The sequence below is a fragment of the Pipistrellus kuhlii genome, unplaced genomic scaffold, assembly GCF_014108245.1.
Source record: "Pipistrellus kuhlii isolate mPipKuh1 unplaced genomic scaffold, mPipKuh1.p scaffold_m20_p_2, whole genome shotgun sequence".
In the NCBI taxonomy this organism is placed as follows: domain Eukaryota; kingdom Metazoa; phylum Chordata; class Mammalia; order Chiroptera; family Vespertilionidae; genus Pipistrellus; species Pipistrellus kuhlii.
The window spans coordinates 62,755,817-62,899,995 of NW_023425515.1; the positions used below are offsets into that span (position 1 = coordinate 62,755,817).

The 144,179-nt window shown below is 40.9% G+C and overlaps 2 protein-coding genes, 3 non-coding genes and 3 pseudogenes across 7 annotated transcripts; 6 read left to right on the plus strand and 2 right to left on the minus strand.

Annotated features, from left to right (window-relative positions):
- Window positions 1–3,103: 3,103 nt before the first annotated feature.
- On the plus strand, window positions 3,104–3,210 carry LOC118724994. Its single transcript, XR_004989762.1, has one exon. It is a non-coding gene; the product is annotated as a U6 spliceosomal RNA (small nuclear RNA).
- Window positions 3,211–13,573: 10,363 nt separating this feature from the next.
- LOC118725049 lies at window positions 13,574–13,677 on the minus strand. The gene has a single exon (XR_004989806.1). It is a non-coding gene; the product is annotated as a U6 spliceosomal RNA (small nuclear RNA).
- A 2,927-nt stretch (window positions 13,678–16,604) lies between these two features.
- Window positions 16,605–27,560, plus strand: DPPA4 (developmental pluripotency associated 4). Its single transcript, XM_045585198.1, has 7 exons — window positions 16,605–16,708; window positions 19,993–20,143; window positions 21,903–22,063; window positions 22,145–22,195; window positions 22,821–23,112; window positions 24,816–25,011; window positions 26,800–27,560. The coding sequence occupies exons 1-7, from the start codon at window positions 16,685–16,687 to the stop codon at window positions 26,861–26,863; spliced, it is 939 nt and encodes a 312-aa protein (XP_045441154.1). The 5' UTR covers window positions 16,605–16,684; the 3' UTR covers window positions 26,864–27,560.
- LOC118725048 lies at window positions 18,034–18,136 on the plus strand. The gene has a single exon (XR_004989805.1). It is a non-coding gene; the product is annotated as a U6 spliceosomal RNA (small nuclear RNA).
- Window positions 27,561–37,903: 10,343 nt separating the features above from the next.
- Window positions 37,904–50,698, plus strand: DPPA2 (developmental pluripotency associated 2). Of its 3 annotated transcripts, none has more exons than XM_045585199.1 (7): window positions 37,904–38,037; window positions 40,187–40,310; window positions 43,341–43,486; window positions 43,574–43,657; window positions 44,251–44,611; window positions 47,496–47,691; window positions 50,311–50,698. In XM_045585199.1, the coding sequence occupies exons 1-7, from the start codon at window positions 38,014–38,016 to the stop codon at window positions 50,354–50,356; spliced, it is 981 nt and encodes a 326-aa protein (XP_045441155.1). In that variant the 5' UTR covers window positions 37,904–38,013; the 3' UTR covers window positions 50,357–50,698. The 3 variants fall into 3 exon arrangements, with proteins under 3 accessions (XP_045441155.1, XP_045441156.1, XP_045441157.1); XM_045585200.1 differs by having other exon boundaries at window positions 40,199–40,310; XM_045585201.1 differs by lacking the exon at window positions 43,574–43,657.
- Window positions 50,699–81,853: 31,155 nt separating this feature from the next.
- LOC118722945 lies at window positions 81,854–82,333 on the plus strand (annotated as a pseudogene).
- A 44,631-nt stretch (window positions 82,334–126,964) lies between these two features.
- Window positions 126,965–131,752, minus strand: LOC118722946 (annotated as a pseudogene).
- Window positions 131,753–132,554: 802 nt separating this feature from the next.
- LOC118722947 lies at window positions 132,555–133,340 on the plus strand (annotated as a pseudogene).
- The last annotated feature ends 10,839 nt before the right edge of the window (window positions 133,341–144,179 follow it).

Sequence of the window (144,179 nt, forward strand, 5' to 3'; positions counted from 1 at the left end):
TTTTTATATATTACAAGTTACATTTTCTTCCTGGTATCACCTGCCTGGTTTTGCTGCATTTCTATGCTTAGAGCTTAAATTCAACTGAGGCCTAGATGTTATCTCTATGGAGGAAACGTAAGGGGGTATAAACTGCTTGACCAGCAATGTGAAAGATCAGGTGGTCTAGACCTCATGACCAGCCGTATGACAGGGGGGGAAAGGCTACTCTGGGAGCAAGGTCTTGTGCCAGTTTTGGTTTTTTTCTAGAAATCCAGGACTTTCTGCCCCAGTAACTTTCTGTAACCAGCTGTAAATTGCTCAGCTACTTTGTTTAGCTATCTGTCTCAGTTTCCCCATTTCACTTGCAAGGAATTTTCCTAGCTTCTTACTACCCTGCCTCAATCTCAGGAGTCAAAATCTCCATGATAGGTGTTATATGAAAATTAAGAGCCACCAATAAAATATAAGATCATAGGGAGCTGAGTGAAGAAGGTGAATAAATTAAGCAGTACAAATTAAGTAGTTGCAAAAGAAGAAAGAGAGAGAGAGAGAGAGAGAGAGAGAGAGAGAGAGAGAGAGAGGAAGGAAGGAAGGAAGGAAGGAAGGAAGGAAGGAAGGAAGGAAGGAAGGAAGGAAGGAAGGAAGGAAGGAAGGAAGGAAGAAAGAGAAAGAGAAAGAAAGGAGGGAGAGAGGGAGGGAGGGAGGGAGGGAGGGAGGGAGGGAGGGAGGGAGGGAGACAGACAAATTAAGAAGTTACAGAATAGCCACAGAGTCGAATAGCAGCATGGGGAATATAGTCAATAATGATGAGATAACTGGGTATAGGGCCAGGTGGGTGCTTGGGGCAGTGGGATGGGAACCATGCTGTAGAGTATGAGGTTTTATGACACTGCTGTACATATGAAACTGGTGTGAAATTGTATTAAATATAAACCATGGTAAAAAAAAAAAAATATTGTTTTTAAAGAGCATTGAGTCTGGCCAATGTGGTTCAGTGGTTGAATGTGGACCTATGAACCAGGAATTCATAGCACAATTCCCAGTCAGCACATCCGCAGGTTGTAGGTTTGGTCCCCAATAGGGGTGTACAGGAGACAACTGACCAATAAATTTCTTTTATCATTCATGCATCTGTCTCTCTGCCTTCCTCTCTAAAATCAATAAAAATATATATTTTTTAAAAAGAACATTGGAAAAAAGAGGAAGTGCATGTGTAAAAAAGAATCAGTAGTAATTCATTTCTGGGAAATTTTATCTCTACCATCAATATACAGAACTTTTACAGTAGTATATTTCAGAGTATATTGTAAGTGGAATAATTCCTCCTCATTTAAAGCCCTGAGCACATCCTATGAATCAGTGGACAGGACAATTCTTGGACACATTTTTAAAAATATATTTTTACTGAAATCAGAGAGGAAGGGAGAGGGAGAAAGAGATAGAAACATCAATGATGAGAGAGAATCATTGATGGGCTGTCTCCTGCATGCTCCCCACTGGGGATTGAGCCTGCAACGTAGGCATCTGCCCTGAGCAGGAGTCGAACCATGACCTCCTGGTTTATAAGTCAAATCTCAACCACTGAGCCATGCCAGGTGGGCTCAGACACATTCTTGAAGTATTTGTTAGCATCATGGTTGAATTTATTCTGGGGGAGCAGAAAATATTCTATTTCCATCTTCATCTCTTGATTCTTCTATTACAACTTTAAAACAGCTCAGAAAGATGTCCATTCATCCCTTATTATTACTATGTTGTTCTCCAACGAGAGCAAATGTTTCAAAGGTGGTGGTCCATCAATGCCTTTGCAATTCGAGGTTGATGTTAGAGGGGTAGGAGAAAAAAAAAAGAAAGAGAAAACTGTGTTTAAAATCAATACACATTTGGCAGTCTCCCTCTCCGGGAGCAGGCCCCTACCTCTCCACTCCCTCTCTCCTCCCTCAGTGGCTTTGCCTTTGCCTTTCCCTCTCCTGAGTCCCAAGGCCCTTATTTTGCTTCTGTGACTTGCTTCTTGAGCCAACACAGCCCAACTGACTCACTTCTACTACCTCTTTTACTTTCTAAAATAAACTTTATCTTATAATTTGAAAAAAAAAAAAATCAATACAAATTGAATTCTAGGGCTGCTTTAACTCAGTATCATATTTGAAAAAGGAAACACTCAAGGATAATGAAATTGCACAGCTGTAATTTTCTACTACAACACAGCATCAAGTACATTTTGCCTTCCTTTGAGATACTCAGATGAAAGGCAGGCGTGTATGAATGCGAAGTGTCATTTACCTATCTTCTCTTTGAGGCTGCGGTTATTTAGCAATCATTCTCATTTAAGTTATTCTTACTGCTCTATGCATGGCTATGCTTCTAGCTCAGGAGGAAAGCATTCTTATCATAAAAGCCACCCTATTTCAGAGTCCAGTAAAATTTAAAGGCACAAGAAAATGAATTATATTGAACAAGAGTTAAGGCTTCCGAGCAAAAATGCATACGGTAGGTACTGCAGAATTAATTAAGCCAGCTTTTATCAATGCTCACTGGGAAGTTCTTTGAGATGGTTATCTGGGGCAGGGGGGGAGAAGGGGGAGGGGAGCTCTCACGTATTTATGTTTTCTATTCCCTGAATCATTGGGATGCTACAGCTGAAAGGAAAACAGGGGCCACCATCCATGTCATATCCAGGTCCCCTGGAGGAGGACAACACAGCCTTACAGAGCACACCTCGTGTGGACAATACTTGGAAAGTGACTAAATGCAGATTTAAACCTCAACTTTATTATAAATTGCCAGCTTGGCTCAGTGGCTAGAGCATCTACCTATGGACCAAAGGGTCCCGGTTCAGTACTGGTCAAGGGCACCTACTTTGTTGCAGGCTCCTCCCTGGCTCCCTGGCAGTGGCTCATATAGGAGGCAACAAATTTATTTGTTTCTCTCACATAGATGTTTTCTCTCTCTTTCCCTCTCTCTTCCCCTCTCTCTTCCACTCTTAAAAATCAATGGAAAACATCCTCAGGTGAGGGAGAAAAAAACCTCAATAAGGTGAGAAGACACAAAATCCTGAATGCAGACATTAGCTGTAAGGATGAAGATGAGGAATCAGTGCTGTTGAACATTTAGGAGGTGGATGCTCGCTTCGGCAGCACATATACTAAAATTGGAACGATACAGAGAAGATTAGCATGGCTACTGCACAAGGATGACACACAAGTTCATGAAGCGTTCCATATTAAAAAACAAAACAAAACCATTTAGGAGGTGAACTCAGGACTTGGTGGGTCACCAGGAGTTGGTACAGATTCTGCTCTCACTGGAAACTGCAGAATGTTCTCAATCACTGTGTCTCGTCTAAATCTTTGTATTCTCCATCCTTTACTTCAAGATAGATCACTATCTCTAGGTGAGTTCTTGTTTTCACAGAGACTAGTACAGAGCCATGTATTTCTACATTTTCAAATAGAGTTGGTTCTTTAAGGTTTGCAGACTCACCAATGCCGTTCTTCCCTAGGAATGTGCCAGCAAACAGCCTGGGAAATCAGCACCAATTAATCTACTGGCAAGGCTCTACCCCTTGGCTAGGTGAAGAGCAAACTTTGGGAAACATCAATATCCTTTGACACAGTGATGAATCTCATGGAGTACTGATAGACATAATTGGTCTTGGCTCAAAAAGCATTTGCATATGTTCTCAGTAACATATTTGAAATAAGCTAGGGACCCAGAGCTGCCATGGTAACTGTACAGGTTGTGGTCTTCATGTGGTTGCTCCAAAAAAAGATGAATGGAGATGGAAATAAAGCTCATGAATTACTTGCCATGTGGCTTGGTTCAAAGCTAAATCAGCCAGGAGGCATTGGCAACATTTTTTTCTAATTGATTCAATTAGAAAAGTCAATGTGCACGCAACAAAGGTTTGACATATGTGTACCCATTCTATAATTTTCGTAACTCTGAGTACCCCTTGTACTCATGAGAACGTAGAATTAGGCGCAGCTAACCACGGTGCAGTGCATCTCCCCACCAAACTCTTCCCGTACCCCTGGGGGTACGCGTACCACACTTTGGAAACACTGTACTAAGGGAATGCTTTTTTGCAATTTGTCAGCCCCAAAGTGCCATCTTTTCCCAATGTATACTAAATTCTATATCTTGAAGGGGACTAAAAGTTTTGCTTTTGGGATACTGATTTCAAGGTGATAATTAAGAAACAAGACTCAGAAAGAACCTTAGATTCCCCAGCCCCTTCCCCTAACCAAGAGATTCAGATAGAAAAACCTGCTTCAGGAAGGAAGTCTTAGGATGTTGGCCTTAGTCTCATTTGAATTAAGCATGATAATGGGGCCCAAGTCTGGTAGCTCTGGATGATTAGAGCATCATCCAAATATGCCAAGGCTTTGCTTTCAATCCCGGTCAGCACACATAATGGAATCAACCAATGAATGCATAAATAAATGGAAAAACAAACTGATGTTTCTCTCCCTAAAAATCAATATTTTAGTCCTGGCTGGTAAGCTCAGTGGTTAGACTCTTGCACAGAAAGGTCTGAAGGGTCGATTCCCCATCAAGGGCACTTGGCTGGGTTTTGGATTTGCTCCCCGCCCCCTGGTCCTGCACATGCAGGAGGTAATTAGTCCTGTGTCTCTCTCACCTGTCTCTCTCTTTCCCTCTCTTTCCTTCTCCCTCCCTTCCACTCTGAAAAGCAATAGGGAAAAAATATCCTCTGGTCTCCTAACCAATTTGGCTCAGTGGATAGAGCAGCGTTTTTCAACCGCTGTTCCGCGGCACAGAGATGTTGCCTGGTGTGCCGTAGGTGCAGACAAGACAAGAATTCTATAATTTTTCACTATTTTGTTTACTTAATATTTCATAATAAAGTAATTATAAAATACTTTCTTTGTGTTTATTTGATTTCTATTCAAGAGAATTACTTTATATATAGTCAATATAGGCACAGAGTTAAATTTTTTTAACATTTTCTAATGGTGGTGTGCCTCGTGATTTTTTTCATGAAACAAGTGTGCCTTTGCCCAAAAAAGGGTGAAAAACACTGGGATAGAGCATCGGTCTGCAGACTCAGGTTCCAGGCATAGGGCTTGTACCTTAGTTGTGGGCACATCCCCAGTGGGAGGTGTTCAGGAGGCAGCTGGTCAATGTTTCTCTCTCATCGATGTTTATAACTCTCTGTCCCCCTCCCATTCTCTCTGTAAAAAATCAGTAAAATATATTTTTTTAAAATATCCTCTAGTGAGGAGTAACCAAAAATAAATAAAAATATTTTAAAGTATGGTAAACCAGAGGGCTCCAGTTAGGGGTGTGTTAACTAGACACATCCTGCCTCCCATTGTTTCTGAGTTGCCTAGCAACAATTTGCAAGCCACGTGCTCCAGTCTTCCTCAACTATCTGTAAATCATTCATTGTCACTTTTTTTTATATATATTTTATTGATTTTTTACAGAGAGGAAGAGAGAGGGATAGAGAGTTAGAAACATTGATGAGAGAGAATCATCGATCAGCTGCCTCCTGCACATCCCCCACCAGGGATGTGCCCGCAACCAAGGTACATGCCCTTGACCAGAATCGAACCTGGGACCTTTCAGTCTGCAGGCCGACGCTCTATCCACTGAGCCAAACCGGTTTCGGCTATCACTTTTTTTAAAAAAAATATGTTTTTATTGATTTCAGAGAGGAAGGGAGAGGGAGAGAATAATGGAAACATCAATGAAGATAGAATCATTGCCGAAACCGGTTTGGCTCAGTGGATAGAGCGTCGTCCTGTGAACTGAAAGGTCCCAGGTTCGATTCCGGTCAAGGGCATGTACCTTGGTTGCGGGTACATCCCCAGTAGGGGGTGTGCAGGAGGCAGCTGATTGATGATTCTCTCTCATCGATGTTTCTAACTTTCTCTCTCTCCTTCCTCTCTGTAAAAAAACTGGGGATCCAGTGGGCAGGGCCTTATCCACACTCAATCACTGAGCCAGGCAGCTGGCCATTCTCACTTTTAAAGTCTAAGCCCCCAACCCTACCCCCTTTCTCCTTTATCTAAAATTACATATAGCCAGAACCGGTTTGGCTCAGTGGATAGAGCATTGGTCTGTGGACTGACTGGTCCCGGGTTCGATTCCGGTCAAGGGCATGTGCCTAGGTTGCGGGCATATCCCCAGTGAGGGGTGTGCAGAAGGCGGCTGGTCCATGATTCTCTCTCATCAATGTTTCTAGCTCTCTATTTCTTTCCCTTCCTCTCTGTGAAAAATCAATAAAATATATTTTTAAAAAAATAAAATAAAAAATGACATATATACTCGATGTTGTCTCACTCACTGCCTCTGGCATTTTCATGCTTATGTGAGTTGCCCATAGGCATGTATTAAACTTTTTTTTTTTTCCAAAGAATAAAATAAAAAAGGAAACTCGCTAACCCTCATCCGGACGCGCCGGCGCAGGCAGTCCCCCCGCGGGGATGGTGATGGTGATGGGCAGCCAGTGCGGCGCTGCTGGGGCCCTTACCAGCGGGTAGCGGGGGGCTGGGGCGGACCAACCCCAGAAGTTCGTGCCGCCGGCTTCGCGGGCCGCGTGGCGAGGAGGATCCCAGGGGCGCCCCAGCGGGCGGAGAGCCGCCCAGGCGGGTGCTCTTCTCCAGCGCAGACCAGTCCGCCAGCGAGGCGCTGCGGGGCTGCGCACCGGGACCGGGGAGGAGGCTGGAGCCACGCAGACGGTTTGGATTCCTGCTGGGAAAAGCATGGGCGCCAGAAGGATGTGAGCCCAGACCTTGGCCAATCCTGGCGCCCCGAAGGCTCGCCGCACCCGCTCCGGGTGGTCCGGTCTACACACTCCACCCCCTGTCTATCCTTTCTCCAGCGCTCCTGACGCCCGGGGCGCCACGCCCAACCTAGCTGCTTTGTGTACATTACCTCCTTGCCATTTGCATTTAAGGCTGAGAGAGGGTGAGGATAAGCGATTGCCCAAGGTCATCAGCTGAGATGACTGAGTCTAGAATGCGGGCAGACTTCAATGTTCTCCCCTCCCCCCTCCTTCTACTTCCTCCAATCCTATAATTTGTACATTTCAGTCCCTGGAGTTTAACACGAGCAGACATCCCTTGCACACCCATGTTTTTATTCGTTCGTCTCCATCTCCTCCCTGTATACAGCCTAGTTTTCTGGGGATGAAATGAGGACATAGTCTCCAAAACCAACTGTTTTCAAATGAATAAATTTATAAAAACTCTTGGGTATACATTTAGGATTTCTAAAATTTAACAAATCTTGGGGGTGAGGGGTTATCAATTTGAAAATTTGTTTATTTTTTCCTGTTAATCTGCCCCTGGTAATTAGCCCAGCCAGAAGAATTTAGAAGATGAGATTAAAAAACAAAAAAAGCTTTATTCATTTTTTAGACCCCGAGTGTGTTAGTGATGGACCTAGTGGTGTAGGCGGCAGAGCAGCACCAGGTGTATCACCAATGGGATCAGACCAAACCTGGGTTCAGCAACCTCAATACTTGGGTTCTGGCTAGAAAAAAAGTTCAAAGTCCAGACCCAAAATGTAAGAGAACATTTATTTGGTAAATTACAGAGGTAGAAAAGTAATTCCTAAAAGAAACGGACTTAGCAAACAAGTTACAGAAGTAAAAGGAAAGGGCCCTTTGGAGCTTGGGAGTGAGGAAGCCAAAGGTAAAGTGCCCCAGGCAGGAAGGCGGAGGGGAAGGAAAAGGAAAAGGAACTGGTGTGTTCCCGAGATTTTAGGGGAGGTCCCAGGGGAAGATTTCAATAGAATATTCATGGTTTTCCAGATGTGTCCATTCAGGGTTGTGATCTCCACTGATTGATTGGCAGGTACCAGGGTAGGGGGTCATTCAATGCTTAGGCAACCATGGCTGGTTTTGTTGCTTATCTGGACCTGGAGCTGAAATACAACTGAGGCATAGATGGTATCTCTAGGGAAGAAAGGTCAAGGGGTCTAAACCAGCCCGACCAGCGATAAGCTTGGGGAGAAAAAGTCATCCTGGGGCCGAGGTCCCACCCTGCAATTGATTGTCCCTTGCTCAGCACCTGGGCTTTCCACCCTGGTGGCCTTCTGCACCTAGTCCATCAGCCCTGCTCCGCTCATGTTTGTCTAACTACCAACAACATTAGGATACAACAACATTTGGCACTTAGCACATACAGGAAGACCAGTAGATGGAAACCTAATAACCAAGTAATGCTTCTCTTGGTGCACAGTGAATTGAGAAGAGGCTGGGGAGTGGGGAGCAGTAAAGAGGAGAGCATATTAGGTGAGATTTTCAAGGAATGTTTTTGTTTTATACAACCATTTCAGTGCTTATGTATCATCACTTGGGCAAATCTGTAGGGCCTGAAATTAATACAACTTTGAAAGTCTCTCTAAGGAAAAGGAATATAGCCCTAGCAGTTTGACTCAGTGGATGGAGCATCAGCCTGGGGACTGAAGGGTCCCAGGTTGGGTTTAAGTCAAGTGCATATAACTCGGTTGCAGGATCCATCCCCAGCCCTGGTCAAGATTGCAGTGGGAGGCAACCAATCGATGTTTCTCTCTCACATTGATGTTTCTCTGTCTCTCCCCAGGCCTTCCACTTTCTCTCAAAATCAATGGGAATATATACACAGGTGAGGATTAACTACAACAACAACAACAACAAAAAATATATATATATATATATAGAGAGAGAGAGAGAGCCCTGGCCAGTGTGGCTCAATTGGTTTAGCGTCATTGGATATACCCAGAGGTCTGGGGTTCCACTCTTCTACCTTCCTACCCCATCAGGGATGGGGTGCAGGCTCCATCCCTAGTAGAAGAGGGAGGGGGAGATGTGTAGGAGGCAGCCAATCAATGTTTTTCTCCATTCTGCTCCCTCTTTAAAATCAATAGAAAAATATAAAATTATGATTGCGAAACTTCTAGAGACCTCACAAAAATGGTCCTGAACAAGTATAGTACCCGAAACCTTAAACTTCAGTAGCTTCATGGTAAATCTGCCTGAGTAGCAAGTCCTGTTCTTTACAGTAAATGCCTAAGGAAACTACAAGTGTAATTCAATGACAGTGTTTGATCACATTTTGGAATCCCTCCTACTATGAGATAATTAAGGACTAGAACCATCTTTTTTTTCCTTCTTCTTCTTTTTCTTTTTTTCTCCAGAACCACCTTTTTATCATTCTTGTCTAACACCCGATGGAAGGGAGGAAGAAAGTTGGGAGATGCTTTATAAAAACACAGGTTTGTTCCTGGTCAGGTAACTAAATTGGATAAAGCGTTGTCCAGATATGCCAAGATTTAGGTTCGATTTCTGGGCAGCACACATACAAGAATAAACCGAGCCCTAGCTGGTTTGACTCAGTGGATAGAGCATCAGCCTGTTGACTGAAGGGTCCTGGGTTTGATTCCTATCAAGGGCACATGCCCGGGTTGCAGGCTCAATCTGCAGTGTAGGGCGCGCAGGAGGCAGACAATCAATGATTTTCTCATCATCTGTGTTTCTAAATCTCTTTCTCCCTTCTTCTCTGAAATCAATGAAAATATATTTTTAAACAGAATCAACCAATGAATGCATAAATAAATGGAAAAACAAATCAATGTTTCCCTCTCCCTTCCTCTCTCTCTAAAATCAATCAACAAAAAAAATTAAAAGAAAGAAACAGGTGTTTTTGTTTGTTTGTTCATTGATCTTAGAGAGGGAGAGGAAGAGAAAAAAAACAAAAAAAACATGGATTAGGGATAGAACCCGAAATCCTGCCCTAACTGGGAATCAAACCCACCACCTTCAGGTGTGTAGGGTATCACTCCAACCTCTGAGCCACACTGGACAAGGTGATTTATTGTTTGTTTATATTTTTTTCTTTCATGATATCGTGTCTACCATCAATCTCAAGTTTTTCCCTTTTTCATCAAAGTTATAAACTCCCCTCAGGGCCCACCTCATTTCTAGGCTTACTCTAACCAATTTCTTAAAATAACCCCATAAAGAGTAATTATTTCCCACTATAAGAGATACCTAATAGGTAGATTATAAAGTAGGTGTGTCGAATTCCAGTGTACATGTTTAAATACCAATGAAGCTGAAACCGGTTTGGCTCAGTGGATGGAGCGTCGGTCTGTGGACTGAGGGGTCCCGGGTTCTATTCTGGTCAAAGGCATGTACATTAGTTGCGGGCACATCCCCATTGGAAGGTGTGCAAGAGGCAGCTAGTCGATGTTTCTCTTTAATCAATGTTTCTAGCTCTCTATCCCTCTCCCTTCCTCTCTGTAAAAAAATCAATTAAAAAAAATATTTTTTTTTTAGGTCAGGGGGCAAACATGGTGGCAGAATAGATAGACTTGTCCCGAATCTAGTCCTGGAGAAGATAGAAGAAGCGCTTGAGAGTTGCTCTGGGGGGTGTTTGTTGGCAAGCTAAGGGATAGAAGAACTCTAAGAGAAGGTGGGCTATGTGCAGTTTTGTTGTAGTTAAGCCTTGATTGTTCTTGGTAACACTAGGAGGAATTGACTTTTAGGCCAATTGATTGTGAGGATCAGTTGTGTCTACGATGGGAGAATTTCTGTTCTGGAGACACCCTTATGGGGTAGGACTTGCTTCAGTGGGGCTTTGGTGCTCACTGAGTCTGCCCCCTGAGTGTGTCCCTCATGGATCTGTGGAGTTGTAATCTGGATGGTCCTACTTGACCACTGGGTACACTGGCTCTTGTATCTCTAAAGAGGTACAAATTTATCTCTGCCTGAAGTCACCCTGCAAATTTCTTTTTTTTGTTTGGGTTTGGAGGTACCCAGATGAGGTCCAGCTGTGAAATAATGCAAGCTGCTGTGGATCTTGGGTCTTCCTTTGGGAGTTCTGGAGCTCTCTGACCCAGCTGCAGTTTGTTAGGTAATTTTAGATTGCAAAGGGCCAGGCCATTCATATGGAAAAGACTCTGCACACAACTGGGGTGGGGTTGAAAATTGGGTGGGGCAGGGTCTCAGAGACTCAACAGGGCAGAGCAAACTGCAATGGTTGAACTTTAGCCCTGCCCTAAGAGGCCCCCGGGTCTCAGTGTCCTGCAAGCACCTCTGAGAAAAAGCCTCTCATGTGTTCCAGCTCAATGCCAGACAGTCCTATTCCCAACCCCCTTCTCTCCCCTTATGAGTCTGTGTCCCCAGAGTCTCGCCTGGAACTGGAGTTCAAAGTAATCTGGAGCTTGGGTCTCCCTCCCAATTGAACAAGACAACTGTGTCTTCAGTTGCCAGCCCTTTCCCCTCGAGCCTCCATACCTCTGCACTTCACTTATGCACCTCCTCTTAGTCTCAGGGTGCTTTTCTCTTCCCTTCTATTGTAGAATTTCCACTCAGCCAGCCTTTCTGTGGTTCTGGATGATATTCATTTTGTCTCTTAGTTTTAGTTTTGAAGTGATTGTGCAAGGCAGCAATATCAGGTGTTTACCTATGTCACCATCTTGGTTTCTCCTATATAATTTTCTTTAAAAAAATATGCCGGGGCAGAATCCAAGATGGCTGCTCGGGTAGGCACCTAGCCGCAGCCGCACGCAACAATTTCAATAAGATGCAACTAAAATATAAAATGGACATTACCCAGAACTACAGGAAAGTCGACTGACTGGAAATTCTACAACGAGAAGCAAGGAGAAAACCAGAAGGAGGTGCGGAGGAGCTGTAAAAGCCCAAGGTACGGAGACACGGTGCGCAGAGAGGACGGAGCCAGAGAGGAGGGAGAGGCCGAGTGCCTGGTGGGCGTTCCCTAGCGGAAAGGAGATAAAACTCCGACTGTGCTGGGCCCCCGACTGCTCTGAACCCCAGTTCTCCAGACCCCAGGGACCCAGGCTCAGCCATAGGGAGCCGGGCTGTAAGGCGGAACCCGGGGAGCGGCGAAAGGAGGTCCCAGAGGCACACACACTGCGCGCAGAGAAGGGACGGTCAGCTGTGCCGCAGGATTGCCCTGACGGGAAGGAGACTGGGGCTCCAGACTGCTCTGAATGCCACCTCCAACTCCACTTCCAACTGAACTGAACCCCAGTTTCGGGCCCATTGCGGGAGAGCCTACACTGTTTGGTAGCAGGCGAAAATCGAGGGCACCTTTCTCTCAGAGGTGCTTGCAACAAGTACTGAAGGACCCTGAGTCTCAGGAGTCGCATAGGGCGGGGCTGACGGAAGCCAAAGCTGTAGGCTCCACCCTGAAACCCCGCCCCATCAGGAAAGCTGCCTGCGAAAATGCCTAAACCAAATAGATCACAAATGAAAGAAATGGAGGATAAAAAGCGACTGGATATAGAGTTCAAAACCACACTTATAAGGTTTTTCAAGAGTTTCCTAGAAAAGGCCGATAAAATAAATGAGACCTATGAGGACATGAAAAGGGATCAACAAGAAATAAAGAATACATTGTCTGAAATAAAAAATATTATACAGAGTCCTAAAAACAGAACGGAATATCACAAGAATCAAGTCAAAAATTTGGAACATAAAGAGCCAGAAGACACTCCTCTGCAGAAGCTAGAAGGCAAGAGAATCCAGAAAATTGAAGATAATGTAAGAAACCTCTGGGACAACTTCAAACGATCCAACATCAGAATCATGGGGGTCCCAGAAGATGAGAGAGAGCAAGATATCGAAAACATACTGAAAGAAATAGTGACAGAAAACTTCCCCCATCTGGGGAAAGAACTGGACTTACAAGTCCAGGAAGCACACAGAAACCCAAATAAGAGGAATCCAAAGAGGACCACACCAAGACAAATCATAATTAAGATTCCAAGAGCAAAGGACAAAGAGAATATTAAAAGCAGCAAGAGCTAAGCAGGTGGTTACCTATAAAGGAGCACCTATACGACTGTCAGCTGATTTCTCAACAGAAACCATGCAGGCCAGACGGGAATGGCAAGAAATATTCAAGGTGATGAATGGCAAGAACCTACAGCCAAAAATACTCTACCCAGCAAAGCTATCACTCAGAATCGAAGGTCAGATAAAGAGCTTCACTAATAAAAAAAAGCTAAAGGAGTTCATCACCACCAAACCAGAATTATATGAATTGCTGAAGGGGGTTCTCTTAGAAGAGAAAGTAAATAAAGATAAAAATTATGAACAACAAATACATAACTATCAACAAGTGAATCTAAAAACCAAGGGAATTAAAAAAAAATCTGATGAACAATATTAACTGTTGAATATAATAGAATCAGAGGTATGGAAGGGGAGTGAACTAATGATTCTTGGGGAAAAGGAGAGAGGGGAATGTGGGAAGAGACTGAACATAAACTGTGCACCTATGGATGAGGACAATGGGGAGTGGGGAAAGGGCAGAGGGTGGGGTGGGAAGTGGGGGGAAAGGAACACTTGTAATAATATGAACAATAAAAATTTATTTAAAAAAAAAATATGCCGGGACCGGTTTGGCTCAATGGATAGAGCTTTGGCTTGGGGACTGAAAGGTCCCGGGTTCGATTCCGGTCAAGGGCATGTACCTTGGTTGCAGGCATACCCCCAGTAGGGGGTGTGCAAGAGGCAGCTGATCAATGACTCTCTCTCATCGATGTTTCTAACTATCTCTCTCCCTTCCTCTCTGTACAAAAAAACGAATAAAATATATATATTTTTAAAATATATGAACACTTCACAAATTTAGGTGTCATCCTTGTTCAGGGACCTGCTAATCTTCACTGTATCCATATAACTTCCTTTTAACATTTCTCTTTACAAACTTTTTATAACTTTCACAAACCTTTTTACAACTTTATTTTAATTTTTTTTTTTATTATTATTGATTTCAGAGAGGAAGGAAGAGGGAGAAAAATATAGAAACATCAATGGTGAGAGGAATCATTGATCAGCTGCCTCCTGCATGCCACTTACTGGGGATTTAGCACACAGCCTGGACATGTGTCCTTGACTGGAATTGAAACTGGGACCCTTCAGTCTACAGGCCCATGCTCTACACAAAGTATGTAAAACTCAAAGGCTAACATGGGCCAAACAAACAGGTTTTAAGTTAATATAGGCCCCAAAATCAAAAGCTTCAATTTTCACAGAATTGTAGGTTTATTTCAATAGAGACATGCTGAATGCAAAGGGCTGAAATAAATGAGTAATCATTAACATTAAATAATAGAACATTTTAATATAAATTAATATTTTTTCTTGAACATTAACTTACCAGACACTGAATAACTGCACAAATTAATGAGCATAGCACAACTAAACCTATTTTTCTTGTTCTCCGAAAGCAAATTATTTCCTGGTATGCACATCAAACAAGGCAGTCCAAAGACTAATGACGTGGTAATAGGTTGCTAACATATTCGATGCTAGTTATTAGTGGGAAAAAATTGTGTGCCTGTACGTAAGGGAAATGAATGCAACATGATTATAGTAACCAGTCTTTAGCAAATGTTGTATTTTGTTATTAATAATTATGTATAATAGATTATTGTAAAAATTAGGTCACAATTTTTTTAATATGTTTTATTGATTTTTTACAGAGAGGGAGAGGAATAGAGAACTAGAAACATTGACCAGCTGCCTCTTGCATACCCCCTACTGAGGATGTGCCCGCAACCAATATTCATGCCCTTGACCGGAATCGAACCTGGGACCTTTCAGTCCCCAGACCGATGCTCTAACCACTGAGCCAAACCGGTTTCGGCAGGTCACAAAATTTTTATTAAAACGTTTTTTACATACTAATACCATTATATTGTCTGGGCTGCAAATATATTTGTTGTGGGGTACATGTGGCCCATTGGCCACGAGTTTGACATGCTTGATCTAGACCCTTGCTTTCCTCTTTGGTATTTTGGGGCTTTCTCAGTGCACACATACACTTCCTGCTCTAATCCTAACTCCCATTTATTTACTTCATATGGCCACCTATTTCTATACTATGAGTAGATTATCACTTCCACCTGAATAAAAAATAATCTCTTTTTCATCATTTTAGAGCAAGCAATGAGATACAGGAAAACAAAACAAAATAAAGGAACAAAAACAAACTTTGTAATCTGACAAGGGAAGATTTGAAACCCAACAGTCACTTGTTCTGAACATAGGAAATGTCTTCATTTATCCTTTTTTATTTTTATTTTTAAAAAATATACTTTATTGATTTTTACAGAGAGGAAGGGAGAGGGATAGAGAGCTAGAAACATTGATGAGAGAGCAACATCGATCAGCTGCCTCCTGCACACCTCCCACCAGGATGTGCCTGCAACAAATGTACATGCCCTTGACCGGAATCGAACCCAGGACCTTTCAGTCAGCAGGCCGACGCTCTATCCTCTGAGCCAAACAGGTTTCAGCACCTATCCTTTTTTTAAATATATTTTTATTGATTTCAGAGAGGAAAAAGAATTAAAAAGTGATAGAAGCATCAATGATGAGAGAGATGATTCCTTGATTAGCTGTCTTCTGCATGTCCCACAGTAGGGGTCAAACCAGAAACTCAGGAATGTGCCCTGACCAAGAACTGAACCAGGACCTGCTCATTCAAATGTTGACACTAAACCTCTGAGCCATACCAGCCCAGGCTTCAGGTATCCTTAATCTCTGACAGTTTAACAGTAGGAGTGGTCTGAGGAGGCCATTTTCAGACTTTTTGTAAGAAAAGAATCCTTGTTTGGTAGTCAATAGGTTAGGATCTCAAGCAGTAGAATCAGGCTGACCTAGATTTAATGAATTTTAAATACTTATTGAACTTTTAAAACTATTAGTTGCTGATAGATGGGAAGGTGCACATTTTCATTACTACAGATGGGAAGCTGGAGGGTTTTTGTTTTGTTTTGTTTTGTTTTTGTGTGTGTGTGTGTCTGTTTTTTAAATTCTCACCTGAATATATGTATTTTAGGGAGAGGAAGGGGGGGTGGGAGTGGGATCCATTGATGCAAGAAACATCAATCCATTGCTTCCTGTACGTGCCCCAACCAGGGATCCAACTCAAAACCTGTGTATGTGCTCTGACCAGGAATGGAACTTGCCATCTTTCCATGGGACGACTGAAAAGCTGGAGTTTTAATTGTTTGAGCAACTTTCTTAAGAAAGTAGATCTTGCCTTAGCCTTTTTGGCTCAGTGGACAGAGCATGGGCCTGCAGACTGAAGGATCCTGGGTTCGATTCTGGTTAAGGGCACATGCCTGGGTTGCAGGATTGATCCCCAGTAGGGGGCGTGCAGGAGGCAGCCCATTAATGATTTTCTCTCATCATTGATGTTTCTATCTCTCAATTCCTTTCTGAAATCAATAAGAATATATGTGTGTTTTTTCTTTAAAGAAAGATGTTATGTAGTACATGAAAACCTTTTTTGCTTTCTTCAAGCCACCAATCTAGCCCTGAAATTCAACTGTTTCCTAAAGTTCTGGCTTTAAATCCCTTCACTCCTATGGTTCAGAAGTTTTCTTTTGTTTTTCTCTTGGAATTTTTCTGAAGTTTTAACTTCCTAAGATCTTCTGAGCCACACCTTAGATAATGATGTTAAAAAGCTCACAAACAAACAAACAAAAAGGCCAGGAATGGTATTAATCCATTCATACCACGGTTCCTTCTTAAATAAAAACACAGGTAGCTTTCACAAATTGTGGGGGAGGGACAAAAAAGGGAGGGGGAGGAGTTCCTTTGGTTGGCAGGAAGTAGGAGGAGACTTTTTAAAGCAATCTTGGGTCAGGGGCCATTTCAGAAGTAAGAACTTTTTCTTGGTCAGCCTTCGATTCTTTTCTCCTTATGGAAAATACAAAAGGCAAGAAGGTAAGGACATTTTAGGGGCTTTGTTTTCTGTCTTTGTGTGTTACACTTGCATCATCAGCACATTCATTCATTCTTTTTTTTTTTTTTTTTTTTTTTTTTTTTTTTTTTTTTTTTTTTTTTTTTTTTTTGTAAGAGCGAGCTATTGGGTAAATTACAGAGGTAAAAAAAAAAAAAAAAGTAATTCCTAAAGAAATGGGCTTAGCAAACAAGTTCTAGAGGTAAAGGAGAGTGAGGAAGCTAATGGTAAGGTGCCTGGGGCAGGGAGAGGGAGGGGGAAGGGAAAGTAAGCTCTAGATATGATGAAAGCTTGCTGTTTGGAGTGAGGAAATAAATAAGGAATGAGTCAGCTGTTTTTGGTTTTAAAGAGATGCTTTATCCTGTCGAAATAATCAGGTATCTGGGCTAGAAGGAAACGGAAATGGGAGAAAAAGAGAGGTGAGGAAAAGACTTTAGAAAGAGGTAGTTGACTAAGACTGGGAGGAAAATGAGATCTTAAACCAAAGGTGCTGTGTCTGAGCTGGTCTTTTCCTGGGGTTGTTTGAGCCAAAAAGTAATTAGAAGCCGTACATACTGATGAGCACTGAGGACAGAAACTAAAGGTGGAGAGGCTTTGAGGTTACTACTGTGGGGGCTAAACCACTATATTATATTATGCTTATCCTCCCACGTTCTAAGTTTTTCTGGCTGGGCTAATCAAATTAGCGGAGACAGATTAATAGGAGAAAATAATGTTTTAATACATGTGCATGGGGAATTCACATGGACAGAAAAATTCCTGAAGATAGGCAACATTGCCATTTTGGGCAAAATAGAAAAGGGTGTGTGTGTGCGCGCGGGGCAGGGCTGGGGGGGATGGGGGAGGGGGAAGAGAGTAGTAGGAGAATAGTGAGATCTTAGATTCGTAAGAAAGAATGGGCAATTTAGCCGAAACTGGTTTGGCTCAGTGAATGGAGCGTCGGCCTGCGGACTGAAGGGTCTCAGGTTCGATTCCTGGTCAAGGGCATGTACCTTGGTTTCGGGCACATCCCCAGTAGGGAGTGTGCTGGAGGCAGCTGATCAATGTTTCTAACTCTACCCCTCTCCCTTCGTCTCTGTAAAAAACCAATAAAACATTTTTTTTTGAAAAAAAATTAAAAAAAAAAAGAGAGAATGGGTAATTTATATAAAGAGCAGAGCTTACATGGCAGAAAAATCCTAGCCAAAGACCCCCACTTGAAGCCCTCTTATTGTCATAATTCAAATTAGGCCAAGGTGAACATCCTAAGATCTTTGTGAAGCAGTTTCTCTGAAGCTCTTGGGGCTGAGCGGGTGAAAGGTTCTTTCCAGTGCTTGCTTTGGAAGGACACATACTAACTTGGAATGATACAGAAATTAGCTTGGTCCCTGTGCGAGGATGACAGGCAAATTTGTGAAATGTTCCATATACATACGTTCTTTCTGAGAGGTGTTTCTTAATAAACAGCTTAAAATCAGTATCCAAAAAAGGCAGCCTAAGGATGGCCTAAGTTTGGTTTCTTTCAGTACAGAAGAATTGAACAACTCTGCAAAAAAAACCTGATCACTCTTGGGATCTCTTCCTAGAACCGTCATTTTTGCCCTCTCAATTTTAAGACTTTTGTGAGTATTTTGTGAAAGAGCTTTGCAAATATAAAATTTGAATATGAGTGTTAAACTGCTATAGAGTTGTAAAAATGCCATACAAATGTTAATTTGTCCAGTAGTCCCACTTGGATGGATGATAGAAAGGCTTTAGATTTGGGAGCAAATTCACCTTAGATTAATTTTATCTAAAATACTGTGTGCTCTTAATTTTGTAACCTTAGTTATCAATACCTGATAGAAGATAGAGGCTCAACACAGGTCAGTTTCTCTGTCTCTCCACATCACCCAACATTATCATCCCCACTGTTCTCTTGTTTCTTTTGATTCAATTAACCAGTAAGTGCCTACAATGTAAAGAAATTCTACCCTGGTGGGGCTTACAATCAAATGGAGTAATAGGCACTGTTCAAATCACAAGCAAATGTAAAATTGCAACTGACAAATGGTGGAATGAGGAAATGATGTATTATAGATTTGCCAAGGTCTGTAAAGGCTAAAAAGGATTACCAGATGAACTAATACTGGAAGTGAGAGTCAAAAAGTTAAGTTTTAAAATGTAAATAGGAATTGGGGGTAGGGTGGAGGGGGAGGGTGGGGGAGCTGAGGAAAATCTTTTTACTTTTTTTTTTTTTTATCAGGTTTTTGTTTTGTTTTTTTAATCCTCACCCAAGGATCTTTACCCATTGATTTTTAGAGGGGGGAAAAACCGAGAAATATCTGATGTGAAGGAAACACATCAATTGGTTGCCTCCTGCACGCACCCCAACCAGAGCCCGAGCCAGAGAGGAGCCTGCAACCAAGGTACTTGCCCTTGACTGGAATCTAACCTGGGACTCTTGGATTTGCAGGCTGACATTCTATCCACTGAGCCAAACGGGCTAAGGTAGGGAAATCTCTTTAGGTCAAAGTAACTGTGTTGGGAAGGGAAGGAATGCTGATACTGAAACTTGGGGCAATGGAGAGTAATAGAAAAACTGAAATGGAAAATATGAGGCTGGTATGTTGTATTAAGGGCATTTGATTATCCGGATATTTTCCCTGCTAAGAACAATAATGAGCCGAAACCGGTTTGGCTCAGTGATAGAGCATCGGTCTGCGGACTGAAATGTCCCGGGTTCGATTCCCCTCAAGGGCATGTATGTTGGTTGCGGGCACATCCCCGGTGGGGGGTGTGCAGGAGGCTGCTGGTCGATGTTTCTCATCGACGTTTCTGGCTCTCTATCTCTCTCCCTTCCTCTCTGTAAAAAATCAATAAAATATATGAGGGGGAAAAAAGAACAATAATGGGTGTATAGCATCTTTATGGGAAACATTTTTTGGAAGGGGTCAAGAATAAAGACGTGGGGGGAGGTAAGGGTTGTAAATCTTCTTGGTGGGAGATAAGGATAATGTGGCTGATATAAGGGCTTCCTCCGAAGCAGAGCATAGTTTACTGTATTTTATTTGTATCTATATTTTGTGTCTTCTCTCATACATTCAAATTGGCCTTCTCCCATTTCTCCATCATTGTTTCACTATCTTATACATAAACCTGAGCATTAAGATGATACCCATGGAATACACACTTCCAGTGACCTCCAGTGACCTTGGTGTCTTGGGTGTGGATAACCTTAAGGCAGATAATGTGATGTGGTGGGTCAAACACCAGAGGAATTACTGATTGGCTCTTCTAAACCCACCAGAAGTCCCCAAAGAAGTCAGGGGAGCAGCAAACAGCTTCAAAATCCCCTCCCGAACCAACTAAAGAAAAACACAGGGCTGCTGGTGAACCAAGCCAACAAAGAACCTCAGAGATGGAGACCAAACGGAAGAGGTCTAAGAAAGATGACCAAGGTAAGAGGTAACAGCCCCTCAAGTCCCATTTCCTTGGTTTAAGCCTGAGGAACTTTTCTGGAGAAGGAAATAAATGTTTGTCCTCTACTCTGCAAGCCATATGCGTCCTTTGAAGCCTGGCTTAAATCTCACCTCCCTGAAGCCTCCTTTCAGTCACCTCTTAAAACTTATTTCCTGTCTCCAAACAATCATTTTGCTTCCACTCTGACTAGGGGAAAATTCTGAGATGTCCTAAATTACAGCTGCCCGAGTGGGAGCAAAAGGCAGAACTGCTGGTCTGTTGATGTCCAAAGGCCAGCTAAGAAAGGACTCCTCATATTCTTCCTGTTGTTTGGAACTTGGGTTAAATTCCCGGTTATATTTCTTCAGAATATTTTAGCCAAGCACCATCACACTCCATGAGCCACCGCTGTGTCTTTACGTGTGGGCTTTCTGACTCTATGCGTATCCCAGTCCTGGCTCCACTTCAACCTCTCCCACCCCTTTGCCGACAGCTAATGTAAATTCTTTCAAGTGGCTGGCTGTACACCTTTCTTCACCCTCTCTGCTTCTTAATGTATAAAAACACTTGTAAACTGCCAAGTCCATGTACATACTTATCTCTTCCACCTAGCCAAGCTGTTGTTGGTTCGGACTTCATGTCTTTAGACCCATCTCCTTCTTAGCTAGCATTTCTGGCTCAATGAAACATTTCTTTAAAAAAAAAATTAAAAAAAAAGGCTTTCAACGGTGGAAATTAAAATTTTTGTTTTAGCTAGCTGCTTTGGAGTTAAAAACCTCGATGTGCAATGACTTGGGGCAGACCGATGCAGGTTTGCAATTACATTCTTGAAACTCACTCTGGCTAGTTTGGCTCAGTGGTTAGAGCATCAGCCTGCAGACTGAAGGGTCCCTGGTTCAATTCCCGTCAAGGGTACGTTCTTTGGTTGCAGACTGCCAGCCCTGGTTGCGGTACATGCAGGAGGCAAACCAATCGATGTGTCTGTCTCTTTCACATTGATGTTTCTCTGTCTCTCCCCTCTCATCCTCTTTCACTCTGTCTAAAAATCAGTGGGCATATATATCTCCAGGTGAGAATTAAAAAAAATAATAACATTCTTAAAACTCCACTTCCTATATTTAAAATGGAGGATAATATCTACTAGGCTGAGTCAGGGGTGAAAGTTCAGTTGTAATTTATATGGAGTGATTAGGTAAAACTTCTAAACTATACACAGCTAGTAATGTGGACTCAATAAATGCTGGGAATTATTAGTGTAGCATAATTGTGTCTGTTCTGGAGCTGTGTTCTGAAGTCTTTTCTTAAATGGTGTGTTGGAGTGCAGCAGGAGGCCTGTGTGCTAGGACAGGAGCGCTGCCCTGGTGGGGTGGGCTGGCAGATTTGTGGGTAACAGTGGTTGTGCTGCACATCACAGGTCTAAAACTTCTCTCATTTCCCTGGATTGGAAGTGCGATCTCTAAGCAACTTCCTTGGAATCTCTGGGCTAATCTCTGAGGACAGGGATGTTGTGCCTATTTAGGAGTGGGGAGTGTGTGTGTGAGGAGTAGGGAGTTTTAGGAATTAAAAACTGGGGAACTCAGAAGTTTTAAGTCTTAGGTGCGAGGACCATGCCTTTGATTGAGGTTTTGTGGTCATGGGTAAATCATTTAACTCTATATTGGGGACTGTACTATGATAACTAAAAGTGATTGTACTTTTGACATTTTAAAAGGCCATATAAGAGTTAATTATTACTAATTTTATCCCGTTCTCCTTCAGATTATTGTCCAGAAAAGATGGAACCAGAAAAAAAAAGAGTAAAAACTCACAGGAAGATACCCATTCCTCCGCTGCCCGATCACTTGCCACCAGTTAACCTGGTACATCGAGACGTCGTGAGGGCTTGGTGCCAGCAATTAAAGCTGAGCACCAGTGGCCAGGTGAGGGCCGGGCTGTGAGTGTGGCTAGAAGGCAGCATGGGAACCTTGATCTAATTATTAACTCATTTTCTCTTCTCTTAGAAATGGGAAACATATGACAGGCTGCGTGAATATGCTTACCCTCATCAAAAGGTGAGTAATTTGTAAGAAATTTGGTAGAATGGAAGCTTCCATTATCATCCTAATTACCTTTTTTAGCATGAAAAAGTTGTAAAATAATTGACCTAGCCCTTCTTTCACCCTCCATTCCTAAAAAGGCACAACATCCCTGTCCTCAGTTTTCACCAACTCTGCAAAGAGTAATAAAAATGATGCTGCACTTCTCTTTAAAAAAAAGAAAATGTTTTTATTGATTTTGAGGGAGAGAGAGAGAGAGAAGTATCAACCTGTTGCCTCCTGCACGTGCCCCAACCAGGGATCAAACTCAAAACCTGGGTACATGCCTTGACCAGGAATCAAACCATCAACCTTTTAAGAAACACTAGCCTGGGTGAGGCTTCATTTATTTTATTTTATTTCAGACAGGAAGAGAGAGGGAAATAGAAACATCAGTGATGATAGAGAATCATTGATTGGTTGCCTCCTGCATCCCCGGCCCCAGCCATTGGGGATCAAACCCACAACCTGGGCATGTGCCTAGACCAGTAATTAAACCATGACCTTCTGGTTCATAGATCAAAGCTCAGCCACTGAGCCACACCAACTGGGCAAGGCTGCATTTCTGATAACACTTTAATCTCTCCAATCCTATTTGTAGAAGACTCCAGTCAAACCCGAGGAGGCAAAGATATTGTCTTTAGCACAAAGGAAGTTGAAGGTGCAGCAGGGGGAAATGACTCTGGACAGTTTTGCTCTTCCTGAACTGACTGCTTCCCCGAAAGGGGGGGCTGCTTCTGACGGGGATGCAGCTGCTCTCCTGGAGGGAATGGACAATCTTTTCGTGTCAACTTCCACCCCAGATGATGTGTTTGCCTCCTGGAGCAGAATTGCAGCCACTACTGGGAAGACTGGGAGTATGAAGACTAAGAGTTTGCCACAGGAGGCCACTGGTAAGCCCCATATAGAAAAGAAGCAAAACTACAAACAGAGAAACATCGATGTGAGAGACAGAGAGAGACATCAATTGGTTGCCTCCTGTACAGGCCTGGACCAGAGCTGGGGATCAAGCCTGCAACCAAGATACAGGCCTTTGACTTGAATTTAACCAGAGACCCTTCAGTCTGCAGGCTTATGCTCTTCCTACTCAAATTAGGGTATATCTAAATGACCTAACGAGCTAGTGATTTCTGCCATCACCTCTAGTTTCTGATTCAAGGCTTGAGAATGTGCATTTCTGGCAATTTTCTTGGCACTGCTAGTCGGGGGACCACTCACACTGAAAACCACTGCTCTAAATTACTGGTATCATCACAAAGGAATGACAATCTGTTTGAATTAATTTATTTCCCCTTTAAGGAATTAGAGTGTAACCATTTTGGCTCAGTGGGTAGAGTGTCAGCCTGCGGACCAAAGGATCCCAGGTTTGATTCTGGTCAAGGGCACGTACCTCGGTTTCAGGCTTCTTCCAGGGAATGGTAAAGATGTGTGCTGGAGTAGATGTGTTCTTCTCACATCGGTATTTCTTATAATTCTCTTTTTCCCTCTCTCTTCCACTATCTCTAAAAATCAATGGAAAAAATATCCTTGGGTGAGGGTTTTTTTTAAAAAAAAAAGAAAAAGAGAGAGGAAGGAAGGAAGGAAGGAAGGAAGGAAGGAAGGAAGGAAGGAAGGAAGGAAGGAAGGAAAGGGAGGGAGGGAGGGAGGGAGGGAGGGAAGGAAGGAAGGAAGGAAGGAAGGAAGGAAGGAAGGAAGGAAGGGAGGAAGATTAAAATCAACTGCCTGAGCTGAAGAAAGGAAGGAAGGAAGGAAGGAAGGAAGGAAGGAAGGAAGGAAGGAAGGAAGGAAGGAAGGAAGGAAGACAATAAACTGCCTGTTGAAGTGTTCACACCCTTGGACCTATTTCATGAAGGCCATTCAGACCTCTCTGGGTTAGTCTTTCTGTTGAAGGAAACCTGAATGGGTTATCCACAAATATAACTCTGACATAAATAAATTTATTTTGAGGTGAAGGCAGTTAAACTCAGAAAAGGGGGGTGAAAAACAACCTCCGCCTTTTCTGCTTAAAGGGAGGGCATAAGTTCACTTTTTGCCAGATATGCTCTTGTCAACTGAGAGATGGTACCAGAGGAACCTGTGAGCAAACCTTACTCCATTAGTGTCCTCCCATGCATTCACCTCCCCACAGTTCACCAACCCCTGTGGCCTAAAGCTGCTTTCTTTTGTCCTGTCATTTCTCCACAAATATACTGTTCTTTATTTGATGGAATTCTAAGCCCCCATTTTGAGTCTAGTTTTGTTGTGTTTTCTCCTACCTGGCATGCATTGATAAATTGTTTTTCCCTTATTAATCTGTCTTTAGAATCCCAGCCGGGAGCCTAAGATGGATAGAGGTCAAGTTTTGCCTCCCCCACACCACCATCAACCCACTTGCAGCTTATACCACTTCCAACTATAATTTTTGCTTCTTTTTAAAGCTGTAACAGAAACTGACTTGCATTGTTTTCTAAAGGGAACAGGATACAGCAGGTTAACTCAAAATTCCAGGGTTCATATCTCAAGAGCTAGCACTTGAGAAAGAATCAAAGACCAGGATGCAATTTTGAACGTGATTTGGTCTTGCTCTGTTCGTACTTATCTCTCTTTCCTTTCCCAGGTCTCCAGTGGTGTGTGGTCCATGGACAGAGTCTCCCTGCAGACACAGAGGGTTGGGTTCAGCTGCAGTTTTATGCTGGGCAGGCCTGGGTTCCTGAGAAACCGGGGCAAGTGTGTGCCCTCTTCTTGATACCTTCCCTCAGCTTTCCACCCCCCCACCTGGAGGATAATATGTTGTGCCCAAAATGCGTTCATAGGTAATTACCTAGTTCTTTTCTACAAACTAAAAGTGGGCCCTTGGGTTTTAGTTGATGGAGACGAGAAACGCATGTTTCTTTATCTTAATTAGCCCTGTATTTCAAGCAGAAGTTATCAGTAAAGAATTTCAAGAAAGTTATCACCCATTAATATATTCCTAGGAAAAAAATATTATGTCTATTTGGAGACCTGTAATTTTAGAGAAACACACATTTATAATTACTATATTCCATGTATATGTACTACACTGAAATAATTATCAAAAAAAAAATCTAAGTAGCCTACAGTCTAATGCAGATGATTGGTTTGTAAACATCTGCAAACATTTGATGCCATGTGGTGACTGGCATAAAAAAACAGATTTATTGATGTAAAGGGAGAATTGACTAGATGAAAAGCAGTAAGGTCATTTTTCAGTATGGGGATCAGAGTTGAGGCTGTGAAGGAAACTTTAGGGCAATATAGAATTGAAAATAGTTCCTTGTTATAGAATATTGCAGAAAACAAGCCTCAGTTTTCTCTTACAAAATATGCATGATAATGCCTATCTAAAAATTGTAAAAAAAAAAAAAAAAATTTAAATGCGTAAACAAGAAAAATGTACATTAGCAGTGGTGGGGAGGATGAGGAGTTGAGTCAAGCAGCTCATCCCTAGGTGATGGGCCACTGAAGGGTTTTAAGCAGGTAAATGGACGGAGGCTGACAGTCCAAGGAGAAAAGGGTGTTTTTTATGTTTAACGGGCCTGCCACTTCCTATAGGTGCCAAGAACAAATAATCTTGCTTCTAGATAATTATCTGATGGTTATTTAAATGTTGCTAAAGGTAAGAGTTGTAGTGGAGCTCAGGATAGTGCTTCAAGGAACAGCAGTATTGGGGGAACGTGTTAAAGGAGGCAGAAAAGAAACAAGAAAAGCTGGACTGTGAAGTTAATGGGGAGAGTGCCTGGGGAAACTTTTCTAATTCAAGTGAAACTTGAGGAAGGTACACATAATATACTTGTTTAGATGATAATAAGATTCAAAGCAGTAAAGGATATTAGAAAATTTGGTGTTGGTTGAGTCAGGGAGGAAAGAAGACGACGCTGCCCTTGGAGGTATTTTCTGAAAGTATTAATATAAACAGAGTAATGGGATGCTTACAGGGGATTTTCATCGGGGACAGGAAAGATGGGGAGAAAAGAATCCCTCTGGTGCAGCCCAGTCTTGGCTCCTAAGGGTCTGTGCCCACACTACTCCGCCATAAGGAACCTCCTGGGGCTCCATCTCAGCGTTCTATTGTCCCGCTTACCCTCCACCCCTTTGTGTTGTGGTTACTGAACACCAGAGATCAGGCACAGCTGGTATAGGATAGCAGTCTGACGTGGGCCCTCCGGCCAGACTCCCCCTTCACCATCTAGGGGTGGCAGCCCCTGGGAGCTGGCACAGGGAATGTACGCTTGTCTTTTCCCCTTTTGGCTGTCCCGATTCCTGCCACAATTCTGTGCCAATGAAGTTAAATACAATTGAGGTCATGTTGGATAGCTTTTTACTGGCATACTGGGACCATGGGAAATGGTTAAAAAAAAAATCACTCGGGGGCCTCGCCTGCACCAGGCTGCACAGAACAGGAATATGATAGAGACAAATGGTAAGGTGGCTGAAATTGCCATTCTTAGAGGACCTAGCTATGATCTTCCCACTCACTATCCTGAAGTTTAAGGTCAATTTTACTGGCATTCCAGCACTGGGTTTCTTGACATTTCTTGTTTGGGATTTTAAAGGTGTCAATCATTTCACTTGCTTTATAGGAATAAGGTGTTATCGAGGAGCTTTCCTTGCGAAGGAAGAGATTACGGCTATGATTGTAATTAAAATGGTAGGAAGGTGACTACAATCAACTCCACGGTGCCTCTGACAGCAACTCGGGGCTGCTCGACATCCTCAGTGCTCCCTGTTTACAGGGCCCAGACAGGTGGGGAGCAGATGTTACTCTTAGACTACCAAAAGTGCCTGCTGCTGCATCTGCTGGGATACAGCTATCATTCATTGCAGTGAAGATGCAAAAGTCACACCATCTGACGATTACCCATCTGAAACAGAAGGGATTCCAGCAGCTCTTTCATGGTGGGAGCCTGAACTGAACTTCTCGAGGGGAGTGGAGAGACAGGTGTGCTCCCTCACTAGACTCCTGCCTTCTGAGTCCTATATATGTAAAGTAACCATCTGCTATGTTTCGGGAATTTAGTTGTATGCAAATTATTGTTAACTAGAAGCCCAGTGCACAAATTTGTCCACGGGTCAGGGCCAATTGGGCTGAGCTGGGCTGGCCAGGGGGAGGAGCTGTTGGTGTTTGGCCAGCCTGCTCTGTCCTCAATGGGGGGGTTAGGGTGGGAGGGGGTCAATTGGGGGCAGGGCTAGTTGGGGCAAGGGTCTGCAGGCAGTTGACCGACCAGCCCCAACCCCTGGTCAAATACCCAGTCAAAGGAACAATTTTCATTTTAACCTTTTATAATATTATATAGGATGTTAACTCAGTAGGATTAAGCCAAAAGGCATGATTTTGTTTCAGTGTAATAAATAATATATACTTTCTTTATTTCTTATTAGTGTAAGTATATTTTGTTTTCTTACTATTTAACTTTTTCCCTTTTTACATTGAATTGTTCAAATTTCTATTTTATTTCCTCCCTCTCTCTATTAATTTGGGAATCTTACCCACTTTGCTTTTCAATTCTGCTTATAGACAGTTCCCTGTTCCTAACACACTAAGATAAACTTAAAATTCTCTTTACATAAAATAAGTCCTATCACTGAGATTTAGTTACTCCTCCTTACTGTCCCTGGCAGAATAAAATCTAGTCACATTCCCCAATCCTCTATAAAACCCACAAACCTCCCAAATTACTATCAAGTTTTCACTATCCCCTCTTCACTGTCTTTGTCCCAAGCTTTTAAAATATTTCAAAGAAGAGACAAATTGAGTTACATACTCTATAACTCCATAATAAAGGGGCCTTGGGTACGGTCTTGATGGAGGAGGGCAGAGGCAAGAGAAGAGCTATTTTTCCCGTGTAGAAATTAAAATTAATAGCCACAAAGATATGTCTGTGCCCATAAGCACATGTGAGATGTAATAGGAATCTGAGCCAGCCCTCCAAATCTTCCTTGGCTCCAAAGGGACATAGACAATTAAGAGTTGATGCTGAAGTAACAATTCTACAAAGTCCTGCCAAGACATTTCTGACTGAGGTAAAGGAACCTGCATGTAGAAAAGCTGTGAACTCACTGACAGGAAGCAAAAGTGGAAGTGACCACATCTTCAAAGATCCCCCAGTCCTAAGGAGCAGAGATGGAAAGAAGAAAGGGGAGTGGGGAGGATGATAAATATTTTTGTTGTTAATCCTCACCCAAAGATATTTTTACATTGGTTTTTAGAAAGAGTGGAAGAGGGGGAACAAAGAAAAAATGGAAAGGAAGGGGAGAAACAGAGAGAGGGGAAAACATGGATATGAAAGAGACACATGGACTGATTGCCTCCTGCAGGATGGCGAGGTACATGCCCTTCACCAAAATTGAACCCAGGACCCTTCAGTTCGTTGAGCCAAACCGGTTAGGGCAAAAACTTATTTTTCTTTATTTTTTTGTTAATCCTCACCTGAGGATACTTTTTCCTTTTTGTTTTGTTAAAAACTTGTTTATATTTAGCAATAAGAAAAAGAAGTGACAATGCACTTCTTTAGGCGACTCCTCCCGTTTCTCCATGGCCTCCCGTGACATCACGGGCACAGCTGCTGGGGGAGTGTCTGCAGGGCCACAGCTGCAATGGAGGTTAGTGGTCGCTGCCCACAGCCCCTCGGCCCCTCCAGCTGTTCTGTTCTGTAAACATTCTGCTGCAGGTTCTTGAGGGCCCTTTTCCGATCGGGCTGCGTCTGCGGAAATAACTGATAAACAACACTAAACTCAAACCTAGTAAAAGCTACCTGATGGTGTGAGAATCTTCCACTGGGTCACTGAGCACAGGGACCGACTTGCGGAATAGGCTCTTACTGCCAAGCCTCTCAGTGTGTTGGGAGGGAGAGGTGCCAGCCTCAGTGACAAACAAGAGCATGCAGGGCCTGGCCAGTGTGGCTCAGAGGGTAGAGAGCCGGCCTGCAGACCGAAGGGTCTGGGTTTGATTCTGGTCAGGGCACGTATCTGAGTTGTAGGATCCTCCTTGGGCAGGGCTCCTGTAGGAGGCAACCCAGCGATGTGTTTCTCTCTGTCTTTCCCTCTCTCCCATTCTCTCTAAAACCTATGGGAGCCCTAGTTGATTTGGTTCAGTGGATAGAGCATTGGCTTGCAGACTGAAGGGTCCAGGGTTTGATTTCGGTCAGGGGCATGTATCTGGGTTGCAGGCTGGATCCCCAGTAGGGGGTGTGCGGGAGCCAGCTGATGGATGTTTCTAACTTTCTATCCTTCCTATCTCTGAAATCAGTAAAAATGTATTTAAAAGGGACATAGAAAGGGAGTGGACTGACAATTCACAGGGGGAAAAGGATCTGAGGGGTGCGGGATGAGAGTGGACGAAAATCTTACATCTATGGATGAAGACAGTGGTGGGGGTAAGGGTGTGGGGTGGGATTGGGAATCGGGGGGAGGGGAGCTATGAGGCAGAGGGGGAGAGGAACACCTGTAATAATCTGAACAATAAAGATTTATTAAAAAAACAAAACAAAAAAAAAACAGTGGAAAAACCCCTGGGTGAGGAATAACAAAACAAAAAGTAAGTGCAGGCCCCTTTGGGGGGGGGGGGAGGGGTGTGATGCACCCCAGGGTCCTCAGAGACAAGTGTGCACACAGGCTCTGCCCACCGTCTCCTGAAGGGCTTGTGAGGCCTCCTGGATGGGCCTGGGCGCAAAGGCATCTGGTGGCTTGGTTTGTTTTCCATCCTGGACTTGCTTGGAAAGAGACAGAATACCAAGACTATCCCTCTGTATCCATGGAAACTGGTCCCTGTGAGGTCCTTGGGCTCAAACCTCCCAAGGAGCTGGCTGAGCACCTTCCTGGGGGCCACCTCCCTCCCTCCTTCTCTCCCTCCCTCCTTCCATCATTCCCTCCCTCCCTATCCCTTCCCACCCTCCCTCTCCCTTCCCTCCCTCTCTGCCTTCCTCCCTCCTCCTTCTCTCTCTCCCTTCCTCCCTTCCTCATTCCCTTATTCCCTTTCTCCCTCATTCCCTCCCTTCCTCCCTCTCACTTTCCCTCCCTCCCTCCCCCTCCCTTCCTTCCTCCCTTCTCTCCTCCCTTCCCCTCTCCGCCCCCCTTCCACTACGTCTGTCCTCCCACATGGGCTCTGTATCCCTGTCTCAGGTCAACCCTCATGGTCAGCTCCTCTGGGACCAGCTCCGTGCTCCCGACCTCCCTGCCTACACCTGTCATGCCTAGTGCTGCCTCTCAGCCCTCGCTGATGCCCGTGACCTCCTCTCCTGGCGGCAAGGACAGAACCCCACGTGCCTTCATCTGAGGCCACCGGTGCCCACGTGGTGACCTCACCTGAGCCCCAGCAGCATCCCGATCCCTCCCCAGGCGGTGTGATTCCCCAGAATAACCTCGTGTCTCAGAGTCTTCCTCACTGCAGCCACAGCCCTGCTCCCTCCCCACCCCACCAGGATACTTTTTCATTGACACCTCCCCCCTCCCCCAAAGGTCATTTCCTTTTACCAGGCAACTTTATTTATTTTTAAGATGTATTTTGTTGATTTTCACAGAGAGGAAGGGAGAGGAATAGAGAGTTAGAAACATCGATGAGCCGAGACTGGTTTGGCTCAATGGATAGAGCGTCGGCTTGGGGACTGAAGGGACCCGGGTTCGATTCCGGTCAAGGGCATGTACCTTGGTTGCGGGCATATCCCCCGTGGGGGTTGTGCAAGAGGCAGCTGATCGATGACTCTCTCTCATTGATGTTTCTAACTCTCTACCTCTCTCCCTCTCTCTCTGTACAAAATCAATAAAATATATATTAAATAAAAAAAAGAAAAAGAAACATCAATGAGCTGCCTCCTGAACATCCCCTACTGGGGATATGCCCAAAATCAAGGCACATGCCCTTGACCTGAATCGAACCTGGGATCTTTCAGTCCATAGGTCAAGCCAACGCTTTATCCACTGAACCAAACCAGTTAGGGCTCCATTGATTTTTAGAGAGAAGAGACAGAGAAAACATCCAATGTGTCCATTGGTTACCTCCTACAGGCACTGCGACCAAACCTGCAATCAAAGTACATGCCTTGACCAGAATCAAACCCAGGACCCTTCAGTCCATGCGTCAAAGCTCTATCCACTGAGCCAGAATAGCCAGGGCAAAACTCATTTTTTTAAAAAATATATATATTTTATTGATTTTGTACAGAGAGGAAGGGAGAGAGATAGAAAGCTAGAAACATCGATGAGAGAGAGTCATCAATCAGCTGCCTCTTGCACACCCCCTACTGGGGATATGCCCGCAACCAAGGTACATGCCCTTGACCGGAATCGAACCCGGGTCCCTTCAGTCCCCAAGCCGACGCTCTGTCCATTGAGCCAAACCGGTCTCGGCCAAAACTCATTTTTTTTTTTAGAAGCAAAGTTGTTTTGACATCTTCATTCTTCATCTGTTGTCATTGATAAGCAGTCAGCAGCCCTTCTGTGGCCCTCCCCAGCTGACCAATCTCCCAAATCACTCCCCATTCCTGATGGTATGTACAGGTGAGGTTCCCTCTGCCTGGCCTGCACCCTCTGGCAATCCAGGCTGAGAGATTTCTTCCCCCTCCCCCGAGTGCACAAATTTCCTATACAGAGTCTCTAGTGGATAAATACACGTGGAAAAGCAACTCTTGCAAAGGGACATTCAGACTGAATGTTTAGAATTTGTGAGGACTATCTGAGAGTTTAGATTTGGACAAAATGACTCTTCTCTAACCTAAAAACTCTCCAAAGACCCTCTGGGCATCTCTCATTCCATATAGATGGTGGTGGGTGATAAACCACCCCAGAATCCAGGTGAAAGGCATCAGCTGCCTATTACACTGAAGTCTTCATTCCCTAGCATCATATCATGCTCTAGCAACAGGGAACTTTGACTTTTGTGCTGGCAGCCAGAAAGCCAGCTCTAGCTTGGATGCCATTCCTCGGAAGTGACTTCTAGAATAAAAAGACTCACCTTATATTAAATGTGGTTGTGAGGGGAAATGGTGAACAACATAGACTGATGAACAAGAACAGACCCAAAGATAAGGAGCCCTGGGTCAGACTGTTGGACCTCAAAGGGAGGGTGGAGATAAAAGAGAGAGATCAACCAAAGGACTTATGTGCACACATATGAGCCTAACCAGTGGTCAAGGACAATAGGGGGTGGGAGCATGAGTGGGGGTGGGGTGGGGGATTGGAACGGGGGGTTGAGAACAAATATGTGATACCTTAATCAATAAAGAAATTAATAATAAAATAAAATATAAAATAAATGTGGATGTGTATTGTAATTTTCACAGAGAACCCAGGCTAAATAAATTACTGGCAAAGACAATTCAGTCTTTGAGCATAACTTTTGCTGCTCCTTGAAACAATAGGCAAAGCAAAAGACTTTTTCCATCATTCAGAAGAGGTCTTTTTCTTCAAAAGAAAAAACAAACAAACAAACAAACAAACAAAAAGCAAAAATGCCCATTTATTCTCAGTCAGAAGGTTAAGATTTGTAACTATTGCTCTAAAGTAGAAATTAGTTCAAAAGTCCTTTTAAGTGGGAATTTCTTGAAATGAAGAATATGGCAAAAGTTGGGAACACCTTCCAGTATAATTTAATTTTACTCGTCAGAAAAGGAAAGAACTCAGTAGCTGTGCCTTCCATTTGGAAGTGAGATGGAACTATCATGGCCAAACTTTTCTCAGAAACCTAGGACTCTGCAGATGTCTTATGGATTTTTTTTTTTTTGTGGATTTTTTTTGTTGATATTTTTATTGATTTTCCACAGAGAGGAAGGGAGAAGAATAGAGAGCTAGAAACATCGATGAGAAACATTGACCAGCTGCCTCCTGCACAACCCCTACCAGGGATGTGCCCACAAGCAATGTACCTGTCCTTGACCGGAATCGAACCTGGGACCTTTCAGTCTGCAGACTGACGCTCTATCCACTGAGCCAAACCGGTTTTGCCTTATGGATTTAAAAAATATATATTTTATTGATTTTTTACAGAGAAGAAGGGAGAGAGAGTTAGAAACATCAGTGAGAGAGAAACACTGATCAGCTGCCTCCTGCACATCCCCCACTGGGGATGTGCCCACAACCAAGGTACATGCCCTTGACTAGAATGGAACCTGAGACCTTTCAATCCGCAGGCTGACATTCTACCCACTGAGCCAAACTGGTTTCGGCTGTCTTATGGGTTTTATTTCCCAGCTAGAGACACTCCCTTTTACCTCTTATGTATTGATGCTCCATAAATATTTACCCTTCTAATTATTATTTTTAAGACTCTTTTTTAAAAATACATATTTTATTGATTTTGTACAGAGAGGAAGAGAAAGGGATAGAGACTTAGAAACATCGATGAGAAACATCAACCAGCTGCCTCTTGCACAACCCCTATTGGGGATGTGCCCACACCTGGGACCTATCAGTCCACAGGCTGATGTCCTATCTACTGAGCCAAACCGGTTTCGGCTTCTAATTAATTTTTACAAAGAATTTTGAAAATACAATGCATTTGCAAATAAAAATATATTTGAAATAGGTAATGCATTTTTCTTTCAGAACTCTGTTATTGAAATAAAGATTAAAATGCAAGTATTAACAATTTTTCTTAATTTTTAATATACCCTACAGCCTAGATTATTATTGAGTTTTTACAGAGAGGAAGAGAGAGGAACAGAGAGAGTCAGAAACATTGATCAGCTGCCTCTTGCACATCCCCTACTGGGGATGTGCCCACAACCAAGGAACATGCCCTTGACCGGAATCAAACCTGGGACCCTTCAGCCCGCAGGCCTACGCTCCATCCACTGAGCCAAACCGGTTTCAGCTAGATTATTATTTTTTAGAATATATTTTTATTAATTTCATAAAGGAAGGGAGAAAGAGAGAGAGAGATAGAAACATCAGTGATGGGGAGAATCATTGATCTGCTGCCTCCTGCAGGCTCCACACTGGGATTGGGACCACAACTCAGGCACGTACTCTGACTGGGAATCTAACCATGTCCTCCTGGATTATGGGTTGTTGCTCAACCACCAAACCACACCGGCCAGGCCTAGGTTATTTTTCTTTAAAATAGCTTTACATCCTGCTTTTGAGCTTTGAGATATATACTGAAGCCCCAAACTTAAGTTAGAGAAATTTGTTGCACCTAATGAAGAGCTTTCTCTGAACCAGGCACTATGCTGAGAATGAAGAGAATGAAGACGGCTTTGTTAACTCAAGAGTGTCATAGACTGGTAAGAGAGATAGGTGAGTCTGTGATCAGTATTTACACCACTTCTTTTAGCAGCAGCGCTGATAGGGGCTTCTACTCAAAAGGGGGTTGGGTGGAATGAGGAAGACAGGAAGAAGCTGTAGCAAACCTGCATAGCCAGCATTGAGACACAGCTAGACACAGCATAAAAGGTTTCTGGGACCACCATTTTCAGGGGTTCTAAGGCTGGGCATTTAGGGAGGTCTTGGGATCGAATTAATAAAATATTCATTAGCTTCATGCTGATATACCAAAACGAGATTTATTTTTTTAATTTGTCCTTGGGTGTGGTTGGCAAATGGGGCTTGATTGGATTTCTGTTATCAGTCTCCCGGAATAGGATGATTTAAGCTATTTACCTCTGGTTGGGGAGAAGCGTGCAGACTATTTACTCTTAAGTGTCCTTGGTTTAGGGAAGATAGGGTTTTCTTGATGAATACAAACTGTGTTTAACTATCTCTCTTATCTTCTCCATTCTACTTGTCCTAGAATTTTCTTAGCTTCTTACTTTTCTATACCACTACATATTTGTCAGCCTGGATGGTTTGATAATATTAAATAATTATTTAATATTTTATTAAATAATTATTTAATAATTATTTTTAGATATTGCACTGGCCAGTGAGCTCAATAGTTAGAGCATTGGTCTATGCACTGAAAGGTCTCAGGTTCAATCTCTGACCCAGTAGGAGCACATTCAGGTGGCAACTGATCAATGTGTCTCTCTCACATCAGTGTTTCTCTTTCTCTCTCTTTCTCTCCCTCCTCTCCTTTCTCTCTCTACCTCCTTTTCACTCTCTAAAAATCAATGGAAAAAAATATCCTCGGGTGAGGATTAAACAAAAAGTAATTTATTTTTAGTTAATCCTCACCTTAGGGTATTTTTCCATTGATTTTTTTGAAAGAGTAGAAGATAGGAGAAAGACAGAGAAATATCCATGTGAGAGAAACACATCTATTGGTTGACTCCTGAATGAGCCCTGACCAGAGCCCAGGCTGAGGAGAACCCTGCAACTGAGGTATACGTGCCCTTGATCAAAATTGAACCCGGATCCTTCAGTCCACATTCGATTCTGTCTGCTGAGCCAAACCTAGTAGGGCAATAATGAAATTATTTTTAGATATGAAAAAGATATGGTAATTGAAAGGTGAATGTGGTGGGTTAGCACTGTGGTGGATTAACACACCTGAATAGGCTAAATAGCCATCTCAGATGATGATTAAAGAAAATTGAATTTATGTAGAGAAACGGGTTGGGGGATGGGATGTCCAAAGGGAAGGACTGCACAGCACGGAGCCAAGGGGACACTGGGTCAATGATGGCAGCCATCTGGAACTGGAGTTTCATCCTTACATGCAGTCTCTGGCAGGAAACTGGTGGTCAGTTGGGTTAGGGGCTGAGCTGGCGGGCTTGGAATGCAGATGGAATGCAGGTGTGCAGTCAGGTGCCTTCAGGACAGGTTCCATTCTGTGTATGGCCTGATTCCTGTTGTCCAGCAAGTTTTACCTGGTCTTGTTTTGTGGTGGGAAGATTGCCAAAGGCCGTTAAGGATTGTATTGCCCTGTAGGCCTAACAGTAATTATACTTAGAGAAAGTCTCCAGTCCCCAAACATATAAATAAAATGACATGAGGTCTCGTAGTTCCTTCAAACTAACCCAGGGGGATCGGAGGTGTTTGAGATGAAATGAGATTGGCTAGAACTCAATAGTTGTTGATGCTGGATGATACATACAGAGGGTTCAAGACATTATTGTCTGCTTTGTACGTGTTTGAACTTTCCCATAATGTAACAGTTTCAAAAAGCAAAAAACAAACAAAAAACACCCCAAAACCAACACACAAACAAACCACAAGAAAACAAATAAGATAATTATGTTGTAATAAATGCTAAGAAGGAAAAAAGTGGTAATAAAATAGTTTTCCCACTTGAAGTTCTGACTAGTTTAAGGCACTGGGACCAGCTCAGGCTACCAGCATTAGTTCCTCTCTAAACGACTGAGGAAACACCCACCAGGCCACTCCCCACCTTGAGTAGCTAGGTGGAGTGCTTTTCTGGTTGAATTTCCATGGGTCAATTCAGTTTCTAATCTGAAAGAAAGGAGTCAGGATTCCAACCATTATCTACTTAATTCAAAACTGGTCACACCCTGATCAAGACTATGCTTCTAGACTTTTAAGTAATTTTTTAAAAAAGTAATTCTTTACCTTGAAGGCTTGATGAAGCACACATCCTGAAGATCTGGGGTATGGTCTCATAATTTATTTTCCCAATCATTTTTTCAGTAAACTGAAGCTGAGTCCTTGTGCAGACCACATTTTGAATATAGTACATATAAACGAAATTAAACTGATCTGGGCTCCATGGGTCCTGAGATTAATGGAATGAACCACTTTCCCTGGGGCAGAGAAAGCGCCCCATGAGACCGCTGCATGACAAAACTGCCATAATGTTTGCTAATAATTTCTTTAGTGGTTCTAGCTCCTTGGAGTGGCTTCTTCAGGGTCAGTGGTTTTCAATCTTTTTAATGCCTCGACCCTTTAATACAGTCCCTCATGTTGTGGTGACCCCCAACCATAAAATTATTTTCATTGCTACTTCATAACTGTAATTTTGCTACTGTTAATTAAACATAATATAAATATGTGTTTTCTGATGGCCTTAGGCTCTACAGAAGCGGTTCTCAACCTATGGGTCTTGGTTGAGAACCGCTGCTGTAGAGCCTAAATTCAAATCTAATTTTCCAGTGAGTGACACACCCCTGGGCCTAAATCAGTTACGAAATACCTCTGAATCTTTTTTTTATTCCTTCCATAATAACATCATTCAATCCATCATCAATATTCTCTGAGAAATGTTTAAAATTACTCTGTTCAATCATAACTTGTCTTCAAGAGTTTTTCACTTTCAGTTTTATCCCAAGTCTTTATTTCTTAAAAGTAAAAATCTCTCTTTTTGAAAATTTATGGCCGAAATCAGTTTGGCTCAGTGGATAGAGCATCAGCCTGCGGACAGAAAGGTCCCAGGTTCAATTCCTGTCAGGGGCATGTACCTTGGTATATTATATTGATTTTTTACAGAGAGGAAGGAAAAAGGGATAGAGAGCTAGAAACATCGATGAGAGAGAAAACATCGATCAGCTGCCTCTTGCACATCCCCCACTGGGGATATGCCCGCAACCAAGATACAAGCCCTTGATCGGAATCGAACCCGGGACCTTTCAGTCCCCAAGCCGACGCTCTATCCATTAAGCCAAACTGGTCTCCGCAATAAAATATATTTTTTAAAAAGAAAGAAAAATTCATGAATGCTAATACCCAATAATTCCAAGCTCACCTAATAAGATAAGAGAGGGGATAAAACTGATAAAAACATCACCCAGTCAGATAAAGGCGGGAGGGCGGGGCTTGGGAAGAGAAAGAAAAGCTCTTTTGAGAAACAGGAAGTCGGAGGAGACATTTGCTTATAAAAAGAAATCGGGCTAGAAACCCTGTGGCTTAATAGAGTCAACTACACGTTTCCTCAACCCTGCTGGCATTGCCCTCTGAGTGGGTTCCTGGAAATGGCAAGCGCAAGAAGCGAAAAGGTAAGTTTGGTTTAAATAAAATTAATTTTCCCGCAGGTTCACTTTTCAACGCTTTTCTGGAGCTCACTTAGGTTTTTCTCTTGCCACGAATCTTAATTTTCTGGATGTAAGACATTTCTTCGTCTAGGAATGTCCCCTTCGTGGTTGATTATTTTCTTTCACGTGATTGTGGCTCTGTATACGGGCGAGAGTAGAAAGGAAAAGCAAAGATTCTTCTTCATAGTATAATAGAAAGTAAGAGATGTACTTTGCAGGCAGGCATGTTGTAGGTCAATAAGATAAAGACGGAAGAGAAGGAGAGCTGCAGTACAAAAAATTCAGGAAAGATTAACATGGATAAGGCCAAATTGAAAAGACCGATTAGTTTCTTCCAGAAAATGGATTTGGTATCAAATGGGTTTCCAGACCAGGCTTGGGTCACTCTGGACTGGAGGAGAGGATATAATTGAGGCTTCATGGGAATTTTCAGGGCTGCTGTACCAGGCTAGATGAGGACTGAGTTGGCCAACATTAAATATATGATTATAGGCAGGCCATATAGCTGCTTTGAGCCCCCATTTATCTCTAGAGTGGAGTAATACTTCTCCAATAATGTCAATGCTTTTTTGAATTGTGTGTGAAAGTGCTTTGAAAAAGTGGTATACAAATGTAAAATCCCTATATGCAAGCTAGGAGTTTGAGAGCTACAGGAAGTCATTGAGATTATTTAAATAGGGATGGCTGCTTCAGATGCCACTTGGCTGCTGCGGGAAAAGTGTATTACATTAGGGCTGGGGTGGTTTTGAGAGAAAAGTTAAGTTCAGAGATTTACTCAAGCATGTGTTACTCTGTGGCATTGGTCTTTTAATTTCTGAGATTTAGTGGCCTAATTTGTAAAAGAAGGAAGCTGATGAATGACTACAAGCATGTTATAAGGATTAAATAAGGGAAATACAGAAAGCATCTAGCATAGTGCATGTTTACTGTACAAAACCAGTAAATGTTACTTCCTGTCTGTCCACTTCACCTTTCAGTCACTGGGTCATTAAAGCCCAATCCGTGCTGGGCACTGTGTTAGTTAATGTGATAGCGGAGGGAGTAACACAGATGCATTCTCTCTCCTCAGGCCCTAGGCTGAAATAAGCCCATATGGCTGGAGCTCAGAAAGCTCTTAAGCTGGAATGACAGAGCCACACTGTCTAGGAATGTGTCATGTAAGCTACATAAGAGAATTTTGTCATTTACTCAAAAAGCAATGATAAGCGATGGAAGTATTTTAAGCAAGCAGGAAAGCAATCTAAAAGCGTGGAGTTAGAATGGATTTTTTTTTTTTTTTTCCCAAATACACTTCAGTGATTCTCTACACTACAGAGAGGAAGAGAGCGGGATAGAGAGTTAGAAACATTGATGACAGAGAATCATCGATCAGCTGCCTCCTGCACACCCACTGGGGATGTGCCCGAAACCAAGGCACATGCCTCTGACTGGAATCGAACCTGGGACCCCTCAGTCCGCAGGCCAACGCTCTATCCACAGAGCCAAACTGGTTTTGGCAGAATGGATTTTTAATAACTAGATTTTTGCATCTGCCAGTAAAAGTTAATGATAACTTGAGTTGAAAATCATGTGCTGGAAGATGGGAAGGCAGCAACCCATTTCATATGGATTTCGGAGATTAAATGAAAGTATTTAGTGTTTTAGTTGATGGAAAGGGAGACCACGAGGGATGGTTTCCACAAACCCCTTCAATTTCCTCTTTTGTTAATCCTTCCCTGAGGATATTTTTCCATTGATTTTTAGTGGTTGTAAAGTTGGGGGAGAGAAAGAAACGATGTGAGAGAGACACAGCAATTGGTTGCCTCTGTCACATGGTCGTATTGGGACCCAGGACCCTTCTACAGACCCCTTCCACGGGCCAAAGCTCTATCCACTGAGTAAAACTAGCGAGGGTCCTTCCATTTTCTCTTTATCACTTGTAAATCTGTTTCTCCCCATTTTCTCATTTTGTTTGTTTTTTAAAATTAATAAAGGGCCTCCTAATAACATCATATTTAAGGAAATCTCAGTAATTTTTTCCCCATCATCTTCTCAGTTTTGTATTCATTAGTTGTGATTTGAAAGCAGTTTAATTGTATGCATCAAATAAAAATTGGTAACTGACCCTTTTCAGGATTTCTTTCAGGATGAATTAGAAGAAGAAGATGTGATACTCACCTTGGTTCCAGTAAGCGAGGAACCTAATGAACATCAAATGGAACCAAGTGTTTCTTCAACCTCAGACAGCAATGATAAAGGTGTGATGATAAGGATTGCTCAGTGTACTGCTCTTCCAGCTCAAAAAAGCCCAGGAAAAAGGATTTTTCTTTTCTCTTCTTTGGCCATATAAGACCCAGCTTAAAGCTCACCTCAATTATCTGTAATAAGAGATTTCTCTAACCATGCTTGTCATTTGCTAAGCACTATGTACTACCTTGCTTTTAAGACACACAAAAATCAGCATGTGGAGTGTTTTGGACAGAGCATAGTCTTATGGGGCAGCTGGATAGAAGTTCAAATTTCCAACCCATGACTCTCAACCTTCTCTTCATTTTTTTAATAATTAGATTTCTTTATTGATTAATTTCTTTATTGATTGATTTCTTTATTGATATTTGTCCTCATCACCCCATTCCCATCCCGCACCCCTTCCCACGCATGCCCCCACACCCCTGTTGTCCTTGACCACTGGTTAGGCTCATATGTATGCACACAGGTCCTTTGGTTGATCTCTCCCCTTTATCCCCACCCTCCCCTATACTCCCTCTGAGGTCTGACAGTTTGATCCATACCTCCGTGTCTTGGGTCTGTTCTTGTTAATCATCCTTCTCTTCATTTGGTTAATACATACTTTACATACCTCTTACAAAGACTAATTTTTCCAGCTTTATTGAGATGGTTATACAATACTGTAATTTTAAAGTATACATTGTGATGATTGGTACACATATATACTATAAAATGATTATAAAAATAAGGTTAATTAACACATGCATCACCTCACTCACTTAGCTTTTTCCCTGTGGTAAGAACTCTTTTTTTTTTCTTTCTTTTTTTTCAAGAACTCTTTTTTTTTAAATCATCATTGAGAATGTTGTAATTAATTATTTAATTATATATATATATATATATATATATATATATATATATATTTAAAATATATTTTATTGATTTTGTACAGAGAGGAAGGGAGAAAGATAGAGTTAGAAACATCAATGAGAGAGAGTCATCTATCAGCTGCCTCTTGCACACCCCCTACTGGGGATATGCCCGCAACCAAGGTACATGCCCTTGACCAGAATCGAACCCAGAACCTTTCAGTTCCCAAGCCGACAGCTCTATCCATTGAGCCAAACCGGTTTCGACTAAATAATTATGTTTTTATTAATTTCAGAGTGGGAGGGAGAGACAGAAACATAGATGATAATGAGAGACAATCATAGATCCGCTGGTTTCTGCACGCCCCCTACTGGGTATTGAGCCCACAACCCGGGCATGTGCCCTTGACTAGAAATAACCCTTAGGTCTGAAGGCTGACACTCCTATCCACAAGTCCAAACCAGCTAGGACTGAGGATGTTTTTATTGATTTTAGGGAGCAAGGGAGGGGGGGAGAGAGAGATCAATTGCCTACTGTACCCAACCCAAAACCTGTATATATGCCTTGATCAGGAACCTGCATATAGGATGACGTTCTAACCAATTGAGCCACACTGACCAGGACAAGATTTTCTATCTTGTAACATTTATTTATTTATTTATTTATTTATTTATTTATTTATTTATTATATGTGTACATATTTTACCATTGCCCCCCCCCCACAACTATTGTAACTTTTAAGCATATTATACAATATTGTTAATCTAGGCACCATGCTGTACATTAGATCTCCAAAATGTATTCATCTTATAACTGAAAATTTATATCCTTTGACCAACATCTCCCCATTTTTCTTACCAAACCCCAGGCAACCACCATTTTATTTTCTGTTTCTATGAGTGAGTTCTGCTTTTTAAATTCCACATACAAGTGAGATTATAGAGTATTAGGAAGATAAAATAGTTTTGAAAAACATGTAATATTTTGCTAGGTTGAGTAATTACTGATCAAATATCTAGCAGCTCTTAATATCATAAGCCTTTATATCCTCAGTGCTTCATATAAGGCATTGAATAAGTATTTTCAGATGATGAAGTACTTAATGACAAAATACGGCCAAGCAAATTGAGTAAAGTAAAAGGATGACTATTGTTGGTTAGGATTCCTATTGGATCCTATTGGTCCAAGATCTAGACATTGTGGAGGAGTTATCCAAAATGTTCTATTCGGGTGGTTTGATGGCCATAAACACAACAGGTTGCTATGTTAGTATAAAAAGCATGGAGCCCAGCCGGTGTGGTTCAGTGGTTGAGTATCTACTTATGAACCAGGAGGTCACTATTCAATTCCCAGTCAGTCAGGGCATATTCCTGGGTTTTGGGCTTCATCCCAAGAGGGGGGCATGCAGAAGGCAGCTGATCAATGATTCCCTCTCATCATTGATGTTTCTCTCTCTCCCTCTCCCTTTCTCTCTGAAATCAATTTAAAAAATATATTTTAAAAACATGGAATTTTGAATATCAAAATGAACATTTGAGTCCCAAGTTTCTCATATTATTGGATATGTGGTATTGGATAAGACCTTTATTCTTTTTATTTTTTTATTTTCATTAATTTCAGAGAAGAAGGAAGAGTGAGAGAGAGACAGAAACACCAATGATGAGAGGAGATCACTGATCAGCTGCCTCCTGCATGCCCCCCAATGGGGATCAAGCTCTCCACCCAGGCAAGGGGCCCTTGACCAGAATCAAACCCATGATCTTGTGGTCTGTAGTACAATGCTCTATCCACTGAGCCAAAACAACTAGGGCCTTTTTAAAAAATATTTATGTTATTGTTTTCTTACAGGGAAGATGGGAGAGGGATAGAGAGTTAGAAACATCACTGAGAAAGAAACATCAATCAGCTGCCTCCTGCACACTTCCCATTGGGTATGTGCCTGCCTTGACTGAAATCAAACCTAGGACCCTTGAGCCCGTAGGCCAACAGTCTATCCACTGAGCCAAACCAGTTAGGTCAAGTCATTTATTCTTGAATCTGTTATCTTATTTGTAATATGAGAAAAAAATATTTGGTACCTATCTGCATAAATTGGGTTGTTAAGAAATAAATGAGAACTTGTAAGGTAAAATTACAAAGAATTTTACAAATTTTAAATTATTACTACTTTGGTTTTCTTCTTTTCTCAGTTTATCTTCCTCAAATGAATGAACAATTCAAAGGTTGCCCAAAACCAGTCCTTCCCTTGCCGACCAAATTGCCATCATTTAATAGAGTACGTCGCGAAACTTTGCAGAACTGGTGCCAACAACTGAATTTGAGTACCAATGGTAAGGTGAGTACATTGGTGAGAATTTCTGCTGCTCAGAGCAAATATTCAAAGTCTTGCTAACTTTGCTTTTTCTCTCCTTAATTTCCTTAGAAAATAGAGGTTTATCTGAGGCTCAGGGAACATGCTTATTTTGAAAAAAAACGAGTGAATGGGAAGCATGGATGCAGTGTAAATGTGAGTTCTGACTGTGAATTGTTCCTCCTCTCCCAGCATCTCTTCATATGTTGTTCCTCTAACATAGGGGTGAGGAATGTCCAGCCATCTAAGGCACATGAAATCATTTCATCTGGCCATGGCAAGACAACTGCAGGTTGTCTAAAAGCTTGTTTCATAGCAACATGAATTTATATTAAGTGAATTATATTAAGCAAATGATGTTACAAATATTCAAATGGTCACTGGTCAAAAAAAAAAGGTTCCTCAACCTTGCTTGCTCTAAAGCAAGATTTCTCAACCAAGACTATTGACATTTTGAGCCAAATAAGTTCTGTTTGTTTGGAGGCTGTCCTGTGTATTTTAGGATGTTTAGCAGACTAAACATCCCTGGCCTCTGTCCACTTGATGTTAGTCGCAATGCTTCCTCCTTCACAGTTTTAGCAATCAGTGATTTCTTCCATTTGAGAAACACTACTCTAAAGGAACTAATATTCCTAAACCTTTTCCATGCTGACCTACTTGGTTAAATATATAAAGAATGATAAAATTGACATAGAAGTCATTATGGTAGTAGCATTTCACAGAATACTCATCATGAATCCCATTTGCAGAGTGATGCTGAAACACCAGAAGAGGACACATTGCAGTCATGTTCGGGGAAATTGACCAAGAGAGCAAGGAGTAAGAAAAGTCCTCAGATGAGTAAAAGAGAGGAAGAGACTCAAGCAGTTGAAATGATCAGTACAATTGAAGTGGCCAATACAGTTGAAGTGGCCAGTACAGTTGAAGTGGCCAGTACTGTTGAAGTGGCCAATACAGTTGAAGTGACCAATACAGTTGAAGTGATAACTTCAGCTCGTGAGGCCATGTTGGCAGCATGGTCAAGAATTGCTGCAAGAGGCTCGCTGTCTAAGGCTGCAAATTCATATAAAATTCCTATTTCTGTGGAGAATTTTCTGCTGCAAACATCTGGTAAGATCAACTTTAAATAGTAAGTGCCATACAAGAGGAAGAAGGTTAACTTTCAATAGTCCAATACTGAAAGGTGGTAGAAGGAAAAGAGTTAAAATATCTGTAGATTGGGTATTAGATTCATAGAAAACTTATCTTTTGATTGATAGTCAAGTTTTTCTGGATGAATTTCTAAGCCAGGTGATAAAGTGTTGACCCTTTCTGATCACAAAGCAAAAGTACAAGGTGGAGGGGGGAAAAAGCATAATCTGATAATGCGGTCAGCCACAGCCTGAGGTCTTCTATTTTTTAAACATATTTTTATTGATTTCAGCGAGGAAAGGAGAGGGAGAGAAACATCAATGATGAGAGAGAATCATTGATCCACTGCTTCCTGCATGCCCCCCACAGGGGATCCCAGGCATGTGCCCTTGGCCAGAATCAGACCCAGGACCCTTCAACTCAGGTCCATGCTCTGTCCACTGAGCCAAACCAGCTAGGGCCAACCTCTTTTTCTCTCCTTTTCCTCAAGGCTTTCTTCATAGCATAATGTGGTGATTTGAACAGCCTTGGTTCAGATTCTTTTTTTTTTTTTTTTTAAGATATTTTTATTTATTTCAGAAGTGAAGGAAGGGAAAGAGAAAGAAACATCAGTGATGAGTGAAAATCATTGGTCCGCTGCCTTTTGCATGAGCCCACCCTGGGGGATCAAGCCCAAAACCTGGGCATGTGTCCTAACTGAATCAAACCTATCACCTCCTGGTTCATAGGTCGATGCTCAACCACTGAGCTATGCCAGTTAGACAAGTTTGTTTTTTGTTTTTTTTTTGTAAGAGAACAATTATTGGGTAAATTACAGAGGTAGAAAAATAACTTCTAGAAGAATTGGGCTTTGGAAACAAGTTAGAGGTAAAGGAAGGGCCTTTGGAGCTTGGGAGTGAGGGAGCTAATGGTAATATGCCTGGGGGGAGAGGGGGGAGAGGGAGCGGAAAGGGAAAGAAAAAGACACAGGCATGATCCCAGGAGGGAGAGCGCCCAGGCCAGATTTTTGTTTTATGACTTTTTTGGTATGTCACTTTGGCAAGTTAGCACAAGCCCTGGTATCAACTATTGTATTTCATAGAATGATTGTGAGACTTATGAGATATAACTTGGCACATTAAAAAGCAGGCAATAAGAAAAGTTTGGGGTCTCTGTCCTCTTAAGAAATCTTGAGAATAACTTAGCCCTGCCTTTCTCTCTCCTTGATAGTTTTTTCTTCTCTAGCTGAACCTACCTCAGGTCAGCTAAAATCCCTCTATTCTTTTTTGCTTGAGTTCTTTTTCTCTCCACATCGTTTCCAAAAGTGTTCTGGCTCCTCTTTTATCCAGGGCTGACTTGAAAGACATGTTGCTCATTACACAAGAAACCCAACCAAAAGGAAGACAGACAGAAACTGAAATTGACCTACTGTCTGCTCTCCAAGTCACACTCCCTCCTATGAAAAGAAATGAGCATCATTTTGCTAATTTCCAAAAGCACTGCCCATTAACATAGCTGTCTCTGAAGGACTGCTTACCCAGCAATGACACCTTTCTAATTTTCATTAATGTGCCACATGACCTAGTAGCATTGCACACTTATTCATCCTTTTAGTATCTCCCTATTTTAAAAAATATATATTTTATTGATTTTTTTACAGAGAGGAAGAGAGAAGGATAGAGAGCTAGAAACATCAATGAGAGAGAATCATCAACCAGCTGCCTCTTGCACACCCCTCACTGGGGATGTGCCCGCAACCAAGGTGCATGCCCTTGACCGGAATCAAACCTGGGAACTTTCAGTCCGCAGGCCGACGCTCTATCCACTGAGCCAAACCAGTTTTGGCATTCTCTCTATTTTCAAAATACATATATACATATATTATTGATTTCAGAAAGGAAGGGAGAGGGAGAGATAGAAACATCTGCAGGCCGATGCTCTATCCACTGAGCCAAACCAGCTAGGGCAGTAGTACCTCTCTATTTAGCAGTTATTAAACATCTGCTATGATCCAAGAGTGTCCCTAATCACTGGGTATATAGTGCTAAACATAATCTCTATTATTTTACAGTCTGACTAAGGAGTTTTTTATGAATATTTGAGCTCATGGTGACTGCTTCTTTCTCAATTTCAAACACTTGATATCTTACCTTGTTTTGTCTTAAATATCCCTCTCCCCAATTAGATTGTTCCTTAGGCTCTCAACAAAGATCTTTTTGCCTGTGTTTTTTTTTTTTTTTTTTTTTTTTTTTTAATATATTTTATTGATTTTGTACAGAGAGGAAGGGAGAGAGATATAGAGCTAGAAACATCAATGAGAGAGTCATCGATCAGCTGCCTCTTGCACACCCCCTACTGGGAATATGCCCGCAACCAAGGTACATGCCCTTGACCGGAATCGAACCCGGGTCCCTTCAGTCCCCAAGCCGACTCTCTATCCATTGATCCAAACCGGTTTTGGCTTGCCTGTTTTTTTTATATTTGAAGCAGTAGAATGACGTAGTAAGACAAATGGGTTGTGAATCAATACCTGGATCCATGGCTTGGTTCTGAGAAAATTATAATATTTAACACTGCAAGCTTCAGTTACTTCATTTTAAATAAGAAAAGTGAATAGAAGGTAAATATAAATGTTCTTAATAAATTTATGAATACATGCAGACCACGTAGCAAGCATTTAAAAATGTAACTGTTATCCCTCATGCTATATAATCTGTGAAGTTAGAGTATAATGTCTTTTGTTCTACATTTTTTTCATGCTTCTCATTCAATTGATCCATCAACAGAAAATAAGAGCCAAGTCAAGAGCGAATTGCTGAGAGGTTGGATTGGGGTGCCATTACTTGCTCTTCACTGTTTACATTTGCTTCTCTTTCTTCCCCAGGTGTCAGGTGGTGTGTGGTCCATGGCAAACAACTCCTGGCAGACAAGAAGGGTTGGGTTCGCCTGCAGTTCCATGCAGGTCAGACCTGGGTGCCTGACACTCCCACGAAGATGATTTCTCTCTTACTTTTACCGGCCTGTTCTTTCCCATCTCCAGATCTAGAAGATAACATGTTATGCCCTGATTGTGTTAAGAGGTAACTCTTAAATATTTTTTTCTGTATATCTAACTGGTATGAGAAAGCAAATGGTCAAACATACTGTTTTCTTAATTTGCCTAATAGATCAGACGAACCTAGGAAGGAAAAAGAACTTTAAGATTGCTAAAAAGCCACATTTATCTGAGTTCTAATTGGAACTCAGATAAGTGTAGCTTTTTAGCAATCTTAAAGTATGTGACAAGTTAGAATATTAATTTCCTCAGGTTTAGAGATCTATTTTAAGAAATAAAGTTCTTAATATGTCAGGTATTTAGCCGAAACTAGTTTGGTTCAGTGGATAGAGCGTCGGTCTGCGTACTGAAAGGTCCTAGGTTCGATTCCGGTCAAGGGCATGTACCTTGGTTGTGGGCACATCCCCGGTAGGGGTGTGCAAGAGGCAGCTGATCGATGACTCTCTCTCATCTATGTTTCTAACTCTATATCCCTCTCTCTTCCTCTCTGTAAAAAATCAATAAAATATATATTTTTAAAAATATGTCAGGTATTTAGCCGGGGTTAAAAAAATTAGGCAAAATCCATGTAGCATGGGGGAAAAGGGAGACTTGTGTAATACTTTAAACAATAGAAAATTTAAATTAAAAAAGAGAGAGAGATGCTGCGGAATAAATGGAGTAACTTAGGGAAACTTCAGAAAAGATTATATGCACTGAGGAAGATCTTATCAGTTGGGAAATAATAATTTGGACATTTGATAGTGGAAACAGCCCATACAAATAACTGGAAGTAAAAGAACATGACATACTTAGAAATAGCAGATAGGTCAATATGATTGAAGCTATTTTGACAAATAAGTCTGGAAAGGGAGTGGTAGACCACTGATGGGTTTCTTTCTGTAATGATGGCCTCAGTATCTAGTGGGTTATAATTTCTCAGTCACTTTTGGGACATGCAGTCCTTTGAGAATATTATTATAATTATAAAACCACTGTTCAGGAAAATATGCATTAGGCATACACAAGCACTGGTTTAGATTTTCTATAGACTATAGAACTGTTTTTTAGCTGTTTATTTTTTCAGACTATAGAACTCTTTTTTTTTTTCTTCAATATATTTTATTGATTTTTTTTACAGAGAGGAAGGGAGAGAGATAGAGAACCAGAAACGTTGATGAGAGAGAAACATCGACCAGCCGCCTCCTGCACACCCCCCACCGGGGATGTGCCCGCAACCAACGTACATGCCCCCGACCGGAATCGAACCCGGGACCCTTCAGTCCGCAGACCGACGCTCCACCACTGAGCTAAACCGGTTTCGGCAGACTATAGAATTCTTAATGTTCACCCATTAGTAACAGCTTTTGGTGATAGTTTGGGTGGTGTTGATGTAAGATGGGTGTCAAGGGAAGCCAAGGCTTTTTTAAGGACGTGGATTGTAAGTGGGTTGTAATCTTGCAACAAAAACTAGGTTGGAGGGTCAATAAGAGATGAATAATTCTGAAAAGATATAATTTATAAACTTGCCAAAAAATTTAAAGAGGAATGGGATAAATTTAAGAGATAAAGGAGTTAAAAGGAAGGGTGCTAGCTTATTCAGTGGTGAAGAATATGACATGTGGGACACACTTGACATAGGCCTAGAGGCCCGAGATCAGGGTGATTTTATAGAGACATATTTTGGGAAGCCATTAGCATTTAAATCATACATAAGAGTATGAAGGAATTAAAAGGGACATAGGAAAGAACCTTAAAGAGAATCAGTACTTTGATGGCAGGTGAATAATAGAGATTGTAGAAGGACTGTTTATAGGTTGGGAAACAAATTAAAAAAAAAAAAGAAGCAATGGGCAGTTTCTAAAGAATATGGTTAGCAGTGAGATGGCCATCTAAGATTATGAATAATGCAGTGCTGGTTTTTTGTTTGCTTGCTTTTTTAATTCATGTCAGAGGAAGGGAGGGAAAGAGAGAGAGAGAAACATCGATTGGTTGCCTCCTGCACATGCCCGGACCTGGGATGGAACTGCAACCTGGATATGCTTCCCTATTGGGAATCAAACCCTTTGGTACATGGGACAGTGTTCCAACCAATTGTGCCACATAGGCCACAGCCACAGTACTGTTGAGAATGTCAGTTTAGGATATAATTGGTGCCTTTTTCTGAGAGTAGGTTAAGAGGGTCAGTATATATATATGCAGAAATGTGATATGACAAGTTAGAGCATGTGGCATACTGATAATCTGCACCACCTGAGTGAGGAAATAGCAGTTAGCTGAAATAATAAGATCAAGTGTGCTTCCTTTTTTACTACATTTCTTCTTTCCTTTCTTTTTTCTTTGTATTTTCTAATGTGAAAATCATGAGCATGGTGTGAACAGAGAGGGGATGTGAAAGAAACTGGGGAAGGAAGGGACAGTATAAAGATAAAGGAAGTGGAACCAATTGTAGAATACAGAATGTGAGGCTTGATATTAAATGGTCAATCTTGTTTCTTTAAGACAGAATTCTTTCATCTACCATTTTTAGGTGAAGATGCAGGTGCTAACTACTTAGGAACTCCAGAAGTAGATTCCTTATTTTATTGCTCATTTCCAAGGAATTGGTATGGAATGGTTATCTTATTCTAAGTTTTTGAAAATTCTTTTCTCACTTGTTTTCTAGGAATAAAAAGATGATGGAGAAATTAGGTAAAATGAGGAGAAGGTAACCTGCTTTGAACACTCCCAATACAGAAGACATGGTGGAGAGCTCACAACTAAGTTAACTTGTGTCCCATTGATTGTGTGCTCTGCCTTGGACACCCTCAGCATTCCTGATGCCTTGAGAATGGATGTAAATGTTTGGACTCTGTATTGGAGGTTTACCAAAAAATGACTGTCACTGCTTCTTCAAGTGTTCAGCTATGTAAAATATAGTTTTGTTTTAATTAATAGAATTGTAAAGCAGTTTTAAGGTGTTTGGAAAAATTGAGCAGAAAGAGTTCCCAAATTCTGTTGTGTCACCTTCCCCCGCCCAATTTCCCAATTACTATCCAACACCCTGCACCAGAATGGTAATTTTTTTTAAATAAATCTTTATTGTTCATATTATTACAAATGTTCCTCATTTTTCCCCCCTCCATTGCTCCCCTCCACCAGGTTCCCACCCCACCCTCTGCCCTTTCCCCACCCCCCACTGTCCTCATCCATAGGTGCACAGTTTTTGTTCAGTCTCTTCCCACACCCCCAACTCCCCTTTTTCCCCCAAGAATAGTCAGTCCACTCCCCTTCCATACCTCTGATTCTATTATATTCACCAGTTAATATTATCTATCAGATTTTTTTTAATTCCCTTGGTTTTTAGATTCACTTGTTGATAGTTATGTATTTGTTGATTATAATTTTTATCTTTATCTTCTTCCTAAAGAACCTCTTTCAGCAATTCATATAATTCTGGTTTGGCAGTGATGAACTCCTTTAGCTTTTTTTAATTTCTGAACTCTTTATCTGGTCTTCGATTCTGAGTGATAGCTTTGCTGGGTAGAGTATTTTTGGCTGTAGGTTCTTGCTATTCATCACCTTGAATATTTCTTGCCATTCCCATCTGGCCTGCATGGTTTCTGTTGAGAAATCAGCTGACAATCGTATGGGTGCTCCTTTACAGGTAGCTACATGCTTTGCTCTTGCTGCTTTTAATATTCTCTCTTTGTCTTTTGCTCTTGGAATTTTAATTATGATGTGTCTTGGTGTGATCCTCTTTGGATTCCTTTTGTTTGGGGTTCTGTGCGCTTCCTGGATTGTAAGTCTAATTCTTTCACCAGGTGGGGAAAGTTTTCTGTCACTATTTCTTCCAGTATTCTTTTGGTATCTTGCTCTCTCTCTTCTTCTGGGACCCCAATAATTCTGATGTTGGTTCATTTGAAGTTGTTTCAGAGGTTTCTTACACTATATGGATTCTCATATCTTCTTGCTTCTGTGGAGGAATGTCCTCTGGCTTTTTGTGTTCCAAATCTTTGACTTGATTCTTGTGATCTTCCATTCTGTTTTTAGGACTCTGTATAATATTTTTTATTTCAGACAATGTATTCTTTATTTCTAGTTGATCCCTTTTCATATCCTCATAGGTCTCATTTATTTTATTGGCCTTTTCTAGGAAATTCTTGAAAAACCTTATAAGTGTGGTTTTGAACTCTATATCCAGTTGCTTCTTTTCCTCCATTTCTTTTGTTTGTGATCTGTTTCCTTGTCTCAGCATTTTCACAGCTTGCCTGAGTTGATAGGGTGGCTTTGTGTGCTAAGGTGTCCTATATGGTTCAGTGAGTCAGTCTCCCAGTTACCTGAGGTGGACAGTCGTGGTGTAGCCCTTTGTGGGCTGTGTGTGCAGTCTTGTTAAGTCTTTTTATTTTTTTATTTTATTTTATTGATTTTACACAGAGAGGAATTGAGAGGGATAGAGAGTTCGAAACGTGGATGAGAGAGAAACATCAACCAGCTGCCTCTTGCACATCCCCCACTGGGGATGTGCCTGCAACTAATGTACATGCCCTTGACCGGAATCGAACCTGGGACCTTTCAGTCCCCTGGCTGACGCTCTTCCACTGAGCCAAAGCGGCTTCAGCTTGTTGTTTTGTCTTAATTGTTGTTGGTATCACTGGGAAGCGTTGATCTCCAAGCCAATTGGCTATGAGGGTCATAAGTGCCTCAGCTAGAAGGGTTTCTATATTCCACTTGAATGGGGCGGAGTCTCGGGGTGGCACAGACAAGCTTTGTTGAATCCCGCACAGTTGGTTGCAGGCAGGCACACCTCTTTGGTATAGGCGCAAACAAAGTTTAGATTCCCTAGGAGAGTCCCATTCACTGCGAAAGAGAAAGCTAGCCACTAGAAGGGCTTCTGTGCTCTGCTTGGATGGGGCAGAGTCTCAGGTGGTGCAGACAAGCTTTACTCAGCTCCTCGCTATGAGGGTCTGGTTTCTGATTCCCGCAGTAATGGCCACTGGCTTCACCTCGGAGAGATCTCTGCCCACTGCCTGACAGTCTGGCCTCTCCCTGTCTGGGGCCGTCTATCAGCGCAATAGGGTGGTTCTATTTTCCTCCTGAACAAGAAAGCCAGCCGCTCATTAGCTGTCAGCCCTCTCCGCGCGCCAGGAGTAAGACAGTAGTGAACTCAGCCCGCCCTCTCTGCGCTTCGCAAGCAAGTCGGCAGCGAAGTCGGGCGGCCACCTTTATGCGCGCACAGTTCTCTGTACCTTCACAGTTCCTGAGGTTCAGCGAGCCTTCTCTCTCCTTCCCAGATGGTAGAGCCTCCTCTCAGCCAGCCGTCTGGTGCTTCAGGGCAATGTTTCCCCTGTTTTTCAGTTCTAAATTCAAATTTGTTGTGGTAGGCTGCATTTGGGTGTCTACCCTATGCCTCCATCTTGGTTTCTCCCCCCAAGAATGGTAAATTTGTTGAACTTATATTGACCCATCATTATCAATGAAAGCCCATAATTGACATTTGGGTTCACTCTTTGTGTTTTATATTCTATGAGTTTTGACAGATGTATAGAGATGTACACACTATTTTTTTTTAATATATGTATTTTATTGATTTTTTACAGAGAGGAAGAGAGAGGGATAGAGAGCTAGAAACACTGATGAGAGAGATATATCGAGCTGCCTCCTGCACACCCCCTACTAGGGATGTGCCTGCAACTATGGTACATGCCCTTGACCGGAATCGAACCTGGGACCTTGAGTCCGCAGACCGACGCTCTATCCACTGAGCCAAACCGGTTTCGGCGAGATGTACACACTATTATAAAATCATACAAAAATAGTTTCACTGCCCTAAAAATTCTGTACTCCTATTTGACTTTTCTGTTCCCTATCCCTGACCACCTGATATTTTTACTGTATCCATACCTTTGCCTTTTCCAAAATGTCATACAGTTGGAATCATACGATAGCCTTTTCATAGTCAATTCTTTCACAACAATATGCATTTAAGGTTTCTCCATGTCTTTTCACAGCTTGATAGCCCACTTCTTTTTGGCACTAAATATTCAATTGTCTGGGTGTACCATAATGTGTTTATCCATTCACATATTGAAGGTCATCTTGGTTGCTTCTAAATTTTGGTTATTATGGATAAAACTGCTGTAAACATTTGTGTTCAGGCTTTTGTGGACATACATATTCAACTTATTTGGGTAGATACCAAGGAGCATGATTTTTAGATCTTATGTTAAGAGGATTTATGTGGGATCCCTTAACACGACTCGTGTGGTTCCTGGCAGATTCAGCTTAATGAGAAACTGCCAAACTTTCTTTCAAAGTAGCTGTACCGTTCTGAATTGCCACCAGTGATGAATTAGAGTTAGTGATTTGGATTTTAGCCATTCTAATAGGTGTGTAATGGTGTCTTATTATAATTTGCAATTTGCTAATTACATATTATGTGGTCCAGCTTTTAATATGCTTTGTCATCTGTATATCTTCGGTGAAGTGTCAATTCAGGTCTTTTACCCACTTGTTTTTAACCTGGTTATTCACTTATTTTATTTTTTATTTTTGAAGGTTAGTAATCTTTTATAATATGTTTAAAATTTTTTTTTCTTTGATTGCTTTGAGAGAGAGAGGAAGAGAAATTAAAACATCAATTCGTTGTTACACTACACTCATTTATGCATTCATTGGTTGATTATTACATGTGCCCTGACCAGGGGTCAAACCCAAGACCTTGTCATATCTGGACAACACTGTAACCAACTGAACTGTTCAGCCAGGCTTATTAAGTTTTAAGAGTTCTTTTTATATTTTAGATGACATTTCTTTATCAGATAAATCTTTTGCAAATATTTTCCCCAGTTTTTGGTTTGTCCTCATTCTGTTGATTAATCAGTATGTTTAGATCATTGATATTTAAAATGATTAATAGAGATGCATTGAGATATTTTTCATTCCCCCATTTTTAGTTTTTTGTTTTGTTTTTGTCTTTTGTTCCCTTCTCTGGTTCTAATTGAAACATTTTATTAGATATTAATAAAATGGATAACCATTAATAGAATTTAAAAAGACATCTGGATGCAGATAAAGCATTTAACAAAATACAATGTTATCATGATGGAAACATTCAACACAAAAAAATATCCTGGTTGGTTTGGCTCAATGGAAAGAAAGCATCAGCCTGCATACTGAAGGGTCTTGGGTTCAATTCTAGTCAATGGCACATGCTTAGGTTGCATGCTCAATTCCCTTCCTCTCTGAAATCCATTTTATATATTTATATATAAATGTGTTCTATATGAAATCCATATTTATATATACTTAGAATGGAGCCCTGCGTGGGTTGGGGCATTGTCCATTAAACCAAAAGGTTGTGGGTCCAATTCCCAGTCAGGGCACATACTTAGGTTGCAGGTTTCATCTGGGGCACATAACAGGAGGCAATCAATTGATGTTTCTTATTTTTTCTTTGTCAGACAAAGTCCACAGACATCCTCTGGTGAGAATTAAAAAAAAAAAAGACTAGAATGTAACAACTTCAAGGTGATAACCAGATTACATGTGAAAAGCCCGAAATTAATTTACTAAGTGGTGAAAGGTTGAAATTTTTCCCCTGAAGTCAGAGACAAGGCAAGGATGCCCCCACTTTTTTTTTTTTTTTTTTTTTTTTTTTTTTCCAGAGAGGGAGAGAGAGAGAAACATAGATAATGAAAGAACTATTGATCGCTGGCCTCCTACACATCCCCTACTGGGGATTGATCCCACAACCCCTGCATGTGCCCTTGACCTGAATCAAACCCTAGAATCCTTTGGTCTCAGGCTGACTCTTTATCCACTGAGACAAACCAGCTAGGGCAGGATGCCCATTTTTACCACTTCAATTCAAGATGGTACTGTAAGTTCTTGCCAGAGAAGTTAGGCAAGAAAAAGGTCATCTAAATAGGAACTGCAGAAATAAAACTGTCTATACACAGATGACATTATCTATAGAAAACTATAGATGACATTATAGTAATTATTTAAAAAACTTTTAGAACTAATTAACAAATACAGAAAATTTGAAGAATATATAAACCAACGAAGTTGCAACAATCTGAAAAAATTAAAATGATTTCATTTTAATTAGCATAAAAAATATCATTAAAAATATATTAAGATACTGAATAACAGCAAAGCATTTCTGAAAGAAATTATCCCTTAGTTCATAAGCAGTATGGTAAACATTAATTTTGATGTAGAAATACCCTTCTATTTTTTTTATATTACTACTTTATCATTTTATTAAAAAAATTTTGACCCTAGTCAGTTTTGCTCAGTGAATAGAGCATTGGACAATAGACTGAAGGGTTCCAGGTTTGAATTTGGTCAAGGGAACATACTTCAGTTGCAGGCTCAATACCCGACCCCTGATCTGGGATGTGCAGGAGGCAATAAATCAATGTGTTTCTCTCACATCAATATTTCTCTATCTCTTCTACTCTCTAAAAATCCATGGGAAAATATATTTGAGTGAGAATTAACAAAATAAACAAGCAAAAAATTTTGCACCATAGAAAAATGGGAAGAATAGCAACAGTTTATGATTATCATTTTTCCCACATTTAAGAAGTCTTTTTCATTTGTTTTTTATTGGTTATCCTACTATATAGAGTATTCTTTGCCCCTAAGTGCTTTAGCATGCAGCCTCTAAGAATAAGGATAGTCTACATAATCAATGTCATTGTCAAACCTAAGAAATAATAATATAATAACATCTAATATCTAACTCACATTCAAATATGACTTATTGTCCCCAAAATATGTTTTATACTTTCAAAAATCCAGGATTCTTAGTTTCAGACATTTGATTGTAATATTTTTCTAGTTTGTTTTATTCAAAGATCTTTTATTTTTCATAGAGCTTTTTTTTTTATAATACTGTATTTGAAAGGTCACTTTTCTTGTACACTCTAGATTAGGTGTGTCAAACTCAATCAGAGAAGGGGCCAAAATCTAAAATCCAGCCTAAATCGCGGGCCGAATGGTTTACTGAACAGTCATAAACTGTCATTGTGATGGAAACGCAGCGGAGTGCAGTGATGACAGCGCGGTGAGGGCCACATTGCAAGGCCTGGCGGGACGGATTTGGCCCGCGGGCCTTGTGTTTGACACATGTGCTCTAGATTGTTTCCTGTGGTATTCTTTGACTAATTCTTTTTATTTCCTGTAAACTCAAAAATAAGACTAAAAACTTGATTAGATTTAGATAAAAAACATTTTTAGAAAAATACTTCATACATGAGATTGAGGATTTCATATTTCATGGCATGAGAAGGTACATAATTCAGATGGTCTCATCATTATATAAAATGCTCTCTTGTACATGAAGAGATTCATGCAATAGGCCTTCCTTCCCTTGGCTTCCAGCACTGGTTTTCCTGTCATCAGGAACCCAGGCCTTTGCTCTGACTGGAATCTGCCACATTTGCTGCTGACTGGCCAGAGTCTGCAGTCTTCATCTTATTTGTGCCCAGAGTGCCGCTCCTATAGATATCTTTGCCCCCCTTCCCTGCCCAGCCACTTCACACCTGGAACAGTGGGGCAGCCGCTATCTTTATCCTAATTTGTATATCCCAATCTAATTGGCTGGTGGGTGTAGCGAAGTGATGGTTAATTTGCATGTTTCTCTCTTTTTAAAAAATATTTTATTGATTTTTCACAGAGAGTAAGGGAGAAGAATAGAGAGAGAGAATCATCGATCAGCTGCCTTCTGCACATCCCCCACAGGGGATGTGCCTGCAACCAAGGTACATGCCCTTGACTGGAATGGAACCCAGGACCCTTCAGTCCGCAGGCCGACACTCTATCCACTGAGCCAAACCGGCTTCGGCATGCATGTTTCCCTTTTATTAGTGTAGATGTCATGACTTAATTACAGTGGTAAACACTTTATTTCTCCAAGGTCTGAGATGCAGTTTTCACTTTGAAATTTGTAATTACTTCGTAGGATGATACTTTGACATCATCTGATTATTGTGCCCCTTCCCGACAACTCTTTACATTTTTTTTTTTTTTTTTACTGATTTTTAGAGAGAGCAAGGGAGAGAAAGAGAAACATCCATGTGAAAGTACATCAATTAGTTACCTCCAGCATGCCCCTTACTGGGGATTGAGCTCCAAACCTGGGCATGTGCCCTGACCCAAAATGGGACCTTAACCTGGTTCATAGGTCAATGCTCAACCACTGAGCCATGCCAGCAGAGCTTGTCACTTTTATTACTTACACTTCAAACTCTACAAGCTTGAGAATATGAGTATTTGTGACCTGCAGTATATTTTGTAGAATTAAAGTGAGGCTACCCTGAACTCAGGCTATTGATGGCTGGCAGCTTAGTTGCCCAGTCATTGGTGTTTTATAGGGAACCCACCATTGGTGGGGAGACTAGAACTGAAAGATCAAATGGCACTTGAAAGCCTTCCCAAGAGAGTGCTTAGCTGGGCTCTCAGAGCAAAATAGACTTAGGGCAAAGTGCCCTGAGGTCTGGCTTTAAAAGAGTCATGAATTAATAGTGTGGTCTCAGAGTTGTAATACTAATGTATACTGAGCTTGCAGTAGTCCAGGAGAGCATACAATTTGATGAAAACATTCCTCACCTTCTGCTATTTATCATCTCTTGTACAAAGACAAATTAGTGGCTATATGGCCAAAATTATAAGCTATATAACATTACTTGAAAGTTACTTAGATTAAAAAAAAAAATAGGCTTTCCTAAAAGACCAGAGACACTTTCTGGTTAGCAAGATGTACTTTTTGAAATTCCAAATGATGGGATTTAGGGCTTATATCTATTTTTATTTTATTTTTTTATTTAAATCTTCACCTGAGGATATTTTTCCATTTGATTTTTAGAGAGAATGAGAAAGGGAAAGTCAGAGAGCAATATCCATGTGATAAAAACACATTGATTGGTTGCCTCCTACACATGCCCCAATCAAGGGTCAGGCCAGGAAGGAGCCTGAAACCAAGGTACGGTGCTCTTGACTGGAATCGAACCCGGGATCCTTGGGTCTGCAGGGCGATGATCTATCCACAGAGCCAAACTGGCTAGGGATATACCTATTTTTAAATATTGTCTTAGACAATGGTATTTAAGGTCATGAAATGTACAGATGACTATTGATTGCATATAAAAAATGTGTTACTGGGACATCTCAAGGACTTTTCCCATTGGCACTATTGAAGATTAGGATCTATGCCTGTCCTTAGCCTCTCTGAATTTTACTTTATTTTTTATTGATTTTAGAAAGGAAGAAAGGGAGAGAGGGAGGGAGAGAGAGAGAGAGAGAGAGAGAGAGAGAGAGAGAGAGAGAGAGAGAGAGAGAGAGAAAACATCAATGATGAGAGAGAATCATTGATTAGGTACCTCCTGCATGCCCCCTACTGGGGATTGATCCTGCAACCTGCAACCTGCAACCCAGGCATATGCCCTGACCAGGATTTGAACCTTGGCCTCCTGGTTCATAGGTTGGTGCTCAACTACTGAGACATGCCAGCCAGGCTGGTCTCTCTGAATTTTATTTTATTTTATTATTATTTTAAATATATATTTTATTGATTTTTTACAGAGAGGAAAGGAGAGAGATAGAGAGTTAGAAACATCGATCAGCTGCCTCCTGCACACTCCTACTGGGGATGTGCCCACAAGCAAGGTACATGCCCTTGACTGGAATCAAACCTGGGATCTTTCAGTCCACAGGCTGACGCTCTATCCACTGAGCCAAACCGGTTTTGACCTCTCTGAATTTTAAAGGCATACTGAAAAGGATAATAATGTTGGTACTCATTTGATGCCATTTTTATTCTGTACCCCTGTGTTCCTTCTTTGCTTCCTATTTCTTTATTTTTACAGTAGACCCTTTAGCATTTCTTGCATTGCTGGTTTGGTGGAGATAAATTCCTTTAGTCTTTTTTTTGTCTGTGAAGCTCCTGATTACAGCTTCAATTTTGATTGATAGCCTTGCTGGGTACAGTATTCTTGAATTCAGACCTTTCCTTTGCATGACTTTGTATATTTCATCCCATTCCCTTCTGGCTTGATGAGTTTCTGTTGAGAAATCAGTTGCTAGTCTGATGGGGGTTCCTTTATATGTAACTTTCTGTCTTTCTCTTACTTTGTCGTTGGTGTTTGCCAATTTAATTATAATGTGCCTTGGTGTCAGTCTTCTGGGATTCATTTTGCTTGGGATTCTGCGAGCATCTTGGATTTGTGTGGGTTTTTCTTTATCTCAGGAAAGTTTTCTGTCATTTCTTGAAATACTTTTTCCATCTCTTCCTCAGTTTCCTTTCCTTCTGGAACCCCTATTATTCTAATATTGGTGTTTTTTTTTTGTATTGTCCCAAAGTTCCCTTATGCTCTCCTCCTGCTTTTTAATTTTTTTTTTCCAGAAGCTGCTCTAATTGGGTATTTTTTTTCCATCTTATCTTCTAGCTCACTGATGCGGTCCTCTGCTTCTTCTAGTCTATTTTTAATGCTTTCTATTGAGTTCTTCATAGTAGCGATGTCATTTTTCATTTCTTCTTGGTTCATCTTCATTTCCTCTTGATTCTTCTTTAATTCCTCTTGGTTCTTCTTCATTTCCTCTTGTTTCTTATTCATATAATCAAATTTCTCTTCCATTCTTTTTAGCCATCCTATGATTATTACTCTGAATTCTTGCTCTGGTAGGTTGCTTGCCTCTAACTCGTTTACTTCCTTTTCTGGTGATGCCTGCTTTTCTTTCATGTGCGGGCTCTTACTTTGTCTGTCCATGGTCTCTCTTTTCAGGATGTCTGGTTATGTGGTGTTCCTTCTCCTTTCTGTGGGTGGTTGAAGAACTCCCTTGAATCCACATATTTGCGCAGATTGGGGCATCACAGCTGCTCGATGGTCTCCTCTGCTGTGGGTTTTTCAGGCTTCAGAGAAGATCCTCCTTTCCTGGTAAGATGGCGCAGCCCTCCCTCTGAGCCTGCAGCTCCGGGAGAGGTCTCCGCCGCCGGAGTGCTGGCTGCTTGGTCAGGAAATCCTGTCCAGCGGACCCTTCCTTGCCTTTTTTTAGAGTTCCGCTGCCCCTTAGCTGCCAATCAATACTCCCTGAGTGACTCAGATGCTGCTTCTATCTGTTCTGGGACCAGGGTCAGAATAAGTCCATCTGTTCGGTCGCCATCTTGTCTCTTCCAATCAGGATAATAATGTTGGAATTAAACAGAGCAGTGGGCAAATCTGGTTTCCCTATTTGACAGCTGTGAGTTCTTCATGAGTAAAACAGTGAGGTTTCTTACTAGGCTGGTGGTTGTTTTGTGAGAGCATGCCTGTAAAACTCCTTGCAGAAAACAGATCTTTAATAAAAAGTAGCTATTATTTTTAGTAGACAGGAGAAAGTGTGGAAAGGAAGGAGGCTCTATACAATTATCAGGCAGGACCCTTGGGAGATTATGAAAAGTTTACCTTTTGTAGAAATTTTCTCCAAAGTTTCTCAATTGTCAAATAAAGAATCTTGAGCTTTCTTTCTTATTTAACTCACCTGCTTAAAATCTGTCTTCCTCTTCCACTGTCTTAATAGGAAGTTCATGTCCGTTCATGATCTGTTACTTTATTTTCAAATTTATTTTTCAGATTCCAGTGTAAATTTCTAATCCTGAAAGGCAGTAGAGAGGTCTTTTTCATTTAAAAAAAAATATATATCTTTTATTGATTTCAGAGAGAAAAGGGGAGGGAGAGAGATAGAAATATTGGTGATGAGAGATAATCATTAATTGTCTACCTCCTGCACACCCCACACATTGTGATTGAGTCCACAATCTACATGTGCCCTGACTGGGAATCCAGCTCATGATCTCCTGATTCATAGGTCGATGCTCAATCATTGAGCCACACCAGCGAGTGAGAAGGTCTTGTTTTTGTTCACTTCTAGACTTCAGTTCCAGTTGTCTTCCCACCTTGACCTGTCATCTCCATGTACTTTGCTCTGCCAACCCCATCCCCTCTAATAAAAAGACCAAACAACAAAGGACTCCCCACGTAAGTTGAGAGTTGCTTCTCTTGTCTGAATTCTTATTGTAAATACTTCATTTTATTATAATCTAAGTTTGCATTAGGGTATCACTTGTGTTTCCTCAATGCAGTGATTGTACTGTTATAGTTCTTGGAGTCCCACCAAGATGCTAATGTCTGTGATTTATGTTCTTTAGACAATTCTGTAAAAGGAGTCTGCAGTTTCAATGACAACTTCAGTAATAATCTTGATAATGCATCCAAAGAATTAGGACTTATCCAAAAACCACATAAGCCTGTAGTTCTTTCAGGTATTTCTGCCTCAAATACTATTTTTTCAAGTAATTATTTCATTGTAAATTATTCTATTTCAGGAGCACCCCCTATTGGGTAAGCTGCTATTTGAATTTTTGACCTTGTAATTTCTCAGTATTATCAAAGTTTCAGTCTACAGTCAAATTCAGGATGCATAAAAGCAATGATGCCATGCAGGTCCATGTTTAAATATCCAGGAGTTAAGAGAAACACCTGAACTTGCTGCCTTTTACAACCACTTCAAAACTACAACTAAAAGACAAAATGGACATCATCCAGAATCACAGGAAGGCTGGCTGTGTAGAAATTCTACAACTAGAAGGAAAGAGAAAAGCATACTGAGACTCAGAGGAGATGTGGAAGTAAAGTGCAGAGGTACAGAAGTGTGTGAGGAAAGGGTTGGCAACTGAGGATGAGGTTGTCTTTTTCATTTGGAAGGGAGACACAAGCTCCTGACTGCTCTCAACTCCAGTTCCAGACAAGACTCCTGGGACCCAGACTCATACGAGGGGAAACTAGACTGTCTGGCATCGAGTAGAAACACGAGAGCGGCTTTTTCTCAGAGTTGCTTGCAGTGATTACCATGGGACACTGAGACTCAGGAGACTCTTAGGGCAAGGCTAAAAGTCAGGCACTGCTGTTTGTTCCACCCTGCTGATTCCCTGAGACCCCGCCCCACCCAATTTACAACCCAAACTCAACTGTGTGCAGAGGTTTTTGCATATGAATGGTCTGGCCCTTTGCAATCTAAAATTACCTAACAAACTACAGCTGGATCAGAGAGCCTCAGAACTTCCAAAATAAGGCCCATGGCTCCACAGCAGCTTGCATTGCTTCACAGCTGGGCCTCGTCAGGGCACGTCCAAACCCCAAACAAAGAAGAGGAATCTGCAGATCTCTCTGAAGCTCCTGCTGGGTGGCCTCAGGCAGAAGCTAAATTAACACCTTGGAGACCCAAGGGCCAGTTTATCCAGTAGTCAGAGTAGGACCATTCAGATTACAACTCCTCAGATCCATGAGGGACACACTCCGGAGGCAGACTCAGTGAGCACCAAAGCCCCACTGATGTAAGTCATGCCCCATTATGGTGTCTCCAGCACAGAAGTTCTCCCATCATAGACACAACTGATCCTCACAGCCAGCTGGCCTGGAGGCCAATTCCTCCCAGTGATACCAATAATAATCAAGGCTTAACTACAACAAGACTGTGCAGACAGCCCACAAAGAGTGTCCACCTCAGGTAACTGGGGAGGCTGAGTCACTGGGCCCTATAGGACACATAGCACACAAAGCCAGTCTGTTAACATAGGGAAACAACCAAAATGTGGAGAAAAAGAAACAGGTCATAGATGAAAGAAATGGAAGAAAGCAAACTACTAGATATAGAATTCAAAACCACTGTTACAAGGTTTTTCAAGAATTTTCTAGAAAAGGCCTATAAATTTAGTGAGGATATGAAAAGGGACCAACTAGAAATTAAGCATACACTGACTGAAATAAAGAACAATATACAGAGATCTAACAGCAGACTAGAGGATCTGAAAAAACAAGTCAGCACTGGCTGGTTTGGCTCAGTAGATAGAGCATCGGCCTGCAGACCAAAGGGTCCCAGATTTTACTCTGTTCAAGGGCATCGTACCTCAGTTGCAGGCTCCTCCCCGGCCCTGCTCAGAGCTCATGCTGGAGGCAACCAATGGACACATTTCTCTCACATGATGTTTTTCTCTGTCTTTCCCTCTCCCTAAAAATCAATGGGAAAATATCATATCGTCTGGCAAGGATTAATAGTAAAAGTAAAAATAATGAAATAAAAGGCCTAATCAAAAAAAAAAAAAAAAAAAAAAGAATCAAGTCAAAGATTTGAAATACAAAGAAGAAAAAAAAAACAACAAAAAAAAAAAACAAACAAAAAACAACTGGAAAAACAAAAAGAATCCAAAAATATGAAGATAATGTATGAAGCCTCTGGGACAACTTCAAGCATACTAACATCTGAATTATGGGGGTGCCAGAAAAAGAGAGAGCAAGATATTGAAAACCTATTTGAAGGAATAATGACAGAAAACTTCCTCTACCTGGGGAAAGAAATAGACTTACAAGTCCAGGAAGTGCACAGAACACCAAACAAAAGGAATGCAAAGAGGACCACACTAAGACATATCATAATTAAAACGCCAAAAGCAAAAGACAAAGGGAGAATATTAAAAGCAGCAAGAGAAAAACAATTAGTTACCTACAAGGGCGAACCCATATGAATGTCAGCTGATTTCTCAACAGAAACTATGTAGGCCAGATGGGAGTGGCAAGAAATATTCAAAGTGATGAATAGCAAGAACCTACAACTAAGATTACTCTGCCCAGTAAAGCTATTATTCAGAATCGAAGGGCAGATAAAGAGCTTCACAAATAAGAAAAAGCTAAAGGAGTTCATCATCGCCAAACCAGTATTATATGAAATGCTGAAAGGTATTCTGTAAGAAGAGAAAGAAGAAAAAGTTAAAGATAAAAATATGAACAACAAATGACATATCTAACTACAAGTGAATCTAAAAATCAAGTGAATAAAAAATCTGATGAACAGTATTAATTGGTGAATATAATAGAATCAGGGGCATAGAAAGGGAGTGGACTGACAATTCTAGCAGGGAAGAGGGTGTGGAGGGTGCCGGAAGAGACTGGACAAAAATCGTACACTTATGGATGGGGACAGTGAGGGAGGGATCAGGGCAGAGGTTGGGGTGAAAACCAGGTAGAGGGGAAAAAAGAGAAACAACTTTAATATTCTGAACAATAAAAATTTATTTAAAAAATAAAATAAAAGGTACTATATCAATCAATCAATCAATAAATAAATATCCAGAAGTTCTACATATAGCATAGCCCCATAAAGTAAACATATCCTGTGAGCAGGACTATAGGCCTGATATACAGAGAACAAAAAATGCAAGAAAAGAGCTCTGTTAACCTCAAAATGGACTCATGAAAGGATTAATCATCAGTGATAAATGTTCATGGTCCCCAAAGAGCTGAATGTGTTGTACTATTTTGAGCAAATTCCATCCATCACTGTTGACCCATAATAGCTATCCATTTATTATACTGACTGGTAAGGAGCTGCCCCCAATGAGGTCAGTTTTATTACTTGCTTGGCTTCATATTTGCCACAGTGGCTGTCACACCATTCTATCTCCAAGCATCCTTCCCTTCACTGTAATTGCCATCACATAAGCATGCACACTCTCCTTTTCATTCTAAAGAGAAAGACAGAGGGATGGTCTTTCCTGGCTTTCCTGCCAAATTTGACTGAGAGACTAAAATATAGACATTCAGGTCTAATCAATTATTGAACAGTGATTGAATACTACTTTATAAAAGCACTCAGGCCCCTGGGGGAATATAAAGATGCATAAGAACTGCTTCCCATCTTCCAAGAACTTACATTCCAGTTGTTCTGATAATACACAGCCTTTTGAAAAATTCACTTTGAGCCATTGGTCAAGTTTTCTTCGCCTTTTGGTTTTCCTACCTAAGAAAGTGACTGGAAAATAGTAGGTGAGCTAATTGTTTACTGAATAATGGTAATTAAATAAGAATATTAAGCATCAGTTTTAGGCATTAATGAAGAACTCTCAAAGGACATGATATAGCTAACTTTAAATGAACTATGTAGATCCATCTGGTGTGGCCCAGTGGTTGAGCATCAACCCAGGAACCAAGAGGTCACTGGTTTGATTCCTGGTCCGGGCAAATGCCAGAGTTTCAGACTAAATCTGCACTAAGGGGTGTGCAGGAGGCAGCCTATCAGTGATGTTTCTCCTGGATGTTCCTATCTCTCTATCCCTCTCTCTTCTCTTTCTAAAATCAATAAAAACATAATTTAAAAATTATATAAAATGAACTATGTAGAGAATAATACATGAAGTATGTTTCCCAAATTGGGTCTACAAGTTTGCTTCAAGAATATTTTATTTTATACATATATGACAACCATACACTTGAGGAACTTAGATCTGCCTTCATGTTTGTATGTATTTAAGCAAAAGTATACCTGAAATTAAAATAATTTAAAGGAATATTAGAAATCCTCAGAAATATCATTCTTTTAATAGACAATTATTCAATGCCATTTATAGATTTCACTTAAGTTCTTTTTCAAACAAACTGCAAAAATTTTTTTTTGCTTTTTTTTTTAAATCAATCTTTATTGTTCATATTATTACAAAGGTTCCTCATTTCTTCCCCCCTCCACCAGGTTCCCACCCCACCCTCCGCCCCCTCCCCATTCCCCATTGTCCTCATCCATAGGTGCACAGTTTATGTTCGGTCTCTTCCTCCCTCCCTTTCCTCGATAGTAAATCCCTTTTCAGATAGTAAATCAGTTACTTAGCATTTTCTCATATCAATAATACCTCCACATGCCCAATGATACACTTCACACAAAAGACATTTCCAAATAGGTCAACCAGCCTCATCCAGGCCCCACCCAAGGCACTCACAGATTAACACCCCAGTGCTATACTAACTCAACACATCCAGATCTAAGCCTTCATCACTTGATTCAGCAGACCCTCAAGTTCCCGCAAAAGTTTCCAGCCATGTCTGAGAGGCAGTCGTGGGGCAGGGGCAGGTGAGGAGTGACTGTTCCGGGCCTGGCTGCTCCGGGCCTGGCTTCTGTTGCTCTGGTTCGTTCCACAACCAGCTGTTCCGGGTCTGGTCACTGCCGCTCCCAACCTAGTTGCTCTGGACTTGGCTGCTGCTGCTCCAGGCCTGGCCGCACCAGACCCGGCTGCTCTGGGCCCGGCTGCTTCGGGCCCGGCCTCTCCAGGCCTGGTCACTCCCAGCTTGGCAGCTGCTGCTCCGGGCCTGGCCGCTCCCAGCCTGGCAGCCGCTGCTCTGGGCCTGGCCGCACAAGACCTGGCTGCTCAGGGCCTGGCCACTCCCAGCCTGGCAGCTGCTGCTCCGGACCTGGCCGCACCAGTTCCGACTGCTCTGTGCCCGGCTCCCCCAGGCCCAGCCGCTCTGAGCCTGGCCGCTCCCGGCCTGGATGCTCTGGGCTTGGCTACTGCTGTTCTGGGCCTGGCTGCTCCCAACCCAGCTGCTCTGGGCCCAGCTTCTCCGGGCCCGGCCACTCCGGGTCTGGGTGTTCCTGGACTGGCCACCCTGGGCTTGGCTGCCTCCGCCTCAGGCCTGGCTGCCACTGTCCCAGGTCTGGCTGCTCCAGTGCTGGCTGTTGATGCTCTAGTTCTGGCTGCTGCTGCTCTGGGGCCTGGCCGTTGCTGCTCTGGGCCGGCTGCCACTGCCTTGTGCCTGGCCACTCTAGGCCTGGCCGCCATTGTTCCAACAGTCGGTCCTTTTTTTTTTTTTTTTTTAACGCATTTATGTTGCAATGTTGGCTGGTGAGGTGAGTTCTGACTTAGTCTTTGATTTTTCAAGATCTTCTTTGTATTCTTTCTTAAATAATTTTACTATCTTTTGCTCTCACTTGATTTCTTCACATTGAGAACTTCTTTGGTTTCTTCCTCCTTGTCTTGGGAGCTCAGCAGGTTGGACTGTGGCACCCCTTTGTTCTCCGTGGACTCCTGTGCTGCTTCAGCCTGTTGCCAGGGTCGGCGCCACCCAGGAAGCAGCCCCTGGCCTTGGCTCCGTTGCCCGCGCTCAATGGTTGAAGGCTCAGGGGCACCACCCCCCTGGGGGCCCCATCGCCCAGTTCCTTGCTGGTGCCCGGCTGGCGGGTGTCCGGCAGGGGCTCCTGCTCCTTGTCGCGTTCCTCCAGTCTGGAGCTTTTTTTTCTCCTTCCCGCTAGGGGAGTCTAGGATCAGAATCAACAGACTGTCCTCTGCACGCAGTGTGCGCGACTCTGGAGGCTCCGCTTTTTGCAGCTCCCCCAGGACTCCACCTCACAGCCCCGTCTCCCTCTGCTTGAGCCTGGGTCCCCAGGGATTGGCCTAGAACTGGAGTTCAGGGCAGTTGGGAGTGGGGCTCAGCACCACCGGAGATTTTGTTTCTTCCCGTCAGGGCAATACAGCATCAGAGTCAATATTCTGTCCTCTGCATGCATTGTGTGCATCTTCGCGCAGTGTGCGCAACTCTGGGGGCTCCACTTTTTGCCTCTCCCCTGGGATGCCGCCTCACAGCCCCTTCTCCCCCTGCCTGAGCCTGGGTCCCCAGGGTCTGGCCTAGGACTGGGGTTCAGAGCAGTCGAAACTGGGGCTCAACATGGCCGGGGCTCCTGTTTCCTTCCCTCCAGGGCAATCCCACATCAGAGTCAACATTACTTCATTGCAAGCAATGTGCACGACTCCGGGGGCTCGGCCTTTCGCCGCGCTCCCAGGACTCCACCTCATAGCCCCATCTCCCTCTGCTTGAGCTGGGTCCCCAGGGATTGGCCTAGAACTAGGGTTCAGAGCAGTCTGGACTGAGGCTCAGCGCCGCCGGAGGCTTTGTTTCTTCCAGCTAGGGTAATCCAGCATCAGAGTCAACATTCAGTCCTCTGCGCACAATGTGCGCGCGACTCCAGGGGCCCTGCTTTTCGCTGCTCCCCTGGGATTCCGCCTCACAGCCCCGCCTCCCCCTGCCGGAGCCTGGGTCCCCAGGGTCTGGCCCATAACTGGGGCTCAGCGCTGCCGGTTCGGGGGTTCAGCCCAGGCTGGGGGTTTTATTTCCTTCCTGCTAGGGAACGCCAGGCAGCACCCAGCCCTCTCCTCCTCTCTGGCTGAACCTCTCCGCGGGCGCGCAACATGTCTCTGTAGCTTAGGCTTTTTTTCAGCTCCTCTGATTTTCCTTCTGGTTTTCTCTTTCCTTCTTGTTGTAGAGTTTTCAGTCAGTTGACTACCTGTAGCTCTGGGCAATGTGCACTCTACATTTTAGTTGTATTCCATTGAAATTGTTGTGTGCTGCTGCGGTTAGATGTCTACCCAAGCAGCCATCTTGGATCCTCAAACTGCAAAAATTTTTAAAAAATCATGACAGAATAAGGGATCTCTAAATATTTACTGGGTATTGGATGATTTGAAGAAATTATTTTCTTTTAATAATTTTTATTTTTTGAGAAAGAAAGAAACATTGATTTGCTTTCCCACTTCTTTCTGCATCCATTGATTGATTCATATATATATATATATATATATATATATATATATATATATATATATATATTATTACAATAATTTTTTACAGAGAGGAAGAGAGAGAGATAGAGAGTTAGAAACATCTATGAGAGAGAAACATCGACTAGCTGCCTCCTGCACACCCCCTTTAGGGGATGTGCCTGCAACAAATGTACATGCCCTTGACTGGAATCAAACCTAGGACCTTTCATTCGGCAGGCCGACGCTCTATCCACTGAGCCAAAAACAGTTTTGACTGATTCTTTTTTTTTTTTAAAGATGATTTCATTTATTTATTTATTTACTTACTTATTTACTTACTTACTTATTTACTTACTTATTTATTTATTTTTATTTATTGATTCTTATAAGTGTCCTGACTTGGGATTGAAATAGAAAACTTGGAGGATTGGGACCATACTCTAACCATTCATAGCTTCCTAGCTAGGGTTCCTCCTTTTTCTTCTTCCCCTTCCCCTTCACCCTCTCTCTCTCTCTCTTCTCCTTCTTCTCCTTCTTCTCCTCCTTCTCCTCCTCCTCCTCCTTCTCTTTTTCTTTATAGCTTCCTTTAATATAGATGATAGATAGATGATAGATAGATAGGTGATAGGTAGATAGATTTCAAAGAGGAAAAAAGAGGAGGAGAGAGAAAGATCAAATGATGAGACAGAATCATTGATTGGCTGCCTCCTGCATGCCCCACACTGGGGATTAAGTCTGAAACCTGGGCATGTACCCTTGACTAGAATCAAACCCCAGGACCTTTCAGTCTGCTGGCTGATGTTCTCTATTCTTTGAGCCAAACCAGCGAGGGCTCTTTAGGACTCCTTTTAAATAATTCTTATCTTTTAAAAATATATGCTGATACTCAGTTGGTGTTGCTCAGTAATTGAGCATCAACCTATGAACCAGGAGGTCATAGTTTGATTCCTGTTATGGCACATGACTGTGTTTCAGGCTTGATCCTCAGTGGGGGCCCATGCAGGAGGGAGCTGATTAATGATTCTCTCTCATCATAGATGTTTCTGTCTATTCCTCTTTCTTCCTCCCTGAAATCAATAAAATACATATAAGATATATAGATTAAACAAATAAATATATATACTGAAATAGCTAAGAAATGAGATGATAGGAAGTCAGAGATTTTTTTTTTCGAAATAATGTAGGGGGTGAGTTGGTAATATGTAACACATGGATTGTGGTGGCAAGAATAGTGACTTCATAAAGAAGTCCACATTCTAATCCCCAGAAATTAAGGTAGTGGATGGAATTAAGGTTACTAATTAGTTGACCTTAAAATAAGGACTTTATTCTGGATTAATCACAAGGACCCAATGTAATCACAAGGGTCCTAATGTGAGGACAAGGAAGGCAGAGGCAGAGTGATGTACATGAGGAAGACTTGACTGGTCATTGCCAGCTTAAAGATGAAAGACAACCACAAACCACTAAGTTACACATAATGTAAGAATCATATAACACTATAGTATATTTCCACTTACTGCATCCATTCTTTGTAGTATTATTGCCAAGTATTTTAAAACCACAAAAGTTATCATCCCCCAAATAGAGAATTGTAATATTTGTATTGAACAATCTGTTGTCTTTTTAAAAAGAGCATTTCCAGTGCTCTTAATTTTTTCCTATAGAACTAATTTTTTATCTGGTGTCATTGCCCTTCAGTCTGAAAATTTTCCTTTAGCATTTCTTGTAAGACAGGTCTTCTTGTAATTAACTATCCCAGTTTTGTGCTCTTTTTGGCTATTTTTAATTCTCCAAATATTTACTGAGGACAAAATATGAGCAAGACACTAAATAATTATCTAATGTATCCTATATAATAAAACCCTAATATGCAAATCAACCAAACTGGTGGAACAACCCATCGCTATGACACGCACTGACCACCAGGGGGCAGACTCTTAATGCAGGAGCTGCCCTTGACTTGGGGTGGCACCAGGCCACTAGCCAAGGTGGGTGCCAGCTGAGGTCCCACTGATGGCCTCACCTGCCTGTAGCCCCAGAGGATGATACAGCAATTACATGCATGGACTTTGGCTTGCACATTTTGTGGCCAGCCCTGATTCTGACACTTATAACTATGTGACAAAGTCAATTACTTAACTTCTCTCTGCTTCAGTTTTTTCCACCCATAAGATGGACAAAATGGTACCACTGCCACAGAGGGATTATGTTATGTACTACTTTTTATAATCAGGGCAAAAACATGTAGCTGCCCATACAAGAGCAAGATGCCTTTCACCTGTATGAAAAGTATGGTCATTGGTGCATGCAGTGTCCCAGATTGCGAGAAGGATGCCTGATTGCCAGTTTGGGCCTGACATCTGCCAAGAGGTCCCAGACTGCAAGAGGATGCAGCCAGGCTGAGGGACCCCTTCCCCCATGCATGAATATTGTGCACCGGGCCTCTCGTTCTTTTTTTTTTTTTTTTTAATAAATCTTTATTGTTCAGATTATTACAAATGTTCCTCCCCCATCCCCCCAATTGCTCCCCTCCACCAGGTTCCCACCCCACCCTTTGCTCTTTCCCCACCCCCAAGGTCCTCATCCATAGGTGCACAGTTTTTGTTCAGTCTCTTCCCACACCCCCCACTCCCCTTTTCCCTGAGAATCGTCAGATCACTCCCCTTCCATACCTCTGATTCTATTATATTCACCAGTTAATATTGTTCATCAGGTTTTTTAATTCCCTTGGCTTTTAGTTTCACTTGTTGATAGTTACATATTTGTTGATCATAATTTTTATCTTTATCTTCTTCCTCTTCCTAAAGAACCCCCTTCAGCAATCCAAATAATTCTGGTTTGGGGGTGATGAACTCCTTTAGCTTTTTTTTTTTTTTTAATTATTTGTGAAGCTCTTTATCTGGCCTTTGATTCTGAGTGATAGCTTTGCTGGGTAGAGTATTTTGATTGTAGGTTCTTGCTATTCATCAACTTGAATATTTCTTGCCATTCCCGTCTGGCCTGCATGGTTTCTGTTGAGAAATCAGCTGACAATTGTAGGGGTGTTCCTTTATAGGTAACTAATTGTTTTTTCGCTTGCTGCTTTTAATATTCTCTCTTTGTCTTTTGCTCTTGGAATTTTAATTATGATGTGTCTTAATGTGGTCCTCTTTGGGTTCCTTTTGTTTGGGGTTCTGTGTGCTTCATGGACTTGTAAATCTATTTCTTTCCCCAGGTGGGGGAAGTTTTCTGTCATTATTTTTTCCAATAGATTTTTGGTATCTTGCTCTCTCTCTTCTTCTGGGATCCCCATAACTCTGATGCTGGTTCATTTGAAATTGTCCCAGAGGTTTCTTACACTATCTTCAGCTTTCTGGATTCACTTATCTTCTTGCTTCTGTGGAGGAGTGTCTTCGGGGTCTTTGTTTTCCAAATATTTGACTTGATTTTTGCGATCTTCTATTCTGTTTTTAGGATTCTGTATAATATTTTTTATTTCAGACAATGTATTCTTTATTTCTAGTTGATCCCTTTTCATATCCTCATAGGTCTCGTTTATTTTATTGGCCTTTTCTAGAAAATTCTTGAAAAACCTTACAAGCGTAGTTTTGAACTCTATATCCAGTCACTTTTTGTCCTCCATTTCTTTTGTTTGTGATCTGTTTCCTTATCTTGGCATTTTCACTGCTTCCCTGAGTTGGTAGGGTGGCTTTGTGTGCTAAGGTGTCCTATATGGTTCAGTGAGTCAGCCTCCCAGTTACCTGAGGTGGACAGTCGTGGTGTAGCCCTTTGTGGGCTGTGTGTGCAGTCTTGTTGTTAAGCCTTGCTTGTTGTTGGTATCACTGGGAAGCGTTGATCTCCAAGCCAATTGGCTATGAGGATCAGAAGTGTCTCAGCTAGGAGGCTTTCTGTATTTCACTTGGATGGGGTTGAGTCTCGGGGTGGCACAGACAAGCATTGGTGAATCCTGCAAGATTGGTTGCAGACTGGTGCACCTCTTTGGTATAGGCATAGACAAACTTTGAATTTCTGTCTGTCCCTCCCTAGAAGAGTCCTATTCGTGTTGAATGAGAAAACTAGCCACTGGAAGGGCTTCTTTCTCTGTTCCGCTTGGATGGGGTGAAGTCTCAGGGTGGTTCAGACAAGCTTTGATCAGCCCCTCCCTATGAGGGTCTGGCTTCTTAGTCCCGCAATAATGGCTGCTGGCTTCACACACCTCCAAGAGATCTCTACCCACTGCCTGACAGTCTGGCCTCTCCCTGTCTGGGGCCATCTATCAGAGCTATAGGGTGGTTCTGTTTTCCTCCCGAACAAGAAAGCTAGCCTTGCATTAGCTGTCCGCCCTCTCCATGCACAGGGAGTAAGCCAGTAGTGAACTCGGTCCGCCCTCTCTGTGCTTCCCAAGCAAGCCAGCAGCGAAGTCTGGCAGCCGCCTTTTTGCATGTGCAGTTCACCGCACCTTCACAGAGTGCCTTCTCTCTCCTTCCCAAATGGTAGAGCCTCCTCTCAGCCAGCCATCTGGTGCTTCAGGGCGATGTTTCCCCTGTTTTCCAGTTCTAAATTCAAAATTGTTGTGGTAGGCTGCATTCAGGTGTCTACCCTATGCTGCCATCTTGGTTTCTCTCCGGACCTCTAGTTCTTAATAAAGGAAGTGATTGTTTTCAAACTTTTGGATTTCTATTTTAAATACTTTGCCTTTAGTATAGACTGAACAATAGGTATTAGTAGCAAGTCAGGATCAGCGAATACTAAACACCATCTAAGAAATGGAAATTCAAGTAATTCCATGGTAAAGAAATGTAAGTAACAATACATCCCACTAAGTTAACATTATCATTATCTTTATACATAGACTGTAATTTAGAATTGTAACAATTGTTTGTTTGTTTTTAGTTTTTTTTAATCAATTTTTATTGTTCATATTATTACAAAGGTTCCTCATTTCTTCCCCCCTCCACCAGGTTCCCACCCCACCCTTCACCCCCTCCCCATCCCCCATTGTCCTCATCCATAGGTGCACAGTTTATGTTCAGTCTCTTCTTCCCTCCCTTTCCCCGAGAACTCCCCTCCCATATCACCGACTCTACTACAATGAACTGCTATTATTGCTCATCAGGTTTTTCAATCTCCTTTTGTTGTTGTTGTTGTTTTTTAATTAATAAACTTTTACACTTCTAAGAATAAATTTTAAAATCTAATAATTTTAAACCTTGTTTTTTTCTGCCCTGGGAATCGAGAGCAAACTTGTTTACATGTAAACTTGCCCTTAGGCTATCTAAAGGCGTAGCCATTCAAGTGTAAATGGATACATTGTTTAAACATAGCTGCTGGTTGGAATTGGATTACCTGTTCTGGGTGGGAAGGGCTTGTCATTCCCTTTCTCCATTAAAATTAAGGTGTTAGCTTTAAAACCTCTTTTTGGCAAGAGACCTTAAACTTTCAGAACTTTAAATTTTTCAGATAGTAAATCAGTTACTTAGCATTTTCTCAAATCAATAATACCTCCACATGCTCAGGGATACACTTCACACAAAAGACATTTCCAAATAGATCAACCAACCTCATCCAGGCCCCACACAAGGCACTCACAGATCAACACCCCAGCGCTATACTAACTCAACACATCCAGATCTAAGCCTTCCTCATTTGATTCAGCAGACCCTCAAGTTCCCGCAAAAGTTTCCAGCCATGTCTGAGAGGCAGCCTTGGGGCGGAGGCAGGCGAGGAGCAAGCTGTTTCGGGCCTGGCTGCTCTGGGCCTGGCCTCTGTTGCTCTGGTCTGTTCCACAACCAGCTGCACCGGGTCTGGCCACTGCTGCTCCCAACCTGGCTGCTCCGGGCGTGGCTGCTGCTGCTCTGGGCCTGGCCGCACCCGAACCAGCTGCTCTGGGCCCTGCTGCTCGGGGTCCGGCCGCTCCAGGTGTAACAATTGTTTTAACAAAGTTATTTTCAAAAGGAAGCAGTAAGTCCCTACTGGTTTAAAGCTAAAATGGCAGGTGATTGGTTCAATGTTTTTACAATGTAAAAATTCTTCAAACAGGCTTATGTAAATAAAAGATAAGCAGAAATTTTCAATTATGTGTGTGAGAGATATTGAGACAGAAAGCATCTTCTCCAATATGAATGGTCAAAATATTTTTCAAGTAAGTTATGTTTTGTGTTTTCTTCTGTGTTTTTTTGTTTGTTTGTTTGTTTGTTTGTTTTATAAATAGATTTTTACAACCCTGACCTGTGTGGCTCAGTTGAATGAGCATGGTTCTATGCACCGAAAGGTTGCTGGTTTGGTTTCCTGAGTAGGCACATGCCCGGCATGTTTTGGCCTTGATTCCCATTAGGGGGCATGCAGGAGGCAGCTGATGGATGTTTCTTACATCAGTGATTCTCTTTCTCTGCCTGTCTTTCTCAAATAAATTAAAAAATATACTTTTACAAATGTTTGGCTTTATTCCCTCATAGTCTTTGTAGAAAATGAACAGGCTTATAGCAATAACTCACTTTTGGATAATATAATTAGTCTTTATTTTATTTTATTTTTTTATACATTTTCATTGATTTCAGAGAAGGGAGAGAGAGAGAGAAACATCAATGATGAGAGAGAATCATTGATCTGCTGCCTCCTACACACCCCCTACTGGGGATGGAGCCCACAACCTGGGCATGCGCCCTTGGTCAGAATCGAACCCAGGACCCCTCAGTCCATAGGCTGATGCTCCACCCACTGAACCAAACTGGTTAGGGTCTAATTAGTTTTTATTAAGGCATAAAGCCAAACCTGAATTATCTGCTATTTTATCTTGTCAGATATACTCCAATTTGAGGTAAAATGCAAAAGGTTTATTATTTTATTTTTTTAAAGAGAAGTTGACTTTTTTTATTTAAAAAATATATTTTATTGATTTTTTATAGAGAGGAAGGGAGAGGGATAGAGAGTTAGAAACATCAATGAGAGAGAAACATCGATCAGCTGCCTCCTGTACACCCCGCACTGGGAATGTGCCCGCAACTAAGGTACGTGCCTTTGACTGGAATCGAACCTGGGACCCTTTATTTCACAAGCTGACGCTCAATCCACTGAGCCAAACCGATTTTGGCTGCAAAGGTTTATAATGCCAACATTTTATATATCATTCCAAGAATTCTGGCTGCTTGCTGCTAGAAAGAGTTTTAGGAATGTGAAGTGACTGGTTTAAAATTATGGCTAATAAAATCATAACCTAAATCGATTGGTGTCCAATAAATATAGACACATTCTTATTTACTTACAACAAAGTCTTCTTCTTCTTCTTCTTCTTCTTCTTCTTCTTCTTCTTCTTCTTCTTCTTCTTATTATTATTATTATTATTTGTTAAGCCTCACCTGAGGATATTTTTTTCATTCATTTTTATGGAAAATGAAAGGAAGGGGAGAGACAGAAAAACATCAATGTGAGAGAGACACATAGATTGGTTGCGTCCTGCACACACCTTCAATAAGTATAAAACCCTGAAAAGGGATGAAGCCTGCAACTGAGACTCTTCAGTCTGTGGACTTATGCTTTAATCACTGAGCTAAATCAGCTAAGGCCAAAGTTTGTATTTTTTTAAAAATAAATTTTTATTGTTCATATTATTACAAATGTTCCTTTTTTTTTTCCCCTCCCACCATTGCTCTCCTCCACCAGGTTCCCACCCCACCCTCTGCCCTTTCCCCACCCCCCATTGTCTTCATCCATAGGTGCACAGTTTATGTTCAGTCTCTTCCCACATCCTCCTCTCCCCTTTTCCCCAAGAATCATCAGTTCACTCCCCTTCCATACCTCTGATTCTATTTTTTTTTTTTTACATTGTAAAGCAGTTTATTTTAGTTTTATGTGTCCCTCCCAGAATAGAGGTCCCTGAATCCCGTTTACAAAATATGTCTAGTGCCACATGGCCTCAGGGTGGGCCAAGGGCTGTTCCTTGGAGCTCTCAGCCAGGATGGGCATTGCGAGGTGACCACCTCAGTAACTTAGTGACGGGGGACAAATTCCTCTCCTGTGTCCCCATCTCCTGTGAAAATGGTACTACTGGGCCCCTAGTGAGGAAGCCTAGGGCTTTATGTCAAAGGCACTGGTGTACTGGCCGCAGTGGCCTATGGGCCAGGAAGTAGCCATAGGACAGGTTGTAAGGTAACAGGAAGCTGTCCCTCTCTTGGACACCCCCTTACTCCTCACGTGCCATCACCCCCATGTAGCAGAGTCCCCGGGTCCCCCGGGGCTACAAAACCTCCTTGGCAGTCAAGGTCGGGGGCCGGGAGCCCAGAACAGCTGGGAGAGCCTGGAGAGCTTCAGGAAACCACCACCGCAGCCTCCAGGGTGCCCAGGCATGCCCATTTCAAGTGGCTGAGTGGGGGCGCCATACCTCTGATTCTATTATATTCAACAGTTAACATTGTTCATCAGATTTTTTTAAAAAAATTTCCTTGGTTTTTAGATTCACTTGTTGATAGTTACATATTTGTTGTTCATAATTTTTATCTTTATTTACTTTCTCTTCTGAAAGAACCCCCTTCAGCAATTCATATAATTCTGGTTTGGTGGTGATGAACTCCTTTAGCTTTTTTTTTTATTTGTGAAGCTCTTTATCTGATCTTCGATTCTGAGTGATATCTTTGCCCTTGCTGCTTTTAATATTCTTTCTTTGTCTTTTGCTTGGAATTTTAATTATGATTTGTCTTGGTGTGGTCCTCTTTGGATTTCTTTTGTTTGGGGTTCTGTGCGCTTCCTGGACTTGTAAGTCTAATTCTTTCCCCAGGTGGGGGAAGTTTTCTGTCACTATTTCTTTCAGTATGTTTTCGATATCTTGCTCTCTCTCATCTTCTGGGACCCCCATAATTCTGATGTTGGTTCGCTTGAAGTTGTCCCAGAGGTTTCTTACATTATCTTCAATTTTCTGGATTCTCTTGCCTTCTAGTTTCTGCGGAGGAGTATCTTCTGGCTCTTGATGTTCCAAATCTTTGACTTGATTCTTGTGATATTCCATTCTGTTTTTAGGACTCTGTATAATATTTTTTATTTCAGTCAATGTATTCTTTATTTCTTGTTGATCCCTTATCATTTCTTGTTGATTCCTTATTAATTCTAGTAGATCCCTTTTCATATCCTCATGGGTCTTATCCATCTTTTCTAGGAAATTCTTGAAAAACCTTCTAAGTGTAGATTTGAACTCTATATCCAGTCGCTATTTGTCCTCCATTTCTTTCGTTTGTGATCTATTTCGTCTCGGCATTTTCGCAGCTTTCCTGAGTTGGTAGCCTTAAAAGTCTCTGTGTTCTGCTTAGATGGGGTGGGGTTTCAGGGTGGAGCCAGCAGCTTTGGCATCCGTCAGCCCCGCCCTATGCGGGTCCTTCAGTACTCGCTGCCAGTGCCTCTGAGAGAAAGGTGCCCTCGATTTTCGCATGCTGCCAAACAGCCTATGCTCTCCCCCAATGAGCTCGGTATTGGAGTTCAGTTCAGTTGGTAGTGGGATTGGAGGTGGCGTTCAGAGCAGTCTGGAGCCCCTTCCCACCAGGGGAATCCCGCTGCACAGCCAACCGTCCCTTCTCTGCGCGTAATGTGCGCGCTGCCGGGATCTCCTCTTGCCACTCCCCCGGGGTTTCGCCTCGCCGCCCAGCTCCCACTGTGTGAGCCTGGGTCCCCGGGGTCTGGCCTAGAACTGGGGTTCAGAGCAGTAGGAAGTGGGGCCCAGCACAGTTGGAGCGTTTATCTCCTTCCTGCTAGGGAATGCCAGCCATGCACTCAGCCGCCCAGCCCTTCCTCTCTGGCTCCGTCCTCTCTGGCTCCGTCCTCTTCGGCTCCGTCCTCTCCATGCTCGCTGCGTGTCTCTGTACCTTAAGCTTTTCCAGCTCCTCTGCGCTTCCTTCTGGTTTTCTCCTTGCTTCTCATTGTAGAATTTCCAGCCAGTCAACTTTTCTGTAGTTCTGGGTAATGTCCATTTTATATTTTAGTTGTATTTTATTGAAATTGTTGCGTGCGGCTGCAGCTAGGTGTTTACCTGTCAGCCATCTTGGAACTACCCCTGGAAAGACTTTTTCCAAAGTTTGTATTTTTAGAAGGATCTTTGAAATTTCTTTTCAAAAAAAAAAAAAAAAAAAAAAAGAAATTTCTTTCCTCCTTATTTTTATGATTACCTAACTATCCATTCCATTATTCTTTTTGTAGAAGATATGTTGAAATTCTGATTTAACTTATGTATAAAGACTAATTCTGTGTATTAAAATGGATGTGTCCTCTGACATGGGGATACATTATGTCACATAGTGATTGTAAATAGAACTAACCCTGAAAGTGATTTTGACATAAGACCTAATTTTCCCCCCAGAGGTTATTTTAGTTTGGGGCTTTGGGATGACTTAAACAGCCCAGAGCAGGGGAGGTTGGAGGTTGGAAATTGGTGCAGGGGAAGTTTATAATTCTGCAATATCCAGGCAGATAAGTTGTTAGCAGGAACATCTGAGATACCACACCATGCTTATCAATCAAGAGATGTTTAATGAGCATCTCCTTTTTGCCTGATGCTATTAGGAAATATAAAAATACCTGTAAGACAGCCGAAACCGGTTTGGCTCAGTGGATAGAGCCTCGGCTTGGGGACTGAAGGGTTCCGGGTTCGATTCCGGTCAAGGGCATGTACCTTGGTTGCGGGCACATCCCCAGTAGGGGGTGTGCAGGAGGCAGCTGATTGATGACTCTCTCTCATCGATGTTTCTAACTTGCAATCTCTCTCCCTTCCTCTCTGTACAAAATCAATAAAATATATTTAAAAAAAAAAAAAAAATACCTGTAAGACAAATAGAGTATCTACAGTTTTGCTGGAGAAACAATATAATTGTTAAGAACAATTGAATACTAAATTTTGTAGCAATATACTAATCATAGGTTCAATAAAGAGAGACTGTGTAGATTGGAATAATTAATAAGGCTGTACCAAAGGAAATGTGGAATAAACTGAAGGCTTATTAAATTGGTTCTATTTTAGATAGGATGACTATAAAGCAAAAACAAACAACAAAAAAGATTGATTTGGAGGAAATGACTCATAATGATCAACATAGGGTCAGCTTAAGCCTACTAGGAATCTCTATATATAAAACCCTAATATGCAAATAGGCTGAATGACAGAACAACCGAACAATGGAACAACATGTCACTATGAAGTGAAGGGGGCATGCACAGAACATGGCGGGCATGACTACAGGCAACAGAGTACAGAACATGGTGGGTATAAACTATGGAGGGATGGTGGAGCAGATGAACGGGGCACCAGACCAAGGTGGGGTGCCAGTTGCTGTCATCAGGGCAAACATCTGGTGGTTACTGAAATTTCTTTGCTCCCATGTGCAGTCGTCCCGCTGGGCACACGCACCTTCTGCTGGAGCTGCCCCACTCACACTCACTGCTGGTGCCCGGTGCAGGTCCTGATCACTCGGCCATCAAGTGGGGCTGGCACTATCAGCGTGTGGGAGCAGTGGTGAGAACGGGACTGCCAGCAGACAGGGGACTGGGGGCCACAGCGGGAGGAGGGGCCAGGCAGGGGCACAAAGGATGGGCTGAGACTCACCTCTGTGCCCACCACAGCCTCACAGACCACAGTTCCCATCAAGGTGCACAAATTCATATACTGGGCCCCTAGTAGATCAATAAAGTTACAGATAAATGTGAAGATTTGATTTCTATTTTATTGAGATAAAAGAAGAGGTGTTCAACAGACTAAATTCTGATGTGCATTAGTTATTAGCTATTACATTAGTTTCTTTCCTTCCCTCCTTCCTTCCTTCCTTCCTTCCTTCCTTCCTTCCTTCCTTCCTTCCTTCCTTCCTTCCTTCTTCCTTCTCTCCTTCCTTTCTTCCCTTCTTTCTTTCTTTTAAAAAATATACATTTTATTGATTTTTTTACAGAGAGGAAAGGAGAGGGATAGAGAGTTAGAAACATCGATGAGAGCCAAAACCAGTTTGGCTCAGTGGATAGAATGTCGCCCTGCGGACTGAAGGGTCCCAGGTTTGACTCCGGTCAAGGGCATGTGCCTTGGTTGTGGGCACATCCCCAGTGAAGGGTGTGCAAGAGGCAGCTGATTGATCGTTTTCTCTCATCGATGTTTCTAACTCTCTATTCCTCTTTCTTTTTTTTTTTTTTAAATAAATCTTTATTGTTCAGATTATTACAAATGTGATCCTCTTCCCCCCCTCAATTGCTCCCCTTCACCAGGTTCCCACCCCACCCTCTTCTATTCCTCTTTCTTCCTCTCTGTGAAAAATCAATAAATATATATATATAAAAAGAAACATCAATGAGAGAGAAACATTGATTCAGCTGCCTCTTGCACACTCCCTACTGGGGATGTGCCCCCAACCAAGATACATGCCCTTGACCAGAATTGAACCTGGGACCCTTGAATCTGCAGGCTGACACTCTATCCACTGAGCCAAAGCAGTTTGGGCTTCCTTTTTTTTTTTTTTTTTTTTTTATTTGACATTAGTTTTTCATTGCTCTACAACAAATCACCACAAATGTAGCAGCTTAAAACAGTACATAAGTAGCCCGGCCAGTGTGCCTCAGTGGTTGAACATTGACCTATCACCCAGTAGGTCATAGTTTGATTCCCAGTCAGGGCACATTGCAGGTTCAGTCCCCAGTGTGGCATGCAGGAGGCAACTGATTAATGGTTCTTTCTTATCCTTGATGTTTTTATTTCTCTCTCCCTCTTCCTCTCTGAAATCTATACAAATATATTAAAAAAAAATACTTAAGGTCAAGAAGTGACCTCCTGGCCCAGAGCTTCTGGCTGGAGCATCAGGAAAGGACTAAAACTTAGATTGTAGGAAAAGTAGAAGCAATGTTTTAAAGATCTGTATTGCAGGTGCTTTGTAACTTTGCAATACATGAGTCTGAAATAGAAAGCAACTTAGTTCTCGAAAGATCTTGGAATCATGTGCAGTTACTTGGGCGAGTTGGTCAGGGTCCTGACCAACTCGCCCAAGTAACTGCACATGAGACATGTGGAAGGGAAAAACCAAGTCACATTAGTTTCTCTAGCAACAAATAAGATGTGAAAATCAGGAGTCAATGAAGCATGCCAAATGTGTGACATTAGTCAAAAGACAACATGGCACAGAATTTCAGTATTCCAACCAGACTTCAGAGGATGTGGCATATCAATATGTGAAAAAGGGCTCTCAAATGTATGTGGAAAGGAAATTAGACTATGGTGAATACATGGATAAGAATAATCTGAGAAGACACGCAATAATAATCATAGCTTATAACATTATATTTCTGAGTGACCAGACAAAAGAGAAGGTATAGAGCAGACCATTCTTCTTTGGCCACTGTTTAGTGTACTCTCATTTCCAAATCATGTATAGTCTTAATAGTTTCTAAGGACAACAATTAAAATATTCTTTTATATAAAAATATGTTTAAAAAACAGCACATATTTATTAACTAAGTTTCTCTGGGTCAAGAGTCTGGGCATAAACTAATTTACTTCTCTGCTCAGGGTTTCAAAAGCCTACAATACAATAAAAATGTTCACCAGACTGCATTCTTACCTGGAGGCTCAAGTAAGAAATAATCTGTTTCCACACTCATTTCTCCTGTTGGCAGAATTCTGATCCTTGCAGTTGTGTGACTGAAGATTCCAGCTTTTTATTAATTATCGATTGGAGGCTGTCTTTGGTTTTAGAAGACACTCATAATTTCCTGCTGCATACAGAAACCTTTCCATAAGCAGTTACCATACAGAAGTTGAAGTGTGCTTCCTCAAGACCAGCAGGCCTTGGCCTGGGTCTGATAAGAAACATAAATACATATTATACATATACTAGAGTCCTGGAACATGAAATTCCTGAACAGGGAGGGGGATGTCCCTCAGCCCAGCCTGCACCCTCTTCAATCTGGGACCACTCGGGGGATGTCTGACTGCCAGTTTAGGGATCAGGCCTAAATGGGCAGTGGGGCATCTTTCTCACAATCTGGGACTGCTGGCTCTTTTTTTAAAATTTCTTTATTGATTAAGATATCAAATATTTGTCCTCAACCTCCCCATTCCAGTCCCCCACCCCTCCCCACTCATGTCCCCACCCCCATATTGTCCTTGACCACTGGTTAGGCTCATATGTGTGCACACAAGTCCTTTGGTTGATCTCTCCCTTTTATCCCCACTCTCCCTTTGAAGTCCAACAGTCTGATCTATGGCTCCTTATCTCTATGTCTGTTCTTGTTCTTCAGTCTATGTTGTTCACCATTTCTCCTAGATGAGTGAGATCATGTCCTACTGGAAATATATTTACAAAAATCGAAAATGAGACAAGCAATAATGGTTATGCTGAATGGGACTGCTGGCTCTTAACCATTCAGTCTGATCGCCCTCTAACCACTCCCCTGCTGGACTGATTGATGCCTAATTGCTACCCTGCTAGCCCAATTGACCCCAAATGTCCTCCCCTGCTGCCCTGATCTTGCTCTCAACTTCCCTCTCCTGCCTGTCTGGTCAACCCCCAACTGCCCTCCCTTGCTGGCCTGTTTGTTCCCAACTCTCCTCCCCTACTAGCCTGTTTGTCCCCAACTGTCCTCCCCTGCTGGTCTGATCACCCACAACTGTCCTCCTCTGCCAGCCATCTTGTGGTAGCCTCTAGTGATGAAGTGAGGCAGCCATCTTGAGATGATGTGGGGCAGCCATATTGTGACAATGTGGGGGTGGCCATCTTGTGATGATGTGAGGGTGTTGCACTAGGGTGAAAGGGTCACCTAAGGCTTTTATTAGCATAGATAATGTTTTAGGATATATATATATAAATAGCTAGAGTAACCAACCTATCATCAGATATCCTATCACCTTTGGCATATTTTTTTGTTTGTTTGTTAATTCTCACCTAAGGATATTTTTTCATTCCAATATATATATATATTCTCTCTCTCTCTCTCTCTCTCTCTCTATATATATATATATATATATATATATAATCAATATATATTAGAGACATAGAAGGGAGAGACAGAAACAGAGAAACACTGATGTGTGAAAGAGAGAGAGACATCGATTGGTTGCCCCCTGTATGTACTACAACCATACTGGGGAGCCTGCAACCAAGGTATGTGCCATTGACCAGAAATGAACCCGGGATTCTTCAGTCCAGGAGCTGATGCTCTATCCACTGAGCCAAACTGGCTAGGGCCTTTGGCATGTTCTTTTGGTTAAAACCAAGTCACAGATTCTTTCTGCATTTAAGGAGAAGAGATTAACTCATTAGGTGTCACTTTAGAAGGCGTCCATCATCAAATATTAGATACTATATTTCTACCATATTTTATTGTACTTGTTAAGAGCTTGGTGATGAATAATCTCTTCTAACTATATCTCAGCTTTGAGAGACAATTCTTTATATGAGTATCACATTTCTGCACATCTGAGCAGGAGGCATTGGCATCTTTGTTTTGCTTGCCCAGATGTTTGTAGAGCTAATGTCTCCCTCCAGAGCAGATAAAAGATTTGTTTCCTGATCTGGGTGCTAAAGTTAATTTTTTTCTTCCCAGAAAACATTAGGCCGGTTTGGTAGCATCCTTCCTATAAAATTATGGATTTCCTAAACTTGAAATTTCTTAGCTGTAGCACAAATCCACTGAGTGTCCAACATCTACCTATGCTCACAACGTTATCCCCAGATAAGACTTCGGAAGCAGTGGGAACCAATTTGAACATGAAGGTCATGTTGTGCCCTGTATACTAAAACCATTTGTCTCTGACCCAGGGAGTCTCATGCCTCCTGCCAGCATATATGCAACTGTGGGCAAGCTAATACATTAGGTTAAAAGCAGAGCAATTCTCAGATCCTTTATAATTCTTGACATTCAATTTTCTTCTATGTAATTTAAGATATTAGATTGCAGTTATTTCTAAGATTTCTTTCATGTTTAATCTCCCATAGTCTAATACTCTAATTGGCTCTGTCATTTTTGTCATTGTCATAGTTGAATGCAAGCATTTTTGTACTTGAAGGATATTTAACTAAACACTCCACAATAGTGTAGAGGTAGTAAAAATTATTTAAAATCACCCTTTGCAGATAAGTAAATTAAATTTATTTTAATTTGTTGGTACAGCTAATGTGATGCATTACCCATCTGGGAAACAAACATTGGTTTGACTATGAGTCAGGTGCTCGCCTCTTTTAGCTCATGGCATTGTTACAGTTCTTTTTTACTTTTTATGGCAACATTATAAAGTTCTATCTTTTGCATTTCTTTAAGTCATGTTTAAATATGTCACTGAAAATAATACCACATATAATCTTTTGTTCAAACTTTTACTCTTACATTTTCTTTCTTTTTTTTTACTTAATATTTTTATATTGATTTCAGAGAGGAAGGGAGAGGGAGAGAGAAATAGAAACATCAATAATGAGAATCATTGATTAGCTACTTCCTGAACACCCGTCCCCCACTGGGATCAAGCCCTCAACCTGGGCACGTGCCCTTGACTGGACTCGAACCCGAGACCCTTCAGTCCACAGGCCTACACTCTATCCACTGAACTAAACTGGCTAGGCTCCTCTCATATTTTCAAACATTAAATTGTCTGCTGTTGTTAGTTAGCATTACTTAATTATTATTTTTTTATTCATTTTTAATTTATTTTTATTTTTTATATATATTTTATTGATTTTTTACAGAGAGGAAGGGAGAGAGATAGAGAGCTAGAAACTTCGATGAGAGAGAAACATCGACCAGTTGCCTCATGCAGCTGCAACCAATGTACATGCCCCTGACCGTCAAACCTGGGACCTTTCAGTCCGCAGGCTGACGCTCTATCACTGAGCTAAACCGGTTTTGGCAGCATTATTTAATTATTGTTATTTATTTTTTGCGTATTATGAAATAATGAAGTGCTTTGGCAACATATGGAACTGAAGTGAACTCCTGGGTTGAGAGCCTAAGCAGGTATCCTGAAACAGACTTGCATTGGCAGGTAAAATGCAGGCATGAGACAAGTAGGTTTTCTACGGAGCAAAGGAAAATGACAAGAAACCATCATGGTTTTGCTATTATCTTTAGCTACAATTAAAAGTAATAAACCCAAAAGTTAACTTTTCAAAAATATATATTTTATTGATTTTTCACAGAGAGGAAGAGAGAGGGATAGAGAATTAGAAACATTGATGGAAGAGAAACACAGATCAGCTGCCTCCTGCACACTGGGAGACGTGCCCGCAACCAAGGTACATGCCCTTGACCAGAATCCAACCTGAGACCTTTCAGTCTGCAGGCTGATGCTCTATCCACTGAGCCAAACCGGTTTTGGCCCAAAAGTTAAGTTTTATTGCATATGCAAAATTTATGGAGACTTCAAAAATAGCTAATAAGCATCTTTTACAGAAAATTATATTTGGCCTAATACTTTAAATAAAACCCCCAAATAAAGTCTAACATCTACACTAATAAAAGAGAAACATGCAAATTAACCATCCCTCCACTATGCCCACCAGCCAATCAGGAGTGTGTATGCAAATTAACCCAACAAAGATGGTGACAGCCATGGAGCTGGAGCAAGCAGGAGGGATGGGGGCTTGGGTCATTGGGGGGGGGGGGGCATGGCCAACCTGAAAATGGCCCTCAGCCACTTATCCAGGCTGGCCACACCCCCATGGGGTGAGGGTCCCCACTGGGAGGCTTGGCCAGCCTACAAACAGCCATCAGCCCCTCATCCAGCTTTGACAGGCACCCCAGCAGAGACCCCCACCCTGAAGGGAGTGTGGCCAGCCTGCAAACAGCCACCAGCCCTTTATCCAGGCTGGCCACGCCCCCAACAGCAGGGACCCTCACCCCATTGGAGCATGGCCAACTTACGAAACACAACAGGCCCCTAGCCCAGGTAGCCCCATACCCCAAGGGAACCCCCACCCTGATCCAGGACACCCTTCAGGGCAAACCAGCCGGCTCCCACCCGTGCACTAGGCTTCTATCTATACTAATAAAAAGGTAATATGCTAATTAGACTGGGAGACCTTTTGAATGTTCTTCTGGACAAAGCCATGGTGACAGGGACGAGGTAGAGGTGGTTAGAGGCCAAAAAGGGAGGGCAGTTGTGAGTGATCAGGCCAATGGGGAGGGCATTGGGGTGATCAGGCTGGTGGTGGGGCCAAATGGTGTGAGCAGATCAGCAGGGAGGCAGTTGGTGGTGAGCAGCCATCAATGGGGGTCAGTTGGAAGTGATCAGGACAGCAGGGGCCAGTTTGGAGTGAGCAGGCCAGCAGGGTGCAGTTGGAGGCGAGAAGACCAGCAGGCAGAGTGGTTAGGGGCAATCAGGCAGGCAGGCAAGTGAGCAGTTAGGAGCCAGCAGTCCCGGATTGCAAGAGCTATTCCAACTGCCAGTTGAAGCACAATCCTTGTAAACTGGCAGTAGGACATCCTTTGAGGGGACCCCAGATTGGAGAGGGTGCAGGCCAGGCTGAGGGACACCACCCCATGCACAAATTTCATGCATCAGCCAGTAGTCTTATATAATAAAGAAGTAATATGCAAATTTACCATCATGCACTCACACAAGATAGCCGCCCCCATATGGGCAAAAGTTGGCCACCCCAATGTGGTCACAAGATGGCCAGAAGTGGAGGGAATTAAATTTTACTAATAATGTATCATGAATCTAAGATGTTCAAGGCACCATGGGAGGATAAGAGGTTGAGTCAGCTGTCATTCCTGCCTTCAGGCTTATTAAGTTTTGTGTAAAGAAGGAAGACACAGGACAAACCATCAGAGGAGCTGGGAACCTTCTAACTTACTCAAACATGTGGAAATTATTGCACAAAGGTCATTTAAAAAATTAGTTAATCTTTATTGTTCAAATTGTTATAATTGTTTCTCCTTTTCCCCCCAATAGCTCCTCTCTACCCCGTTCCCACTCTACCTCCCTCCCTTACCCCCTTCCCTCCTCCCCCCCGCTGTCCTCATCCATAGGTGTATGATTTTTGTCTAGTCTCTTCCCGTACCCCCCACACAGACACCCCTTTACCCCTGAGAATTATCAATCCCTTCCCATTCTATGACCGTGATTCTATTATATTCACCAGTTTATTCTGTTCCTCAGATTTTTAATTCACTTGAATTTTAGATTCATTTGTTGATAGATATGTATTTGTTGTTCATAATTTTTAACTTTACCTTTTTTCTTCTTTTTCCTCTTTTTTTGTTTTTGTTTTTAAAAAATATATTTTAAGTCTTGATTGTTGTTGGTGTCACTGGGAGGAATTAACCTCCAGGCCAATTGGCTGTGAGGACCCGATGTGTCTATAATAGGAATTGCTGTGCTGGAGATACAACTCATGGAGTAGGATTTGTTCCAGTAGGGCTTTGGTGCTCACTGAGTTTGTCTCTTGAATGTGTCCCTTATGAGAGTAGTTGATATCTGGTGTTGTCTCACACTGACCACTAAATACACTAGTTTCTGGATCTCCCTCCAATGGGGTGCAGGTCAGCTACTGTCTGAGGCCACCCAGCAGGAGCTACAACAAGAACTGCAGTTTTCTCCTCTTTGCTTGGGATTTGGTGGTTTTGGACCAGTCTGACTGGAGCTGCAGTCTATTTGGTTAAGCTGCCTTAGGGCAGGCCATTTATATGCAAAAGCTTCTGTTTGGAGCCTTGGAAGAAATGATTTGTCTTTAACCATGTTTAGTTGTTTACCTTTGCCACCATCTTGGTTTCTCCTCACAAAAGTCATTGAGAACCACCCAAAGATCAGCTGAAAAGAAGTTATCCTATAAGGTTATAAAGAAGGAGCCACATTGACACAGGCTGATACCATCATGCCTCCTTGGGTAGCTTTCCCCAGACTCATACTGCTTTGGGCAGATGCTGTAGGTTCTGTGTCATATATGACTGGAGTGGTGGGTCAGTCTGTCACACTACCCTTCATCTTTTCTTTTCTTTTTAAAATATATTTTATTGATTTTTTTACAGAGAGGGAGGGAGAGAGATAAAGAGCTAGAAACATCGATGAGAGAGAAACATCGACCAGCTCCTCTTGCACACCCCCTAACGGGGATGTGCCCTCAACAACGTACATACCCCTGACCGGAATCGAACCTGGGACCTTTCAGTCCGCAGGCTGATGCTCTATTCACTGAGCCAAACCAGTTTCGGCTACCCTGCATCTTTTCAATAGCTTATAAAATCTCACCCATGTGCTGGGGTCGAAGGGCATGTCCTTCATTCAATTGCTCAAATGAACTAGTAATAACTGATGGCTACCATGTCTCCTTTGAGAAGGACAAACGTTATAGGATGAATGGAATCATTTCCATAGGGAATTTGTCTTTAACCATATAGAAGGCAGCCCTGTCTGACACTGGCACCTATTGTTACCATATTGAGTTCAAAGGGTGGTTTAATGGTTATAAAAATAATATATTTTTGGAGATAAAGCCAGCTCTACCTAAGATCACCAGTGTTTCTACACCATCTAAGATCTTCACCTCCACTCCTACAACTCCAGCATTGACACTGAACCTTAAGACAGAAATCAATTCATCTTCTGCAGTGCAGACATCAGAAACACAGCCTATCAGACCACAGGAAACAAGTAAGTCCAGCTCATCACTGAACTCTTCTTGCCCAACAGATGGGAATAGCACTGTGACACAGCCTTCAGATTGCGATTGGAAATACAATGAAACTCACACGAGCTTGAAACAAATACACAGAGGAACACCAGTAAGTTATACATTGGACTCTCCAGTGCTGCCATGATATTGCTCACCATTTTGGTTGCCATACTTGCCAAAAAATATTTATGTGGGAAAAGAAAGGTGTTTCATATAAGCAAAGAGTTTCTGACTGGAACTTCACAAAATGGAACTCCAGTGCGCTACCAACCACATGAGAATCTCTGCTTTAAAAAAAAAATTATTGAGTTTTTACAGAGAGGAAAAGAAATCAATAGAGAGCTAGAAACATTGATGAGAGAGAAATATCAATCAGCTGCCTCCTGCACACCCCCCCACCCCATTGGGGATGTGCCCACAACCAAGGCACATGCCCTTGACCGGAATTGAACCTGGGATCTTTCAGTTGGCAGGCCAATGCTCTATCCACTCTGCCAAACCAGTTTCAGAGAGAACTTCTGCTTTGAGAACAATCTTTACAATGTTTATCAAGACCCAGCAGCCTTCTAAGACTTTAAGTCCTTGACTACAGAAATCACATATCTCACCATGTCAGTTCTTTTAAGCTCTAGGATGATTTTTCTGTCCATATTTTATGGCATTCCAATCTGTCTATGATGTTGGTTAGAGTATCTAGCTCATCAGTGTGAAGTCAACCTCATTGGCACTTAGTATTACATTTTTATATTAAAATTGGCTCAATTTTTCTGGTCATAGCAGAGCCTTCCCCTAAATATGAGTTGAACACTTTAGAATGATATATTCTGTACAGATCTTATGAATCATGTATCCATCAAGAATTCTCGTTGGGTAGACATGAAATGAACCAATACCTTGGTCACTAAAGCTGTCACAAAGAGAGAAATAGGACTTAAAATCAGAAAGTTCGATTTCGTACTTAAATGAATTCACTTGGAAGCATTTCATGATTAACTCTTTTTGTTTTGTTTTGTTTTGTTTTGTTTTTTTATCTGGCAATCAAAACATTACATTTCTTAAGTTCCCCCAAAGGTCTCAAATTATGGAGGAATACAGATTTTTATTTCCTTCATGGGGAAATAAAGTCAGTGTGATTTCACCATTAAGAAGAAGAAGAAGAAGAAGAAGAAGAAGAAGAAGAAGAAGAAGAAGAAGAAGAAGAAGAAGAAGAAGAAGAAGGAGGAAGACAATCTTAAATAGCCGTCGGGGCAGAATGGGATTTATGTTATCAAGCACAAGTAAGATTCTGTAGGAAAGACCTTTTCTGAAGAAGGCCATTGCAGAGCTGCTTTGTGAAAACTCTCGCCTGGGCTGCAGCCTGGCTGGTCCCCATTTTATTTGTTCCATTTTATTAACTTCAGGTGGTTTTTTTAAAGAGCCAGATCAATCACAATTTCCACTGGAATGACTTCTGTGACCCGCTGGTGCTGCCTGCCCAGTCTTCTGTGACCTGATGTGCTGAGATTTCTGTTTCAGCAATTAGCTCATTTAATTGAAGTATGTGTATCCACATCTTACTTCCTCTTGTTCTAATGAGGTAATACTTGGTGGGCTCCCAGATGGGGGAGCTAAAAAACACTATGTCATGATTACAACCTTGGGGCATTTAGCTCTAACCCCATTCTCTAGAAAGAGGGGTGTGTGTGTGGAATTGGAATTAATGACCAATTATGCTTATGTGATAAAACAATCATAAAAATTCCAACAGATTTCTACCTATTTGTCATTGATCAAAACTGTACATGTGGCCACCTCTAGCTGCAAGGGAGGGTAGTGTAAAAACAGATATTTACACAAATAAAAGAGAAACATGCAAATTGACCATACCTCTGCTAGGCCCACAAACCACACCCACCAGTCAATCAGGAGCAAGTATGTAAATTAATCCAACCAAGACGGCTGTGGCCATGAAGCTAGCAGGAGGCTTGGGTTTCCACAGCGATGAAGGAAGTCAAGCTTCCACCCACTCCTCCCTGGCTTGCCCTGGCCTCCACTCAAGGCTGCAAAGTTTTAATTATAGAAGATAAATAAATCCCAGATACCAGGGCCTCCACTTTGGTCACCAGGGGGTGTGGCCAGCCTGCAAACTACCACAGGCCCTTCACCTAGGCCACCCCATGTCCCAAGAGAACCCCTCCCTGATCTGGGACACCCTTCAGGTCAAAGCAGCTGGCTTCCACTAGTGCACCAGGTCTCTATCCTATCTCATAAAAGAGTAATATGCAAATTGACCATCACTCCAACACATAGGATGGCTGCCCTCATGTGATCAAAGATTCTGCCCCCATGTGGACACAAGATGGCCACCACAAGATGGCCAGCAGGGGAGAGAAATTGGGAGGAAACAGGCCTGCAAAGAAGGGCAGTTGAGGGTGATCAAGTCTGCAGGGGAAGGCAGTTGGGGGGGGACCCAGGCCTGCAGAGGAGGGAAATTAGGGGTGACCAGGAAGGCAAAGGAGGGAAGTTGGGGGGGACCAGGCCTGCAGGGGAGGGCAGTTAGAGGCAATCAGACTGGCAGGTGTGTGGTTTAGGGGTGATAAGGCTGACAAACAGAAATGGTTAGGGGTAATCAAGAAGGCAAGCAGGCAAGTAGTCGGGAGCCAGCAGTCCTGAATTGTGAGAGGGATGTCTGACTACTCGTTTAAGCCCGATCCTACTGGCCAGGCTTGCTGGACCCCACCTATGTATGCACACAGGCTCTAATATATATTTACTGAGTGGACAGATTATTATGCATTCAGAGATTTTAATAATCTGGCCACTCAGTATGTATAGCACATGTGTCAAACACAAGGCCCGCGGGCCAAATCCGTCCCGCCAGGCCTTGCAATGTGGCCCGCACCGCGCTGTCATCACTGCACTCCGCTGCATTTCCATCACAATGACAGTTTATGACTGTTCAGTAAACCATTCGGCCCGTGATTTAGGCTGGATTTTAGATTTTGGCCCTTTCTCTGATTGAGTTCGACACCCCTAATGTATAGGTATATACATACTGGTGGCCTGGTGCATGAAATTAGTGCACAGAAGCTGGTTCCCTCAGCCCAGCCTGTACTCTCTCCAATTGGGGACTCCTTTGGGGATGTCTGACTACCAGTTTAGGCCTGATTCCTGTGCTGGCTCACAGGACTGTGGGGCCTGTGGCTTGTCCCTCTCCTGGACCAGAGGCGCAGGTGCAGCTGCTGGTCCCCATTCCTCTCTCCCTAGTGTTGAGTGTCTTAGCCATTATGGCATGATGGCATGAGGATGTGATTTCTATTTGCTCTTTACTATAGAGGATTTTAACTTGTCATACTCTATCTTCAAGTGGATATTATATCACTTCATATGTTATATAGAAACTTCACTGTAACAAAATTTAATTTTTCCCAGGCAATCTTTGTGCTATTGTTGTCATGTATTTTAATTTCACAAATGTTATAAAACTGATATTTCATTACTTGTTTAAATATTATAGTTAATTATCTTTAAAAATATTTAAATAATAAGAAACTCCTACTATATTTTTTCCTATGCATTTACTGTCTTTGATGTTTTTCATTTCTCAGCATAGATCATTATTTGTATCTGGCAAAATTTTATTTCTGCTTGCAAGACTTCTTTTAACATTTTTTACACTAAAAATCTGCTGGTGATTTTTAAAAATTCAATCTTTTATGTATGTAATACTTTCACTCAGTCTAGAATTATAAATTGAGAGGATTTTTCCCCGCCTTGTGAGTACTTTAATGATGTTGCTGTACTATCTTCTCCTTTACCATTTATGATGAGAAATCTTTTGTAATCCTTATGTTTATTCCTGTGTATAGCGTGTCTCTTTTCTTATGACTACTTAAAAGATTTTTCTTTTCATCATTGGTGTTGAGCAATGTGATTTTTATGTGTCTTGATGTGTAGCTTTCTTTATGTCCTGCGCTTGCTATTCACTGAGCTTTTTTGATCTGTGGTTTATATTTCCTACTATCTTTTGCTAAATTTGGAATTTTTGCATCATTCTTTCTTCAGATGATTATATATATGTAAGCTCAGTTCTCTAGAGGGGGCTGGGGAGGAAGAGGAGTGAATCAAACCGTAGGGTCAGGACCTCCGCAGGTGATTGAGTGTGGGGACGGCCAGCAGGGCCATCCCTGCAGTGGCCAGTTCATGACCAGCAGCCTGAGACTGGCTCGTTCCTGGGCTGGGGGCTCTCATGCATCTGATCCGTGCTTCCCAGCAGTGTGGTGCCTGTTGGGGCTGTGCATAGCTTAAGGGAAAGGCACGGCCTGGGGAGTCAAAGCCTTGATCCAGAGTAGTAACCAGATGTGGCAATGGAAATGCAGCCAGTTCACCCCAGTGTTGAATCCCCAGAGCAGTCATGGTGCCTTCTTCCATCACGGTCCCCTAAGCTCGCAGCAATGGAGGTGTGCTTTCATGGGTTTGGGTGAACGGAACATGGAAAACCCATGGGTGATAGCAAGTGCTAGGTGCTGGCTGGGGAGGCTGTGTGTGGGTTTGCATGAAGCACTCAAAGTCACAGCTTTGGAAGTCTCTTTCTTAGTTTCTCAGAGAGCTCCATGGTGAGGGAAAGCAACAAAGTTACCCATCCAGGGCTTGTTTCTTTAGTTAAATAATATTTATTCTTTTTAAAAAGAAGTTTTTAAGTATTATTATTGATTTTGAGAGAGGGAGGGAGAGATGGGTTGCCTCCTTCACACCCCTTACTGGTGACTGAGCCTGAAACCTGCACATGTGCCCTGACTAGAATCAAACCGGCAACCTTTTGGTGCAAGGGATGATAATCAACAGAGTCACCCACCACAGGGGTGTCACCCGGTTTTTATTCTTTTTATTTTAATTAATTAATTTATTAATTAATTAATTTATTTTGTCACCTGATTTTTAAAGTGTGTTACACCTCTTTAGTCTTTGTTTCCCTGCCTCCTGCAATAAATCTTGACAAAAATTCTTTATTTTAAGGATAAAAAGTATTTCATTGAGAAACTACAATGTGCCAGACATTAGGTTGGATATTTTATAGACTATTTTCTTTTAAAAATATTTTTATTGATTTCAGAAAGGAAGGGATAGAGAGGTAGAAACATCAATGAGGAGAGAGAGCGTCATTGATTGGCTGCCTCCTGCATACCCCACACTGGGAGCCAACAACCCAGGCATATGTCCTGTCTGGAAATCAAACCTGACCTACTGTTTTATAGGTCGATGCTCAACCACTGAGCAACACTGGCCAGGCTAGACTATTTTCTTTAATGTACACAATACTTCAATATAAGAATTATTACAGTGCCTTGGGTGGGGCCTGGAGGAGGTTGGTTGACCTATTTGGAAATGTCTTTTGTGTGAAGTGTATCATTGGGCATGTGGAGGTATTATTGATATGAGAAAAATGCTAAGTAACTGATTTACTATCTGAAAAGGGATTTACTATCGGGGAAAGGGAGGGAGGAAGAGACTGAACATAAACTGTGCACCTATGGATGAGGACAATGGGGGATGGGGAGGGGGCGGAGGGTGGGGTGGGAACCTGGTGTAGGGGGGAAGAAATGAGGAACCTTTGTAATATGAACAATAAAGATTGATTTTAAAAAAAAGAATTATTACAGACAAATTCCATTTAGCACAGGATAAAGCCACTTGACAAGGAAAAGCTAACTGAATCTAGACTCAACAGGATCTGAACAGCAAAGGGCCACAGGAATGTTTTCCTCAGTATAGTATATTGGTAATCATCATTTACTTCCTTTCAAATCAGAAGTTGTGACATATCTCCAAGGCATAATTTCTACAGACTACCGTACAATTGTTGGCCACTCTCTCTAAGGCTATTTAAAATGAACTTCAAATCATAGGACCTCCACCAATGCTCTGATTGACTGCTAAATTTTACCATTAGTTAGCATCAGCACTTCTTTGAAGGTGTTTCAATGCCATAAAATGGGCATTTTAAAATTTACTGTGAAACTCTGCCTTAGTGTCTTGCAGAAGCACCAACACTCACCAATTTTCTTGCTGTTCATCAGCCATTAAGAGTTCACACTGCTCAACAAAACATAAAATGGCAGAAAGAAATATCATGTCAGAGTAAGTAAATAAATTGGCTTGGAGCATATGATATTGCTCACTCTGTGTACTGGTTGATGGGTCATGAGAATATATATATATATATATATATATATATATATATATATATTAATTTTACTGCTCAGTGGAGTAGTAAATACATTCTTCTCTTTAAAACTGTTTCTGAGAAAAAAGTCTGTAACAAACCAGTACTGTAGAGGACAGAGCTAAACAAGAAATGTTGTGCTTACAGGAGATAGCACTGAGTCAGAGATGAGAACTGGCCAAAGGCCACTCTCTTAGGAATCAGAGGCAGGATTTGAACCCAAATCTGCCTTGTTCTGCAGCAGATTTTTTCCCCCTCACTACAACAACTTCTCTGCTATAGCAATTTGCACATTGTAATCATTACTTAAAAAAACAAAAACAAAAACAAAAACCTTCCTTTTTGAAGTTAATAGAGAAAATGTTAGATGTCAAAATGTTTATGTTAACCAAAAGATGCATTTTTAATATCTGACCATTCTATTTGTTAAAATTTATGTTAGTATAATCATCAGTACCACACATAGAATCCATTAAAGAGACTGTCTTGAGCTAGTCCAGGAAGTAGAAACATAACCAAGATGTGCAAAAGAGAGTCTGAGCAAGCCTAGTAAAAGACTGTTGTATTTTGTGCTATTTGACAGCTGAATTGTCAGTTACATCTTTCAGTTGTGGTACATTGAAGCAGCATAACCTACAGGATGTAACCAAATTTGGTCTTCAATTATTTTATTAATATGTCTTCAATTACTTCATTACCTTTATTCATTAAAGCTTCTCCTTTCCCTTCCCCTAAATGAAGTTTTGGTTGCACTAAAGTATTTCTGATTTTTCATAAGTGAACATGTCTACTTCCATTTAATAGTAAAATGTCAACCTTGATTTAAAAATCAAAGGTTCTCCCCTCTCTTCCTAACGTTTGTTTCAGGCAGGAAAGCTTACAGTCAAGAGGTACATGGTTGGCTTATCTTCTCATATAATGCTTCTACCTGCCCATTACCCAGCTCTCTAACGGGGGTTTTAAACTCTTGGTCACTGATGCAGGGTGAGAGAAGAGATGTAAAGGAGACAGAAAAGTTTTTATTTGATTAACACTATCAGGGGTACCATTTTAAGTGTTTAGGGTGAAAAGTTAAATATTTCCTCAAAAAAATTAAAAAACAAACAAAACACAGCTTTATCGATATATAATTTCCATACCAACTGCTGACCAGCAGAAAAACAAACTGCAGATACATGAAACAATAAGGATGAATCTCAGAAATGTTACACTGACTGAAAAAAGTAAGATATAAATGGGTACATCTGTATGATTGAATTTATATGACATTCTAGAACAGGCAAAACTAATCTCCAGTGATAGAAATCACATCAGTGGTTGCCTTGCACAGAGATGGAAGTCAAGTGATGGCAAAAGGGACATGGATTTTTGGGAGGAGTGAGCTGTCTTATATCCTGATTGTGTTGGTGGTCACACAGGCCAAAACTCATGTCAAAACTCATAGAACTGTAGAGCAAAATATGAGAATTTTACTGTATGTAAAATATACTGTAATAAAATTATTTTTAATTAAAATATATCAATATTTTATTTATCTTTATTACTGAATAATATTTCATTGTATGGACATATCACCTTTGTTTATATGTTCTTCCATTAGTGGACATTTGGATTATTTCCACTTTCGGCTATTATGAATGATGCTACTACTGTGAAAATATGTGTGCAAGTTTTTGTATAGAATTAGCTTTTTATTTCCCTTGGGCATATAGCTGGGAGTAGTATTGCTCATTCATATAATAACATTATGTTTAACATACTGAGAAACTGCTAATCTGTCAAAATGGCTGTTCCTTTTTTTTTTACATTTCTATTAACAATGTATAAGGTGTCCAATTTCTCAATATTTTTACCAATATTTGTTATTGTCTTTTTATATTTTAGCCATCCTAAATAGGTGGAAAGTGTTGACTTTTATTTCCCTAATGACTAATAATGACGAAGCTCAACCAACTGAGGCACGTTTGCCAAACAATGAATGACATGTTAATTGCTTGCTTGGTACTTAAAAGCATTGAACACATTCAATAATTTGTCTCTTTTTTTTTTTTAATCCTCACTCGGGGATATTTTTCCATTGATTTTTAGAGAGTGGAAGGGAAGGGGAGAGTCAGATAAAGAAAAACATTGATGTGAGAGAAACACCTTTATTGGTTGCCTTCCGGATGCTCTCTGAAGGGACATGCCCTTGACTCGAACCAAACCAGACTGTTCAGTCCAGAGTTCAACACTATCCACTGAACCAAACCACCTAGGGCCAATAATTTGTTCTTGACTTCTTTGGTAAATTTATGTTGCCAAAGTTTTATCAAGAGAAATATTTAAGCTGGGCCCAGAGCAGCCGGGTCGGGAGCAGCCAGGCCCGGAGCAGCAGCATCCAGGCCGGGAGCAGCCGGGTTGGGAGCAGCCAGGCCCGGAGCAGCAGTAGCCAGGCCGGGAGCGGCCTGGCCAGGAGAAGCCAGGCCCAGAGCAGCCAGGTCGGGAGCAGCCAGGCCCAAAGCAGCAGCAACCAAGCCAGGTTGGGAGTGGCCAGGTCTGGAGCAGCAGCAGCCAGGCCAGGAGCAGCCAGGCCTGGAGCAGCCTGTCCCAGAGCAGCTGGGTCAAGAGCAGCCAAGCCCAGAGCAGCAGCAACCAAGCCTGGAACAGCCAGGTCAGGAGCGGTCAGGCCCGGAGCAGCCGGGCCCGAGCAGCTGGGCCCAGAGCAGCCGGGTTGGGAGCAGCCAGGCCCAGAGCAGCAGCTGCCAGGCTGGGAGGGCAGTGGCCAGACCCTGAGCAGCTGGCTGTGGAGCGGACCAGAGCAACAGAGGCCAAGCCCAGAGCAGCCAGGCCCGAACAGCTCGCTCCTCGCCTGCCCACGCCCCAGGGCTGCCTCTCAGACATGGCTGGAAACTTTTGGGGGGACTTGAGGGTCTGCTGAATCAAGTGATTAAGGCTTAGATCTGGATGTATTGAGTTAGTATAGCGCTGGAGTGTTGATCTGTGAGTGCCTTGTGTGGGGCCTAGATGAAGTTGATTGATCTATTGGGAAATGTCTTTTGTGTGAAGTGTATCCTTGGTCATGTAGAGGTATTATTGATTTGAGAAAATGCTAAGTGACTGATTTACTATCTGAAAAATTTAAAGTTCTGAAAGTTTAAGGTCTCTTGCCAAAAAGAGGTTTTAAAGCTAACACCTTAGTTTTAATGGAGAAAGTGGAGGACAAGCCCTTCCCACCCAGAACAGGTAATCCAATTCCAATCAACAGCTATCTTTAAACAATGTGTTCATTTACATTTGAATGGCTAAGCCTTTTGATAGCCTAAGGGCAAGTTTACATGTAAACAAGTTTGCTTCTCACTTCCCAGGGCAGAAAAAACAAGGTTTAAAATTATTAGATTTTAAAATTTATTCTTAGAAGTGTAAAAGTTTATTAATTAAAAACAAACAAACAAAACAAAAAAAACAGCCGGGACTGGTTTGGCTCAGTGGTTAGAGCGTCAGCCTGTGGACTGAAAGGTCCCAGGTTCCATTCCTATCAAGGGCATGCACCTTGGTTGTGGGCACATTCCCAGTGGGAGGTGTGCAAGAGGCAGCTGGTCGATGTTTCTCTCTCATCAACATTTCTAACTCTCTGTCCCTCTCAATTCCTCTCTGTGTAAAATCAAGAAAATATATTAAGAAAATAAAAATAAAGAAAAAAACAAAAAAGAACAACAACAACAACAACAACAAAAAGGAGATTGAAAAACCTGATGAACAATATTAGCTGTTGATTGTAGTGGAGTCAGAGATACGGGAGAGGAGTGGACTGACAGTTCTCGGGGAAAGAGGGAGTGGTGGATGTGGGAAGAGACTGAACATAAACTGTGCACTTATGGATGAGGACAATGGGGGGTGGGGAGGCGGTGGAGGGTGGGGTGGGAACCTGGTGGAGGGGGGAAGAAATGAAGAACCTTTGTAATAATATGAACAATAAAGTTTGATTAAAAAAAAAGAGAAATATTTATGTTTTGCTTGTGATGCTTTAACTACTAAAATGCAGGTAGGACTGTTTTTTGGATCTATTCTAGGTAATTAGATACATTGTGAGAGGCTTGGTTCATGGAAGGATAAACTTTATCAAACTTGATGAATAATGGGATGAAAATAGCTTCAGATCTTTAGGCATAGACTATGCACATATATTCAGAAAAAGGTGTTTGGCCCTTTGTACATATTTTTGTAAATATATAAATTGGCAGTGTCAATTTATTTTTATTTTAAAAAAATATTTATTGTTGAAAGTATTATATATGTCCCTCCTTTTCCCTCTTTGACCCCTTCTAGCCTGCCTCCACCGCTCCCCAACCCCAGAAGGCAGTGTCAATTTAGATAAAGCCATTGTGTTGGAGATGCTTTTGCATTGGTCTCAGCTACCTCATTAAAAAAAAAAAAAAAAAAAAAAAAAAATATATATATATATATATATATATATATATATATATATATATATATATACATTTTTATATCCTCGCTCCTTTCTTCTCAGTAAACTTAACACATTTACAAAGGAATTTTTTTAGCTAATGTTGTCTATTCCATAGAAGTCTCTTTCTTTGTTCTAGCCAATTCTAAATATTAGAGATCTCTTCCTTTAACAATGAGAAGAACCATTAAGTGCCACAAATTATTTTTCTTTCTATTTTTCCCTTCTGATTCTCTGTCTCCTTGGCCCATACAGACTGCCTGGAATATAGAAACTGCTCAATAAATGGTCACTATTACTACTTTCCAGGTTCGGGGGCTCCTCTCTGAAGGGATTTTTAATAATAACAATAAAGAGTACAACTAATACTTGGTGCACACTATGTGCTAAGATTTCTTACAAGTATGTTAGTTGTATGTGCTCTGTTATTATATATATTTATGAAGCCAGAGGAAAGTGATAACTCAGAAATCAATGGCATTTTTATAAACCAATAATGATCTCTCAAACAGAGAAACTAAAACAATACCATTGCAACCAAAAATTAAGATACTTAGGAATAAACTAAACCAAGAAGATACAATAATTGTACCCAGAAAGCTATAGGACATTGAAAAAAGAGAGAGAAAAAGACATAAATAAAAAGAAGAATATACCATGTTCATGGATTCATAGAATCAACACCATTAAAAATGTCCAAATTACCTAAAGCAATATATAGAATCAATATAATCCTTATTAAAATACCTATGGTATATTTCACAAATCTAGAACAAACATTCCAAAAATATGTATGAAATAAAAAAGACCTTGAATAGCCACAGCAATTTAGAGAAACAACAAAGTTGGAGGAATCACAATACCAAATATCAAGTTATACTACAAAACCACTGTGCTCAAAACAGCCTGGTACTGGCACAACAACAGGCATATAGATCATTAGAACAAAAAGAGAACCCAGAGTCAATCCAAGACATTATGCTCAATTAATATTTGACAATGGAGGCAAGAACATACAAAGAATAAAGACAGTCTCTTCAATAAATGGTGTTAGAAAAATTGGACAAGTACATGCAGAAAAATGAAACTAAACCACCAATTTACAGCATACAAACGAATAAACTCAAAGTGGATCAAAGTGTAAGTCATGAAACCATAAATATCCCAGAAGAAATCATAGGCTACAAAATATTAGATATCTCACATAGCAGAATTATCACAGATACTTGTACTTGTCACATAAGGCAAGATAAATAAAGAAAAAAATAAACAAATGGGACGACATCTAACTAAAAAGCTTCTGCACAGCAAAGGAAACCTGCATTAAAATGAAAAGGGAATGCACTATATGGGTGAATACATTTGCCAATGATACATCTAATAAGAGGTTCATTTTCAAATATATAAAGTACTCATACAACTCAACAAAAGAAATACAAACAATCCAATTTAAAAATGGACAGAAGATCTAAATAGATACTTCTCCAAAGAGGACATACAGATGTCCAAGAGACATATGAAAACATGCTCAATGTCACAAGTCATCAGAGAGATGCAAATTAAAATGACAATTAGATACCTCACACTTGCCAGAATGGCTATCATTAATAAATCAACAAATGCTGGCGAGGATGTGGAGAAAAAGGAACCCTAGTACACTATTGGTAGGAATGCAGATTGGTACAACAACTATGAAAAGCAATGTGGAGTTTCCTCAAAAAATTAAAATTGGAACTGCCATTTGTCCCAGTGATCCCATTTCTAGGAATATATCCTAAGAAGCCTGAAACAACAATCAGAAAGAGTATATGCACCCTTATGTCATAGCAACATTATTTACAACTAGAGGCCTGGTGTACTGAAAATTAGAAATTACATATATATAATTTCATTACCCACCCTTTTCTTTCTTCCTCCTTCTCCTCCTCTCTCTCCCTTCCCCCTCATTATTTTCTTCCTTCTTTCACTATCTAAAGTAAATAGCACCTTGTCTAGTGTCTGGAAAAAAAAAAAAAAAAAAAAAAAACACAAACACACCACATAAGTCCATTTTTAAGAAGGGAAATTGAACCTTTCTGGACCCTAAACACACATTTATGATATTTATTCCTAGGTAAGACAGCTTAAAAAAACAAAACACAGGTAACTTTTGATAAAAAGTCCTTACCCAACACTAAAATGATGAATGGCTAACTTTAGTTATCCTTTGACCATCATGCAGAAAATTTTCTTTCTGTCAACAAATGACCTATAAACATTTAAAATAGGGATTAGAAAGATGCTCTAGACCCAGATTGCCTGGATTTGAATTTCTGACCCCACTTAAAGTTGTTTGCCTTTGAGGAAGTTCTACACCTCAGTTTCCTCACATATAAAATAGAGAAGTAATTCTTCATATCTCACATGTTGTAGGGATTAAATCATCTGATTGGATTAATTATTATATACAAAAGCACTTAGAATGCTGCCTGCCAATTTTTATTAGCAAGTGCTTAATAAATGTGTTATCGTTATTAATAGGTGTCATCTAGGCTTCCACAAAATTCTTTGATGCTGACTAATAGAGGAGGTTCAGTAGTATCCTAATTCTAACCTGCTCCTTCTCTATGTGATTCTCTGAGGTCTCTTCTGTGTCTTACCCACAGATTTCCTCTCAGGCTTCAGTCCTTTTTTGACTTCCTCAGGAAGATGGAGAAACTCAGGCTCATTATATATCGATACTTACTGCCCAGGTACATCCTTCTGACATCAGTTGAAAGACATAAATTTCTGACATAAATTCTGTATCCTTCACATTTTCCATTTTTAGTCTTTATAAATTACTAGCATTTTATTTATGCCATAAAATTTTTTTTCTCAAGCCAACCTGGATGCTCTAAAATATTTCATACAAGGATATTGGCTGGGGGAAAGCAGTATTTTTATTTTTTATTTTTTAAAATAAATTTTTATTGTTCATATTATTACAAATGTTCCTTCCCCCTCCCTTCTCACCCCACCCTCTGCCCTTTCGCCACCCCCCATTGTCCTCATCCATAGGTGCACAGTTTATGTTCAGTCTCTTTTCACATCCCCCTCTCCCCTTTTCCCCAAGAATAAACAGTTCACTCCCCTTCCATACCTCTGATTCTATTATATTCAACAGTTAATATTGTTCCTCAGATTTTTTTTTTTTTTTAGTTTCCTTGGTTTTTAGATTCACTTGTTGATAGTTACGTATTTGTTGTTCATAATTTTTATCTTTATTTACTTTCTCTTCTGAAAGAACCCCCTTCAGCAATTCATATAATTCTGGTTTGGTGGTGATGAACTCCTTTAGCTTTTTTTTATTAGTGAAGCTCTTTATCTGACCTTCGAATCTGAGTGATAGCTTTGCTGGATAGATTATCTTTGGCTGTAGGTTCTTGCTATTCATCACCTTGAATATTTCTTGCCATTCCCTTCTGGCCTGCATGGTTTCTGTTGAGAAATCAGCTGACAATCGTATAGGTGCTCCTTTATAGGTAACTACCTTCTTTGCTCTTGCTGCTTTTAATATTCTCTCTTTGTCTTTTGCTCTTGGAATCTTAATTATGATTTGTCTTGGTGTGGTCCTCTTTGGATTCCTTTTGTTTGGGGTTCTGTGCGCTTCCTGGACTTGTAAGTCTAATTCTTTCACCAGGTGGGGAAAGTTTTCTGTCACTATTTCTTTCAGTATGTTTTCGATATCTTGCTCTCTCTCATCTTCTGGGACCCCCATAATTCTGATGTTGGTTCGCTTGAAGCTGTCCCAGAGGTTTCTTACATTATCTTCAACTTTCTAGATTCTCTGGCCTTCTTGCGTCTGCGGAGGAGTGTCTTCTGGCTCTTTATGTTCCAAATCTTTGACTTGATTCTTGCGATCTTCCATTCTGTTTTTAGGACTCCATAAAATATTTTTTATTTCAGACAATGTATTCTTTATTTCTTGTTGATCCCTTATTATTTCTAGTTGATCGCTTTTCATATCCTCATAGGTCTTATTTATTTTATCGGCCTTTTCTAGGAGATTCTTGAACAACCTTATAAGTGTGGTTTTGAACTCTATATCCAGTCGCTTTTTGTCCTCCATTTCTTTCGTTTGTGATCTATTTGGTTTAGGCATTTTCGCAGGCAGCTTTCCTGATGGGGCGGGGTTTCAGGGTGGAGCCTACAGCCTTGGCTTCCGTCAGCCCCGCCCTATGCGACTCCTGAGACTCAGGGTCCTTCAGTACTTGTTGCGAGCGCCTCTGAGAGAAAGGTGCCCTCGATTTTCACCTGCTGCTAAACTGTCTATGCTCTCCCCCAATGAGTCCGGTATTGGGGTTCAGTTCAGTTGGTAGTGGGATTGGAGGTGGCGTTCAGAGCAGTCTGGTGCCCCTGTCTCCTTCCCGTCAGGGCAATCCCGTGGCACAGCCGGCCGTCCCTTCTCTGTGCGCAGTGTGCGTGCCTCCGGGACCTCCTTTTGCGGCTTCCCCGGAGTCCCGCCTTACAGCCGGCTCCCTATGGATGAGCCTGGGTCCCCGGGGTCTGGCCTAGAATTGGGGTTCAGAGCAGTTGGAGCTGGGCCCAGCACAGTTGGAGCTTTTCTCTCCTTCCCGCTTGGGACCGCCAGCCAGGCACTCGGCCTCCCTCCTCTCCGGCTCTGTCCTCTCCGCGCTCGCCGTGTGTCTCCGTACCTTGGGCTTTTACAGCTCTTCCACGCTTCCTTCTGGTTTTCTCCTTGCTTCTTGTTGTAGAATTTCCAGTCAGTCGACTTTCCTGTAGTTCTGGGTAATGTCCATTTTAAATTTTAGTTGTATTTTGTTGAAATTGTTCTGTGCGGCTGCGGCTAGTTGCCTACCCGAGCAGCCATCTTGGATTCTCCTCTCGGAAAGCAGTATTTTTAAGGAATTTTCTTCCTATTCCTAAACATCAAACATTAAGATCCCCATCTTCTTTGATGTTCCTGCTCTGAATCCCATCTCTTCTCACTCTCTCAAGAATTTAGTTCTTTCAGTAATCTCTTCTTTCTTCTGATTAATCAACTTCTCCCTGCATGATTTCTCCATGCAAAAACCTATTACCAATCAACTGTAAAAACAAAACCAAATAAAACACCACTCACCCAAGAATTCCCTCCAACAATTACACCAATATTATTTTCTCCTTCACAGCAAAACATTATAAAAACTTTCTACACATATCATTTCTACTTCTTCACCTTTTATTACCTTCTCAATCGATTTTAGTCTCAACAATAGCCTCAAACTCTTTCATTCTAAAATCACCAGTATATCAACTTCTCCAACATCTTACTCCACCACTCAGAAGCACTGACAGCATTGTATACTGTGTCATTCCTGAATTACTCTCCTGTTAGCTTCCCTGACATTATAAGACCCTAGTCTGGCCCCTCCATTTTAGTCTCCTATGTCTGCTTCTTATCTGAATGTTAAAAATTCACCTGGATCTCTTTACCTCTCTCAACACATTTTGTTTTGATGTTCTCATGTGTTTATATAGCTTTTAAAACCATCTATTTGCTGACAACTCCCAAATTTATGCAACTATTTCACCCTCTAAGCCTCCACAGTTGTATATCCAACTACCTATTTGATATCTCTTAGCAGTTCTACATGCATCTCAACATACCAAAATAAAACTCCAGATTTTTCCCAGGGCTTGGTAATTGAATGAAAAAACTAAGCTTATAGATGGAGCACCAACAAATCAGGAGAACCACACCCTTCGAAAAAAAATTTTTTTTAAGCAAAGAATTTAGTATTTTAAAATAAAACTATAAGTAGTCATCAGGATTAGGATTTGATTAGACATCTTTTCATTTGTTCTTACTGTTGTTTTTATTTTATATTAATATTATGTTTAGAGAGAAGACTCTAATCAGCCCCATGTCTTCCCTAATTTTATAGTAAATGCATTAGCATTGTCATCCATTTAGTTTCAAAGCCAGAAACCTGGATATTAACTTTGATAAATTCCTTCATTTCCCACAATCAATCCAGAAGCAAGTCCTCATGCATGGCTTCCAAAAATATCTCAACCCATGCACTATTCTTCACCACTGCCATTGTCAGTTCACTTCAATCTCTCAACTGAACTATTGCATACACCCTCCTTACTGCATGTTGCATCATATTCATTCTCCACTCAACAGGCAGGATGTCCTTTTAAAATTACAAAGTGTTCCCTAACTGGTTTGGCTCAGTGGATAGAGTGCTGGCCTGCAGACTGAAAGGTTCCAGATTCGATTCCAGTCAAGGGCAAGTACCTTGGATGCAGGCACATCTCCAGTGGGAGTTGTGCAGGAGGCAGCTGATCGACATTTCTCTCTCATCGATGTTTCTAGCTCTCTATCCCTCTCCCTTCCTCTCTGTAAAAAAAAAAAAAAAATCAATAAAATATATTAAAAAATACAAAGTGTATCTTCCATTACTAAACACCTCCTGGTGGTTTATCATTGCTCTTCAAATGTAATTTTGACTCCATGGCATAGATTTCTAGGCCCTGCCTGCTCTGGTCAGTATGCTTTTCTTTGCCACAAGCTGGACACCAGATCACATACTAGTTTTGGTTTGATATTTCTCATAATTTGGACTCAGTTTTCTTCAATGACCTCAGGGAAACCATCTAATGAGAAACTGCTAGCTAGTTTTCAATCATGTCATCTTGTTTATTTTCACAAATTGTAATTTTTTATTTTCTGTTTGCTTCTTTTGACTCTCTCTTCAATTCAACTGTAAGCTAAATGAGGACAGAGGCTTGACATGGGTTTTTGTTTTTTGTTCCCCCACCACCACCCTCCTATACTTCTATGCCTGACACATACCTTGTTTCCCCCAAAATAAGACATTGTCTTATATTAATTTTTTCTCCCAAAGTTGCACTAGGTCTTATTTTCAGGGAATGTCTTATTTGTCCATGTGCTAGGTCTTATTTTCAGAGGATGTCTTATTTTCGGGGAAACACGGTAGTAGGGGCTCAAAGATTAATGGTGAATTGTGGCTTCTACCCCTAAATAGAATTGGACTATATCCAATCCCATGAAAACATATTCATGCTGCTTCTACTCCCTCCCGACTAAAGGAAACAATTCTTAAATTCTGGACACTAGGCTGATCCATGATTTATTTGCTTTTTATAGAAGGAGCTAATAGATAATCAAGCCTTTAGATAGTTTTTCATTACTAACAATGGAATAGATGAGTAAATGAATCATTTTCTCTGATCTTCTGTGTCCTCATTAATAAAATGAGGAAAATATTATTTAAGTTCCTTCCTACTATAAGTTTCAAAACCCCTGAAAGTCTCATCAGACAAATATTTTCATTAAATTTATTAAAGAGACATTGGTTAATAAAATTTTGTAGGTTTCCAGTGTACAATTCAATAATGTACTATCTGTGTATTGTATGGTGTGCCCACAACCCAAAGTCAATATTTTTTCATCACCATATACTTGACCCCTCTCCTGCACCCTGATCCCCTTTCCTCTGGTAACATACTGTTGTCTGTGTCTATGAGTTTTTGTTGTTTGTCTTGTTTGTTCATTTGTTGCTTTCAGTTTTATATCCCACAAAGTTATATGATTCTTGGCTTTTTCTGTCTGACTTATTTTGCTTTGCATGATATGTCACAAAGGGCAGTATTTCATCTCATGGCTTCATCAAACAAATACTTAAATGAGAGATAGGAGGTTTAGCCACACACACATCTGGACTCAGGAAGTTTTCTGGCAAGTTTAGCCCATGAAGTGTTGTAGAGGAATTACCAGGAATTCATCATAACAATGTCAACTTCTTGTAACTATCCTGTTTGAAAACTAATATTTCATTGCTTATTTTTATATGAAAATATAAAGATTATACGAGATTCATCAGAACTCTATAATCTATAAGCATCAATGAGATTAAGAGGTGTTTATAGTTTTCAATATTATCCACATGAATTCTTAGTAAGGTGTCTACTACAAAGTAAGTTTTTAATAAATAGTAATAAACACAATTTTTCTGTATTATTGATATATATAACAGATTCATCTGTTCTAAGACACAGGAAATATATTCAACATGCAAATAGGAAAAGCTAGTATTTTAAATATTCTATTCTATTGTAATTCTGTCTGAAGAATAAACATCACAGAAAACTTGGAAAATAATTTAGAAGCACAGACCTGGCTGTCAGCTATTCATGTTTTCTATTTTTCTAACTCTGAATATGGCATATTAAGGAAGGTGGGCAAGTTGTCAAAATTCAATAAGACATTTGACAATTTTCATTCATTCTGACCCAGGCTTCTCAGAATTAATATTATAATATCCATGGAATATTTTATTAGGCTTTAGAAAAATCTATTTGATATGTTAAAATTCAAAGACACATTAAATGCATGGCATTTAGACTGTTAATTTCACCCTCTTTTTAAATGATGAGTATTTACTCTAAATGACCTATCATATTGAATAAAGATTATTGTCTAAAACATTTTTTTAAAGCTTCTCATCAATGTCTACTAAATTAGTGATCAAATAATAAACCATAAAGGCTATCCATTAGAGGCTGGGAAACATACAACCTAAGATGGAGCAAATTTGGTAATCTTTTTGACAAGGGCAAAGTAGATTAAGGACCTTGCTTAATCCATTGAACAAATGTGAGGAAGTGTGATTAAGACCCAGCCCTTTGGCACTATAATCCACCAGACACTGGTGTCTGGGGTTGAGGAAATGGAGTCACAAGAAGCAATCTCACTCCATGGGGGGAGCGGGGGGAAAAGGGGGGGTCTGTATTCTGCTGAGCTATGAGCAAGCTGGCACCCAGTTGCTACTTGGGCACAGGCACACAATCAAAAATCTGCTCTTAGGCACAGATGCATTGGCATGAAATCTGTCCTTCGGCCCAGAACCTGGGAATTTTGGCTATATTTGCTTAATATGCCATTCCAACAAAGTGATTGAAACTGCAGGGGTGGGCACGTTTGATAAGATGCAGAAGGCACAGCAGGAAGAATTCAGACATTGATGGCAATAGACTCAGAGTTTTAAGAAGAAAAAAATACTTTGTGTAGATAAATTCTGGAAGAATGAATGCCAAAATGTTCATAATGGTTATCTCTTAGAGAAGAAATTATAAAAGTTTTCTCTTTGAAATCATATATTTCTATAATTTTGAATTTTTTAAAAGCATGTGTTATATTATAAGAGAAAATAAAAATAATTGGAAAGCAAGGAAAATGTTGTAATCATTTCACCAGCAATCAATCCTCATATCTTTACTTTTTAAATCATTGTAAGGGAAATTTGCCTTTTATCACTTGTATCTTTCAAGGAACTATTATATCTTTCACAAGATTCCTTTTTTCCTTTATGGAGTAAGCACCCCACAAAGTAGATGTGCCTGGGATTTAACATGAGGCTGAATTGTGTGTATAAAATACTTTTAGTTCATCTTCAATAAAATAGAATATTCTTTTAGTCTGCAGGCCGATGCTCTATCCACTGAGCCAAACCAGTCAGGGTTAGAATATTCTTTTAAAAATATATATTTTTATTGATTTCAGACAGGAAGGAAGAGGGAGATAGAGAGATAGCAACATCGATGATGAGAATCATTGATCGGTTGCCTCCTGCACGCCCCCCACTGGGGACCGAGCCTGCAACCCAGGCATGTGCCCTTGGCCAGAATCGAACCCAGGAAGGACCCTTTAGTCCACAGACCGATGGTCTATCCACTGAGTCAAATCAGCTAGGGTAGAATATTCTTAAACCAAAAGGGCTAGGAGAAAAATTATTTTATTAACAGAAATGTTTAGCCAAGTTACTGGATGGTGCTTTTCACCTGTCATGGCAATTAAAATATCTCTAATAAAAATGTAATTGAGATAAAATATAGTCCTTAATTCAGAGTTCATCAGTGAAGATCTAATTTATAGCATTGACTATAACTTATTTAAAAGTCTCTATTTGAGCCGAAACCGGTTTGGCTCAGTGGTAGAGCGTCGGTCTGTGGACTGAAAGGTCCCGGGTTCGATTCTGGTTAGGGGCATGTACGTTGGTTGCGGGCACATCCCCGGTGGGGGATGTGCAGGAGGCAGCTGGTCGATATTTCTAGCTCTCTATCTCTCTCCCTTCCTCTCTGTAAAAAAATCAATAAAATATATTTTTTAAAAAATAAAATAAAAAAATAAAAGTCTCTATTTGAAAGCTAATTCCATGATAAATTTTAATCATGTGCATAGGACTAGCTTCAATGCTATATTAATTATATATTTAGATTCTACATACAAGCTCATACATTACAGTACAAACACAACATGTAAAATATAGTCTGAACGAAATTAAAATATACCATTTTCCACAGCAGTTATTTGCTTATGATATACTGTAGTTAATTCAGTCCATGCTTTACATTAAATTACTGCTGTGCTTTCTTAACTATTTTGCTCTCTTATGAGAATGGTAGGGTCTGGTTAACTTTGCGACATGAGTTTCTACTTCTTCAGATTACAAAGTAGACATCTGGAATGCCTTTTCCCATCCAAGGTAAAGACTTTAATAAAAGGGGTGAAGGTGTCTATCAAGTTTCATCTCCTTATACCAAAGTCTACCCCATCATTATAATCCTGGTTTCACCCTCCTATTACATTCTAGGTTTTCATCTCTAGCACAACAACTACAATCTATGTCACTAGCAACCCAGTAAGTACAAATATACATTCACTGTTTCAGAAACAGTCTAGACCAGCAGCCAGTCAGCAAATACACCAATCTTTGACAAGATATTCCATCCTCTATTGAGAAAGTCTTGGTGCAAAAGTCAATTGAATTGAATACATTGCCTAGTAACTGAGTATTACATCACACAGTAAAAAATCCAAATGAAAATTCATAGGTTAAACAGCCTACTCAGTATGGCCAGTGTGGCTCAGTTGGTTGAGCATCATCCCAGTCACAAGTTTGATTCCCTGTTAAGGCACATGCCCTGGTTCTGGGCTTAATTCCCAATAAGGAGTGGGCAGGAGGCAGCCAATTGATGTTTTTCTCTCACATCAATATTTCACTATTTCATCTATAAAAAAAAATCTGTAAAAACATATTTTTAAAAATTTAGCCTATTTCACCTCTCCTTTTCTTTAGTTTTCCAGTTTCACTTCCTAGAGATAACTTTATCAGTTTACATATATTTAATGCACAGAAAATTTTTTATGTGCATAAAACAAAAAAAATTCATATATTCTATATATGATATTATTCACTTTATATTTTACTCTTTTTACCATTATACACCTACTTTTCCCACCCCAGATATTGGAAATAGTTCAAAATCAATCCACACAGATCCAACTTCATTCATTATAAAGGCTGTATAGTATCCCATGTCACACATATATATAAATTCTGTAATCTATCCCCTATATAGTTATTTTGTTTCTAATTTTTCTGCTATTTCAAACAATGCTATGATGAATATACCTATATTTGTCATTTAAAACATGGTAAGAATATCTGTGGATGAATTCTTATAGTAGAATTGAGAAATTAAAGATGTACATTTTTAACTTGTGATAAGATATTGCTAAATAGCCTTTTACAGAATTTATACCAACTTATATTCCTAAGAGCAGTTGGGTTCCTATTTTCTTACACGACTGGTTTGTCATTTGTTTATGGTATTTTAATGCCATGAAATATTATTTTAATTTAATATGATCAAATTAATGTATATTTTCATTTATGATTTTTTAGTATTGGGTTAACCTAAGAAATGTCTTCTCAAGTTCAAAGTTATTTACACGCACACACACACACTCACACACACAATTGTGTGCATACATATCTGATATATTTTTAGTATACTTACATTTTAAATGTTCTATAGAAATCGTTAAAACACCTGGAACTTTGGTATAAGTAATGAGGTGAGGATCCAAAATAATTTTTTATTTTCCAGATGACTATCTAGTTGTCCCAATACATTTATTAAATAATTAGTCACTTACCCACTGATTTCCTATGCCATTCTTGCCTTACACTAATATTCAGCATATGCTATTTAGATTTACTTATAGATTTTCTTGCCTATTCCATTTACCTGCATATCTATTAATGAATTATTATTACATTAGGGTAATTATTACAACTCTATATATTAAAGATATCGAAGATCTTGCAACTTATTACTGTTTTTATTTCCATAATTTTCTTTAATATTTATCTATTTTCCATGTGAATCAATCTTTCTGGTTCAAAAAAGCACAACACACAAATGAACAAATTAATAATATTTTAATTGTATTTATTATTATAGAATTAAATATATTTCTTAGTTTAGGAAAAGCTGACATCTACATAGTATTTAATTTTCCTATATAAGAAAATGTATGTTTTCTTTGTACAGATATTGAATATTTCTTTTATCTTTATAATTTTTGTTATGGTTAATATTATATTTTCTTCTATTATAGATTTCAATTGATTATTGCCTATACTTATGATTGCTGTTGATTACAATTTATGATTGTACTCAGTCATTTAAAAAAAATAAATCTTCATTGTTCATATTGTTACAAAAGTTTCTCATGTTTTTTCCCCCTCCACCAGGTTCCTACCCACCCTCTGCCCATTCCCCACCTCCCATTGTCCCCATCTATAGGTGCACAATTTATATTCAGTCTCTTCCCACACCCCCCACTCCTCTTTTCCCCAAGAATCATCAGTCCATTCCCTTTCCATACCTCTGATTCTATTATATTCAACAGTTAATATTGTTCATCAGGTTTTTTAATTCCCTCGGCTTTTATATTCACTTGTTGATAGTTACATATTTGTTGTTCATAATTTTTATCTTTATTTTCTTCCTCTTCCTAAAGAACCACCTTCAGCAATTCATATAATTCTGATTTGGTGGTGATGAACTCCTTTAGATTTTTTTTATTTGTGAAGCTCTTTATCTGGCCTTCTATTCTGAGTGATAGCTTTGCTGGGTAGACTATCTTTGGCTGTAGGTTCTTGCTATTCATCACCTTGAATATTTCTTGCCATTCCCGTCTGGTCTGCATGATTTTTGTTGAGAAATCAGCTGACAATTGTATGGGTGCTCCTTTATAGGTAACTACCTGTTTTGCTCTTGCTGCTTTTAATATTCTCTCTTTGTCTTTTGCTCTTGGGATTTTAATTATGATGTGCTTTGGTGTGGTCCTCTTTGGATTCCTTTTGTTTGGGGTTCTGTGCGCTTCCTGGACTTGTAAGTCTATTTCTTTCACCAGGTGGGGGAAGTTTTCTGACACTATTTCTTTCAATATGTTTCAGTACTTGCTCTCTCTCATCTTCTGGGACCCCCATAATTCTGATGTTGGTTCGCTTAAAGTTGTCCCAGAGGTTTCTTACACTATCTTCAACTTTCTGGATTCTCTTGTCTTCTTGCTTCTGCAGAGGAGTGTCCTCTGGCTCTTTGTGTTCCAAATCTTTTACTTGATTCTTGTGATCTTCCATTCTGTTTTTAGGACTCTGTATAATATTTTTTATTTCAGACAATGTATTCTTTATTTCTAGTTGATCGCTTTTCATATCCTCATAGGTCTCATTTATTTTATTGGCCTTTTCTAAGAAATTCTTGAAAAACTTTATAAGTGTGGTTTTGAACTCTATTTCCAGTCTCTTTTTGTCCTCCATTTCTTTCATTTGTGATCTGTTTCCTTGTCTTGGCATTTTCACAGCTTGCCTGAGTTGATAGGCTGGCTTTGTGTGCTAAGGTCTCCTATATGGTGCAGTGGGTCAGCCTCCCAGTTATCTGAGGTGGACATTCTTGGTGCACCCCTTTGTGGACTGTGTGTATAGTCTTTTGTAGATAAATCTTAATTGTTGTTGGTTTTACTGGGAGGAAGTGACCTCCAGGCCAATTGGCTGTGAGGATCAGCTGTGTCTATGCTGGGAGACAGCCTTATTTAAAAGCCTCTGTGCTCAGCTTGGATGGCCCAGAGTTTCAGGGTGGAGCCTACAGTCTTGGTTTTCTGAGTCTCAGTGTTCCTTAGTGTCCTTTGGTACTCGCTGCAAGCACCTCTGACAGAAAGGTGCCCTCAAGTTTTGCCCACTATCGAACAGTCTAGTCTCTCCCCCAATGAGCCTGGAACTGGGGTTCAATGCAGTTGGAAGTGGGGTTCATTGCAGTCCAGTGCTTTTGTCTCCTTCCCGCTAGGGCAATCCAGCGGCACAGTTAACAGTCCCTCCTAGGTGCGCAATGTGCGAGACTCCAGGTTCTGCCTTTCACTGCTCCGCTGAGTTTCTACCTTACAGCCTAGAATCCCTCTGTATGAGCCTGGGACCCCAGGATCTCGGCCAGAACTGGAGTTCAATGCAGTCGGAACTTGGGTTCAGCACAGTCTGGGCCTTTTATCTACTTCCCGCTAGGGAACGCCAACCAGGCAGTAAGCCGCCCCTCCTCTCCAGCTCCATCCTCTCCTCACGCACACACCATGTCTCTGTACCTTAGGCTTTTACAGCTCCTCTGATTTTCCTTCTGGTTTTTTCTTTCCTTCTAGTTGTAGAATTTCCAGTCAGTCAACTTTCCTGTAGTTCTGGATAATGTCCACTTTATATTTTGTTGTATTTTTTGAAATTGTTGTGTGAGGCTGCAGTGAGGCGTTTACCTATACTGCCATCTTGGTTTCTCCTCCTTTTGATTTTTTTTTTTTACTCAGCCATTTTTAAGATCCCCGGTTTCTTATAATTTTTAGTTTATCTTTTGTATATTCATGTATGCAAGTATAACATTTGTAAATAATAACTATTTTATGTTCTTTTTTCCCACTATATATGCTTCATTTTTCTCCTTGCCAATTGCATGGTCAAATATCTTTAGAACCATGTTTAAAAAATAGTAGTGACAGTGAATACTCTGTCTTTGTTCCTGACACAAATATAGATTTTCACAGTGTGTTTTTATTGAAAATGGTTCTGGCTTTTAGATAGTAACTATTAGCTTAAAATGTGACCACACAGATCCTAGTCTATTGAGTTTTTTGAAGAAAAAATATGCACTACTATCTGTGTCCATGGGATATATATATATATATATATATATATATATATATATATATATATATATAGAGAGAGAGAGAGAGAGAGAGAGAGAGAGATAGTTATAGATATGCATATATTAAAAAACTTGTTATTTTTCAGACGCTAGACAATGTGATAATTACTTTAGGTAAGGAAGGAAAGAAGGAGGGGAGAGGAAGGAGGGGAAGAGAGGGAGGAATAAAGAAAAGGGTGGGTAATGAAATTATATATATATATATATATATATATATATATATATATATATATATATATATATATTAATTTCTAATTTTCAGTATGGCTTTTTTTTCTGATTTCAGATACTGTGACTTCCACAAAAGTTAGTTTCACAGTTAATAATTCTCAAGCCAAATAGAAATGGCTTTTGATTATCCAAATTCTTGCTCATCTCTGAGAGCAACAATGATCAGAAGGTACATAATGAATTAGGCTCAGTTCAGCTTCTCCAGCTTAGGAAGCAAGACAGAGGAAAATACAGCACATCAATTAAGGTTTCATTGGTCAACCAGCAATAAAGTTAGGAGCTAGAATAAAATGTTAATATTCTAACTTCAGTGTTATGGTCACTAATTTATACTATTCTGCTTCTAATGAGCACTGATTAGTTTAAAATGTAGAAGTTCTGTTCTTTCACAATGCTAAGCACACTGTTGGCTACATTGTATTCATGGTATGCCTCATGGTAGAAAAGTCTGATTAGGTCATCTTGCCCACTTCCTGGGGACATGACTATGTCTATTCAGCTGCTATGGCTCAGCTGATGAAAATTCCAGTGTGGGTTGAGAAATAATTGCAGAACTCAGCCTGCAGTAGGAATCAGGCAAAATGAGATGATGAAATGGGTTTATTAAAAAAAAAAAAAAAAAAAAAAAAGTAGAAGTGATTGAAAAAAACAACAGAAGGGTAGGTCACTTTTCAAGGTCACAACACTGTGACTGTTGGAGGACATATTTCATCTGTGAATAAGGCTATTGAGTTTATTATAACAGAATATCCTATGTAATAAAAGGCTAATATGCAAATGGTCATGATGCCCTCATGCCAAAACAAATGATCAGCAGGAGGCTGTGTGCACAGCAAGCATGGGTGGGCAGGGCTGCATGTGTGGTGAGGTGTGCGCAGGTGGGCAGGGACCATCTGGTGTTGGCCTGAGACATGAGGCTGCATCTCTGCCCAATGGGGACATGACACTGTTATTGTTTATCTATTAATACATTTATATCTTAATTCCATATACATTTTACTAATTTTCTTTCATCTCTAACATTTCTATTATAGAGAAAGTGCAAATAGCAATATTAGAATATTTCCTCTAACTAACTTCCTTTTAATGTGCACAAATTTTGTGCACTGGGCCACTAGTGTGTGTGTGTGTGTGTATATATATATATATATATATATATATATATATATATGTATAACAGAGCTGAGTTCCTGGCATTCCAGAAGTCGGTTCTCTTGTTCTATTCTCATAGTTAAATTTGGCAATAAAAAAGCCTAGTAGAATATAAATTTTATCTTAACCCATAGGAAAGTTAGCTCCCTGATGTTTGTGCAGCTTTCTGTGACCTCATCTTGATACCTTCTTTTTGCTTTTGTAATCTGGTAGGCCATTAGAAAAGAAACATTTATTGGTCTCCCTAACAATCTGAAAAAACAACTCAGGCTTAACTTCTCCCTCACCACTCACATGCTAGAATTAATGAGATCAGAAAAACTTTTGCGTAAAAATTCAATTGGAAATATTAAGGAAAAAAAATATATCTAAAGAAACAAGAGCTTATAGAGAATACTAGAGTCTGGTTTTAGGGGCATGAATTTGACAGAGACTTTAACTCCCAAAATTTGGTCAAAAGAAAGAATAAAAGATTTCAAGATGGCCATGGAGTGGGTGGAAACTACACTCACCTCCATCCCAGTACCAAACTGGATTTACAGGTAAATTAAAGATCAGTCAACCTGAATGACCAACTGAAAAATAGCTGAACAGGAGTATTATAAACAAGGATTTACTAGAAGCCACATAGAGACTGTTAAGAAGAGAAGAGTCATAGAGAAGGTTGGTCCTTTACCCCCATGTGGTAGTTGAGAAGTCAGAGGGATATCTTGGTTGCAAAAGTCCCTTCTGAAGGGTGTGGGATCTCAGTCTCATGTTGGGATCCCCAGTGAAGAGCACCAGGGTTGGGAAGAGGGGCCTACATAGCATCTGGCAGTAAAAATCAGCCATATGTTAACAGATAGATATTCTAGGGCAAGAGACACTAAGGAGACAATAAACAAATGGGATCACATCAAACTAAAGAGTTTTTGCACACAAAGGAAACCATCAACAAAATGAAAAGAGAACCAATTGAATGAAAGATACATCTGATAAGGTGTTCATTTCCAAAATTTATAAAGAACTTGTATAACTCAACACCAAGAAAACAAATAATCCAATAAAAAAGTGGGCAAAAGACTTGAATAGACACTTCTTCAAAGAGGGCATAAGAATTTCCAATAGGCATATGAAAAGATGCTCAGCATCACTAATCATCGGAGAGATGCAAATTAAAAACACAATAAGGTAATCATCTGACACTTTTCAAAATGGCTACCATCAATAAGTCAACAAATAACGTGTGCTGGTGAGGATGTGGAGAAAAGGGAACACTAGTGCATGGCTGATGGGAATAAAGACTGGTGTAGCCACTATGGAAAACAGTACGGGGTCTCCTCAAAAAATTAAAAATGGAACTACTTTATTATCCAGCAATCCCAAAGAATCCCAAAACACCAATCAGAAAGAATGTATGCACTCCTGTGTTCATAGAAGTATTTACAACAACTAAGATTTGGAAATAGCTCAAGTGTCTATCATGAGATGAGTGGATAAAAATGCTGTGGTACAACCCTCGCCAGTGTGGCTCAATATTGGTTGGGCATATTCCTGCACACCAAAAAAATTGTTGTTCAATTCCCAATCAGGACACATGCTCATGTTGGAGATGACTGCTCTCTAATCAATCTTTCTCTCTTCTCCCTCTCTTTCTCTCTCTCTAAAAATCAGTAAGCCCTAGCTGTTTTTGGCTGAGTGGATAGAGCGTTGGCTTGCAGACTGAAGGGTCCTGGGTTCAATTTCGATCAAAAGCACATGCCTGGGTTTTGGGCTCAATCCCCAGTTTGGAGTGTGCAGGAGGCAGCCAATCAATGATTCTCTCTCATCCTTGATGTTTCTATCCCTCTTCTCCCTCTCCCTTCCTCTCTGAAATAAATAAAAATATATTTTAAAAAATAAAAAATTCAGTAATCTTAAAAAATGTTGTACACTTACACAATGGAATACTACTAAGTCATAGAAAGGAAGGAAATCTTACCTTTTGTGATAGCATGGATGGAACTAGAGAGTGTTGTGCCAAGTGAAATAAGCAAGTCAGAGAAAGACAAATATCACATGATCTCACTTATAAGTGGAATCTACTGAAGATAATAAACTGATAAACAAAATAGGTCCAGAGACATGGAAACATGGAACAGATTGACATATCTCAGAGGCGAGGCAGGGGGAGGCGGAAAGAGATTAACCAAAGAACATGTATACATATATGCATAACCAGTGGACACAGATAATAGTGTGTTGAAGGCCTGAGGTAGGGCAGGAGCTGAGAGGAAGAGGGTAAAGGTGGGGAAAGATGAGGGGTATCTGTAATACTGTCAACAACAAAATACAAAATAATAAAAATAAAAATGTCACACTAGCTGTTTTTTCTCAGTGGATAAAGTATCAGCCTGTGGACTGAAGAGTCCTGGGTTCGATTCTGGTTGCAGGCTTTTTTTCTGGCCTGGGCCCTGGTCAGGGCTCTTATAGGAGGCAGCCAATCGATGTGTTTCTCTATGTCTTTCCCTCTCTCTAAAAATTAATGGGAAAATACCCTAGGGTGAGGAAAGGAAGGAAGAAAGGAAGGAAGGAAGGAAGGAAGGAAGGAAGGAAGGAAGGAAGGAAGGAAGGAAGGAAGGGAGTCAGAGAAACACAAGTACTATATGATTTCACTTATATATGGAATCTAATGAACAAAATAAACCAACGAAATAGAAACAGACTTATAGATACAGAGAATGGACTGAGAGCTGTCAGAAGGGAGGAACATTGGGGAACTGAGGGAAAAAGTGAAGGGATTAAGCAAAAGAACAATGAGAGAGAGAGAGAGAGAGAGAACAGACACTATGGTGATTGCCTGCCAGAGGGAAAGATGGCAAAGACAAAAAGAGGGTGATGGAAAGAGAGTTGACTTAGGGTGGTGACTGTAAAATGCAGAATGCAGGTGATGAGTTATAGAATTGTACACTTGAACCTGTGTTGTTTTACTAACCTATGTCACCTCTATAAATTCAATAGAAAAGATTAATCTACAAAATTTGAATTTTTATAACAGGAGACCCCATGTTTGATTTTGTTTCAGACCCTTTCTAATAATGAACAGAATGGTAAGTGTGAGGATAATCTATTTATCTCCTTGCCATCTATTTGTTTAATGTATTTTACACCCAGTCATAAAGAGGTTAATTATGTTTTTTCTTAGGAGTTTCAACTTCTGAAAAATTGACAAAATTTACCTGTCAGTCTGGTTGTCTTTCAATTGTATGAAATTATTTTTTACTAAAAAGAAAACAAAATGGTAACAAACAATTTTAATCAAAGGAAATGATCAACTAAAATTGGCTGGATAGTCTTCAGGTGTCTTGTGTGAGAGCTTGCATCCTCATACATTGAGATGAATCAAGAGCTTCTGTCCTTTTTCTTTGAGATGTTGTCTAATGTAGCACCATGGGAATTTGACCATTTTGTGAAATGGTGAACTAATCCTATATAATAAAAGCCAAATATGCTGTGTCCAGTCATCTGTTCAACCAATCAAAATGTAATATGCTAATGATATGCAAAGGCCGCTCAACCAATCGCTATGATGTGCACTGACCACGAGGTACCAGATGCTCCAACCAGTAGGTTAGCTTGCTGCGGGGTTCCAGCCAATCAGGGTTAAGCAAGATGGACTGGACATGCCCTGGAGTCCTCCTATGATCCCTCCTCAGCTGGCCAACCTCCCACGTCCCTCCTGGGCCTCAATGGTGCACCAGTGGGGTCCCTTGGCCTGGCCTATGCCTTCTCACAATCTGGGACCCCTCAGGAGATATTGGAGAGCCAGTTTCTGATAGATCTCACAGGCCAAGCTGAGTAACCCCACTGGTGCACAAGTTTGTTCATCAGGCCTCTAGTTTCCTTATTGGGCATCTGAAGTTAACTATTCCAACCTATCCTTTTACAGGTGAGCCCCATGGAAGTTAAGTGACTTGCCCAATGTCACAAAACATAGTTAATAGCAGAGTTTGCCTAAAGCCTGCCTCTTAATCTATTTCTCCTACTATATCTGTTTTCAATAATGCTATAACCATTCACCAAGACGGAATCATGAACTCCATCCTCTGTATTCTTTGAGAAGACAAGTCTATTAATTCTACCTCATAACCATCTTCTGAACTGGCCACATATTTTGGATGTTTATTGCTTCCGCCTTCCCCCAAACTTTTGTCATCTCTTGCTGAATTCTAGCTCAGCTTTCTAAATGATTTTTCTTGCCACAGATTTCTCCCCTCTCTAATCCACCCTCCCATCATACAGTTTCCAAAGAAACAATTAAGATCAAGTTCCTTTTGTAAGTGAAGACAGCCAAACCCTTTATTATGACTTTCCAAATCCAATCAATATGCTTCTTTTTCTTTTTACCATACTTTTGATTCACCCTTCAGTAACTGTTATGAACATTGTCATTTTCCAAATACACAATGCCCTTTTAAGACTCTATGTCATTAGGATTAAATTTGGATTTATAGGAAATGAGAAAAATGTCTTGAGTGGCTCTCACAAGATATAAATTTAATCTCTCTCTGATAAAAGAAGGGAGAGATGGGCAGCCCTGGGATGGTGTGGCAGCTCTACAGCTATCTCTGCCCCAGAGTCCTGTTTTTCCATTGACCATCATCAAAGCATAGCTTCCATATTTTCAAGTTCAGCTCCTAGCCCAAGGTGGCTTCTAGGGTCCTAGCAATCACATTTGAGTTCCAGACTGATATCTAGAGGGAAATAGTCATTCCTTGTTTTTCAGGAGAACTCCTTGGAAGTCTCACACCATCTACTCACATCTCATTTTGTAGAACTTAGTCACTTCGCCATGCAGAGCTGCTTGTGAAGTTGCATAACAGATTTGGGGCTGGGTATATTACCAACCCCCCATAAATATATAAAGTTCTGATTAAAAGGGAAATTCTAACTGAAAGCTTTAAAAGCCAGATAAAATGTCTTTTCCCCTCTAACTTCCCCATGCAGAGGAGGTTTTTTCCTCCTGTTACCAAACATTGGGTATATATTTCATATATGTTTTCTCTCTCCCTCTCTCTCTCTCTCTCTCTCTCTCTCTCTCTCTCTCTCTCTCTCTCAACATACATGTTAAACTTCTGTACCTTTATCATAAGGGAGCCTTTATTTTTCCCCCCTTTTTATTGAATTTATTGGAGGTGGCACTGGTTAACAAAATTCCACAGGTTTCAGATACACAATTGTACAATATATCATCTGTACATTGTATTGTGTGTTCCTCATCCCAAGTCACAGAAACCTTTTTAAACAGAGATCTTGGCTCACTTAAATTTTCTCTCGGCACCTAGCAAAGAGTAAGCCTCCAAGAAATGTTTGTTGAATAAGGCTATATATGCACACATAAAGAAGCCATAGTTTTGAGGTCCTTGAGTGAATGACATTTTGTGATGATAAAGTGTAGGCCCTGTTTTTTGTGCTGCTGCTGAAGACCTAAAGCTGGCTAAACCCCACAGTTAGCTAATCCCCCACAGAGGGTGGTGCTCCCTTCCCCCAGGTCAGGTCCCTGGAAAGGGATGGCATCAGCCTAGAGGGGGCACGTTTCCTATCTGCCCAGAGTCAGTATGTGAGCTGCCCTGGAATGCCATGGTAGTAGTTAAGAGGACCTGGAGGCCTTTAACAAGGCCTAAGGGCCTTCTTGGCCCTTCTGTGGGCTAGAGAACTGCAGGAAAGCACAGGGAAGGGACAGAATTCTGCTCTGCAGGAGCAGGAGAATGAGTATCACATCTCTCCTCTTTTTCTCTTGGCTTCTCTTAAGCACCCCTTTATTTACATTTCAACTTCCAGAACACAGGTACTTCCACCCCTAAAGTGCTGGAGATTATAACCTCCCTTTGGGGAGCCAGGTATTTAAGTCAAAAGGGAAAGCACCCAAAGACATGCGGAGTAACTGGACCAAGACTGCCATGGCTCCTGTGGAACTGACTCTTTACTCAGGGCCATGAAGGGCAGCTGGAGAACCTGGAACTTGGAAGTGTCAAGGGAGGCAGGACCCACACCGAGTGCATGCTGTCCAGGCTGTCTTCTCTGGAAAGAAGGGCTTCCCGCAGTCTTTGTATTTGTTTCTCTGGCACTCTCAACCACGGTGAGTCAAATTGTGTTGTTGGGGTTGTGGAGTCCCAGAGCTCTGGCCTCCGGCAAGCTGTCCCTCCAGTAAGGTTTCCGTATAGATCCTATGAGCTTGGGATTGTTTTTCCATCAACGCCTGAAGCAGGTTGTCCTGGGTTCCTCCCTGGGCACCGTACATTGTAAAATAGGAAGATTAGCGTTATTTATTTACCAACACCTTCCTCTCCAGGTGGCGGACCTATTTCCATTGCTCCAGATGGCTCTCATGGGCCAGCCAAAGAAGGCACTGCTAGCCATCTGCTTCCTGTTGCCATTTCAAGTTGGCTAGTCACTCGGCAAGGCTGGCACAACCAATACACCAGCTGTAGGTATAAACTGCCCCTGCAGGCCTCACGCCTTGCCACACAAGGAATGATAGGGCAGGGGCCATGCTGAAATCAGTGTTTACACTCACGAGGTGGGAAAGCTGCCTCCAAACCTGTGCCAACTAGCTTCCCTGATGGCAAACATAGAAAAGATGCCTGCCCTGGAACTTCCTCTGACAGTGGGACCACCACTGACTTCATATGGGACTAAGGGCGATGATTGTGGGCAGGGAAAAGGCAGTGTTTTTGATCAACAGATAGGACAGAATTCTGAATCCCATATAAGTAAAACAATTCATAATTTCCAATTTACCTTCCCATTTTTGTTTTGTTGTTTATTCTTTCTAATTAGCTGTTTATTTATTTACAATGACAAAATAAATATCTACTCATGCAGAAAGTCTGTAGAGTATAGCTGGAGATTTAAGAAAGCACATATAATTTCACAAACCATAGAGATAATACTATTTTTAAAAATAACAGTTGTATTTTTATCCTCCTGGCAAACTTGAATTAACAATCAATATACAATTTAAAACAATTTTTTTATTTTGTCGGTTAACATCCTATATAATAAAAGAGTAATATGCAAATTGCCACCACTCCAACACACAAGATGGCTACCCCCATGTGGCCAAAAATGGCTGTGCTCATATGGACACAAGATGGCTGCCACTAGATGGCCAGCAGGGAAGGGCAGTTGGAGATGACCAGGCTGGCAGGGGAGGGTAGTTAGGGGTGACGGGGCCATCAGGGGAAGGAAGTTGGGGGTGACCAGGCCTGCAGGGGAGGGCAGTTGGGGGGCACCAGGCCAGCAGAGGAGGGTAGTTAAGGGCAACTAAGCTGGCAAGGGAGGGCAGTTTTAGGTGACTGGGCCAGCAGGGGAGGGCAGTTGGGGGCAACCAGGCCTGAAGGGGAGGACAGTTAGGAGTGACCTGGATGGCAGCAGAGGGCTGTTAGTGGGTATCGGATCATCAAGGGAGAAGTTAGGCATCTATAAGGCTGGAGGGCAGTGGTTAGGGGATGATCAGGCTGGCAGGCAGAAGTGGTTAGGGGCAATCAGGCAGGCAGGCGAGCAGTTGGGAGCCAGCAGTTCTGGATTGTGAGAGGGAAGTCAGACATTTCCTGAAGGGTCCCAGATTGTAGAGGGTGCAGGCTGTCCTAAGGGACACCATCCCCCCTCCATGCACGAATTTCATGCACTAGGCCTCTATTATAATATAAAACTTTTACATTCTCAAAATAAAAAAATATTTTTTAATAAAAATATTGTGATTATTAATATTACAACACATGGTAATACCTTAATTCACTTAACCATTCTCAAATTGCTGGAATTAAGATTTTTCCAACTTTTTACTATTTTAAATATTTATATAACAAACAACTTTGTGCATAAAACTTATTTCTCTATTTTAGATCATGTTCTTAAGATTATTTTCTTGAGATAGAATGATTGTGCCAATTTTAAGGAAAATTTACTACATTGCCAAGTTGCTTAAAAACATATACCAAGAGTGCTGGTTTCAGAGTTCCTTCAACAAAAGGTATATTATTTCTTTTTGAAATGTCAGCTGATTTGGTACATTTCCCCATTTCAAAACCATAAATATTAGAGGATAAGTATGGGTGAAGGCACTAGACCCATTACCCTGCACCAGATTTTCACTTTGCCCAGTTCCAAGCAGTGGATCTGGGCGTGTAATGTGACCACTGATTCAGAAGCAGGGATGCATTGCCGATCACTGTGCCCAGAAGGCTTCTTCTGTTCTGAGTCCCAGATCAGTGCTTTTCTGTGAACAATGCTTTTTCATTGGCTCACCTCCATTAGCTGACTCTGTGGCAGTTATTGATAACTCTGGGTCTTTAATGGATTCTTCCCAAGGCCAGGTGGCCTCACCTACAGGGAACAGCATGAGTGCTGTGCAAAGAGGTAAGATTGTTAGCGCCAGGTTGGACATGGTGGTTGGCTCTCAGAATAGAGGTTCAACAGGAGAAATGGAGTCCTGCTAAGAGGCCAGGCTGCTTCAGAGGCATTGGGTGACAGGCCAGCACATGAGGCCTTCTCTAGACTTCAGTCTATGGTCTGAAGTGCCCATTGGGTGGTGATGTATAATAATGTTAACGTACTGTTATATCATCCATCATAGCCCCATCTTCTATCTTCACTGAGCCTTTTAGGTCTACAATTAATTAGTACAGCTTTCCCACCACTGCCCCTGTTGCAACTTGTACCTTCTTTCCTCCTCTCTGATAAACTAAATATTACCTATCTTCTCAGACCACAACCAATATCACTCTCTTAAGTAATGTATCCCAGTAATTCTGGACTATATTTGTGTTTCCCTTTTCTATATCTCTGTAGTTAAAAAAAAATTGTTATTGATGCCAAACATTCTGCAATTTGATGAGAACTGATATCTTGTATTTTTTTTTCTAATTCGTTTATAAAGGCAAATCTTGTGGCCTCAAAAATATCACAAGATTTGTTTTTTGTTTTTTAGAAGAGAGATCTGAGTCTTTGTTTTATATCTCTAGTTATCTATAACTCTGAATTGAACCCCACTGCAAATCTAAATGATCTACTTACATAGCAGCCTAGATATATTTTTAATTGAGAATCACTATTTTATTATACTAATCTGAAAAAGATTAAATAGTTATGTTCAAAATGCTTACTGGGTCCAAGTGGCAAGGCCAAGCAACTGGAGCATGATTCAGAACTCACACAGTTAAAGACACACCTGGACATGATCAAGAGGCATTTCACTGCCAATATGGCGAGTTGGGTGGAGTGGGGCATTCTAAAACAAAGCAGGACAACTCCTACAAGTCAAGGAGCTCACCCACCTTGGGGTGAGGGGTGAGGAATGGCTTATTTTGTGGTGACCACATGTGGGAATAGTTCATCCACCACAGAAGGGTTTTTGTTTTATATAAATACACACACACACACACACACACACACACACACACTAGAGGCCCAGTGCATAAAATTCATGTACGGGGTGTGTGTCTCTCAGCCCAGTCTGCACCCTCTCCAATCTTGGACTCCTCGAGGGATGTCCGACTGCCCATTTAGAGATCGGACCTAAATGGACAGTCGGACATTCCTCTCACAATACAGGACTGCTGGCTCCCAACTGGTCACCTGCCTGCCTGCCTGATTGCCCCTAACCACTTCTGCCTGCCAGCCTGATCACCTCCTAACCACTCCCTGCCAGCCTGATTGATGCCTAACTGCTCCCCTGCCAGCCCTATTGCCCTAACTGCCCTCCCCTGCAGGCCTGGTCCCCCCCAACTGCCCTCCCCTGTTGAACATCTTGTGGCGGCCATCTTGTGTCCACATGGGGTGACCATCTTTGACCATAGGGGGGTGGCCATCTTGTGTTTGGAGTTATGGTCAATTTGCATATTGCCTCTTTATTATATAGGATATATAATAATATAGGATATATAATAATATATATATAGTTGTTGGTAAAAGTAAATGCAACAGGTTAACATTCAGGATTGATTCCAATATTCTGGAGTCAGCTTTTCTGGAGTCAAGGAGGAAATGTTTGTTTGAATCACCTTGCATTCATCTTCCACTGGAATGACTAGAGCCCCCCAGTGAGTTCAATTGACTACAGAATAGCACAGGACTGCTGGGGGAACACAAATACACTATCTTGTCTCTCCTGATTGGCCTTTCCTTAACTTGGCTATTCCCTATCCCCCTACTCTCAAACAGGTAATAAACAAAACACTAGAAAATAACCAGAGTTTTTTTTTTAAGATAAGAGCCTCCCTCAGCTTGGACTGAGGATCCATAATCCAGAGGTACCATACTGACTAGATTGCATGAAGGGAGTTGGTGTAGGAGACAAAATGGCTAAAAGAAAATTGGGAGTCATCAGTCCCCATCTGCAGTTACAGCCTAAAATGCCTACAAATATGGTCAGTGTGACATGTGCACAGGAGAGATGCAGGAGAATGGGACGGGAGGAAGGGTGTCCTGAAGAAAGTCCTCTGTCTGCTTGCCTTCATTTCTTAGCCTTGTTCTGGGCAGCTACAGCCTCCAGGGCTTTAGTGTGGTCTCTTAATCCCCCAGAAACTGCATGGACTTGATGGGCTTCAAGTTCTTGTCCAATTCATAAACAATGGAATACCAGGTGGCATGTTCAGTTCCATATGATAGCTTCTTCAGAAGGACTTTCCATATATTTGAAAATGCCCTGAAAGCTGTTGCCATGGGCTGCAGTCAGTACCTGTTTCCCCTCCTTGATCTGTTTCCCCTCCTTCCCCTTCATTTCAAAAGGGCAGAGCTCTGGCAATAGTGTCCTTCAGACTTTCACAGGAGGGTAGCTGATCTTCAGTGAGGTCTGCACACCTGCGTTCCTTACTGATGCTGTTGTAGAAGGGATAGTTAGGCTCTATCGGTGGTGGTGGAATATCATAAGAGCACCTCCAGATCTTTACCTGAGCCTCACCATGCTTGGCAGAAGTTTCTGCTTTGTTAAGACCAGTCAGGAAAAAAGACTTGGGAAAGAAACCAAGATGGCAGCATAGGTAAACACCTAACTGCAGCCTCACACAACAATTTCAAAAAAATACAATTAAAATACAAAATGGATATTTTCCAGAACTACAGGAAAGTTGACTGACTGGAAATTCTACAGCTAGAAGGAAAGAGAAAACCAGAAGGAAAATCAGAGGAGCTGTAAAATCCTAAGGTACAGACACACAGTGCGCGCCTGGGGAGAGGGCGGAGTCGGAGAGGAGGAGGCGGCTGAGTGCCTGGCTGGCGTTCCCTAGTGGGAAGGATATAAAAGTTCTGGACTGTGCTAAACCCCAATTCTGGGCAAGACCTTGGGGACCCAGGCTCATACAGAGAGATTCTGGGCTGTAAGGTGGAAACTCAAGGGAGTGGCGAAAGGCAGAGCCTGAGAGTCGCGCGCATTGTGCACAGAGGACAGACTGTTGATTATGCTGCTAGATTGCCCTAGTGGGAAGGAGACAAAAGCTCCAGACTGTGCTGAGCCCCAGTTCTGACTGCACTGAACCCTAGTTCTAGACCAGACTCTGGGGACCCAGGCTTATACAGAGGGAATCTGGGCTGTAAGGCAGAAACTCAGGAGAGTGGAGAAAGGCAGAGCCCCAGAGGCACACACGTTGCACGCAGAGGACAGACTGTTGACTGTGCTGCTGGATTGCCCTAGCAGAAAGGAGACAAAAGCTCTGGACTGCACTGAACAGCACTTCCAACCCCATTTACAACTGTACTGAATCCCAGTTTCGGGCTGATTGGGGAAGAGACTAGACTGTCTGGTAATGGGCGAAACTCGAGGACACCTTTCTTTCAGAGGTGCTTGCAGCGAGTAACAAATGACACTGAGGAACACTGAGACTTAGGAACCTCATAGGGCACGCCTGAGAGGAAGCCAAGACTGTAGGCTCCCCCTTGAAACTCTGCCCCATCCAAGCTGAACACAGAGGCTTTAGCAATTTTCCAAGTCTTGTCAAATAAGGCTGTCTCTCGGCAGAGACACAGCTGATCCTCACAACCAATTGGCCTGGAGGTCAGTTCCTTCCAGTGATACCAACAACAAGCGAGACTTAACTACAATAAGGCTGTACACACAGTCCACAAAGGGGTGCACCAAGAGTGTCCACTTCAGGTAACTGAGAGGCTGCCTCACTGAACCATATAGGACACCTTAGCATACAAAGCCACCAGACCAACTCAGGGAAGCAGTGGAAATGCCAAGACAAGGAAACAGATTACAAACAAAAGAAATGGAGGACAAAAAGAGACTGGATATAGAGTTCAAAACCACGCTTATAAGGTTTTTCAAGAATTTCCTAGAAAAGGCCAATAAAATAAATGAGACCTATGAGGAGATGAAAAGGGATCAACTAGAAATAATGAATACATTGTCTGAAATAAAAAAATATATATTATATAGAGTCCTAAAAACAGAACCGAAGATCTCAAGAATCAAGTAAAAGATTTGGAACACAAAGAGCCAGAAGACACTCCTCTGCATAAGCAAGAAGACAAAAGAATCCAGGAAGTTGAAGATAATGTAAGAAACCTCTGGGACAACTTCAAGGGAACCAACATCAGAAATATAGGGGTTCCAGAAGAAGAGAGAAAGCAAGATACTGAAAACATATTGGAAGAAATAGTGACAGAAAACTTCCTCCACCTGGTGAAAGAAATAGACTTACAAATTCAGGAAGTGCACAGAACCCCAAACAAAAGGAATCAAAGAGGACCACACCAAGACACATCATAATTAAAATTCCTAGAGCAAAAGACAAAGAGAGAATATTAAAAGCAGCAAGAGAAAACAGGTAATTACCTATAAAGGAGTACCCATACGATTGTTAGCTGACTTTTCAACAGAAACAATGCAGGCCAAACGGGAATGACAAGAAATATTCAAGGTGATGAATAGCAAGAACCTATAGTAAAAAATACTCTACCCAGCAAAACTATCACTCAGAATCGAATGCCAGATAACGAGCTTCCCAAATAAAAAAAAGCTAAAGGAGTTCATCGCTGCCAAACCAGAATTTATGAATTGCTAAAGGGGGTCCTTTAGGAAGAGGAAGAAAATAAAGATAAAAAATATGAGCAACAAATATGTAACTATCAACAAGTGAATCTAAAAACCAAAGAAATTAAAATATCTGATGAACAGTATTAACTGGTGAATATATTAGAATCAGAGGTATGGAAGTGGAGTGGACAGAAAATTCTTGGGAAAAAAGGGAGTGGGGGGTGCGAGAAGAGACTGAACATAAACTGTGCACCTATGGATGAGGTCAATGGGGGGTTTGGAAAGGGCAGAGGCTGGGGTGGGAACCTGGTGGAAGGGAGCAATGGAGGAAATATTTTTAGGACTCTGTATAATATTTTTTATTTCAGACAATGTATTTTTTTATTTCTAGTTGATCCCTTTTCATCTCCTCATAGATCTCATTTATTTTATTGGCCTTTTCTAGGAAATTCTTGAAAAACCTTATAAGCGTGGTTTTGAACTCTATATCCAGTCGCTTCTTGTCCTCCATTTTTTTTTTGTTTGTGATCTGTTTCCTTTTCTCGGCATTTCCGCTGCTTCCCTGAGTAGGTAGGGTGGCTTTGTGTGCTAAGGTGTCCTATATGGTTTAGTGGGTCAGCCTCCCAGTTATCTGAGGTGGACACTCTTGGTGTACCCCTTTGTGGACTGTGTGTACAGCCTTATTGTAGTTAAGTTCTTGCTTGTTGTTGGTATCACTGGGAAGAACTGACCTCCAGGCCAATTGGTTGTGAGGATCAGCTGTGTCTATGCCAGGAGACAGCCTTATTCGACTAGACTTGGAAAATTGCTAAAGCCTCTGTGCTCAGCTTGGGTGGTGGCCAGTTTCTCTCCCCAGACCCCTTTAGCAGAAAATTATCTCTGTTTCTTATTTTAATCTTAAAATAGATTTTTTTTTTTTTTTTTTTTTTTTTTTTTTTTTTTTTTAGTGCTGCAGCTCACAGTTTTTAAGGCCTAGACTCTGGAGGAAATTTTTTTGTACTAAGTGTTTCAAATTCAGAATGTGTTTTCAGAACATTTTAATTTGGAGTAGCCACATTTTAGATAATCAGCAGCTATGTGTTTCTAGTACCATATTTATTAATCAGCATAGATCTAGACTATAAGCCCCATGAAGATAAAAACTTTGTCTGTTTTGTTCACTGCTTTGCACTCAGCCTGGCACATAGTATGAACTCAAAATATATATATTGAACAGTTTAAGAATATGCACAGCTTAGCACCATACTCAACAGTGAAAATCTAAAAGTTTTTTTTCTCTAAAGAGCAATCTTGCCAGTTTTAAACAACAAAGTACTGGAATTCCTAGCCAGAGCAATTATGCAAGAGAAAGAAATACAAAATACAAATACAAATCACAAAGGAAGAAGTAAAATTTTCCCTGTTAGCAGATGACATTATCTGAATATAGAAAACATTAGGTACTTCCCCCCAAAAACTCTTATAACTAATAACAAATTCACTAAAGTTATAGGATACAAAATAAGCAAAAAGTTATTTGCATTTCTACACAATAACAAACAACCTAAAAATTAGTAATAATAGCATTTATAATAGCAACTAATCATTAGGGATAATATAATTTATAATAGCATCCAAAAGAATAAAGTAATTTTTAAAAATGAACTAAGATGTGGAAGAATTGTACACTGAAAATGACAAAACAGTAAGAAAAGATATAAAGAAATGGAAAGACATCAATGTTTATGGACCAGACAATTTTATCTATAAATGACTTAGATATTTTTTGTTTACCTACATCTTCTTTTCTTTTTTGTTAATCCTTACCTGAGTATACTTTTCCAGTGATTTTTTTTTAATTTTAGAGAGAATGAAAAGGAGGTGTAAGAGAGAGAGAGAGAGAGAGAGAGAGAGAGAGAGAGAGAGAGAGAGAGAGAGAGAGAGAGAAACATCGATGTGAGAAAGACAAATCAATTGGTTACCTCCTGCACATGCCTCCCAACCTCTGTTGAGGGCCGGAGATTGAGCCTACAGCCCAGGTACATGCTCTTGACTGGAATCAAGACAGTCTCTTCAATAAATGGTATTAGGAAAATTGAACAGATGTATGCAAAAAATGAAACTAGATCACCAATTTACACCATACATAAGAATAAACTCAAAATAAATAAAAGACTTAAATGTAAATCATGAAACCATACAAATCCTAGAAGAAACCATAGGCAGCCAAATATCAGATATCTCACATATCTGGATTTTCACTGATATAATACCTAGGGCAAAATAAATAAAGAAAAAATAAACAAATGGGACTATATCAAACTGAAAGCGTCTGCACAGAAAAAGAAACCAGCTTTAAAATGAAAAGGGACCCCACTGTATGGGAGAGCATATTTGCCAATGATACATCTGATAAGGGGTTAATTTCCAAAATATATAAAGTACACCTACAACTCAACAAAAGAAAGACAAACAATCCAATTTAAAAAAATGGGCAGAAGGTCTGAATAAACACATCTCTAAAGAGGACGTAGAAATGGCCAAAAGATATATGAAATAATACTCAATGTCAATAATCATCAAAGGGATCCAAATTAAAACAATGAGTTACCACCTCACACTTGTCAGAATAAATCAACAAACAACCCATGCTGGGGAGGATGTGGAGAAAAGCGGGGTTTAAATACTTGTCTAGAAGAGTGAGAGAAGGAAGGGACTAAGGAGATGTAGTTGACTTTCTAGGCAGTGCCAAGAACTTGTATGAGAAACTATATGTCACAAATTTAAAGTGAAACCTCCTTTCTGGCTTTAAGCAGCACCAAAGTGGTTGGCAATAGTAACTGGATTATGAAAGGCAGCAAAAAGGGAGCCAAGAAAAAAGTAGTTGATCTATTTTCTAAGAAAGATTGGCAAGATGTGGAAGCACCAGCTATGTTCAATATACAAAATATTGGAAAAACACTAGTCATGAGGACTCCAGGAGACAAAATCATATCTGATGATTTTGCTAATGTTTTTGCAGTGAGCTTAGCTGATCTGCAGAATGATGAAGTTGCATTTAGAAAATTTAAGCTAATTGCTGAGGATATTCAGAGTATAAACTGCCTGACTAATTTCTATGTCATGAATTTTATCTGTGACAAAATGTGCTTCATGGTTTAAAAAACAAAACAAAACAAAAAAGGCAGACCATAACTGAAGCTCAAGTTGATGTCAAGACTACCAATGTTTACTTGCTTCATCTATTCTGTGTTGATTTCACTAAAACATTTCAACAATCAATTCAGAAAACCTCTTATATTCAGCATCAATAGGCTCACCAAATCTGGAAGAAGGTAATGGAAATCATGACCTGAGAAGTGAAAACAAATAAATGACTTGAAAGAAGTGACCAATAGGTTGATTCCAGGTAGCATTGAAAAACATATTTAAAAAGTTTGTCAATCTATTTATATGCTCCATGCTGTCTTTGTTAGAGAAGTCAAAGTGCTGAAGAAGCCCAAGTTTGAGTTGGGGAAACTCCTGGAGCTTCATGGTGAAGGTAGCTGTTCCGGAAAAGCAACTGGGGATGAGATAGGTGCTAAAGTTGAATGAGCTGATGGGCATGAGCCCCCAGTCCATGAATCTGTTTAAAATTCTGACTTTTAATGATGACAAATAAAAAATCCTGTTTGTGAAAAATAAACAAATAAACAAACAAAAAAACAAATACATAAATAAAGTGAGATCTATCAACACAGTTGAGTGTTTGGGTTTCCCAATCATCATAGAGGTACAAGTGTGGAGTAAGCAGAAAGTTGCATTGATCAGAATTAGAGATTTTTCTCAGATGAGTAGATGGGGCAAGCATGTGAGGAGGAACCAAGGAAAGGTTACACTGATGGATCATGACCTCTAAGCTAAATAAAGAGGGAAGGAAAGACCTGCATGGAGGGAAGGGCAGTGTACAATGGTAGGCATACCAAATATGTTTGATCCTTAGACATCTAAATCCAGCAATACAAAATAGACAAGTCTCTCAAAAGAGACTTATTGAAATATCCTTCACACGAATTTACATGGTAATATTAAAAATTATGAATAAGAATACCTTTATACATTCTTTATTATAGAAGACAATTGAATGTGTTATTGCTGCGGGGAAAAAAAGAGCAGTAGTCTTTTCATGACTAAATGTTTCAATGCTTAAAAATATCCCACAGTCAATATTTAATCAAGTTGCCATGCTCATTTGACAGATGGTGTGATATAAGTGTCATTATATAGAATGAAGAATTAATAAACCCCTGTAAAGGAAACATGGGAATTTGAAAATTATCTATCTATCTATCTATCTATCTATCCCCTCTGATAATAAAAATCATAAACAGAAGAAATTAAATATATTGAGGATAAGTCACTAGAAATATCCTTGTGTTAGAAAGGAGCTTATACAGAATGCAGAAGACTTCTGTGGCTGAAATCTTGAATACAATAAAAATATTTCATACATAGTAGACATAAAGTATGTTTTTCAAGGAATTAAATGAATAAGTAAATAAGTAATGATTAGTAACTTCTCCAAAATGACATTTGTATGTCATATTAAAATCTTTCCCATTTACCTTCCCCTGTAGATTCAATTTCTGCATGGTAATTGGCAATGGTAGAATGGCTGTTCATATACCACAATTACCCAGCAAGGCAATACTTGCAGTCCACTAGACTGACAATCTTCTTTCTCACCATGTGCTTTTGCAAATATGATTCTTTCAGTTTGAAAATTGTTTGAAACAAACCTCCTATAGTCATTCCCATGACCTCTCACCCACAACCTTCTATCCATCTAGAAATTCCTTTTTTCAGCGGCAATTCAAGCATCATCTCTTTTGGGAAGCCTTTCCAACTCTGTCTTAGTCTGCTTTAGCCTCAATCTTTGTACCTCTTCAGATTTACTGGAACTCCTTTACTTGGCAGGCCTCAGTCACTTCCCCTTCCTCAGTGGAGAGCCCTTCCTCTACTATTGCCACAACTTCTAACCCCGCTATCTTTTTCCATCTTGTCCAGATGAAGGCTGGGCGCTGGCATGCCTCTGGCACACCTACCTATAAAAACCCTGGTGCCCAGGCCCGACCCACTGTGCCCATGAGTTTCAGCTGCCCTGCCCACTCTCAGAGTCAGATAAAGCACCATGCAGTGAGGTCTGGGTTCTGACACCCCAAGTCTTGTGGCCAGGTCATATAATCTAGAAATTTAAGAGGATTTCTTTTATTATTTATTTAAATTTATTTATAGTATATTATCCTTTAAAATATTTTTTAAAAATTAAAGCATTTTAAAATTTAATTTTAATTTTAATATAATTTCATTGATTTTTATAGAGAAAAGAAGAAAGAGGGAGAGGGAGAAACAATGATATGAAAGAGAAGCATCAATCACTTGCCTCCCATACTGGGAACTGAACCCACAACCCAGGCATGTGATATGACGAGGAAACAAACTGGTGACCTTTCAATGTGCAGGATGATGCTCAACCAACTGAGCCACACCAGCCAGGTCATAATCCTTTTACAATATGAACTTTGACCAGTGACAGCCAGGAAGACTTCCATCTCTTCCTTCTGGTGCCACAACCTCATTTAGACACTTCTAAAGCACAGAGGAGGCTTCTATACAGTTATTTGTATATGTCTAGCATGACAATGACATTAACTGAGTTTTATTATAAATGTATCATTTTTGTTTTCTATTTTTTCTTTTCTGTATGCTCAATAATGTGTTAACAAAGGACAATTGGCCCAGGTTCTGATTTTTATGACAGTGTTTATCCTCCAAAGTCTCATAACAAAAAAAAGGCATTTCCTAACTTCCAATAACCTGTATTGTGATGGTGGTTTACTTTTAGAGAAATTCTTAAAAGCAGAGACTTTCTTTCCCCTAAATAGTCTCATTACCTAACACCATGTTTGGAATATTGTAGGTGATTTAGTAAATAATTGTTAATTAATTAATGGGTTTAATTTCAAACCAAGTATAATATTTAAAAGAATAAATTTTCTTAGACATTTTTGTTTTAACTCCTTATTTATAGAGGTACAAACCTGAGGCCAAGAGAAATCAAGAAACTTTTTCAAGGTCATGTGTAGTTGAGTAGCATGACTAGAACCCACATATTGGTTTCCTGATCATGCAGCACTATTCTCTTATTTGAAATTGATTTCTTTCATTTATGTGAGAGCAAAACTATACCAGGACCAATCTGAGAATCCTATGTTTCTCCAAACCATTTTAAGACCCTAGATTAAAATATTAAATTGGTTAACATTAAGAATTATTGCTTTTGTCCCCACTCTCCTATAAAGTTTCTGTTGAATTTTTTCCTGGATGTCTCCAGATGGCATCTCACATGTATTTGCAAACTCAATCCCACCAGCTCCCATGGGTCACCTGTCATTTCTTTCCTTTTCTTTTTTAGTGTTTAGAGTGATGACCACAGTGAGGCTTAGCATGCCTGCAGAGAGTTTCAAGTGGCTCCTCCTGCTACTGCATATGCCACCAGCACTGACAGCTAATGCCCATTGAGGGCCCTGATTTCTTCCTCAGGACACCTGTACTCCAGTCAACTCATTTCTCAAGAGCCAATGTGTAGAATCATGCTCCTATTAGTAATTTGATTTGGAAAAAGTCTTCTGCACCTCCTCAACTGTAACACCAAATTCTGGATATTGGAAAAAAGAGTATTGCTGTATTGGAGTAAAGCAAAATCACTTTTTTATTCATTCTTTTTTTAAAAAAAAAATACATATTTTTATTTATGTCAGAGAGGATGGGAGTGGGAGGGAGAGATAGAAACATTAATAATGACAGGAAACCAAGATAGCTGCATAGGTAAATGCCTAAATGCAGCCTCACACAACCATTTCAAAAAATACAACTAAAATATTAAGTGGACATTATCCAGAACTACAGGAAAGTTGACTGACTGGAAATTCTACAACTAGAAGGAAAGAGAAAACCAGAAGGAAAATCAGAGGAACTATAAAAGCCTAAGGTATGGAGATACTATGTGCACGTGGGGAGAGGACGGAGCCGGAGAGGAGAGGTGGCTGAGTGCCTGGTTGGTGTTCCCAAGTGGGAAGGAGATAAAAACTCTGGACTGTGCTGAACATCAGTTCCGACTGCATTGAACCCCAGTTCTGGGTGAGACCCTGGGATCCCAGGCTCATACAGATGGATTCTAGGCTGTAAGGTGGAAACTCAGGGGAGCAGCAAAAGGCAGAGCCCGAGAGTTGCGCACATTGTGCGCAGAGGAGGGACTATTGATTGTGCCACTAGATTGCCCTAGAGGGAAGGAGACAAAAACTCTGGACTGTGCTGAGCTCCAGCTCCAACTGCACTAAACCCCAGTTCTAGAGCAGACCCTGGGAACCCAAGCTCATATGGAGGTATTCTGGGCTGTAAGGCAGAAACTCAGGGGAGCGGCAAAAGGCAGAGCCCTGGAGTCGCTCACATTGCATGCAGAGGACTGACTGTTGACTGTGCCGCTGGATTGCCCTAGAGGGAAAGAGATAAAAGCTCCGGACTGCACTGAACCTCACTTCCAACTGCACTGAACCCCAGTTCCAGGCTCATTGGGGAAGAGACTAGACTGTCTGGTAATGGGCGAAACTCGAGGACACCTTTCTTTAAGAGGTGCTTGCAGCGAATAACAAATGACACTGAGGAACACTGAGACTCAGGAACCTCATAGGGCAGGCTGAGAGGAAGCCAAGGATATAGGCTCCACCTTGAAACTCTGCCCCATCCAAGCTGAGCACAGAGGCTTTTGAATAAGGCTGTCTCCCTGCATAGACACAGCTGATCCTCACAGTCATTTGGCCTGGAGGTCACTTCCTCCCAGTAAAACCAACAACAATTAAGACTTAACTACAAAAGACTATACACACAGTCCACAAAGGGGTGCACCAAGAGTTTCCACCTCAGATAACTGGGAGGCTGACCCACTGAATGATATAGGACACCTTAACACACAAAGCCACCCTACCAACTCAGGGAAGCAGCAAAAATGCCAAGACAAGGAAACAGTCACAAACAAAAGAAATGGAGGACAAAAAGAGACTGGATATAGAGTTCAAAACCACGCTTTTAAGGTTTTTCAAGAATTTCCTAGAAAAAGGCCAATAAAATAAATGAGACCTATGAGGAGATGAAAAGGGATCAACTAGAAATAATGAATACATTATCTGAAATAAAAAAAAATATTATACAGAGTCCTAAAAACAGAATGGAAGATTGCAAGAATCAAGTCAAAGATTTGGAACACAAAGAGCCAGAAGACAATCCTCCACAGAAGCAAGAAGACAAAGAATCCAAAAAGTTGAAGACAGTGTAAGAAACCTCTGGGACTACTTTAAGCGAACCAAAATCAGAATTAAGGGGGTCCCAGAAGATGAGAGAGAGCAAGATACCAAAAACATATTGAATGAAATAGTGACAGAAAACTTCCCCCACTTGGTGAAAGAAATAGACTTACAAGTCCAGGAAGTGCACAGAACCCCAAACAAAAGGAATCCAAAGAGGACCACACCAAGACACATCATAATTAAAATTCCAAGAGCAAAAGACAAAGAGAGAATATTAAAAGCAGCAAGAGAAAAGCAGGTAGTTACCTATAAAGGAGCACCTATACGATTGTCAGCTGATTTCTCAACAGAAACCATGCAGATGGGGGTGAATAGCAAGAATCTACAGCCAAAAATAGTATACCCAGCAAAGCTATCACTCAGAATCAAAGGCCAGATAAAGAGCTTCACAAATAAAAAAAAAGCTAAAGGAGTTCATTACCACCAAACCAGAATTATATGAATTGCTGAAGGGGGTTCTTTAGGAAGAGGAAGAAGATTAAGATAAAAATTATGATCAACAAATATGTAACTATAAACAAGTGAATCTAAAAACCAAGGGAATTAAAAAACCTGATGAACAATATTAACTGTTGAATATAATAGAATCAGAGGTATGGAAGGGGAGTGGACTGACGATTCTCGGGGAAAAGAGGAGTGGGGGTGGATGTGGGAAGAGACTGAACATAAACTGTGCACCTATGGATGAGGACCATGGGGGGTGGGGAAAGGGCAGAGGGTTGGGTGGGAACCTGGTGGAGGGGAAAAAAATGAGGAACTTTTGTAACAATATGAACAATAAAGATTTATTTAATAAAAATTAATAATGAAAGAATTATGAATCAGCTGCCTCCTGCATGGCCCATACTGGGGATCAAGCCCACAACCCAGGCATGTGCCCTGACCAGGAATTGAACCTCCTATTTCATAAGTGGATGCTCAAACTATGAAAAACACTGTTCAGGATGTTTATTCATTCTTAGTCACAGCTTAAATCTCAGAGATGAGTTTCCAGCATTGGTTCAAGGCAACTGGACAATCTGACCAAGAGTCATCATTATGAACTAGAGAAGCATTCCAAGTCCCTACCCCACCACAATGTGTTCTCCTAAATACCCAATGTCCTAGTATAGTGGTTGGCAAACTCATTAGTCAACAGAGCCAAATATCAACAGTACAACGATTGGAATTTCTTTTGAGAGCCGAAAACTGATTTCTGCACGAGGGCCACGAAGTTTCAATCACACGGTACATGCACACCCCCACGTGGTATTTTGTGGAAGAGCCACATTCAAGGGGCCAAAGAGCCACATGTGGCTCACAAGCCGCAGTTTGCTGACTACTGTCCTAGTACAAGGGTCAGCACATGGCCTGTTTTTCTTTGACCATTGAGCTAAGAATGATTTTTACACTTTTAAAAGGTTTAAAACACACACACCTCAGAGAAGTGTATGCTACAGAAACCCACGTGACACACAAAGCCTAAAATATTTATTCTTTGTCCCTTACAAAAAGAGTGTGTACTCTTGTCTTCGAGGGAAAACAAAATGCAATATTAGAAATGGGAAATACAGCAATGCACAATATGAACTATGTAATTGTAAACTATAAATCAGTCCCATTTGTTCCACAACTATATTAAAATCCTGAATTTTTCATCTTGATGGGAACCAAAAGCATAGAAAAATGAGTCTCATCTGATGATGGTTTGTCCCTGACCCACCAGATGATGGCTCTGCCTCCAGGTGTTATGACCTTGTGCAGCTTGTGCTCTTAGTGCCCGACCTGGCATTTGAGGGAGACTCCATCCTCTCTCCTTCCGTCCTGTTATTCTTGAACCAAAGCTAGCATTTTGTGTAGGTCTTCCCTTAGGATGAGGAACCCCCTCCTCCCAGAAGAGAGGTCCTCAAGCTTTTCTGCAGATATAATTTGGGGGATCTTGGGCCACGGATTCTTCAGCTCTGCCAAGAGAGGAATGAATCTAAAGTCAAACACAGTTAAGACTGAAACCGCATCCCCTGCTCTTGATTTGGTTTAGACTAGGTATAAATATTTGCCTCCACTTTGCTACAATTTTTCCCCCAAGCCTGACCTAAATGTAAAATTTAATAAAAACTTATTGAAAATAGAGGATAGTTATATTTCATTTATATTTCCTTTGCCTTTGAAATTTAAATTTTCTGCCCTTTTTGGCTGATTGTTTGCTAGCTCATCATTGATAGATAAAGGTTCCATATGCCAAGAAACATTCTAGGGTGCCAGAAATAAGAAAAACAAAATCCTGGCCATGTGTTATTGGTTTATTTGCTCATTTGAGCTTACCACTCCATGTCTGTTTTCCAAGTGTCAATTAAAAATAGCCACTAAGTAATGTCTTGTTTTAGGCTTAGGAGAAGAAATGGTTTCAACATTAATACAATGAACACCTCTTAGCTTATTAATGTTAGATGACAACAATGCCACACACGGGTTTAATTTTACCCATGTGTTTATTTTTTCTTTTTGCTTTTTTATAAGTGGATAGAGATGAAGAGTTTCTATAAAAAGTGGCACCAGTCTGTTGCTAGAAAATTTCTTGCCCCTCTTCGGTGTGATATTTATTAGTAATTAGCGAATTTCTTCTCTGAGCCTCAATTTCTTTTCTAGCAAAACCTCTTTATTCCTTTTGGAAGACATTTGAGTACAACATGATATCATGCCTATACTTTTGTGTTTCTTGGAAGAGAGGTTCTTTGTAGCTTTTTTAGAAAAATTTTTTTTTTTTAAGGACTGTTGATTCACATGAGATGGTACTGGAGCTGACTGAGAATGCAGACTGGGAAGGTGGACTTGCCTGGGTGGTTTGTTGATGATCACACACAACCCAAAGTCGTGGATTCTTTGCTTTTAGGCTCAGACATCTCTTTAGTTGTTCTTTAACTGTGACCCCATCTTAAATCCTAGGTGAATGATGAGGTTGGATTTGATAGAACTTTAATACTGTACATTTGGAATAAAAACATCTCACAACAGTAGCTGTATCTTTCAACTTTCTGGAGACCTACTTTTTACTCTTCTCCTTCTTGTCTTCTTGTGGAGCTATTCTTATTTAAGTACAATCGGACCTAAATCAAACAAAAAGGCATCAAATTGATAGGATGTTTTAAAAAAATAAGCAAGCAAACAAAAACAATAGTAGATGTTTTCTTAGATTAACCAGTGTTTATGTTTATTGTGTAAACTATCTCACCTAATGTTCTTGGCTCGGGGAGTAATCGCTATTCTCCGCTATCCTGCTATACTCTCTCCAGGTGAGTTGTATGTGAAACTAATTGTATTAAACTAGTTGTATTTGTTATTTCAATGATCAAACTTAACCAGTTTTTGCAAAAAACGTATTAAAATATAAGTTTGAGAGAAAATTATTTTTCCTGATAAAATCTATGAATATTCAGGAAAGGAATATAAAAATAAACCTCAACAATAATTACTGGTTGATTAGATGTGGGCAAGTAGCTATAAAAAATTGGGGTGAAGTAATAAAAATCTGAAATAATTTTGTACTCAATTATCTGAAAAAAAAAATCTTCAAGTTCTTGTTCCATTAAAAAACAACACTAGGCAGTCCTTCCAAGATGGCTGACAGGTAAACACCTAGCCGCAACCGCACTCAACAATTTCAATAAAATACAACTAAAATATAAAATGGACATTACCCAGAACTACAGGAAAGTCGACTGACTGGAAATTCTACAATGAGAAGCAATGAGAAAACCAGAAGGAAGCGCAGAGGAGCTGTAAAAGCCTAAGGTACGGAGACACGCGGTGCGCTTGGAGAGGACGGAGCCAGAGAGGAGGGCGGCTGAGTGCCTGGCTGGCGTTCCCTAGCTGGAAGGAGATAAAAGCTCTGACTGTGTTGGGCCCCAGTTCCGACTGCTCTGAACCCCAGTTCTAGGCCAGACCCCAGGGACCCAGGCTCATCCATAGGGAGCTGGGCTGTAAGGCGGAACCCCAGGGGAGTGGCGAAAGGAGGTCCCAGAGGCTTGCAGATTGCTTGCAGAGAAGGGACAGTTGGCTGTGCAGCGGGACTGCCCTGGAGGGAAGGAGACAGGGGCTCCAGACTGCTCTGAACGCCACCTCCAACTCCACTTCCAACTGAACTGGACCCCAATACTGGGCTCATTGGGGGAGAGCATAGACTGTTCGGCAGCAGGCGAAAATCAAGTGCACCTCTCTCTCAGAGTTGCTGGCAGCGAGTACTGAAGGACCCACATAGGGCGGGGCTGACGGATGCCAAAGCTGCAGGCTCCACCCTGAAACCCTGCCCCATCCAAGCAGAACACAGAGACTTTTAAGACTACCAACTCAGGAAAGCTGCGAAAATGCCGAGACGAAATAGATCACAAACAAAAGAAAAGGAGGACAAAAAGCTACTTGATATAGAGTTCAAATCTACTCTTATAAGGTTTTTCAAGAATTTCCTAGAAAAGATGGATAAGACCTATGAGGATATGAAAAGGGATCAACTAGAATTAATAAGGAATCAACAAGAAATGATAAGGGATCAACAAGAAGTAAAGAATACATTGACTGAAATAAAAAAATATTATACAGAGACCTAAAAACAGAATCAAGTCAAAGAGTTGGAACATAAAGAGCCAGAAGACACTCCTCCGCAAAAGCTAGAAGGCAAGAGAATCCAGAAAATTGAAGATAATGTAAGAAACCTCTGGGACAGCTTCAAGCAAACCAACATCAGAATTATGGGGGTCCCAGAAGATGAGAGAGAGCAAGATATCGAAAACATACTGAAAGAAATAGTGACAGAAAACTTCCCCCACCTGGTGAAAGAATTAGACTTACAAGTCCAGGAAGCGCACAGAACTCCAAACAAAAGGAATCCAAAGAGGACCACACCAAGACAAATCATAATTAAGATTCCAAGAGCAAAAGACAAAGAGAGAATATTAAAAGAAGCAAGAGCAAAGAAGGTAGTTACCTATAAAGGAGCACCTATATGATTGTCAGCTGATTTCTCAACAGAAACCATGCAGGCCAGAAGGGAATGGCAAGAAATATTCAAGGTGATGAATAGCAAGAACCTACAGCCAAAGATAATCTATCCAGCAAAGCTATCACTCAGATTCGAAGGTCAGATAAAGAGCCTCACTAATAAAAAAAAGCTAAAGGAGCTCATCAACACCAAACCAGAATTATATGAATTGCTGAAGAAAGTTCTTTCAGAAGAGAAAGTAAATAAAGATAAAAATTATGATCAACAAATATGTAACTATCAACAAGTGAATCTAAAAACCAAGGAAATTAAAAAAATCTGATGAATAATATTAACTGTTGAACATAATAGAATCAGAGGTATGGAAGGGGAGTGAACTTGGAGAAAAGGGGAGAGGGGGATGTGGGAAGAGACTGAACATAAACTGTGCACCTATGGATGAGGACAATGGGGAGTGGGGAAAGGGCAGAGGGTGGGGTGGGAACTTGGTGGAGGAGAGCAATGGTGTGGGGGGAAAAAAAGGAACATTTGTAATAATATGAACAATAAAAACTTATTAAAAAAATAGCATACATCTCAAATACACACACACACACACAAACACACACATATATATATAAAATCAACATATGTGTAACTCCATCTATTGAAAAAAATCCGCATTATTAACTGGTACACATAGTAAAGAAAACTAGTCTATATTGAAAAGTGCATCGCTTTAGCTCCTCTTTCCCTGTTGCATCCCAGAACCCTATCAATTAGTTAGGACATTGGATACTCTGACAAGAGAAAAGACTTCTGGATAGTGACAACTGGGGATATCTCAATGAAAATGGTCACAGGCCTGTCCTACCACCTAAAGTGAGCAAGCCAACTTGTTCCAAAAAACACAGAGCTTTCAGTCTGCTTTTGGTAATGCACTCTTACCTGTTCATGGGCAATAAGGAATCACCAGAAACCAGAATTCAGTTTTAACTAGTAACTTTGCATTATAAAAATAGATTCTGGATTATTTACTGTTTTGAATTATATATTCCTTTGTCCTTTTTCCCTTGTCTAAGATTTTGCCTATGACCCTCAGATGAACAAGGGCCTATG

Bases quoted from the DNA above. Each gene is read 5' to 3' on its own strand.
- DPPA4 (XM_045585198.1), top strand. From the start codon at position 16,685: ATGGAAAATACAAAAGGCAAGAAG. The intron at 20,144-21,902 runs GTAAGAGGTAAC...GTTCTCCTTCAG, and splicing joins GTCTAAGAAAGATGACCAAG to ATTATTGTCCAGAAAAGATG. The intron at 22,196-22,820 runs GTGAGTAATTTG...TCCTATTTGTAG, and splicing joins ATGCTTACCCTCATCAAAAG to AAGACTCCAGTCAAACCCGA.
- DPPA2 (XM_045585199.1), top strand. From the start codon at position 38,014: ATGGCAAGCGCAAGAAGCGAAAAG. The intron at 40,311-43,340 runs GTGTGATGATAA...TTCTTTTCTCAG, and splicing joins CTCAGACAGCAATGATAAAG to TTTATCTTCCTCAAATGAAT. The intron at 43,658-44,250 runs GTGAGTTCTGAC...TCCCATTTGCAG, and splicing joins AGCATGGATGCAGTGTAAAT to AGTGATGCTGAAACACCAGA.